The sequence below is a fragment of the Rosa chinensis genome, chromosome 2, assembly GCF_002994745.2.
Source record: "Rosa chinensis cultivar Old Blush chromosome 2, RchiOBHm-V2, whole genome shotgun sequence".
NCBI lineage: Eukaryota > Viridiplantae > Streptophyta > Magnoliopsida > Rosales > Rosaceae > Rosa > Rosa chinensis.
In genome coordinates, this window is record NC_037089.1 from 66307724 (window position 1) to 66429619 (window position 121896).

General features: G+C 37.7%; 6 protein-coding genes, 4 long non-coding RNA genes and 1 pseudogene across 22 annotated transcripts in view; 9 read left to right on the plus strand and 2 right to left on the minus strand.

Annotated features, from left to right (window-relative positions):
- Nucleotides 1–545, plus strand: part of LOC112190012 — a 1864-nt gene extending 1319 nt beyond the window's left edge. Inside the window, exon 3 of the long non-coding RNA XR_005805454.1 lies at nucleotides 112–545. This is a non-coding gene — a long non-coding RNA (uncharacterized LOC112190012). The remainder of the gene's footprint in view (nucleotides 1–111) is intronic.
- A 16217-nt stretch (nucleotides 546–16762) lies between these two features.
- LOC112184795 (ubiquitin-60S ribosomal protein L40) lies at nucleotides 16763–22243 on the plus strand. Its single transcript, XM_024323035.2, has 3 exons — nucleotides 16763–16813; nucleotides 16928–16993; nucleotides 21706–22243. Exons 1-3 carry the CDS (start codon nucleotides 16763–16765, stop codon nucleotides 22216–22218), a joined length of 630 nt encoding a protein of 209 aa, XP_024178803.1. The 3' UTR covers nucleotides 22219–22243.
- A 31228-nt stretch (nucleotides 22244–53471) lies between these two features.
- LOC112187512 (organic cation/carnitine transporter 7) lies at nucleotides 53472–57841 on the plus strand. 4 transcript variants are annotated; one of them, XM_024326348.2, is made up of 7 exons: nucleotides 53472–53630; nucleotides 53786–53815; nucleotides 54426–54720; nucleotides 55360–55597; nucleotides 56215–56740; nucleotides 56853–57055; nucleotides 57314–57841. In XM_024326348.2, the coding sequence occupies exons 3-7, from the start codon at nucleotides 54452–54454 to the stop codon at nucleotides 57563–57565; spliced, it is 1488 nt and encodes a 495-aa protein (XP_024182116.1). In that variant the 5' UTR covers nucleotides 53472–53630; nucleotides 53786–53815; nucleotides 54426–54451; the 3' UTR covers nucleotides 57566–57841. The 4 variants fall into 4 exon arrangements, with proteins under 4 accessions (XP_024182116.1, XP_024182117.1, XP_024182115.1 ...); XM_024326349.2 differs by having other exon boundaries at nucleotides 54429–54720; XM_024326347.2 differs by lacking the exon at nucleotides 53472–53630 and having other exon boundaries at nucleotides 53640–53815.
- A 1025-nt stretch (nucleotides 57842–58866) lies between these two features.
- LOC112187511 (YTH domain-containing protein ECT4) lies at nucleotides 58867–64673 on the plus strand. Of its 7 annotated transcripts, XM_024326341.2 has the most exons (9): nucleotides 58871–59017; nucleotides 60092–60168; nucleotides 60279–60456; nucleotides 60826–60902; nucleotides 61000–61518; nucleotides 62412–62945; nucleotides 63084–63296; nucleotides 63898–64272; nucleotides 64353–64673. In XM_024326341.2, exons 1-8 carry the CDS (start codon nucleotides 58978–58980, stop codon nucleotides 64249–64251), a joined length of 1992 nt encoding a protein of 663 aa, XP_024182109.1. In that variant the 5' UTR covers nucleotides 58871–58977; the 3' UTR covers nucleotides 64252–64272; nucleotides 64353–64673. The 7 variants fall into 7 exon arrangements, with proteins under 7 accessions (XP_024182110.1, XP_024182112.1, XP_024182109.1 ...); XM_024326342.2 differs by having other exon boundaries at nucleotides 58867–59017; nucleotides 60131–60168; nucleotides 63898–64673; XM_024326344.2 differs by having other exon boundaries at nucleotides 58867–59017; nucleotides 60131–60168; nucleotides 60327–60456; nucleotides 63898–64673.
- A 915-nt stretch (nucleotides 64674–65588) lies between these two features.
- Nucleotides 65589–69137, plus strand: LOC112187513 (phosphatidylcholine transfer protein). 2 transcript variants are annotated; one of them, XM_040515113.1, is made up of 6 exons: nucleotides 65589–66089; nucleotides 66465–66609; nucleotides 66912–67172; nucleotides 67381–67432; nucleotides 67693–67891; nucleotides 68408–69137. In XM_040515113.1, exons 2-6 carry the CDS (start codon nucleotides 66475–66477, stop codon nucleotides 68673–68675), a joined length of 915 nt encoding a protein of 304 aa, XP_040371047.1. In that variant the 5' UTR covers nucleotides 65589–66089; nucleotides 66465–66474; the 3' UTR covers nucleotides 68676–69137. The 2 variants fall into 2 exon arrangements, with proteins under 2 accessions (XP_040371047.1, XP_040371046.1); XM_040515112.1 differs by having other exon boundaries at nucleotides 65592–66089; nucleotides 67351–67432.
- A 10342-nt stretch (nucleotides 69138–79479) lies between these two features.
- LOC121051176 lies at nucleotides 79480–81041 on the minus strand. Its single transcript, XR_005805324.1, has 4 exons — nucleotides 80815–81041; nucleotides 80352–80419; nucleotides 79770–79835; nucleotides 79480–79588 (listed from the first exon to the last, which is right to left on the minus strand). It is a non-coding gene; the product is annotated as an uncharacterized LOC121051176 (long non-coding RNA).
- A 1421-nt stretch (nucleotides 81042–82462) lies between these two features.
- On the plus strand, nucleotides 82463–87339 carry LOC112190318 (protein STRUBBELIG-RECEPTOR FAMILY 5). The gene is made up of 16 exons (XM_024329750.2): nucleotides 82463–82777; nucleotides 83210–83342; nucleotides 83436–83507; nucleotides 83608–83673; nucleotides 83781–83852; nucleotides 83933–84004; nucleotides 84119–84190; nucleotides 84274–84339; nucleotides 84578–84640; nucleotides 84721–85025; nucleotides 85241–85482; nucleotides 85732–86003; nucleotides 86097–86217; nucleotides 86318–86454; nucleotides 86539–86695; nucleotides 86965–87339. The coding sequence occupies exons 1-16, from the start codon at nucleotides 82693–82695 to the stop codon at nucleotides 87127–87129; spliced, it is 2100 nt and encodes a 699-aa protein (XP_024185518.2). The 5' UTR covers nucleotides 82463–82692; the 3' UTR covers nucleotides 87130–87339.
- An 8456-nt stretch (nucleotides 87340–95795) lies between these two features.
- On the minus strand, nucleotides 95796–97606 carry LOC112188249. 3 transcript variants are annotated; one of them, XR_005806909.1, is made up of 4 exons: nucleotides 97057–97604; nucleotides 96808–96982; nucleotides 96573–96682; nucleotides 95796–96042 (listed from the first exon to the last, which is right to left on the minus strand). It is a non-coding gene; the product is annotated as an uncharacterized LOC112188249 (long non-coding RNA). The 3 variants fall into 3 exon arrangements; XR_002931375.2 differs by having other exon boundaries at nucleotides 96808–96948; nucleotides 97057–97603; XR_005806908.1 differs by having other exon boundaries at nucleotides 96808–97606.
- Nucleotides 97607–100503: 2897 nt separating this feature from the next.
- On the plus strand, nucleotides 100504–101051 carry LOC112184796. Its single transcript, XM_024323036.2, has 2 exons — nucleotides 100504–100773; nucleotides 100948–101051. Exons 1-2 carry the CDS (start codon nucleotides 100504–100506, stop codon nucleotides 101014–101016), a joined length of 339 nt encoding a protein of 112 aa, XP_024178804.1. The 3' UTR covers nucleotides 101017–101051.
- A 540-nt stretch (nucleotides 101052–101591) lies between these two features.
- Nucleotides 101592–103687, plus strand: LOC112188246. The gene is made up of 4 exons (XR_002931370.1): nucleotides 101592–101676; nucleotides 101911–102084; nucleotides 102812–102976; nucleotides 103366–103687. It is a non-coding gene; the product is annotated as an uncharacterized LOC112188246 (long non-coding RNA).
- Nucleotides 103688–112721: 9034 nt separating this feature from the next.
- LOC112184797 lies at nucleotides 112722–118778 on the plus strand (annotated as a pseudogene).
- Nucleotides 118779–121896: the final 3118 nt, after the last annotated feature.

Here is a 121896-nt window from a genome sequence, read left to right on the forward strand (position 1 = left end):
GTAAGTGATCAAATTCAAAAGATTGTACACCTTGCAACTAAAAGCTTCAGTTCATTTATATGTGATTTGAGTGGTGATTAAAGTATGTTGATAAAAACTGCTTGCTTCTAGTTGACAGGTTAGATGAAAGCTCAATGCTAGCTATCAGTTGAGTGACGATCCCAGATTTCTCTGTTGTAGTTAGGTGGGATCTGATATCATCACTTGTGCTCATGTAATATTTTGTTTATATTGTTCTTACAGAACTATAAATGCTTCCATAATGCCTTTTAGTTGTGTATAATAAGCTATTATGTTTGGTATGCAGGGAGGAGCTCATATTGAGTGCGGTTCTAAGTGTATGAAGGAAGTTGGTGGAATCAACACTTGTTAATATATTTGTACTCTATAGTTAGTGATATAGGAAAACAATTTCAGTAGCTTTCAAGATATTATGCTGATTACAACAATGGCTGTACTTGAAATTAGCTAATGTAAAAGCTAGTTGCTAGCTAGTTTAGTATCTTGAAACTGATGGGATTGTAGTTTGGTGGGTTACTTGATGCAATGGGAAATTTGCTAATTTTAGGTCCTATAATATGCTTTTGATGTCTGTTCTTACAAATTCAACACATACAGGTTTATGATATGTTGTACCACAAATATAGTAACAAAAAAAAGAACAATTGTAAGTCGTTCCTACATACTTGTAACAACATAAAAGTGAAGTTCAATTCATTATCAAACAATAGAAGTTCTTCTAACAGATAACACAAAAGCGAAGATCATTTAACTATCACACAACAGAATTCGATTTCGTAATAACGTTGTTCTCAGCTTATATCAACAATTAAATGTCTTTGAAAATGCATTCAGACAACAAATTGTTAAACAAGCCTTTATTTTGGTAACTTCAGACAACATATAAATGTGTCCTTATTACATGTCAGACAACAGCAGTTTTATTAAAACTGTAGTTTGTAGTTCATTTGAACAACATTAATTTGTCGTTGTATGTGATTATTAACGACAGAAAGTCCCAAATCCTTCAGTGTTGGGTTGTTCAGACGACAGAGCCTTATGAAACTTCTATTATCTGAGTGAGAAGAGACGACGGAGGATATCTGTCATCTGATGCAGTAAGAGACGGCAACTGGATAGACAACATATAATTTACATATCAGACGACAGATGAGATCTGTCGTCTGAAGGCTTTATTGGCACAGTGTTTTTGGTTCTGTGGGTGGCCAGTGGTTCGTGGCATCGTTGTTGACTTGGGGAGAGACGAGGTTAAAAACAATGTTGTTTCTAAAAAATAATGAGAGCAGAAGGTGACAACTCACCATCAATTTCCAATTCTAAAGCAGCCCAAGCCCTTAAAAATTAGGATCCAGCCCAAAGACCAAAAGCAGGCCCAGCTGGCCCAACTGATAGAATTTGCTATGGACACCCCACAACCTTCTCAGTAGAGTTCCAGGCTACCACCACATATATCCCACGCTGCCGCCAATAAGCCTTGGCATCTCAACCCTTCAGACTTCACCTCCCATGATGGATCTGAATTCAGGTTACCAAATTTTTCATCCTCACAGCTGCCGACAACACTCTCAAACACAAACTACCACAAGTCACCTCGACCACCAATGGTAGAAGGAAGCATGAACCCACTGTCCTTGTTCGCCGATCTACAAAAGCCAACAAATGCCTTTAGAGAAAGCCTAGCGACCCGATTCACCAGAACACCATCATCAACACCCAGATCACAGAGCCCCTCGATCCCGCAATCCGGAAGGATCAGGGCCATCAGCAGCCCACCAGTATTGGCCCACTCAGCAGCACCAACTTCGATGCTCGAAGGAGAATCCCTGTCTGACACCATTAAAAATATTAGAACAAAAATTCAAACATTGTTGCTCCAATTGTATCTATATAGTAGGTATTTAAAGTTGTATAGTAGAAATTACATACAAAACAAGGAAAAAAAACATTATATATATTACCAATCTAATCAAAATGTACAAATACGTACATATAGAACCTATATCTAATTAAAAGATAAAAAGATACAAAGTATGAAAGAGAAAGTGGGAGATAATGAGAAAACCTTGAATATAGGGCTAGTGTAGCTGCCCTCAAGCCTTGATTAATGAAACTGCTGAATACAAAGGGGGGACATTTAGCCTAAACCCCTGTTACAATAAGCAACTCAAGTATGTCCCTAGCAACTACCAAGCACCAACTACCAAAGAGCGCTCTACTGGCTACTCTATTTGCTTTAACATAGCAGTGACATAACGGAAAGATAACTCGATATGTAACTCGATTACAACGTAGCATAATTACCAATTGCACAACTTTCCTAGTATGTTGCTGCTGGAGGATAAATCCGATGACACTTAGCTTCACCCTGCCACTAGGAGGTAGCAACCATTTGACAAAGCAAGGAACTAGCTCGCTGCCTACCTAGAGCAGACAAGGCACTTTGGGTGCACACACAGGCAAACAGCCCGACTAGCCCTATGCAACACAGATCGGGACTTATTGCTCGCAAAAGCCGCAAAACAACTAAAAAAATACAATAGTAAAAAACAATATAAGAAAAAAACAACCTGGGGAGAGACCAATAAGTGAGCCCAAACACAATCTACTGCCCAGATGTGGCCCACTGGTAGCTCCCAAGCCCAATTGAGCAAATCCAAAAAGCATACAATCCTCCCGCCCCAAATTAGCAGCTGCTTCGCCCCCTTACCAAAACCACCTCCCCAACACCGGCGTCGGGCCACCAACACTCCTCGGTCGCTATCCGACCATCGGAAGGCTACATCAAGCATCTCAGTCCACCTAACACCAACCATGACATTGAAATCCTGCAATAGGATTTGGCTCAAACGTCCGAGCACCACCAGCCAGCCCAACAAGCCATCGATCCTAACAGTCATTCGCTCTAATCCAACCGGTCATCAGATCTGGCCCGCCAATAGCCATTTTCCACCTGACGCTGCTCCGACCCTAAAAAATCCCATTCCCTCTCGGATCCCAACCGACATCCCCGAGTCAGCCACACCCTTCTACCGAGATAGATGAATCAGATTACCTTTCGATCCAATCTTCCAAGCCTGGGGCACCTCTCTAACACACTCCACTCGTCCGGCCACCTCCACCATGCGTTGGTTAGGCCAGAGGCCATTGCCAGTGCTGAGGCGCAGTCGGACAGGAAATCACACAGCAAGCGGCGTCCTCTAGGGTTTTTTCTAAAGAGAGAGAGAGAGAGAGAAAGTTTTTTCCAAAGGATTTCACTGAACTTGATAATGAGAAAATCTTATATATATAGATATAGAGAAAGTTGAAATTTTTTAAACTTGTGAACTTTTACCTATAAATAAGACATGTAAATTTGAAATAAAAATGTCTAATCAAATTCTAGGACAAATCTTACCTATAACACCATGATCGATTCTATATCAAATGTAAGCAAAAACTTTTTACCAAGTCTATTATAAAGGTAGCTGCGAATTGAAGAAGTCACATTAGTAAGACCTAAAATCAAACTAATTAAGAAGAGAGAAGCCACATAAAAAAATGCAGCTATGAGAGACAAAGAAATGAGAAACATGTGTTGGAAAGAAGATATGCATGGAAGCAGGAGAGGAAAAAAGAGATGATTCGGTAGAAAAAGAAGAAGAATGAGGAGGAGGAGGAGGCAATACGTAATATGCAAGATCAAGGAAAAATAATGTCTTAATATATATATATATAGATTCCACTTTTGAATTCAATCAAGAAATATAAATTAAAGTCAACATATTAAATTTGCTAATTTTACATTAACAAGATTGCAATAATTTAGGATTACAATTAATATATTAATTTTTACTGTTTATTGTGCAAAATATATTAAAAAATTGTGTGTTAGGAATGAAAAATTTAGGTGTTGAGTAAGCAAGATATAAAAGGAAATAAATCTAATGTGGCAGCTGAATCATAGGATCGTGATTAACAAAAAAATTTATCCGAACTATATCCAATACAGGGTGTGAGTTTTGGACTTAAATCATGGACTTTCATTACATTTTAAAATAAGCATGCATGGACTTTCTCTGAGACCATGGATGGCAAGTTTTTGACTGTACTGCTGAGGGTTTGAAGATGATGAGGATAGATCCCTAGCTAGTATAACTAGATATATGAACTTATTATCTTACTTCTCTCAACTCCTCGAAACTACCTAAACTCTCTCTAGAAAACTCCCAAACACATTTCCTTCTCTCCTCCCTCTTCTGCCAGATCATAATCAAATTTAATTGGTATCCTCGACTTAAGATTTGGGAGAGTCATCGATCTATCCTTTTCCTTTTGGTTATGTTTGCTCTGTCTCTTTTCCAGTTTTTCCTTGCTTCTGTTTTCTCCAAGCTCGCCTTCTTTGGCCGTTTTGCTCGGAGTTCGACTCCGGTCCGACCTTGCTTGATTCTGTTTTTCCTCTTTTCAGATCCATCGGTTATCATCCTCTACACCTTCTTTATTCTGCCATGGTGTCTTGGCTCTTCGGAGCTTTTCACAAAGTGGATTTTACCCACTACTGCAATTGGTGATGCATCAAGGGATTTTGTACCTTCGGGTGTCTGTCTCATTCCTTTCACCTTCATTTGATTCATCTGAACTCCTTTCATCCAGTTTATCCAGTTGTTATGGCATAATATGTTCTTGTTGCAGGTGCTAGCTATGATGATTTCTAGAAATTTGGAGGATTAGTTCTTTGAAATCGGTTTAGGTCTTGCTCGATCCATCGATCTGGAAGTATCTTGTCGCTATCTGCTTTGCAGTGGAGTGGTGGCTAGTTTCTTCTCGTTGGTGTGTTTGTTGGTGGTGGTGTGGTGGCTCAATTTTGGGCCGACCTATGTTATTGTTTTTTCTTTGTTTGGGCCTTCGGGCCTATGTTGTTTGTCACTTTGTTGTTGTGTTGGTTTTTATGGGGACTACTTTTGGGCCTCTCTATACTAGCCTTTTATTAAAGAAAATTCTTATTTGACCAAAAAAAAAAAAAATCTTGTTTACTAAGTTTACACGGCTATTATAGGGAAATTCGTCCAAACAGTGTCTGAACTTTTCCAGACTATTAATTTTCATACCTATACTTTGAAAAATATCATACTAGTACCTGAAGTTTTGGCCCCGACCCAATTTCCATACCTGGCAACAGTAAAAACGTTAACTCTGTTAACTTTTAAAGGATTTTTTCATCATTTTACTATTCATCCTCCTATCTTATCTGAAACCATCCTCATCTCCATCCTCTTCTTCTCCTCCACCGAAACCGTCTCCATCTTCTTCTTTCTTTTCTCCCTTATCCTTCCTTCTGGTCTGCAGCGATGGATGGTTTGCAGGGAGGCAAGGTCGGGTGAGCGTGGATGCTGTCAGGCGGGGAGGCGTACGCGGGGCTGCGGAGGCCTGGGGTGCAGCGCTGGACAAGGCTAAGGCCTGTGTGGGCTGGCGGGGATTGGGGATGAGTGGGCTGCTACGTCGTCGCCGATCTGGGTGCTGCGACGGTGGAGAGCGCCGGCGAGCAATGGCCTTCTCGGGTCGTACTAGGCTAGGCGAGGTGGGCAGCCGGCCTTGCGCGGCTAGGCGAGAGTTGGGCCATGCGTACAGTTGCAGCAGCGCCGTTGCAGGTGAGGAGGCGGGGTGTGCAAGGCGCGGGCTGCCGGACGCGAGTCTACTGCAGGCAGGGAGGGTGGCAGGCCAGTCTGGGGAAGCCGAGGTGAGGGCAAGCTACCTTGACTTGTGTAGTTGCTCAATTTTGCATTTGTTTGGTAGAAATTGCAGAATTTATGGTGTTTTAGGTGGATTTGGCTTGGTGGGTGTGTTAGGATAGCTGAAAGTTGTTTGATTTTGTGTAATTTTGCAAAAAATTTGAAGCTTTGTGATGCATAATGTATGTTTGGGAGGAATGTATATGAATGAGCTAATCGGTCTGAGTTGAAAGGAAGAGAAATTGGCTTTAGTGCATTGTTAATTTGTTATGGTGAGCTAATCAGTATATGGGAAATGGAAGGGAATGCTGAAAACGTTTTTGGATTTTGTGTGCAAAGACTGAAGCTTTGAGATGCTTTCGGTGGAGGAGAAGAAGAGGATGGTTTCAGATAAGATAGAAGGATGAATAGTAAAATGACGAAAAAACCCTTTAAAAGTTAACAGAGTTAACGTTTTTACTGTTGCCAGGTATGGAAATTGGGTCGGGGCTAAAACTTAGGTACCAGTATGATATTTTTCAAAGTATAGGTATGAAAATTAATAGTCTGGAAAAATTCAGACACTGTTTGGACGAATTTCCCGCTATTATATTGCATAGTGTTGCCTTTTTTCTTTTTTTTTGAATCAAGGAACATATATTGATAGGAGGGAGATTATCCCATATTCTTACAATTAAACTTAATCAGGTCCAAAACTAAGTTTGGAGGGTGATTAAGCCAAGTGGAGCTAGTGCTAGCCTCATAGGCAAAATTAGCTAAACAATGTGCTACTCTATTACAACATCTAGGTGTGTGCTGCAATGAAACATTAGGCAAATAAAGCAACTTAGTTCGAATGTTGTCGATAAGTCCTTCAGTAGCAATATGAGTGAAGCTCGTTTCTGCTATTTCTTGAATAGCTTCTAAGTAGTCTGTCTTAATGACAACATTACAACTGTTTCAGATGGTGTAGCCCTGCAGCAATAGCACATAATTCTACCTGTTTGGCCGAGGAAAGTAAGTGTACAAGGACTGGAAATGCAGCTCGAAAGTTTCCTACATCATCTCTAAATATTTCCTCAGTTCAACCATGAGTTATCTGAGGCAAAAAAACTACCATCCACATTTAATTTCCAACGCCCTGGAGTTACTGGTTTCCTATATTGCTTCTGTTTCGGTACAGACAGTTTCTCAGTCTTAGTAGCTCGACCAAATTCTTCTAGCCATGCCAATGAAGCTAGGGACAAGTCTTTTGTAGATTGACATTTGCCTTCCCAAAGCATCTTATTTCTGTTTTGCCATAATGCCCACAGTACCATCAGAAGCTTATCAAACAAATCTTGCTTTAGCTGCAAAGCATGATCCAGCAGCCACTCTTTAAGGTCAATGTTAGGGAGCAGAGTACTCTTTAAGCCAAAAGGTGTCGCAGTTTGTGTCTCTACGGCAGTCGAGCATTTGCATAGAACATGAGCAATATCTTCAAAAGGATGAGGGCATAGGAGGCAATGCAGATCACCCTCATAACTTTTTGTGGACAGCTTAGTTCTTGTAGGTAGTAAGTCCGAGCAAGCTCTCCAAATGTGTATTCGAACCTTTCCTGGGACTTTAGCTTTCCAAATGTGTTGTGTTTCCACAAAGCTTGATATGTGTTGCCATGGGACGTGAAAGCAAGACTGTTTGTCAACACTTTTGTTCTGGCAATCCAATTGGTTGTCTTGATTGAGAAAAAGCCTTTTTTTTTTTTTTTTTCAGGACTCCAACAGAGTTTGTCAACCAGAGTTCGGTGACTCAGGGGAATGCATAGTATTATTTTAGCAATGTTAGGTGGAAAAATAGTACAGATTGCAGCCGGTAGCCACTGCCTTGTACTATGATCAATGAGGTTAGAAACCTATTCAAAAACACAGTCAGGTGGCTTATGAAGTAAATATTGTTGGCAGCTCGGAATCCACCTATCATTCCAACTGTTAACTTGTGTCCCATCACCAATGCACCATTTAACACCCGCTTTTAGTACTGGCCTTCCTTGAAGAATGCTCTTCCAAGAAAAGGATGGTGAATCGCCTAACTCTGCATCCCAAAATGAATTATTAGGATAGTACCTGGCTTTGTAAAGTCTTGCAATCAGAGAGTTTGGAGTAGAAATCAGCCGCCACCCTTGTTTGACTAGCATGGCAAGGTTGTAGGCATACACATTTTTAAAACCGATTCCACCTTCATCTTTCGTCAGGCATAACTTCTCCCAACTGCACCAATGAATTTTCATTTTGTCATCAGTGTCTCCCCAGAAGAATGAAGCACATAATTGGTGAATGTCATCACAGAGGCTTTTTGGTAGCAGGTAGCAGTTTATGGCATACAGTGACATGGTTTGGGCCACTACTTTGATGAGAATCTCCTTCCCTGCTGCACTTAGGATTTTCGCTTTCCAATTCACTAGTTTCTTTGTGAGCTTCTCTTTTATGTAGGCAAAAATAGCAGACTTGGATCTTCCTACTTTCATAGGTAATCCCAAATACTTATCATGCTCCTTAACACATTGAACATTCAGAATAGCTGCCAATTCTTGTTGTTTACCTTCATTAACATTATTGCTGAAAACCACACTATTTTTCTGAAAATTCACCTTCTGTCCTGAGGCTCTTTCATAAATGTCAAGGATTCTCTTGTAATACACACATTCCTCATTGGTGGCTGAGCTAAAGAGTATACTTTCATCTGCAAAGAAAAGATGGTGTAGGATAGGGGCTTGAGGGAACATTTTAAACCCTTGAATGAGTTGGTTCTGTACTGCTTGTGAGATGAGTGCTGATAAACCTTCACTGCACAAAATAAACAGATAAGGTGATAGTGGATCACCCTGTCTGATGCCTCTAGTAGCTGTAATATGTGGAGATGGCTCACCATACAGAAGGATCGATAGAATAAGCAACAGATATTACACACTTCATAATGATTTGAATCCAACTAGGATCAAAACCTAGCTTTGTTAAGATAGCTGAAATAAAAGACCAATAAAGTTTGTCATAATAAGCTTTGCTGATATCAAGTTTTAAAGAGAAGAAGCCTGCTTCCTGATGTCTTAACTGGTGCATGAAGTGTGCTGCCTCATTTGCCACTAGAGTGTTATCAGAAATAAGTCTACCCAGGACATATGCACTTTGTAAAGAAGAGACAATTTCAGGAAGCTAAATCTTGAGTTTGTTTAGTACTACAACCTTGGAACTAATCCTGCAGATGACATTGTATAAGGCTATAGGTCTAAAGTCCATTGCCTCTTTGGGGTCTTGAATTTTAGGGATCAAGCAAAGATAGGTATAATTGGAATCAGGCCACATATCACCCTGTTCAAGTAGGTTCCTGACTGCCAAGCAAACATCTTCACACACAACATTCCAATATTTTTGGTAAAAAAATGGAAAGATACCATCAAGTCCAGGGCTTTTCGATGGATGCATTTGGAAAAGGGCCTTCTTTATTTCCTTATTAGTGTATGGAGCTAGCAGTGCTTCATTCATTTATGGTGTTTCTCGGGATGGGGTTGCAGCAACAACAAAGTCAATTGCCTCCTCATCAACTTATTCCACTGAGAAGATGTCACTCCCCTGATTTTTCACACAAATAAAAATCGATATATAATCCCATAATTATACATGCGTGATCGTTTAGCCATCAATACAAAATACCTGGAAACTTTTTCCTTTTAACCCGAGTACACACTGATGCCCTAAACCCTCAAACTCAATATACACTCGCTCCACAGAGTTATATCTTACACAAACTTACGAATTAAATTGTCAACAATAAAATAAAATGTAAATGCTCTTCAGAGCTCACTAAAACAGAAGTCTTTATAACGGTAAAGTCACCAAATTGACTTCCTACGGTAATGCTACCAGCACGCCACCTCAGGTTTAGCCACGATTATCCTGACCTGCAGAAATAAATCCTACACCGTTTGAATGGTGTACCGGGTTGCCACACAACAAACCCGGTAAGTTTTTGCAAGCCCGTATGAGTAACTCAAAACCACACATGCACAACTCGCCCAATGAGGAAGCCCATCAACTCGTAAAAGGGAACACACACCCTATTTTCCCAAACAACACATTCTTTTCCCAAAAGAAAACAACTCAAAACACCCCGTTACGGAATCATATTAATTGAAACTCTGACAATTAGATATGATACAGAAGGCCTCCCCGGACATTTAAAAGAAAGCATCCCCGAAAACTCCCTTTTAAAAACACGTACTCATGAGCATCAGATAGCTCCCCGCTACCCCCCATGATGTACCAACAACAAATCAGTCCAACCTGGACAAAACAACATATCAGTCCAACCTGGACAAACAACACATCAGTCCAACTTGGACACACAACACATAAGTCCAACCTAGACACATAACACATCAACATACATATTAATCATATCGATCGTTAACCTAACAAATAGAATATGATTCACAAGTCCTCCTAGGACATTTAAAATAAAGAATCCCCAAAACTCTGTTTTAAAAACACGTACTCATGAGCATCAGATAGCTCCCCGCTACCTCCCATAATGTACCAACAACAAATCAGTCCAACCTGGACAAAACAACATATCAGTCCAACTTGGACAAACAACACATCAGTCCAACCTAGACACACAACACATCTCAATCATATCTATCGCTAACCTAACAAATAGAATATGATTCACAAGTCCTCCCAGGACATTTAAAAGAAAGAATCCCCAAAACTCTTTTTTAAAAACACGTACTCATGAGCATCAGATAGCTCTCCGCTACCCCTCATGATGTACCAACAACGGACTAGAGCTCTAACTGATCGTATCCACTCACCCGGCCAAAGGTGTGAAGTCCCAATCGTCAGACCGATCACCACACAGGTCACCACAGATCACTACACATATCATCACACAGATCACCACACGGATCACTTCCAGCAACCCCAAATCCTCAGACTGCCCCAGGTCGTCAAATCAAAACATTAAACAATCCATACAAATCTTGACACTTCCCAAACAATAGGAATTCCCAATTCCTAACAAATTTTCTCCCGAAAGTCAAGCCTCAAGGAATAGAATGAAACCCATCAATCCATATTGCATAAATCACCCATCAACCCATAAGAATATACATATTTCACATAAATATATATATACACGCGTGGTCATTCACTCAGGAGTGCCACTAATACCAACAATAGTTTGCAGTTAACTAAATAACTCTCAAAACAATGTGGTAAACCAGTTCGTGAATGAACATCGTGAGATTATTCAGCTCGAAACTCCCGCTGCATCTTCAATACAGAACAAGGCAACCACACCACAAAAAAACCGTCCAAGGATACCTCGTCAACTACCTAATCACATACGGTTTTCAACTTAGCAACAATCCACAAACGATTTAAGTCTGAAACCCCTGTTTTGAACTAAATTCCCCAAAGTGACGCCAATCGAGGCGAAACCGCATCCGAGACTACCCCATGTCTCCGGAATACTTCTACCATCGATATGCCAAAACCACAAGTAAATCGGAAGCTCAAATCCTCACGGATCGAATAAATCGACTGGTATGAAACCGTAAAAATCATAACAAATCCATACGAACTTCAAAATTTGCATATTATATATTGACACGCTCGTATCAACGAGTAGAACATATATAATGCCAAAACCAATTCCCTAAATGGCTGAAAAGACACCAGAACGCCGCCACAGGCGGTGTCGCACCGCAGCCGGCCAAAGCTCAATATTTCACAAAACTCCCAACATCAAAGTTGATCATCTAAGCATGCTTGTGAATTTTCATAACTAGCTCAAAGTCATAAAACAAGCATAAAGGGTCGAAAACTACCTCACAAGCTTTGGATTATTACTCAATCTGAGTTGAACCGATTTCCACGTAAATCGATCCAAAAAAACACCACAGATCAATCAGGGAGCCTTCTCTGAACTCAACCAAGGAAGCATGAAGCCACGAAGTCGCCGGAGCTGCATTTTCCGGTCCGGTCCGAATACGTCAAAGTTCGCCGCCTTCAAACGCCGCCGTGGGTGAGAATCGCTGCTAGAGGATGGCAGAGGGACGACCAGAACAAGGAGGCGATCGGATCTGGAGCGTTTCACCGCCGGAGACCGCAGGAGTTCGTCGGAAAAGTCGGGTCGGGTCGTCCGGGTTCGGGTCGGGTCAGGCGGAAAACTCAGATAGTGAAGGTATCGACCGAGAGAGAAAAGGGAGAGAAAAGAGTTTCCGGAAAAGGAAACCAAATGAAAATAGTAAGTTTCCCACTCGGGAAACTTCTATTTATACAAAAATGGAAACTTCTATTTATACCAAAATAGAAACTTCTTCCAATGGCTATAACTTTCTCATAAAAACTCCGATTTCTGCGTTCCATATATCCACGAACTCGTGTCGACGCGTTCTACAACTTTCGTGAAGGAAGTTTCCGGAGAATCCTAACGAATAAAAAGTCAACCCTTACGCCCCCCTCCCAAAACGACCCTTCCTGAATAATTATTCGCCCGAAACACTTCCACTCCATCCACGAGCCACGAAACCGTCCGATACCCACAATTTAAATTCCGGAAAATCCTAGGAAAATAAATACGAATTTCCTGGGCATCACAGAAGATGTGTTGACAATAGTTCAAAAGAATCCTTTGTATTTCTTTTGGTTCATTCTGCCACACACCATGCTCATTCAGAAGTCCCTTTATTAAATTTCGACTTCTTCTATTACTCCCTTTCCTGTGGAAAAAGGCAGTGTTCCTATCACATGCCATCTTTCAACCACAAGGCTCGGGATCTTTGTCTCCAATATTTCTCTTACCATGACAGCAGTTGGCTATACCAAACATGGAGCTTCCTTTGCTCCTCATAAAGTTCTCCGGAGTGAGGTTGTCTCATTAGGTCATTGAGCTTTTCCTAGATTACCCGCATTTCAGTTTGCTGCTGGTTGAAAACTGCTTGATGCCATAGACTTAACTTGTCTCCCGTTTTGGCCTCTATTTGTTGTAATGCATTACCAGTAGTCGGCCGAGACATTGTTGCTGGATAATATTCGTACATTCATCTCTTCCAAACCAACACTCCTCAAAATGGCCGGTTGATTTTCCATCGCACTTGCCTTTCACTATAGGCTTCAATGAGTAAAGGGCAGTGATCGGACTCTAATGGACTGAGAGTTAGGACACGGCTATACGGGAATCTGTTGCGCCATTGCACATTCTGAAAACCCCTATCCAATCTTTCCATAGTGTTGCCTATTGTTATCAACGATGCCACCACAAGTCGTCGGTGAACCAATTGAACCTGAACGCTTTTATGATGTTGTCAATAAGGATGTGTTTGCATTGTATATTATGCCCAACTGAAGAAAAATCGCCTCATTAGTATGCCCTCTTTACTGGTTCATTCACTATCCAAAAAAAAAAAAATTCTGTAGTTCCTCACTGATCAACCAACATTATCACACTGTTCGTGAAAATTTTACTCAGAGCGTTCAATTATTGCATTAAGTACATCAACGTACAAATTTATTAATAAAATCCTCTACTCTGTATGGTTTGAATCAGAGTCGAAATGGTGGTGTATCAGCTTGGAAGCCAACAGGTCAGGTATGGAAATATGGAAAATCTTATATTTGTAGAGAATATATAACTATGAATTATATAGGAGAATTCTTGGGTACCTTGGTGTTTGCCATACCCTCATTTTGTTAAATATTTTGGACCATTGGATTAGTAATATATCTAATGGTTCAAAATATTTAACAAATTGGTAACTTGTTTAGCCCTTAACCTTTCTAATTATGCTACTCATTTCCAATAAGCTAAAATGTTAACACAAACTACTAATTGAATTGAAAACAATAAAGCCAATTAATGTTTGATTATCAATTGACAATTGACAATTATGATTTTTCCTTTTTCAAAAAAAATTAAAAGAACCTTCTATCCTAAGTTCACCGAATTACTATTAGTTAAATAGTCTATATTACTAATTAATTTTATTATTAGTGAATTAATGTTTGATTAATGCTTGTTATTAATGGATAATTACACAATTGAAAATTATGTTTTTTCCCTATTAAAAACAAAACCTTCTAACCTAAGTTCGCAAAATTAGTATTAGTTAAGTAGTCTTTATTACCAATTAATTATATCATTAGTAGTTTCCTTAACCAAATATAATTCTTTTTACATGCATTTCATGACAACCACAACAATTAGTGTAAAAAGAAATAATATTTGTTTAAATGTAGTCAAATGAGATCCTACTTTAGGACTTATTTACTCAAATGAGAATATACTTTACTCTAATGGGAACCTATATACAATTACCACTTTTAGGACTTAATTGCTCAAATGAGAACCAACTTTACTCTAACGAAGACCTTATTTACTTTAATGAGGATTTTTTTTCTAATTACCACATGTGTCCTCAAAGTGATTACATGAGTTCTCAGAGTGGTAAATATTATATAAAATAAAACATGTATGAGAAATGTTAATGTCCATAGTTTTACCCGTCCTCATTTGTGTAATAAAGTTCTCCCTTGCGTAATGAAAGTAATATATTGTGTAATGTCCATCGTTGAATTAGTAATTACTTTTAATCGACGTAATTTACCACAAATTCCAACAATTGATGAAAAAAAGAAAATTTTTGTTCTAATTATAGTAATTACTCCACCTAAACTAATGTACTAATTTATGGACAATTTAACAAGTATGACAACAAATTTGTTGTCAGAGTGGTAAATCTTTATGTTTTTATCATTAATGAAATGATTACTACAATGACTACACATTTTACCACAATCACAACAATTGATGTAAAAGCGGTAACTTTTGTCCTATTTATAGTAATTACTCAACCTAAACTAATGTACTAATTTATGAACTATTTAACAAGTGCAACAACAAATTTGTTGTCAAAGTGGTAAATCATTATATTTTTATCATTAATGGAATAATTACTCAATGACTACATATTTTACCATAACTCGAAACTATTGGTGTAAAAGTGGTAACTTTTGTTCTGATTGTAGTAATTACTTCAAAAACTATACCATTTACAAGATTACCAACCATTTTACAATTCCGACAACATTTGTGTTGTGAACATGATAAAATTAAAATTAGACCAAAAGATATGTAACAACTCAGTATTGTAAGGAGCTTATTCACTTGATAATCAAGGTTCTAAATTTGATAAAAGTTGTCCAAATATGATATTTACATCTTTGACCACTCAATTACAATAACCACAACAATTGTTGTTATAAGTCGTAATTGTAGTTCAACTATGTGTAATTTATTATTTTGACAATACTTGTTACATGATTTTTAACAAGGGAAAATGATCATTTACCCGATTTTAGGCTAAAAATTGCTCACTTGCTCCACCAACTGTTTTTTAACCCCATTTACCCAAAACACTCTAAGGGATTATTTCCCCTTTACCCAATTAATTCTTTTTTCTTTTTTTTTGAGACTTTTTTGCCCTCTCCTTCTTTCTCACTTAGAGAGAGAAGTCACCTTCCACCTTGCTGTGCTCCGGTGACCAGTGGCTGGCGCGGTCTCCGGCGACAGGTGACCGAACTCCGGCGAACGGTAACCGGATTCCGGCGACCGATGACCGGATTCCGGAAACCGGTAACCGAAATCCGGCGACCGATGACCGGAATCCGACTATTATTGGCCCCCAGTAATCATATTACTGCCCCCCAGTAATCATATTATTGCCTTCCAAAAATCATATTATTGCCGTCCAGTGAATTGTATGAACTCCCAAAACCAAAATGAATACACTACAGGCACAATTGATCAATTTATAATCATATTACTGCCCCCCAGTAATCATATTATTGCTCCCCAATACAAAGTCCAATGTCTCTACTGCCTCCCAATAGACCAACAAAAATGCACCATTTTGTAGGATTCACAGATAATTTGACTTTAATACACATAAAATAACAGGTAACTTATCAAAACACCACACTATAGTGATCCCTGTCCATCGTATCAAAGTCTACTGGGGGCCAATAATGTGTCTACTGCCGAAAAAAATTAAAAAAAAAAAAAAAACTCAGGATGCCGGAAAAAAAAAAAGTCCGGGCACCCAGGAAATGCTCTGGGCACCCACTTCTTCTTCTCCTCCCATCATTGACTTCGACGGTTGCGGATCTCCCTTCTCCGACTTCAATGGGTGAGGCCCGAGACCCATTGCAGACTCGTCGTGGATCCCCCGGAGCCGCTTCACCGATAGCTCCTCGAGCGCCTTGCAGTACTCAAGCACGGCGTTCATGGCCTTGGCGCCGAACAAGCACGACCCGACGGAGAGCTTCTTCAATCCAGTAGAATTCTGAGCGAACGCCGCCATTCCGAGGTCCGTGATTTCCCGGCAGCCGCGGAGCTTGAGGCGGTGAGACCCATTGCAGCGAACGGAGATCAAGACCAGAGCGTCGTCGTCTATGCTAATCGATTTCCGGTCAGATCGAAGCGCGAGCTTCGTGACGGAATCGAATCGAGTAAATATACAAGGAATCGAGTAAATGCCCTCTCCCTCGATTCCGGCAAACCAAACCCATTTTCAAACCCGAACCCGGCGTCAGATTTGCAGACATGGAGAGAGAGAGAGAGTCTGGGAGGAGAGAGAGAGAGAGTCTGAGAGTTAATTAATAGGGGCAAAACTGTCAGTAGATTTTAAATTGGGTAAATGGGGTTTAAAAACTCTTAGTGGAGCAAGTGGGCAATTTTTAGCCTAAAATCGGGTAAGTGGTCACGGCCCCTTTTAACAATGTTACATATCAAGAAAGAGTGTGTTGTTAATATGGTAAATTTAATTTTTAAAAATAACACTTGTCAATATTTAATTAGGTAACATGTTGACCAGTTCAGTAGGTTTCCACTATATTAATTTACTAAAAGTAAAAAAAATAAGGGTATGCAATACATCAAGGTACCCAAGACGACCCCGAATTATATATATGTGTAAAGTTTTATCATATTCAAAACATTCAGTTAATTGTTTTCAATGATTCATGGCATTGACATATGTTCGGTATCCCGGCCTGTTTGAGTGGCTTAATCCGGTAGAATTTCTTGAGGGCATTGACGCATTGTCATTGAATATATACGAGTAATAATTAAAGTTCTCAATTCCAATTAAGCAGTTATTTTATTCATTGTAGTTTTTTATGCTGTAGATTTGCTACATTCGATTCCTAGCCGCCATAAGGACTAAAGTACGAGTCATGCATGCAGTGGTGCAGGTACATCGAGATCACGTCCTCCTCAATCCAGGCATGCGCATTGGCTTTGTTTACAAAGTTACACCCTGGCTATAGAAAGGAACAGTACATATAGATAATTTCATCACAATTGCTGCAGATCGATTACCTTGAACATACCTAGAGGCCTGATGGCTCGTGGTTTGTCCATGCATATATGTATATATATTTGGCTTGGCAACTAAACAAGCATTTTCACAGGTATGCATACTGGGGATTCTGCTTCATCTATGGAATATGGTCTGCAATTGAAGGGTTAGATGCTGGTGGCAAGACTTACTACAATTCCGAGGAGACTCCAACCGGACAAGCCACAGCGACAAACTTTTTTTTTTCTCCAAACCTAGGTTTTCCTCTGAGATTGTATATTTTCTTCATTTCAGCAGTTCTATGACTTCTATCTTTAATTTTGAAAATGACAATAGACATCTTTGTTAGAGGTCCTTGACCAATTGCTCAACACAAACACAAAATATTTTAATACAAATCTACATTCTCAAGACAATTACCAGTCTTAATCAACCTTATTTAATCGCTTTCAGTACGTACCGGTATATATTCATCTATTTTTACTTGCTATTTACGTTCTCTATTTTTATTTTCTTGCAATTTATAACGGTATTTTTTACATTCCTCACTTTATTTGTTGCGCGCTCTTTATTTTCCCTGCACTTTACTTTATACTTTTATAGTCCTTCACATATCTGCACTTTCTTTATTTGCATCTTTTTTTTTTCCTTAATTGGAGCTGAGGTATCAAGCCATATCGGTTACGTTAGCGAGTTAGTGATGTTAGCATTGAAGCCACCCTTACTCTACAAGGGTATCCCATGCATTAAAGCTAGACTATTTCCTGCCACCTCAATTACATTAGCGAGTTAGTGATGTTAGCATTAAAGCCACCCTCAAGTATAAAGGCCAAGTTATAGTGTAGTCGAGGTTCAGAGTAAGGGATATCATACCCAATGGATTGGTAAATATCACTCTAGATAGGGAAGATCTAGAGGAAAACTAGAAAAAAAAATATGCAAATGTACAATCAGAAACAAAGGCTCACAAGTGAACCAAAGTTCATGGTGAGTATATGCAAGATGGTATGTAAAGATTCGATTTTGATTTTAAAAATGGTTTCGAATATTCAAATTGAAACAACGAAAGCAAGTAGTGTAAACTAAGCTAAGCTAAACAACTTGTTATCAAATGGATGAGAGTTAGGGCATCGGGTTTCACCTTTTGCCTCCCTTGCAAGCATTAAAGCAATTGAATATGAATTGCAAAGCTAATTGTCCAACTACCATCTTAGCATCTAGATAGGAATATTAAGGCTTAAACTCCTTTCATTTTTTTAACTCTAACCGAATAAGTCTAGAGCTAACTACCTAGAGACAAATGATAAGATGAAGACATTACCAGAAGAAAAGCACAAGACTACAAGGCTGCACAAGAAAACAAAACACTCTTGCACAAGACAATTGGAAGACAACTCGTGCTCTCTCACCCAAGTACAAGAGACAAAGCTTGTTGCTACATTACAGACCAAGAAGACTAAGCACAACCACATATTGAACTGCCATCTGCCATCTCTGTTAACTTTCACATGTGATCTTATTGTATGATAGCAGCTAGGCTTGTTCACAATTGTAGTATTTATATGTGCTCTCTTCTGTATACATTCATCCACTTCAATCAAGCAAATTCCATTTCTCTTTAACAAATTCAGTTATCGAATAGGTCTTAATCCTTTTCCCCTAAATTAATGCAAAAAGCTTAGAGTTTAGGTAACCAAGTAAGCAAACCAATCCTATCTCTAGGTGATTTTAGCTTACTACTCTCACATGCACACATAGTACGCTTTCATGCTCCTTTTTGCCTACAGGTTTTTATTTTATTTTTTGATTTGTCAATCACACGGTGTCCTTAATTAAAAGCTTCCTAAGCCCAAAGACGAATCCGTGCTTGGGGGATCTTGTCAGAACGCTTCCTCCCCCTGGCCACTAAGAATATATTGGGATTTAACTCCAATAAGCATCGGCGGGATTCGAACCCGGGTGTGGGGGTTCCACACCTGGAGCCTCTTACCAACTCGACCACCTGTGGTGGTTTTTGCCTAGAGGTAATCAATCTCTAAGCAAAACTTCATGTCATGGCAAGCCTTATAACTCAAATTGATTAGGTCTAATTAATGCATTGATCAACTATTGAATTAGCATGTGAGAATGACAACATGAATTTGCATCAATTTATAAACAAAAGCATCAATACAAGCAAGTTTGGCTAGGGCTTTCAACCCTAGCCCCAACTAGTTCACTGCTCACACATAGCTAGATACACAAGGTTCAACATTCTATTAAACATCAAAAACATAAAGAGATAGGGAGTAAAGGGTGACTATTGATGATGCCGGAAGAGGTGGTGGAGATAGGTCTCCAAGAATATGATGTGGTGGTAGTCACCTCCTTCTCTTTGCTCCAAGCTCTTGATATTGGTGAGAATTGTGAAATTTGGAATTTCTAAGGTAAGTTGTGGTGTTGATCTAGTGGTGGAAATGGGGGTTGTAGTGGTGGAAATGGTGGTGTGTTCTCTAGAGAGAAAAGTGGGTCTTGACTAGGATAAAGATGATGGAATGGAGTCAAGAATGATGCAGATTAGGTCTTTGGCATCTTTTGATCAGCTATGTCCCTTTGGTCCCAATATGTGTAAAAGATGCTCTTACACTATTGTCCCCCAAATGGTCCCAAATTTGCAAGGTGACAAAATGACAAGGTGTGGGAGATGTTTAAATTTCAAATGGTAGAAGATTCTCACAACCATGGTCCTCCTTTGCCAGAGAAAGGATCCTCCATAAGTGGTGGCTCGTCGGAAAAGTCGATTTGTAATTTTCTTCCAATCTCCATGTCTTCTTTTGCTATCTTCAAATCTCCGCATTTCAAGCCTCAAATGGTCATTTTATTCTGAATGCATAGTTTCCTACAAATAAAAGGAAATGGATTAAAAAGGGTAAAATAGCATGGAAGAAAAATCAATTTTCATAGTTATTAAACACAATTGCATGAGTAATTTGTGACTCAACAAGTGACACTCCCACCAAGTCAGTATTTGGATTGAGGTCTACAAGGATATTCCATTAAAACTAGACTAATTTCTCACCATAGGTGCACGAGCCCGAAGACTCTAAAATCTATTGGTCACGATCAAACTCGTGAGAGTTGGGACTCGAAAGATAGACTTGGAGGTTCCATGTTAGGGAGTTCGACCAACCTGCATCAAATTTTCTGTTATTTATTTTATGTCATTTACTTTCTACAATATAAGAAAATCATAAAAAGTAATTGTCATCACCTCCACTTTCACATTCACTCATCGAATTACACAACACGAAGTATGGCCAACTATAGTAAAATCCTTGCATCCAAGGCTAAGATATCGCAACGTCCGAGATCGATCATTTCTCGGCCTACAGTCAGGTTATGACAATAAATACGGTGTTTCTGGCCCCTGGCAAGAAGATATTTATCGAAGTTGGGGACCTAAGACAACGAAAAAGAGTAACCGACGGGAGCTCAATTAGAAGATGTTTATAGAAGTTGAGGAGCTGGTAGGGAGCGCCTAGAGCCCAGAGGAGCAAAACTCTTTTTCCTTTCAGGGTAAAGCGGCGCATAAAAAAGGGCTAGCCCGTCAAAATATTCTGATAAAAACGTTCCTCAGTAATATCATCATGACTCTCGAAGTCATGTAAGGTAGCAATACCAAATCAAATACGACGAGTAGTAGGGTCAACTGAACTTACTTTATGGCCTTGCTGCTGCAGAAGCTAAGCGCTTGAAAGCGCGCTAAGAAACATTGCTTTTGTCGGCCTTTCTGTGCAATAGTCCAGTAGTAGCGGAAGAGAGGGTCCTCCTTGACAAATAATTGAAGGTAATCCGCCTTAACTTTAGGCTGATATCTTCCAGATAGTGATGGTAGAGAATGAGCTTTTGATCTTTTAATTTAAAGTCATATTAGATCAAAGCTAAATCAACAACTCATAATGAAACCTCGCTTAGTGTCTCGACTACTAGTTGCCACACTAGGGCGCACATCCCGAAGTCAGAAAGAAGCTTTTAGTTAAATGACATGTAGCAAGATGATTTTTGAGCAAACAATATGTCACGCTATATCATATAGAACCCTCTTGAAACTTTTACACCTGATTATGTTAGAAAGAAAAAAAAATTATTGACTTTGCTTTGCTTAACTACGAAACTACACCCTCTATTATTATTATAATTTTTTATTTTTTGTAGCTAATTTTCTCATTGATAAAATGAACCATTCATTCCCTTAAACAAAAATGAATAATTTATTCCATCTTTCTCATTAAAATGAGTTAATTATGCAAAGCCCAAAAAAAAGTCCTCATGGACTCTTTTTTAAAAGAGAAATTTTGATAAATGACCAATTTTCAGCCTTGAAAATGACTTTTAACCCACATTTAAGAAATAGTTGAAAACTAACCTTTTGGTAAGGTAAAATGACTTAAATACTCTCATGTTGATTGAAACACTTTTTTTTTTTTGAAACACTTAGGAGCTCTGAAATTATGGTATTCTCAATTTCTTAAAGGCTGATTTTGCATTGAAAACGTCAAGGATAAGTCGACGAATGTTTTTATATGCTGTTTTACATAGGATGAATACTGTTTGCATCCCTTTTAGCCGTACACGGAGACAGAGAGCAAGAGAGAGACAGAGATTGAGAAGATTCAGATCTTTGTGAAAACGGTAACCGGGAAGACCATCACCCTTGAGGTTGAATCTAGCGACACTATCGACAACGCGCGTCAAGGCCAAGATCCAGGAGAAAGAAAGTATCCCCCGGACCAGCAGATGCTCATTTTCATCAAAAAGCAGCTTAAGGATGGTCGTACTCCTGCTAATTACAACATTCAGAAAGAATCAACCCTGCATTTGGTTCTGAGGCTTCGTGATGGTATTATCGAGCCTTCTCTCATGGCATTGACTAGAAAGTATAACCAAGAGAAGATGATCTACCGCAAGTGTTATGCACTCCTTCATTGCGGTGTTGTCAACTGTAGGAAGAAGTGTGGACACAACAACCAGCTAGTTGAGGCGAAAGCAGAAGATCAAGTAGACATTGATTGCGTTGGGGGAATGCCATGTCTTTTTACATCATTGGCTTCTGCATTTGATCCCGTTCAATTAAACTAATCATTCTTTTCTGAATGAGATTTTGTTGAAGATTGTTAGTTTTCATTTTGTGAAGAGAATATTTGGTTTGTGACTTGTGAGAATAAATGCAGTAACCCGGCCACTTGTATTATTGTTTAGTCGCTATGCACTGAAAAAGTGAGAATTATGCTTAATTTCCTTGTGCATTATGATCGGCTCCCCTCGCTTTGTATATCGACTCGAGCACCTGCCAACAAACTTATTCATGTTTTTGTATCTGAAAGTTTTCATTTGAAGAAAGTTGGCATTAATCATTGAAAGTTTAAAATTGGGTGGAGATCTTGGTGGTTGTGTGTCAGTGTGTGCTATCAATTGGAGAAAGAAAAATAAATAAAAAACGTACAAATTGAAGGGAAGAAGTCAGAAAGCAAGGTTTATATGGGCTTTTAGATATTTTTATTATTTTGAAGGATATTATAGTCTTTTGTATTCTCATTTGGGTTAGATTTCAATGAATATACAAAACAAGGTTAAAACTCAATTCAAGTCCCTAAATTAGGTTACTTTTCAAAATTTCTCGTTTTTAAAATGATGAGTGATTTCAAATCAGCGGTTGGATAAGTATCTTCAACCTACAAATTATCTAACAAGTGATTTAAAATGACGAGAAACTGAAATTCTTAGGTAGGGCAGGCGTGCCATGTGTCTGATACGCCCAACCAACTATGTTTCTCAGTCTTTTAATTATATTTCAAAACTATTCATGTTTTATAAAAAGAAAATACTCAAAACACCCCCGCTACTCCCATGCATGAACACTGATTGGCTGAGCCTACTGATCACGTGACATGCCTACCCTACCTAAGACTTTCTCTGAAATGATTCCTAACTAAAAAGGTTAGTGACACCGTGCTATTTCCAACTTTCACTTTTTTTGGGAGAAGTTTCTAACTTTTACCTTAAAATACAATAAAGGGAGAATATCACAAATTGTCACTTAACTTTTACATATTCGACACTCTGGTCACTCACCTTTTAAATATATCACTCTGGTCACTCAACTTTAATTTTGTTATTCACTTTAGTCACTTCCTTAATTTTTTTCATTAAAAAAAATTTATTTGCCACAATATTAATGATATTTTCGTCCAATTAATTGTGAAAAATTGAGAAATCTGTATTAGAATAATTGAGAGAAGTGATTAAAGTAAGATAAAATGCCCCTTGAGTGACTAAAGTGATTGAATAATAGTTAAGTGACTAAAGTGATGTATTTAAAAACTGAGTGACCAAAGTGTTGAATGAGTTATAGTTGAGTGACCATTTGTGAAATTCTCTCTAAAATAAAATAGGAATATAGAAGGGGTCTTTCCTGTATACCCAGAAAACTCTTGTATTGTGCCCACTAGCACCAACAATTCTGTATTATACTATTCTCTTGAGAAAAGACTAAAAAGGGTAGTCCTTTTAGAGTAATGCATATTGTATCCTATATTGACCTTTAGGTTTTGGACCTAACCATCTACCTTAGGAACTTTGTTTCAAACTTTTGAAGAAAAACAAAACTAGCCTTCAACATGCCCAAGTTTTTCACTAATAGCTCCCTGCCTAGCGGTTACTTTAATAGGCGGAATCATTACTGCTTATCTTAATCCTAAGTCGAAACTAGTTTTTCTGGTGAACAGTAAATCTAAAACTTCGGATTTCTACAGGGTGCATGCAAAGAACAGATAAACATTTATATAAACATACTATAATATCTAAATTTGATAACTTTGATGAAGTGAGTGAGCAATCTAAAGTTATTTATTCAAATATAAATACATGCTAGAAATTCAGAGCCTCATTCTCAGGTAAACAGCAAAAGGCTATTTAGCTATCCATAAGAATGATTACAGATACTTACTTTGAAGGAAAGCACACTAGACAGGAAGAGAAGAGCACACTGCTACTATGACTTTCTTACTTCTTGAGAGAAGACTCTTCTACTCAATTTTCTGATCTAGAACTAATATGAAAATTTTCTGATGCCTTACAAATGAAACTAAAGCTCCTTATATAAGGAGCGGACTCCAAATTGGAATTCAAAACATCAAAATGTACAGAATAACTCCGTGATTTTTCTGCTTTTGTGAGTGCTCCTGGTGATGGAGGTCGGATGGCAAAAGCAGATTCCCCTTAGGTGAAATGTTTTTCACCTTGTTCTTTTTTGAAAAGAAAAAGTAGCTTTTGATAAAGTCTACAGTTGCCTTTTGGTGTCTTTCTACACCTTTTGTTTTACATATTCTCGTCAGTTTCTGAATTGTGGCCAAGGATGAAGGAGTCGCTATCCATCCCAGCCATTCTGGCAGTGGTTGCATTATCCTCTACATCTGTATCTACATACATCTTGTAGTGGTTGTCCTTTTCCAGCTTTTCCACCCAGCGTAAACATGCTAAGGTACAGTCGATTTCTCTTTTTGAGAGAGACAGGAAAAGGTCACTGCTGATTACCTCAGGATGGTCATAGGCAGTGATTATTATCTTTTCTCCTACTGCCAGGAAAGTATTTCTGGTATCTTCTTCAATGATCTTTTTGATATATTCGAGGGACATGGCTTTCATCCATGGAATGCTTGAATTTGGCTAAGCATTGTAGCCAACACGTACAGGCGGGCTGAAGATATTTCCTCTAAATGATCCGGACGTAATGATATGGAGAGATATATTCTATTTCTCCATTTTCTTTTTGAATCCATTCTGGAGGAGTGGATCTGAACTTCAGTCTAAGAGTACAATCATTTTTTCTGACATTTTTGACTGTGTTGGCGATGATGGGAGGAAGGCCTTTTAGATCATCATTTGTTTTGGTCCATAGATTATGGACAAAACCATTTTCAACAAGCCAAAGCTTGTGTTCTTGAGGATGTTCACTCTGAATATTAACTCCATATCTTCCAACATAGGGTCCTGCCACAATAAAGAGGGTTGGAGGGATACAGACTTCAGCATTGTGGCTGCCAATCAAATTGTGAAACTCAAACTAATCTGATTCTTTTAGTGCAATGATAGGAACTTTTGCACTTTCTGGATCTTCAAGATAATGAATTTTTTCTCTCTGGACAGCACTTTGCTATGTATTTTTATGAACTTCTTCAAACTGTGGTCTAGCATTTTCATAGAGTTCTTCAGCTAGTGCAAACATAGTTGGGAACATGATGCCACTGTTTCTTTCTTGAAAAGCAAATAAGAGGTTGTCTAGTATTGCTTTCTGATGGTATGCTAGCCTCCTGCCAGTTCTGAACACAAGATCAGCGAAGGTTTTTAGTTCATAATTAAAAATATTTATAACTCTAGTTGGAGTTGATTTGTTTTTTGGCAAAGCAACAGCCTTCAACGGTCTTGATGAGCCTTTACCGTCTGCCTTTTGGGACGGGCTAGCCAATCCTTTACCTTGGGATTGATCAGTTGTGGCTAGTCCTTTTGGACCTAGCAAAAACCTTTCGAGGATTTTTTCTTTAGTTTCTTTGGGATCCTCTGCAGGTTCATGTTCTTTCCCAGTTCTTCTGTTTCTGGGATTGCGACCTTCGTCGTCATCTCTTTGGCTGAACATCGCCATTTCCCTGGTGAGGGCGTCTGGAAGATAGTTCTTGTTTCCTGCAATTAATTCAACAGTATAATCATATTGGTTAAGAAATAATTTCCAGTTTGCTAGTCTTCCTCTATTAGAAGCTTTATCAAGTTTAAAATTTTTGAAATTCTTTACTCTAGCACAATCAGTGCGAACAGTAAAGAGTTTTCCAAGAAAAGCTGAAGAATTTAAAATTGTTTTCTTGACAGCCAAAATTTATTTTTCCCCTGTGGGATAATTTTGTTCTGCAGGGCTGAACTTGCCACTACAAAATTTACATATATTTTCAATGTTAGTTCCAGGCGTTTTTACCAGAACCACACCAGACCAATAATTATCACTCGCATCTGTTTGGAGGATAATTTCATCATTTTCCTCTGGTTGTTGTAGAGGAGGGAGATTTTTGCAGAGATTTTTTATCTGCTTCACAATTTTCTCATCATCATCTGTGAAGTTCCATTTCCTTTTGTAACTTGTTTTGGGAGATAATATTGTTGTTAATCCTGAGATTTTGGGAATGAAATCTCTCCCATAATTAATGACTCCTAAGAACCTTTCTAGACTCTTAGCATCAGGAATTTTGTCTGGAAATTTCCAGATCTTCTCAAGGATGTGGGATTGGAGTTTTATTACTCCTTTCTTGATGTTTATTCCTAGGAAATCAACTTCATCGAGGATAAAGAAGATTTTCTTTTCTCCTAGGATGATGCCATGTTGAACTATCAGCTTTACTACCTCATAGAGGTGTTTCATGTGTTCTTCTCTGTTTTTGGAGAAGACGAGAATGTCATCAATGTGGACGACACAGAATTCTGCCACATGCCTGAAGATGTTGTCCATCTTTTTTTGGAAGATTGAGGGGGCTTGCTTTAGACCAAAAGACATTACTAACCATTCATAATGGCCTTGTGGCGTTCCGAATGCAGTGAGAGAAACACTCTCAGGATGCATCTTGACTTGCCAAAAACCCGACTTTGCGTCGAATTTTGAAAAGACTTTAGCTCCTCTGAGCTGGTTGATTAGTACTCTTACTTGAGCAATTTGATAACCGTCTTTGACAGTCTTCTTATTGACATCTCTGTAGTCAATCACCATTCTAGCTTTTCCTCTGAGGTTTTCTGCATGATTTCTCACGTAGAATGCTGGAGCATGATGAGGGCTAGTGGATGGTTGATTTAATCTCTTGTTCAGGAGATCTTCAACATCTTTTCTGAATTCTTTTTTATCTTCCTCTTTGTATTGAGGAATGGTTTTGACATGACAGATGGTATTCATTTCATGTAATCTCAATTCACAGACCACTGAATCTTTTTCCCAAACTTCTGAGGGTCTACATCGATATTCTGCTCGAGTAGTTTCTTGATTTTATCAAGAGTGGGAATTTTCTGAGACTCAAGCTTATTCTGAAAGTGCTTGAGGTTATGCTCATGGATGAAACTAGCTTCTTCATCTGCGCTAGTTGTTTTTTCTTCTTCTTCTTCTTCTTCAGAAGATGATTCAACAAGTAGTTATTCTTGTTATTTAATTTGGAGGATGGTTTCAAATTTGGGTTTGTAGAGGGTAAGATCACCACTATTCTGTTGCGATCTCTAATATTGTGTAGTAAAGTTTGGACCTACTACACTTTTGGCTTCAGTAAGCCTGTCCGCTCAGAACACCCGTTCTCCTTTTCTGAAGCCTATAGCTTCTTCATCCTGGATGAATCTTTGTTGGAGAATAAAATCATTTTCCAACAAAAAATCTGATCCTTGGCCTTCAAATTGCCAAACATTGTGGATGATAAATGTTCCTCCACCAATGGTGATGTGAACATTTTTTGCTACTTTATTCATTGTAAGATGGCTTCCATCAAATATAACACCAGTAGCTGTTCTTTTCTTATCTTCTTTCCAGAGTTCTTCTGGAATTGCAAATCTCTTTGCAACTATAAATCCTGATCCATTGTCTACAAATGCATGTAGATGATATTTTTTATGATCAGGGAATTTGAGTCCAATCTCTATGTAGTTGCTGTATCTACGAGTAGAGACGACTTTCGATTGTTGAAGCTCGTTTTCTTGAGCTTGTTCTTTGGCTATGAATGGTTTACATTCTTCTGGAATATTTTCTGGTATTTCAACCAGTACTATAGTTGTACCGAATTTTTCTTCCTCGATTTTTTCTATATCGAGTTTTTCTTCCTTTATTTTTTAGGAAGATGATTTCATAGCTTCTTGGAACATTGTTAGCATTGAAGCCACCCTCAAGTGCAAAAGGTACAAGTTATAGAATAGGGAATTAAGTAAGGATGTCGAACCCACGAGGATTGGTAAATCATTTCCTAGCTAGGGAAAACCTAAGGAAAAACTAGAAGAATATGCAAATATACAATCACAAACAAAGGCTCACAAGTGAACCAAAGTTCATGGCGAGTATGTGCAAGATGGTGTGTAGAGATTTGATTTTGATTTTGAGATTGGTTTCTATTCAAATTGAAACAATGAAAGCAAGTAATATAACTAAGCTAAACAAAACAAGTTGTAATCAAATGGATGGGAGTTAGGGCATCGGGTTTCACCTTTTGCCTCCCTTTCAAGCATTAAAGCAATTGAATATGAATGATGCAAAGCAAATTATCCAACTACCCTCTTAGCATCCGGATAGGACTACTAAGGCTTAAACCCCTTTCATTTTATTAACTCTAACCGGATAAGTCTAGAGCTAACTACCTAGAGACAAATTCAATTACCGGATTGGTCTCAATCATTTGCCCCTAAATGCATAAAGCTTAGATTTTAGGTAACCAAGCAAGCAAACAAATCCTATCTCTAGGTGATTTTAGCTCACTACCCTCACATGCACACATGGTGTGATTTCATGCTCCCATTTTGCCTAAAGGTAATCAATCTCTAGGAAAAACTTCATGTCATGGCAAACACATAACTCAAATTGATTAGGTCTAAGTAATGCATTTCAACTATTGACTTAGCATGTGAGAATGACAACATGAATTTGCATCAATTTATAAACAAAAGCATCAATACAAGCAAGTTTGGCTAGGGCTTTCAACCCTAGCCCCAACTAGTTCACTGCTCACACATAGCTAGATACACAAGGTTCAACATTCTATTAAACATCAAAAACATAAAGAGATAGGGAGTAAAGGGTGACTATTGATGATGCCGGAAGAGGTGGTGGAGATGGGTCTCCAAGAACATGATGTGCTGGTAGTCACCTCATTCTCCTTGCTCCAAGCTCTTGATATTGATAAGAATGATGAAATTTGGAATCTCTAAGGTGAGTTATGGTGTTGAATGGTGGAGAAAATGGAGGTTGTAGTGGTGGAAATGGAGGTTTTAGAGGTGGAGATGGTGGTTTTAGTGGTGGAAATGGTAGTGTTTTCTCTAGAGAGAAAATGGCTCTTGGATAGGATGAAGATGATTGAATGGAGTCAAGAATTCTGAATAATTCATCTTTGGCCTCTCTTTGATCAGCTATGTGTGTTCTCTTTGGTCCCAAAGTGTGCAAGAGATGCTCTTACACCATTGTCCCCCAAATGGTCCCAAATTGGCAAGGTGACAAAAGGACAAGATGTAGGAAGATATTTGAATTTCAAGTGATGGGATATTCTAACAACCATGGTCCTCGTTTGCTGGAGAAAAGGCCCTCCATGAGTGGAGGCTCGCCGGAAAAGTTTGCCGGAAAAATTGCCGTAAAAGTCGATTTGTAATTTTCTTCCAATCTCCGTATCTTCTTCCCCTAGCTTCGAATCTCCACATTTCAAGCCTCAAATATTCATTTTATTCTCAATGCAAGGTTTCCTACAAATAAAAGGGAATGGATTAAAAAGGGTAAATTTGCATGGAAGATGGGGCACAATTGCATAAGCAAGGTTCAAAATCTCTGCGATATCTCCGATATATCCCCCGATATCTCCTTTTTTCGACGGACCGATATATTTATAGGGGTAAATATCTTATCTGTCACCGTTTCTGCGAAATTTCTCCGACATCTTCAAATATCCCCGATATATTAGATATTTGCGATATATCCCGATAAAGTGAAGAAATATCTGTAAAATTTGAGGTAAAAAAAAAAAAAACTCAGTAATTCTCTACGTTATAAAAATAAAAATAATGATTATATATATAGACTACGTTATAGTACTTCTAAAAAAAAATCAAACATATATAATATATATAAGTATAATATATACAAGTTGATCGATCAAAAACCTATCGGTACTCATTTCCTGAGCCTCCAGTAGCAATGCCATCAAAAGATAGTCAATCAAAACGAGGCACAATTAAATCATTACTAAAAGGTGGTAGAGAACTATTGGCAACAATGGTATCCAAATACCACATATATGATGATGTCCCTTTTAACAAAGCTGATTCTCCACATTTCCAAAACATGTTGACTTTAGCTGGAAATCTAGGTAAATTATATTGTATTTACATATTTCTTCATGGACAATTATGTTAAGTAGAATTTATATAATGAACATTCCTATAAAATAAATCGTTTTCTTGTTTAGGTCCTGGTGTAAAGCTTCCTACCTCCTATGAAATTCAGACTCGTTACTTAGAGAATGATTACACAGAAATGAAAAGGTATGTGGATACTCACAGAGAAACCTGGAAAATATATGGATGCACTATCCTGTGTGATGGATGGACTGGCCCAACCAAAATGTCTATTCTAAATTTCATGGTGTATTCAAAAGGTTCAACTGTGTTTTTGAAGTCTATAGATGCTTCACATATGAATAAAAATGCTCAGTACATAGAACTATTGTTAGATGAGATTATCCAAGATGTTGGACCAGAAAATGTTGTCCAGATTGTCACTGACAATGCATCAGCATTTAAAAAGGCCGGAAGGGAACTACAGAAAAAATATCCGCTGTTCTGGATCCCGTGTGCTGCCCCGATTTGATATTTGAAGATATCGGGAAGCAAGAGACTGTTTCCACTGTCGTCAAATGGGCTCAAAGTGTAACTAACTACATCTACAATCATGGTTAGGTACTGGCTGAAATGAGGAGCATCACGAAGGGAGATTTGATTCGACTAGGTAAAACTCGATTTGCGACAAATCACATTGCCATCGACAGCATTTTGAAGAAGAAATCTGATTTGAGAAAATTGTTTACAAGTAGCGCATGGAATGAAAATGCAGCGAGCAGGACCAGAGATGGCAAAAGGATAGAAAAAAGAGTCCTCGATGGGACATTTTGGGATGGCATGGAAGCAGTCCATAAAATTTATAAGCCATTGGATGAGATTCTTCGAATTGTTGACACAGAAATTCAGCCAACCATGCCCATATTATATGATATGTTTGAAAGAGTGAAACAACAAATATCACAGATGAGAGGAAAGAAATGGGTGCTTAAAATCATCAATGATCGATGGGATAACACATTAAGTCAACCATTGCATGTAGCAGGTATTATTTCTCTATCTCGAAATACGGTTGTATCTTGATAATTACTTAGTTAGATCTATATTATATAACTTTTTGGTTTCTTGTTTGTAGCACATTTCTTAAACCCAAATTTTCATTATCGACATGATGTTGGTTATAGCTCACGTTTCACAAACTCTCTGGCAACAGTTGTCGAACAATTTAACATAAATGGAGAAATTGCAGATACATTTGTGGATGAGGTAACTTCTTATTGATGACAACCTTAAAAATATTTGGGATTAGAAATGACTGTCTTTCAAATGGTTAATGCAGATTGTATGCTTTAGAGATGCAAAGGAATCATTTGGGTCAACCATAGCAAGAAAAATAAGAGAAACCAGAAATACAGGTTTGTGGTATATCCGTATATGTATACATTAAAACACACACATACACACACATATAATTTCTTTAATAGAAAATGTTGATCTATTATAGTAGTAACTCATTGTAGTAGCTTTACAGCTGATTGGTGGACACAATTTGGGTATTCTGCACCAAACATGCAAAAAATTGCAATGCGTATTTTGGCACAAACGACTTCTTCTTCTACGTGTGAGAGAAATTGGAGTACATTTGCTATTATTCATACCAAGCAAAGGAACCGTTTGGCATATCAGAAGTTGGAAAAGCTTGTATACTGCTACTACAACATGAAGCTGCGGCTGCGAGATAAACAGGCAAAGAATAATGTGGTCAATGAAAACAACTATATAGATCTACTTCATGTTGCAAGCGAGCCGCTTGATAATGGCATTGATCCACTTCATGATTGGATTATGCCTGCACACCTCGATGATGAAACTGGAAGACCTCTTCCACAAGTTGTAGAAACTACAACTAATGCTGGAATCAACGCAGAGAGAGTCTTATCTGAAGAAGTTGTTAAAAACACAGAAGATAATTCAGATAGTGATGATGCGTGGGGTGGTACAGCAACTCTAGATAGTTCTGATGATGGTGGGGAGAGTGGAAGCTGAACAGGTGGTGGAGGTGAAAGATATGAATATGGACAATCTTCTGTGGATGGAGGATTCCAATTTACCTGTGAAGGTAATTTTGATCATGCCACCCAAGATGAAGACCACGGAGTGAGAATAGTTGGTCGTGGTGCTCAAGAGAAGACCCGATATGGGAGGAGGACTAGAGGTGCAACTGATGATCAAAGTACCCCATCTGATGTTTCTTCAATTGCCTTAAGTTTTGACTCTATCAGTTTAGGCACAGAGCGCAGTGGGATCTCAAATGAATCTCATGAAGGCAACAATCAATTTGGTTATGATGCTTATGGATATAATCAATATGGAGAAGTATATGATCAGTCATCTAGTTGAGTTCATCCTTATTATCCCCTTATAGGGGAAACAGTCAGCAGCTCTAAAGAGATCTATAACCATCATGTTCAACACTACATTTCGCACTATATGGGTCATATGTCTTGATCTGATTATTGCATTTTTGTAGACCAGAGAGCGGCTTTTCAACCTCCTAGAGTCTCTTTTTGGATGTAGATAAAGTTTACATTCATATGTATTTATATGTAGTTCTAAATTTCTAATAAATTGACTTTTTTCAAAAACGATATTTTCGTACACTGTATCCCCGATATATCCGATATCTCCCTTTTTCAAAGTACCGATAGATATGAAAATACCGATATTTAAAACCTTGTGCATAAGTAATTTGTGACTCAACAAATAGCCCCAAACTTGAATATTGTTTGTCCTCAAGCAAAAGCATTAACCCAAATCTGAAACATAAAAAAACTAACACAACCCAATCCTTCCAACATTATCCTCAAAGAACACAATTTGCTCTAGGCAAGAAAATCAAGTCATGTCTCAAACGTTTATGAAGTTATGGCACAAATGCTAGAGTAAAATATATGTCATGCCATGATTGTCACTTTGATGTACCAAAACCAAGCTTGCACAACAAAACCATGCTAACCATAAACTCACTTGATTTTCACTCTAATTTTCACACAAGTGTTTAAAGATTAGCAATACTATCACTCAAACAATCTCATGCAAATGCCGCCATATGCTTTCTTTTCAATCTCATCTCCACAGGTCATGCACAAACCATCTTGGATAAAAAAGGACTTTTATTAGGTTGTAATGAGGCTTAGGGCGAGGCGTTAAAGAAATGAAGTGGATAGGAAATCACAAATTCCAAGCAACTTAGCAAGCAACTCCCTTATTGAGATTTTACGAACTTAAGACCTTAACTTAAGATGCTTCATATGATTCACTCTCTTAACCATTCCCCTAAACTTTAGACTAAAAACTATTTATTGAACTAGAGAAAATTTCTTTTTGGATTTTTTTTTTTTTTTTTTTTTTTTACTTTCCTGAAATGTAAAGACAAATTACAACTGCACAACAAACATAATACTCCCCCACACTTATTTCTTTTCAAGTACCCCCAAACTTTGTTTCTTGAAGCATCTTGACATATACAATCTCACATTGCTCACTAAGAAAACTTCGAAAGGGTAAGGCTAGTGTTTAAGCTAGAAGGTAAGACATTTGTGGTGCAAAGAAATGAAAGGCTAACAAAAGACACAAATTGGCAATCTAAGGATAATCATCTTTTTAGGACAAGAGCTTATTTGGCCATGGTGGAATTCCTAATGCCTCAATCATTTCCGTGATGTATCCATGCTTGACAAAAGTTTTGAGAGATATAAAGCAAGTTCTAGAGATACAGTTCACAAAAGATTGATCACACATGAAGAATACAGTGGTAAGAGCTATTGGATGCACTTTCATTAGGCTTAAAACTCACATTTGTGGTGCATATAGTTCTCACAAATCTCATCATGCCAACCGTATCTCAATGCATCAACTTGACAATCACATGTAACAATGAAGTTAAACATAGGTCCCATAACCTTTATTTGAAAAATTGAGTTCACAAGACATAGACATGCTTTCTAACCCTTTACAAATCAAGTTCAAATTTCATCATAGGAGTTAGAAGGAACTAAATACAAACAAAACACACAAAAACTAGAAACAACTAAAAGCTAAAAACAATTTTTTTGTTTTTTTTGTTTTTTTAACAATTTGAATTTATTAAATTTAAACTAAGCATTCCCCCCACACTTGAACTTAACATTGTCCTCAATGTTAAAAAGTATTTTCTTGAATGCTTTGCAATGAAAGAGTCAAGTATGGTAAGAAAGCGCATGCAAACTATCACAAAAACAAAGAAGTGACTGGAATTTAAACACAATGAAGTACATAAAGCAAGAGAAATGTTTAGGAATGCTCCCCCTTGTAGACCATGAAGTTCGTTCAATTCACCAATAATCACCAACATGCAAGGCTTTAAGCCCTTACCTTCCAAGCTAAACTTTAATGGTGTCATTTCTTCAAGAATGGTTCCAAGGGTTTTCCTCCTCCTTCACTTGCATTATGAGCTTAGCTACCTCCACGTAGGGCTTTGTTTAAGGACTTCTTGCCTGTCCATTGATTCTTCATTCACTCAAGGGGGCTTCTTGAGACAACCATCTCCCTTGTTTACCTTCTTTGAACTTCCAAGGCAAGCTCCCATGTCAACAAGTGCTTCCTTGAGCAATCCTCCAATTTGTTTCTTCTCCTTGATGGGGGTGAGGAGTGACTCAAAGCCTTGTGAACATGGTAAGACCGGAAGAGGTGCCCAAATTTCTTTCTTATTTTTCTCATCTCCTCTTACTCTTGCTTCTCCATAGTAACCCAAAAAGTAGCATTCATTCATGTCATCCAGAATTTGAAGGGGAGGAAAGATTTGGAACTTGATTTTGTCTCCAAGTACCTTCATGCTCATGGTGCATTTCTTCACATTAATCTTGACACCGGCAGTGGCCATGAAAGCTCTTCCAAAAATGATAGAAAGCTCATTGTCAACCATGGGGGCTTCCCCCATGTCTAGGACTATAAAATCCATCGATATCACAAACCTTGCAACATTGACAAGCACATTCTCCAAGATTCCTCTAGGATACCTCACCATTCTATCCTCCAATTGGAGAGTGATTGAAGTTGGTTTCAAACCTCCTTCAAGACCAAGCTTCTTTAAAGCCGAACAGGGCATTAAATTGATACTTGCCACAAGATCCATCAAGTAATTGTCAAAAGTAGTTTCTCCAATCTTGCTTGGAATAGTGAAGCTTCCCGGATCTTTGAGCTTTGGTGGAAGCTTTCTTTGAATGATAGTACTCACTTCTTGTTCTTTGAACTTTTTCTCCTTCATGCACATATCCTTCAAGAACTTAGCATAAGATGGAATTGTCTTCACGGCTTCAAGGAGTGGAATGTTTATATGAACTTTCTTGAATAAATCAATCATCTCCCTCAATTGGCTCTCTTTCTTGAGTTTTTCTCTTGTTGCCATATAGCTTGAGGGTAAGGGAGAGACACTTCTTCTTCTTGCACAATCTTCAAAGGAGGATTAAAAGTGATACCTCTTTGGAATGGTCTTTCATTTAGAGTAAAAGGAGAGGCTTCATTATCATGAGTTCCGACCTTGGCATTAAAATTGTCCTTGAAGGCTTCTTCTTACTTCTCATTGGCATAAGCAATCATCTTATAATTCAAAGCTTCTTCTTCACCATCATTGAAGCCTAAGATGACTTCTCCATGTGACAACTCTCTTGCTTTTCCCTTTGATCTTCTTTCAAAACCGGGTGGCTCCCTTGGAGTTACATCTTCCTCATTGGTAGGCATGTACACATTGTTCTCCACTTGCCTTCCACTTCTTAAAGTGGTAATAGCTTTGGCTTTATGCCTTGGGTTATTCTCCACTTGGCTTGGGAACACACCTTACTTCCTTTGACTCAACTCATTAGCTAATTGCCCCATTTGTACCTCAAGCTTGCTCACACTTTGTTGAATGACATTGATCTTCTCATCTTGCTTTGCTTGATTATTCACAAAGGCAGTCATCATTTCTTCAAGGGTAGGTGTCTTTCTTGCTTCTTGAATTGGCACTTGGGGTTGTTGTAGAGGTAGAGGTTGTTGAAGTGGTGCTTGATAAGGTGGTCTAGGAGCATGATAACCATTGTTTGCTCCTTGATTGTTGAAGTGTGAGCTACTTGCACCTTGATATCCACCTCCTTGCCTTTGGTAACCTTGACCTTGTTCACAGTTTTGATTCCCACCCCAACTAAAATTAGGGTGGTTCCTCCATCCGGGATTATATGTGTTGCTATAATGGTCATTCTTTGGCTTTGTTTGGTAGCTGAGAAGATTGCATTGTTCTATCAATTCTGGAACATGTCACTTTGTGAACACTCCGTTGTGCTATGATACACACTTTGGCAAATCAAGCAAGCTTGTTCCATGACTTTGACTCCCAAACTAGGCTCCCGAATTTGGCTTGGTGATGCCATTTGATTGAGGGTCTTCCTTGTTCTTATAGAATCATGTCAAGCTTCTTTTGCATATCTCCTTCTATCCGCTTCAACTCTTGTTGCATTTGAACACTTGGAATGTTAACATTACATGCCTCTCCTTTGCTCTTGCTCCCTCATAGGTACTTGTGCACTCTTCATCATCATTGGCTTTCTATCTGAGGCACTATCATAGAGTTGAGAAGATTCAGTCATTTCATCTAGGATCTTCATCGCTTCATCTTCGGTCTTGTTCATGAAACATCCCCCACAAGCATTGTCAACTCTTCTCCTTGTGTCTTGTGAAAGTCCGGTGTAGAAGACACTTTAAACCGCTACCTTAGAGATGCCATGATTGGGAACACCACCTTCTATATCCTTAAATCTCTCCCATGTCTCATAGAATGACTCATTTGGTAGCTCTCGGAAGTTCATCAACTCATTCCTCAATGAATTGGACTTGTGAGGAGGAAATAGAACTTGAGGAATACCCTTTGCATCTCTCCCCAAGTGTGGATACTACTTGGGGGAAGCTTATACAACCATTTCTTGGCTTTGTCCTCCAATGAAAAGGGGAAGAGAAGAAGACGCAAGTTGCCTTCATCAATACCCAAAAGTTGAACGGTCGAACATGCTTCATTGAACTCTTGAAGGTGCAAGTATGGCTCATTACTTGGCAAGCCAAAGAAGAGGGGTAAGTTTGCAATAGTCCCCGACTTTATGTCAAAAGCAATGGCACATGGTGAAAGCACGATACAACTTGGATGATTGGAGATTGTTGGCAAAGTGTACTCCTTCATGGGGTGTGGTTCAACCATTGTGGGTATCCGGGCTATTTTAGCTTGCAACTCTTCTGCCAATTTCTTTATGAGATCAAGAGTTTCTTGCGATATCCGAGTTTCTTCACCACTATCTTTAAGAACTTGATCAATAGATATGTTGTCTCCACTCGGTGTGCTTGAAGATGATGGAGTAGAATATGTTGAATTGATCCTTAGACTACTTATAGGTGATTCGTGAGACATAAACACCTATAAATTTTCAAAACAAAGGTAAGAAAATAAGTCAAGATACAAAAAGAAACCAAAAATGAGAAATTGAAAAATTGCTGAAAACAGGGGAAACGACCGGTTTGCGACACTTGCCAACTGGTCGGTGTGCTTCTGACCCCTAAAAGGACACTTGCCGACTGGTTGAAAATTTCTGACGACTGATCGGCGAAACAAAAATCACACGAAATGAACACAAACGACTGGTCGGCAAACAGAGATAAAATAAAAACAAAGAAAATTTATAGCTAACCCCTAAGGCTACCCAAGCTAGGGATTGACTTTCACACCAATCCCCGGCAACGGCGCCAAAAACTTGTTAGCATTGAAGCCACCCTCAAGTGCAAGAGGTACAAGTTATAGAATAGGGGATTAAGTAAGGATGTCGAACCCACGAGGATTGGTAAATCCTTTCCTAGTTAGGGAAAACCTAAGGAAAAACTAGAAGAATATGCAAATATACAATCACAAACAAAGACTCACAAGTGAACTAAAGTTCATGGTGAGTATGTGCAAGATGGTGTGTAGAGATTTGATTTTGATTTTGAGATTGGTTTCTATTCAAATTGAAACAATGAAAGCAAGTAATATAAACTAACCTAAACAAAACAAGTTGTTATCAAATGGATGGGAGTTAGAGCATCGGGTTTCACCTTTTGCCTCCCTTGCAAGCATTAAAAAGCAATTGAATATGAATGATGCAAAGAAAATTGTCCAACTACCCTCTTAGCATCCGAATAGGACTACTAAGGCTTAAACCCCTTTCATTTTATTAACTCTAACCGGATAAGTCTAGAGCTAACTACCTAGAGACAAATTCAATTACCTGATAGGTCTAAATCATTTGCCCCTAAATGCATAAAGCTTAGAGTTTAGGTAACCAAGCAAGCAAACAAATCCTATCTCTAGGTGATTTTAGCTCACTACCCTCACATGCACACATGGTGTGCTTTCATGCTCCCTTTTTGCCTAAAGGTAATCAATCTCTAGGAAAAACTTCATGTCATGGCAAACACATAACTCAAATTGATTAGGTCTAAGTAATGCATTCAACTATTGACTTAGCATGTGGGAATGACAACATGAATTTGCATCAATTTATAAACAAAAGCATCAATACAAGCAAGTTTGGCTAGGGCTTTCAACCCTAGCCCCAACTAGTTCACTGCTCACACATAGCTAGATACACAAGCTTCAACATTCTATTAAACATCAAATACATAAAGAGATAGGGAGTAAAGGGTGACTATTGATGATGCCGGAAGAGGTGGTGGAGATGGGTCTCCAAGAACATGATGTGGTGGTAGTCACCTCATTCTCCTTGCTCCAAGCTCTTGATATTGGTAAGAATGATGAAATTTGGAATCTCTAAGGTGAGTTATGGTGTTGAATGGTGGAGGAAATGGAGGTTGTAGTGGTGGAAATAGAGATTTTAGAGGTAGAGATGGTGGTTTTAGTGGTGGAAATTGCGGTGTCTTCTCTAGAGAGAAAACAGATATTGGATAGGATGAAGATGATTGAATGGAGTCAAGGATTCTGAATAATTCATCTTTGGCCTCTCTTTGATCAGCTATGTGTGTTCTCTTTGATTCCGAAGATGCTCATGCGGCTCGCCGGAAAAGTCGCCGGAAAAGTTTGCCTGAAAAATCGCCGTAAAAGTCGATTTGCAATTTTCTTCCAATCTTCGTGTCTTCTTCCCCTAGCTTCAAATCTCCACATTTCAAGCCTCAAATATTCATTTTATTCTCAATGCAAGGTTTCCTACAAATAAAAGGGAATGGATTAAAAATGGTAAAATAGCATGGAAGACAAATCAATTTTCATAATTATATGGCACAATTGCATAAGTAATTTGTGACTCAACAAACATCTTTTCTATTTCTTTATCCTTTTGTTCAAAGAAATATTCTGCATATTCTTGTTTTACCAATTGGCTGACAAGGCCATTTTTGGTCTTTCTTCTTGCTTCAACTATGAAGCATTCTTTGTGAGAAGTCTTTTTTTACTTTTCACAGAACATAGGAAGTCCATTCTTTTCGTGACATAAGTAGTAGTCACAAACGAATGTACCAGAGTTCACCTGATAAGAAAGACGTTATTGTTTCTCCCTTACTTTCTTCCTATATTTTGACAGGTAGAACATTCATCTATCTAGATTCCAAGTACTCTACTTTAGAATCTGTTTCAGAATCAGATGATTATTCTTCTTCGGACCAGGTAGAGTAACTGACTGATAGGAGCATTTTAATGCGGTATTTTAATAGTTAATTCCTCACATTTTGCTTAGTTAATTCCTTAACGAATCGATTTTTTAACTCAATTTCTATTTTCTTAGGTACATTGGAGTAAATGATGGTGAAATGAGCATTACGTCCACACTTACCTACAAATGGTGGAGATAAAATTGAAGTAAATGAGTAGGAAATCCATCATCATCATCACCCAAAAATATTCCATGTTTTAGGGTGTAATCATCATGTTTTCTCCATCATTTCTCACACTAATCCACCATCATCATCACCAAAAAACATTCCATGTTTTAGGGTGTAATCATCATGTTTTCTCCATCATTTCTCACACTAATCCACCATCATCATCACCCAAAAACATTCCATGTTTTAGGGTGTAATCATCATTTCTCTTTCTTTTCCATATTCTACAAATCACTTTCATACTCCACTTTCATTATTTTTCTTCCACTCATCATTTCACTCTTCTTTTTCTTCCCTATATAAACACCAATTTCTGAATCCATAACTAATTCCTTCATCCATTCCATCTTCTTTGTCTCTCCATTTCCTCTCCATTTTCCTTAGTCACCATTTCCCACCAATTCCTTCATCCATCTCATCTTCTTTGTCTCTCCATTTCCTTTCCATTTTCCCACACATTCTCTAGTTGCAAAGTTCTGCGTTTTCAAGCAAGGAGAGGAAGAAGAAGAAGGAGCCGTGAAGATCATATCCTCCATCATCCACCTTGAAGGCTTGCTTCCAAGATTCAAGATCCAACCATCTAGCTCTCCATCTCCATCTCCACTCACGGTGTAATTCGTTCCTTTTCCTTGTAACCTTTTTGGTTTCCTTGTTTGATTTCGTATGAACTTGTTTCTTGTTAACCTAACGTTTAGGGCAAAGTTTAAGCCCAATTTCTATGTTTAAATAAAGTTTTCGAATTCTATAATTGTGATTCTAAGTTGCTTATGTGAGTTTGTTCGATTAAATTTGCATGATAGAAAACTTTTGTATTTTAATCTTATGTGGTTGCAAACACTTAGGGTTTTGATATAATTGGTGCTAGGTTTAAGAACATGAAATCGACTTTTCGTTTTGTGTAAACTTGAATCAAAGTAGTAAAGGTTTTGTGCAAAGACCGAATTTAATTAAAGAGGATTACAATTAGGTGGACTTTTCCATACTAAGTTGTACACTTGAGTTGATAGCCTTTCTCTATGTCTAATGCGTTGAACATGTCATGATTGACTAGCTTTCTAGGGCTTGATTGCATGTTTGATAGGATTAATCTAGGTGCTTTCGCTTAGGTTAATTAGCATTGAAAAGTAAAATATGGGAAATCATTTGCTTTCGAATGTTTCACATGATCAACTCCTCTCTCATGACATTTAAAATCAACTATATGAATTGTAATTGAATTTCTTGCATATGGATGTGGTTTTGATCCACCCTTGTATATATGTTTTTACATTTTCTTTATTTTATTTATCTTAATTTTCAATTCTATAATTCTTAAAACCCTCCCCCCTTATTTTTGTTCACTTGTATATATTTCTATTCTTTATTTTATTTTTGTAAATAATACTTTATTATTTTAATTCTTTATTTGTTTATACAATTGTATATATTTATATTCTTTATTTTATTTTTGTAAATAATACTTTTCTTTATTTGTTTCACAATTACAAGTGTACCCTCAATCCCCGGATAGAACGATCCCTACTTACTTATATTACTAACTACATTTCAGGGTTAAATTGCGCGCTTCCCAAAAGCGACATCAATTTTTGGCGCCGTTGCCGGGGATTGAAAAATCACTTGCTAAATTGTATCATTTATTGTATATATTTGTTGTATATAAATTGTTTGAAACTTAGTTTAAATTAACTAGGATGTTATTTATATTATTGAACATGAATTTTAATTGTAGGTTGTAAATTGAGAGGAATAGGTGAAGTCTCTTTTGTTAATATTGGCCTAAACCCCTTATTGGTACCTAGCTCAGGTCCCTTAAGGTTGAGGGCGGCCTTTATTAACACTTGTTGAACTGTCTTCACACTTATGAACTTTTTCATCTTAGTAAGTATAGCCTATGTGAAATGGTGTCTAGGAAGGGGACAACGTTCATGACGGGTTTTTGAATCCAGAAGTGCTTGCAAATGGGCCTAAACCACTATGTGGGAGTAGCTCATGCCAAAATGGATTTTTCCTCTCGTGTTCGTCCTCCCCCACCTGGCCATTTCAGTAAGGTTGCCCAAACGATTTGAAAGGGAGTTTGTGTCTAGGCGACTATACTTGGGCCGCACGTCCACTTGATTTACCGCTTGGAATTTGATTCGATATCAATAATGTTTATAACAAAAGAAATACTTGTGAATACTCTATACATGTAAATTATTTTGTTCCACACATTATACTTGTAAAAATACTTTTCACGTTTTATACTCACTTGTACTTAACTTGTGTCTTTTGTACAATATACTTGTTAATTATACTTGTAGTTTGTAATTAATAGTTATACTTGTTTTTATTTTGTATTTCTTTGTTAATTATAGTTACTAACTTTATTTAATGTAGGTACTGTCTGGCTGCAAGACGTAAAATACAAGCGCTACTTGGGAGGCAACCCAATTCAGAATATAATCAGATTTGCTTTCTCTTTCCCTATTTCTTTTTATTTTTCATTTTTTTTCTCTATTGTTTTTATTTTAGGATTTGTTTTCGTAAATGTCTTCTATCTATGCTTACTTATTTCATTGCATGCTTTTAATTGATTACATTGAAGATAATGCAATATTTAAGTGTGGGGGAAGAGATTTATATTTTTATCTTTCATTTTGAGTCCTATATATATATATTTGTCTTTTATTTTTGAGTCCTTTATATATAAAATATATATATATATATATATATATATATATAAATTTGCATTCATTCAGTCTTATTAAATTCAGCTATTTACAAAAAAAAAATTAAAAAAAAAATATATATATATATATAATAATAATAATAATAATAATACTAAGCCATGTCTGCATCTCTGTAGGAGTTGAGACTGAGCTCAAGGGAAATGTGAGAGCCACCGCCATAACCGCCACCTCCCTCGGAAGTAGTCTTCATGTTGCCCAAGATGTCCTCACCATGCATGGGGAATAGTGGAAGGGTTTCAATCTCCTGGTGATATTCTCCTCGTTGTTCCATGATCGATCCATCAGCACCATAGCCGACACGTGACCCAAAGTTTAGATCAATGGATCTGTCAGTGGATCTGTCATTACTAGTAGAACCAGTGGAACCAAAATTGAGATCGAGAGATCCACCAACCGGAACGTTCCGAAATTCCTTCAACTTCTGCCTCTCACGAGCCTTGAGGTTCTGGAACCAAAAGAAGACGTTTTTGTCCTCGATCTGCCCATACTGTTTCAGATGAAGGCAGATCTCTTGAATCTGCTCTGGAGTTGGGTACTTAAAACCCTTATCATAGTAAAGGCCCTTGAGGATTCTTAGTTGAGGCGGTGTGGGAGCCCACCGGTTACTACTCCCGGCTGCTTGGATGCTTCCTCCCTCCTCGGTTGGTTGCTGGGCTTGTAATTCCATTTGTTGCTGGGTTTGTAACTCCATTAGTTGCAGAGTTCGTGGTTCCATGTTGATGAAGAAAGGATTGGAGTTTCGAAAGAAAGGCTGAAGGGTTGAGAGAGAAAGGATGGAACTCGGAAGAATTTTCTTTTGGAGTGAATAGTCGCTCCCTCAGAATGCACCTAATTATAGAATGAGTGAGCAGATCTCCACCGTTGGATGGACGACCTCTGAGATTAAATCTACGCGTTGGATTAAAGTCACCCGCAAACACGGAAAAGCTGTTGCCGCGTGGAAGACACGTGGGGGAACCAAACGAATCTCGAGGAGCTGTGACAGACAAGCTACAGCCAAAAGCAGGTTTAATTGCCGTGAATCAAGGAAAAGAAAGGACGCGTGGGGGAATTAAACGAATCTCGAGGATCCGTGACAGACAAGCTATAGCCGAAAGCATGCCATAAATCCAGGAAAAGAAAGGAATATTTACACGTGGGGAAGTTTCTTGGGCCGTGAACTATCAAAACTCTTCTCCTTCCCGGAGAAGCTTTGTTAAAACCGTGTGCCTGTTGAGATTTCTACCCTATTTTGTGCTTTACATATACATCCTTTTTTGTCTCCTCCAGATTTTACTAAGGTTTGTCTAAGCGTGCAGTTTCAAATTCCTTCTACTTCCTCATGGCTCGAACCAAGGTTACCCCTCGCAGGGGCGTCAATCAACGCCGTGTTCTCTCTTTGGAGGAAGAAGGTCGTCAAGCGGCCACTAGAGCTGGGCTTACTCGTCCATGGGACCATCGTCCTATCCGTGAGCGTACCCGCAGTCCCCCTCCTCTGCCTCGTCGCTCTCCCAGACTGCATCCCGGAGAGTCTTCTTCCTCACCAGCTGCTCGTGCTCCTCGGCCTATGGCCACCCTGGAAAGCTTGTCGGATTCGATTGATGATTTGCGTTCCTCTCTCCGCGATGGTATTATGGTGACAGATTGGAGAGTCAATTGCATGATCGATTACATCTCTGAGATGAACTGCTCTTTGATCCGCTGTCACACTGCAATAAACAAGCTTGCTCAGGAAGTCAATAACTTGCAGAATTATCCTCCTGGGTTTCCCCGCAAGGACGCTACTGCATCACACCATGAGGACCCGCCTCCGAAGGATGAAACCAGCAAGAGGGCTGCCACTCGCCCGCATACCGCTCCTCCAAAGGAGTAAATGGAGGTACAAGTCTAGGCTGAAAGACTTTAAACATTAAGCGCTGCATGGGAGGCAACTCATTTCAACCGTATCTGTGGAGGAGACATCAAACGCAGATTTGCTTTCTTGAACTCTTCCTTCTATTTTATTTTCATGAATTTTAAGTTGTTTTAAGTTTCGTTGTGTTAACTTTCTCTTCTATGCTTGATTTATGCTTTGCATGATTTATATTTGTTTATACATTGAGGACAATGCATGAATTAAGTATGGGGGAATGATTATTGCTTTATTGTGTTTTTAGTAGTTAGTATAAAAAAAAAAAAAAAAAAAAATAGTTGTTGTTGGATTGTGTTTTTATTGTGTTTTTAATTGATGTTGTGATACACTAAGGTATATTGGATTAAACATAGTCTTGAAAAAGGGTAGCTGTTTCAGTCCCATTGCACATCGAGACTCCCTGTTCCAGTACCTAAGTGTTGAAATTAAATTGTAAAAAAAAAAAAAAAAAAAAAAAAAATTTGGTTACTTTTGTTTTTGTGTGTTTGAGTCTTAGGATGCTCCTAACGTCTAGGATGGACATGTCTCCGAATTCATGGCTGAAGGTTTTCACAATCAAAATAGGACTTAATTGAATTCTGTGGTTAATCGACATTGTGATGCTTGTATGAAGATTTGAGATAGGATTGTAACTTGGTTCATTAAGCATGCTAGGATTAAGTCTGATTCATTTGACCCAAGTGAGCTGTTGAGCTAAAATACTTTCTTTTCGAGTGCTTATTGATAATTCTAGAATTTCGTGGCTGTATTTGCAAAACCTCATCATTCTTTGAAAATCCAATGATCATGTGCCATAGATTTTAATGGACTAGAGAATACTAGAACTCGACTGTTGTGACTGTCAAAACTTGTATGCCATAATATGCACTGATCCTGGATAGGATAGAAGGCATTAGGGTAACCACCATAGCCAAACAAGCATGTGTCCCCAATTGTGCCCGTCGTGGGACTCCTTAGAATGAACCCCTTTGAGCCTACGTTGAAAACCTTTGTTTCATCACCCTCACTACCCTACCATGAGCTTAGTACAGGATATCTCTACCCTTGTCTTAAGGACTTAGTAGAGCATGACATAGTATGTAGGGGTGACGATGAAAGACAAGTGTGGGGTGGGGAAAATCCAAGAAAAAAAAAAGAAGAAAAAAAAATTTTTGCCTTGAAAAGAAAAAAGCGGCAAAAGAAAAGAAAAATTGAAATGAAAACTCTTGGGAAATTGTTGAAGTGTGGTTTTGGACTTTCAAATTTGTAGAAGGCTCAAAGTTGAAAAATTAAGCCTTTGTCCATTCCCATGTTTGTTAGAGTGAAACTGGGCCCAAAACAATGATAATTGGCCCATAAAAATGGTGACATAAGGTGGTCCATATATGCTCTGCTAGGTCCTTAGGATTTTTGTATCCTTAATCTTCATTTCGAAAACCCTAGCTTAGCCCCATTACAACCTGTTTTAAGTGCTGACTTGATCCTTGAGATGGGCAGTCTTTGGTTAGTGGAGTCAGTTACGCAGTCGAGCTTATGGTTTAGATCCATTTGTGCACTTAGTCATTTCATGAGGTCTTTAAAAATTCTTCACAAAATGTGTTTATTGATGAAATATGCAAGCTGTTTGTTGCCTTACAATTTGTTCTCTTGCATATACTTGAGTGTGAAGCTTTTAAGCATAGCCATTTCTGAGAGAAAAATCGAGAGTATGCCCTGTGAGTTTGGATTGGACTTGTTCGAAACATGCTATCATTCACTGTATAACTTAAGTTTCCATATCTTGCTTAGTCATATGAATGTCACAGGTTTATTAACCATGGAATTATCTTTGTGATTTTGATTAAGTGTTTAACGTGAAAGCCATGAGTTTGGAGTCTCTGAGACAACAGTTAGGAGCAATAGAGTCATTTACTTGCTTTTTGTCAAGTCTTTGTTTTGTTTTGGATTTTTTTTTGTTTTGTTTTGCTAAGGGACTAGCAAAAGCTAAGTGTGGGGGAATTTGATAGGAGCATTTTAATGCGGTATTTTAATAGTTAATTCCTCACATTTTGCTTAGTTAATTCCTTAACGAATCGATTTTTTAACTCAATTTCTATTTTCTTAGGTACATTGGAGTAAATGATGGTGAAATGAGCATTACGTCCACACTTACCTACAAATGGTGGAGATAAAATTGAAGTAAATGAGTAGGAAATCCATCATCATCATCACCCAAAAATATTCCATGTTTTAGGGTGTAATCATCATGTTTTCTCCATCATTTCTCACACTAATCCACCATCATCATCACCCAAAAACATTCCATGTTTTAGGGTGTAATCATCATGTTTTCTCCATCATTTCTCACACTAATCCACCATCATCATCACCCAAAAACATTCCATGTTTTAGGGTGTAATCATCATTTCTCTTTCTTTTCCATATTCTACAAATCACTTTCATACTCCACTTTCATTATTTTTCTTCCACTCATCATTTCACTCTTCTTTTTCTTCCCTATATAAACACCAATTTCTGAATCCATAACTAATTCCTTCATCCATTCCATCTTCTTTGTCTCTCCATTTCCTCTCCATTTTCCTTAGTCACCATTTCCCACCAATTCCTTCATCCATCTCATCTTCTTTGTCTCTCCATTTCCTTTCCATTTTCCCACACATTCTCTAGTTGCAAAGTTCTGCGTTTTCAAGCAAGGAGAGGAAGAAGAAGAAGGAGCCGTGAAGATCATATCCTCCATCATCCACCTTGAAGGCTTGCTTCCAAGATTCAAGATCCAACCATCTAGCTCTCCATCTCCATCTCCACTCACGGTGTAATTCGTTCCTTTTCCTTGTAACCTTTTTGGTTTCCTTGTTTGATTTCGTATGAACTTGTTTCTTGTTAACCTAACGTTTAGGGCAAAGTTTAAGCCCAATTTCTATGTTTAAATAAAGTTTTCGAATTCTATAATTGTGATTCTAAGTTGCTTATGTGAGTTTGTTCGATTAAATTTGCATGATAGAAAACTTTTGTATTTTAATCTTATGTGGTTGCAAACACTTAGGGTTTTGATATAATTGGTGCTAGGTTTAAGAACATGAAATCGACTTTTCGTTTTGTGTAAACTTGAATCAAAGTAGTAAAGGTTTTGTGCAAAGACCGAATTTAATTAAAGAGGATTACAATTAGGTGGACTTTTCCATACTAAGTTGTACACTTGAGTTGATAGCCTTTCTCTATGTCTAATGCGTTGAACATGTCATGATTGACTAGCTTTCTAGGGCTTGATTGCATGTTTGATAGGATTAATCTAGGTGCTTTCGCTTAGGTTAATTAGCATTGAAAAGTAAAATATGGGAAATCATTTGCTTTCGAATGTTTCACATGATCAACTCCTCTCTCATGACATTTAAAATCAACTATATGAATTGTAATTGAATTTCTTGCATATGGATGTGGTTTTGATCCACCCTTGAATATATGTTTTTACATTTTCTTTATTTTATTTATCTTAATTTTCAATTCTATAATTCTTAAAACCCTCCCCCCTTATTTTTGTTCACTTGTATATATTTCTATTCTTTATTTTATTTTTGTAAATAATACTTTATTATTTTAATTCTTTATTTGTTTATACAATTGTATATATTTATATTCTTTATTTTATTTTTGTAAATAATACTTTTCTTTATTTGTTTCACAATTACAAGTGTACCCTCAATCCCCGGATAGAACGATCCCTACTTACTTATATTACTAACTACATTTCAGGGTTAAATTGCGCGCCAAAAATTGATGTCGCTTTTGGCAAGCGCACAATTTAACCCTGAAATGTCGTTAGTAGTATAAGTAAGTAGGGATCGTTCTATCCGGGGATTGAGGGTACACTTGTAATTGTGAAACAAATAAAGAAAAGTATTATTTACAAAAATAAAATAAAGAATAGAAATATATACAAGTAACAAAATAAAAAGGGGGGGGGGTTTAAGAATTATAGAATTGAAAATTAAGATAAATAAAATAAAGAAAATGTAAAAACATATATACAAGGGTGGATCGCAAGGAACAAAGATCAAAACCACATCCATATGCAAGAAATCCAATTACAATTCCTATAGTTGATTTTAAATGTCATGAGAGAGGAGTTGATCATGTGAAACATTCGAAAGCAAATGATTTCCCATATTTTACTTTTCAATGCTAATTAACCTAAGCGAAAGCACCTAGATTAATCCTATCAAACATGCAATCAAGCCCTAGAAAGCTAGTCAATCATGACATGTTCAACGCATTAGACATAGAGAAAGGCTATCAACTCAAGTGTACAACTTAGTATGGAAAAGTCCACCTAATTGCAATCCTCTTTAATTAAATTCGGTCTTTGCACAAAACCTTTACTACTTTGATTCAAGTTTACACAAAACGAAAAGTCGATTTCATGTTCTTAAACCTAGCACCAATTATATCAAAACCCTAAGTGTTTGCAACCACATAAGATTAAAATACAAAAGTTTTCTATCATGCAAATTTAATTAAACAAACCCACATAAGCAACATAAAAATCAACATATAGAAATCACAACTTTATCTCAAAACATATAAACGGGCTTTAAACTTTGCCCTTAACATTATTTGTTAACTAGAATTCATAGTCTTACAAAATCAAACAAAGAAAACAAGAGAAAGGATATAATACACCTTGGAAGATGAATGATAAAGCCTTGAGACGAAGAACTTGAAGATCCTTGAAAGCAAGCAATCTTCTAGGGACGACACAAGGGTGGATGGCGGTTAGGAAATTGATGTATTGCATGGCTTCTCTTTCTCTTGGCTTGAAAATGAAGAACAAGAAAACTAGAGAATGAAAAAGGAAAATGGAGAGGAAATGGAGAGACAAAGAAGATGGAATGGATGAAGGAATTAGTTATGGATTCAGAAATTGGTGTTTATATAGGGAAGAAAAAGAAGAGTGAAATGATGAGTGGAAGAAAAATAATGAAAGTGGAGCATGAAAGTGATTTGTAGAATATGGAAAAGAAAGAGAAATGATGATTACACCCTAAAACATGGAATGTTTTTGGGTGATGATGATGGTGGATTAGTGTGAGAAATGATGGAGAAAACATGATGATTACACCCTAAAACATGGAATGTTTTTGGGTGATGATGATGGTGGATTAGTGTGATAAATGATGGAGAAAACATGATGATTACACCCTAAAACATGGAATATTTTTGGGTGATGATGATGATGGATTTCCTACTCATTTACTTCAATTTTATCTCCACCATTTGTAGGTAAGTGTGGACGTAATGCTCATTTCACCATCATTTACTCCAATGTACCTAAGAAAATAGAAATTGAGTTAAAAAATCGATTCGTTAAGGAATTAACTAAGCAAAATGTGAGGAATTAACTATTAAAATACCGCATTAAAATGCTCCTATCACTGACCTGTCGTCATCTTCTTCATCAGAATAGGCTATTTCGTAGCCCTTTATATTTGTTGTTTCTACTATAGGCTCATATTCTTCAAATAGAGCTTTTGTAGATCTTTTACCCTTTTCTGGGCATTCATTGGCATAGTGCCTTTCAGCTTTACATAACCAGCATCTGCAAGCTTTCTTGCCTAGTTGAGTATTCTGATGGTTGACTATATTATTCTTCTTTTTCTTGAAGAATTTTTGTTTAGGATTTTCATCATGTTGTTTCTTGTAATTGGAACTTTTCTTGAATTTCCAATCTTTTTTCTTATTACTCCCTTTGAATTTTTTCTAGTAATATTTTTCTTTTCTTTTCTTATGGAACTTGGATTCATGACATCCCCAGTTGGTTGGCATATCCAGTATTCAGTAACAGAAATTTTCAACTCATTTGAGTTGTTTCTTGGCCATCGTAGCACTAAGATTGGCTTTGCATTGTTCTTTTAATAATTACCTAATTCTGTCGGCAATTCCTCCAACTGAAAGTCTTTCAATTGGTTTTTCAGCTATGCTTTCTCTCACAGCTGTTCTCCATGGTTCAGGGAGTTTCCTGTGCAACAGGTTAACTAGATCAGTATTTTCTAGTTCACCAATCGTACAGTAATATTCTTGAAAGTCATTCAAGTATTCTTCAAATTATCTCATGTCACAAATTTTGAGAGCATAGATATTTGATTTGGCCGTTTCTTTAGCTTTCTCACTCAAATTTGAGAGGTCTCCACAGAACTGATCATACATGGGTACTGCAAAATCATACGGAGATTTTGAATTTTTGATTTCTTCAAGCCAGTCTTTCCCTCTGGCAGTCTCTTTAAAAGAGAAATAATATTTTTTTGCTACTCCAGTGAGAGTAGTTTCATAGTACACCTGAAGATCTGGTGCTTCAAATTTTCCAAGGGTTAGAGCAGAAGCCATCATCAGGCTATCAACCCATTGGTCAAGAGTTTTTCTCTTGTCTAGAGCTTTGTCTAGATTTAGCCAGATACCATGAGTGGAAATTGGTATTTTGGGTATATTGTCTTATGGGACAAATCTTTGAGAATTTATTTCTCCATTTTTGCCCATAGGGGCTTTCTGTAAAGGGAGTTTTATTTTTCCCTTTTCTCTTATGATGATTGTTTTGGAGTTTTCTCCTTCTTCCATTTCGATATCCTGATAGGGAAGGAGTTTTCTTTCCTTTCCAGGTTTGAAAATTTTCATTTATTTGATTAGTTTTTCTAATCGTTCAGGATTTTCGCAGGACTCTGCTTCATCATAAAGATCATAGAGCTTTTGTGCTCTAAGCATATTAGCTGGTATGTTCAGATCAGCTTCTAATTCTTCTTCTGTGATAGTTTCTGTTGGTTCTTCAACAGAGAATTTGGTACCACTAACACTAGCTGCTCTAGTGCTGTAGATTCTTCTAAGAAGATTTTTGTTTATCCTGACATTTTCAGGGCAGACGTCACTTTTTCTGTGATCGTTGAATTTGAGACTGATATCTCCAGTCTTTCTGCTTTCATAAATTGCAGCTTTGGCATTTTCTGCTGGTTTTTTCGAACCAGATAATTTCCATTCAATAGGAAAAGTTACTTCATTCCAAGTAACCTTGTGAATCTGTTGTGAATGATTTTTCTGATTGGTGAGAAATCCAGTAGTAAGACCTGGGATGTTTGATATCCTTGTCTTTGGTTCTACTGTGGTACTCATCAGTTTATAGTATATTCTGTATACTATAGCCAATTCTTGCATATCCTTTTTTATTGATATGCCATCTGTCTTGACTCTCAGTCTGAGACAGTGAGCTACATCTTTCAAGCTAGTTGAGAAATTTGGGAAGCAGTTGAAATAAGCCACTTGATTACATAGAGATGCTTAAGGGTTCCCAACAAACTCTCTTGAAAATCCGTTAGTCTATTGTCTTGTAGGACACATAGAACTGAACAGTTTATGCCTTCTTGGGCAAGAAGTTTTATGCCAACTTGGACTGCTACAATATGCATAAATTGATAATTTTTTGTTCTTGCTCTGGCAACTTCTGCAGGAGTGATCATCATTAGATCTGTTTCTCCTGTTGTAGAGGGGGTTGTAAATTCCAATAATTTGAAATGATGACTATCCATCAGATCAAACGTTCCCCTTTTATAGATTTGTTTAAAATCTAACTTTGGAATTAAGGAGTTTTTTACCTCATGTTCGATTTCATTGTATTCGAACTCTTCAGCATTTAGGAGTTGTACTACTTTCTTTTTCCCAAAGATGCTCATCATTTTAACATCTCGTGTATCTTTCAGATTTTCGTACCGAATACTAGTTTGACTAGTAGATGGTCCAAGAAAAATCATGTTTGGAACATGATTTTTCTCAGATTTTTCTAATGGTTTAAATCCATTAGTTTTCTTTGGTTTTACTGTAGGCAATTTCTTGTCCTTCAGTATACTTTTCATAGAATCCTACGTTTTTTGTTGTTAATTGATTTTACTACTAACACTTGTTAGTTTTTCTTCTTCCGTTTTTTGAAGTTCCTTGATATAATCTATTTTGTTTTCCAATTTTTCTAAAAAGATTATAGCAAGTAGTTTTTCTAGATGATCTTGACATTTAGATAATTCTTTCAGCAAGATCTGATGTTTCTCATCAGAGGATTTCAGTAGAGAATTCAATTTCTCTAATATTAAATCAGACATTGTCCCCATTGGGGATTCCCCTTTTGAGCTATTTTACAAGCTCTAATACCAGTGATTTGCGGATCTAACCAATGCTCAAATAATTAAGAGGTTTTTGTTCCTCTTTAAGAGTATATAAGATATCTTCAATATCTTGTTCAACTTTATAGATTCTTGTTTGAAGTCTATAGATGATATCCCAGTAATCGGGAGTTTCTCTGTTAAGATTATCTCTAAAGTTTTTCAATTTTCTCAATTTCTCTTTTTCTTTTTCCAATTCTTTGCTAGTACTATTACAGATAGCAACTAACTCAAGTCTGTCAACAATCGGTGTTATGAATAATAAAACATACTGTTTTCCTTTGAAATAGAGGATGAACTTTAGCAAATGTAAATATATTTAAACAAATAAATTCAAGATGGATCCACCACGTTTCATCAAAAGTAAATGATAATATGCCAACGTTGAACATATACAGTATATGAAGGGTACTGATGATATGAGCGTTGAAAGGATGGGTAGGTAGGAGGAAAAGTTTGTGTAAAGAGGAATAAAAATAAGTTGTTGGGTTGTATGAGAAGTATTTTGACAGATTCGGGCGTATCAGCATCAACCCCTTTATAATGAAAGGCTCAACCTACGATGGTAAAAAACACCGAGTGTAGTAAAGAAAAGTCAAAAGACCGATCAAGAGAGAGTTGGGTTAACAAGGAAGCGGGAAGCCGAAGAAGCCGTCAAACCCCACAACAGAAGACAATTCATCACCTAACATGCTTCAGTCTTTGATCGATTGATTAAAAGATTCAATCTCTTTTGATTTTGTAAGCCAACCTGCCTAATTCTTTGATCAATTGATCAAAAGATTCAACTTTTTTTATATCTTCAATTATTTAGCTCATTCAGAACAGGAGCCGCCCCCCTCAAGATTTTGACTTTCATTACTTTCTCATTTCCAAATCTTCTTCCCAACAACAAGGAGAGGAAGATCTTTCCTTCTGAACTGCAGGTTAGTTTTTCATTTCAATGGCGATTTGTCCATCTGGTTTTGTTCAATGTTTGTTCCAGCAATTTGGGATTGATTGGTTCTGTTTATATAATCATTATTAGGATTTCATTTATTGTCTTTTGGATTTACTTGTTAATACCCACATTGCAAATAATCATTCTTTTTCAAATTTTTTCATATGAAGGAAATATAAACTATCAACTGTGGGAAGCTGCAATTGAAATTCAGAAACCTGTTTAGGAAAAAATCAGAGTGATTGCCTTATATTTCGATTCACAAACTTTGATATTGAGGAATGAATAGGGTGTCTTTTTCCAAAGTAATGGCAATTTGATCAAATAAGTAACCTTGTTATTGATGTCAGAAATACTAATTCTCAGTATCTAGTTAGTAGGTAGTTATGTTTTTTTAGTTGTTTTGTCCTTGCTGATACTATCTACAATATCTCACTACTATCAGGGTTTGGATGTTAGTAGTGGCTACAAGCCTACAAGTTCATATGGCCCTTGAATAAGTGACTAAGAAGATGTAATGTGAATTTTTTGTTAGTGTTTAGTGAGAAAATATCATTTATGATATATGGCACTAAGAATTTTCTATGTGATTCTAGTAGGTGAAATAGTCTTGTTGTCGTAGATGGGTGATGGAACCCTGGAATACACTGTTGATGATGCTCTTGTCTCCATGGGGTTTGGAAAGTTCCAACTTCTTGTGCTTGCTTATGCTGGCATGGGTTGGATCTCAGAAGCAATGGAGATGATGCTACTCTCGTTTGTAGGACCAGCAGTTCAGTCTGCTTGGGGTCTTTCTTCTAAACAAGAAAGTTTCATAACCAGTGTGGTGTTTACTGGAATGCTGGTTGGAGCATACTCATGGGGCATCGTCTCAGATAACTACGGACGCAGGTGGGCACTTTTCTTTTTTCATACATGTTTTCTGTTTTGTTTACTCAAACAGTGTTGAATAATTTTTGGATCTCTTTGTGATATGTCGCGGGGGGAAGAGTTGCCTTTACAATATCTAATATGATTCTATAAACAAGTTTCAATTGACTATATGTCCTTCTGCAACATGGTTCCAACTATAGTTTGAATGCCTTGCATGTTTCTCTTTACCACCAAGTTTTGATTACATAAAAGTACAAATCTAGATTAATCATGAATAATGATAAAAGGGCTTTCTTTGGAGGTTGGTGGGTGTGGTATATTCTTTTGTTAGGGTTCTTCACTTAAAGTTGTAGAATTTTTTTGAAAAATCTAAAATAAAATTTTGTAAAATTTAAAGTTTGATGCTTAATTACATGCTGAGATCTTCAGTAATACAACTATATATCTCTTAAAAATTTCTCAGAACTGTTGATATTTTGCAAGTACCGATCAATTCTCCTTGCCTTGGATATATGTAATGTCTCCGTGGCACTTCTGCTTTTCCAGTGTTGCTGTCCTGCATCTGAACTCTTTCCGTTTTATATAGTTTACTGTGATTTTGAATGCACCGAGTTTTCTACTTAACAAATCCTCTGGTTCTTTTGTCTGTTCCTTCAGGAAAGGATTCCTTATTACAGCCATGATTACTTCTGGTGCTGGTTTTCTGAGTGCTTTTTCCCCTAATTATACATCCTTGCTTATTTTCCGTTGTTTGGTCGGTGTTGGCTTGGGAGGTGGTCCGGTACTGTCATCCTGGTTTCTGGAGTTCATTCCTGCTCCTAGCAGAGGCACCTGGATGGTTATCTTTTCAGCTTTTTGGACTGTTGGAACAATTCTTGAGGCTTCACTTGCATGGGTATGCTTTTGACTATGTTATTTGATAGTTGATTGCATTTACACCAATTCTACTACATTCTGTTCTAAAGTCTTATTAATTTAGAATCTGATAATTTCTTGCACATGGGATCCAATCATAAAAACTTTTGGAATCTGTCTCTCTTAGGACAATATTTTTCTCTTAGGACAATATTTTGCTTTTCCTAATTAATCATTATATAGCCAGCAGAAAGTTGTTACTCTATATGAATATTTTGGCATGAAAAAGAAAATTTCATTTGAATGTGTCAAAATCTTGACCGCAAGCAAAGGAATGATGAGAAAAAACATTGGAAGAAGTTATAATATAAATGTAAGTAGTTGTGCGTTCTGTGGTCATTCCACAAACTTTGGATAACTTTCATCGGGTAGTATGTTCCTTTTTCTTTTTGGTGAATAGCTTTTTGAGTAAAAAGTTGTTTAGTAGATCCTTTCCTTAGATTCAGATAAATAGTTAGAATGCAGATAATTCTAGTGTTCTTTTGAGGTTGTAATGCTGGCATGTGTGACAAGAATATAACATTGATTTTCTTCTCATAGAAAAGAAAAAGAATAATATAACATTGGTTTCTTCACATCTTGTTCTGTTCTTTGCAGTTTGTCATGCCAACACTGGGTTGGAGGTGGCTACTTGCACTCTCTGCACTCCCTTCTTCACTTCTTCTTATATTCTATTGGGTAGCACCTGAATCACCAAGGTATTTATGCTTAAAAGGTAGAACAGCTGAGGCAATCACTATTTTGGAGAAAGTAGCAAGACTGAATGGAACAAAACTCCCTTCTGGAATTCTTGTTTCAGATTTAACAGTAGAGTTATCTGAAAAGAGTACTCCTTCGGAAGATACAAGTTTGATCTCACCAAAGACAGATGAAGATGTGACTCCCAAGGAGATGGATTCTAATATGGGGGGTATCTCTTTACTGTTAACGCTCCTCTCCCCAAATTTAATCAGGTCTACCTTGCTTTTATGGGTAGTATTCTTTGGGAATGCCTTTTCATATTATGGCCTGGTGCTCCTGACGTCTGAGTTGAACGGACATAGCCAATGTGGGCCAACTAAAGTACAGTCAGTCGCGTCTCAGGATATCAACTACAAAAATATTTTCATCGCTAGTTTTGCAGGTAAATCTATCTATTAATTTTAGTATTGAAAATTATTTGATTATGCAAAGAGAAATGGTTTCTCACTGCTAAAAGATGGTTGAGTGACATTTAAATATGGGTTGGAATGAAGAGTTACCTGGGCTCATCATATCTGCTGCCACGGTGGATAGACTGGGTCGTAAGCTTTCGATGTCAGGGATGTTCTTCCTGTGCTGCATTTTTCTGCTACCATTGGTAGTCCATCAGCCTGAGGGCTTGACCACTGCCCTTCTGTTTGGAGCTCGTATATGCATCACGGCAACCTTCACCATAGTCTATATATATGCTCCCGAGGTAAATTGTGAATGCATTTATCATCTTTTTATTTATTTATTTTTTTTAAATTTTTTTTTATGAGGTAATGAACACACAAATGATAAATAGCATCTGAAAAAAACCCTGCATCCAAGAAAATGGGTTTGTGAAGAACCTTGTTTGAAGCATGGAGTTCTGTGCTTATCCATGAAAATGGTTTAGCATTGCTACCAACTACCAAGTATTTGCTACCAACTACCAAGTATTTAATCACCATATCTTTTGTTTGAACTGTAGATATACCCAACGTCAGTACGAACAACTGGTGTTGGAGTTGCAAGCGCAATGGGAAGAATCGGTGGAATGGTATGTCCTCTTGTGGCTGTAGCTTTGGTACATGGGTGTCATCAAACAGCATCCATTCTGCTGTTTGAGGCTGTAATATTTCTTTCAGGAATATGTGTAATCCTTTTCCCATTTGAAACCAAGGGACGAGAATTGAGCGATAGTGTATCATCTAGCTCAAAGCCGATAGATGCTTTTGTATGATACACATAATACAGGATACTATTCATTTGCTAAACTTGAAAGGCAGAAACAATTAGGCAGGGAGTCTTTTTTCCATTGTAAAAAGCATAGCACGGTACAGATTTCCCTGACATACAATGGAACATTGAACATATCTGTTCAGAACTGTTACTGTATCCACTGGACTGCAGAAAAGCTCTTTCAGATTTTCTATAAACCTTCCCTATTAGCGCATGTGTATGGTAGAAGTAGTTTTGCTTAATGATGATTTTGATAGAAGCGGTTTTGTGTGAAGTACATAGAAATTTACATTATAAAAGCTTGGGAGAGTTGTCTAAGGCCAATTTGTCAAGAAACTGTGAAGCGCAGACCTATGGGGCATTGGCTCAAACCTAGTACTGGGTCTTGGCAATTATGTGCCTGGTACTAAAACAGTGCCAAGAAGAAAGGTTTTGGTCCCCCCTCAAGGAAGTGAATTGTGCTATTTCGAAATCTCCGGCAATTTTGGTGCTTAATGTTAAACAGTTGGAATTGGTTTCTGGCTTATTAAGGTTAGGAGAGGTTGTTAATGGGTTGCTGACTCGGGTGCCATGGTTTTTAATGTAGATCAATGCCTGCTTTTTGGGCTCCTTTGGTTTCACTCATTGAGGCGAACCATGATGTTAATGTTCGAAACAATTGTGACATTTCCTGCACTATAAGTTAAACGATAAAGCTCTATGATGTGCTAATGCATCGGTACATATATTAGTTCTCCTTAGTTCTATGTGAATTTAGTGATACACCAAAGTTTCATTTTTTTTTTCTTTCTCTCTCCTGAGTTGACCAGTTTGATCTGTGGATCTTGATCTGAAAAACTGAACTCTGAAGTCTGAACCAAAAAAAAACAGCCCTTGACCCACACGTGCACACTGCAGCAGCAGGTACTGAAAGAAGTGTTGCAGACCCAAAAAGTAACCCAGAAGACCCAAAACAAAGTTACTATCGTCAATTTGTTACGACCAAACCACCCCCAAAGAGGGTAGATGTCACTCTCAGTAGTAAAGTAACATGTGCATATTTCTCTTTCTGGGTACCTCCTGCTCTCTTGGCGTTCACTGCAATTTTTACCATTTTAGTGGCTCCCCTGCCCAATCTTCGGAAAATCAAGTACCAAATAGAAAACGAAAATGTAATAAAATAAAAAATACAAAACCAAAATTTGCTTTTATCATTGTTTTATAGGTTACAAAAAGGCAGAGCAAACAAATTAAGAAACTTCTGGTATTATTTATAATAAATATTGTCATAAAAGAGTGAGATATATATATATATATATATATATATATAAGCTTAGGCAAAAATACATATATAGGTAGATACTGTGTGTGTGTGCTTGCTTAGATTCTTGTGTGGGTGCCTCTTTGAAAATTGAAGATCTTTACTTCAGATTCATGGCGGCAAACCAACCGCAGGGTCCAGATCGTACATCTGGTACGTCCATACCCACAAACCCCGCATATCATACATCATCACCTTGTTTATTTTTTTCTCATTCTGTCTTTGCTTTTTTTGGGTGCCTTGAATTTTTACCCAGAAGGGTTTTGTTTTTGTTCTGATGTGATTTGTTGGTCAAGTCGGTGAATTGGATTCGATAAAGTTTTGGGTTTTGTTGTGTGATGAGAATAGATGACCAAGTTTGTATCTTTATTGGAGAATTGGGCTTTGTGACTTTATCTTGATCTGGGTTGCTGGTGGAGTGAGGTGACTGTAATATATTGGAGATCTAGAATCTGGGTATTGTTGCAAGCTTAGATTTTTTTCATGTTTTCTATGTATGTGTTTATGATGAAGACTTAAGTTTTGATGGTTATGTGTGTCAATAGTTTCGATGGTTATGTGTGATTGTAGGAATCATTTCAGTAGTCTAGACTAGACTGATAGATTCTAGAGTATGGAATTGTTGGAAATGCCGTGTCTGCGTTACTTGCGGATTCTGGTTGTGCATTTTAAGTTGCCCTTATTAGATATTGCACCCACTAAGTGTCAAATTTTGTGAATGCAAATTATAGGGTGATAGAGCATAAGGCTTTTGCTAAGCATATTGCATCCTTCGATTTCTCATTGTTGCGAACTTTGCAATTAAGGGTTATAGCTAGAAGCTTTCTACCTGATTCTTAGAAATGGACAGCATAGTCCATTGTATATCCATGAATTATTCTCGTTCTGATGGCTGTCATTGTTCATAGTTTGAGAGGTCAACATCATATCAGTGGCAGGTTTGCCAAGTTGAGATCTTTATGTCTATCAGGCCCTTTTGGTAACAAATCTTATTGCTAATTAGTAGCTAGCTAACAGTTTCTGTGTGCCTTCAAAAGTGTTTTTTTAAATCTGTTGAGTAACCAATTGTTGTAGACATGAGTATAAATATATTCATGTTCTTCTATTTATCATGGGTGCATAGGTGTGCACGCGTGGATGTGTGCGCACATATTCATAGCTTCAAGTTTTCCTATCCCCGAATTTTCCTTTGGTTGGTCAATAATTTGTACTCCCTGTGTTTCTAAGACTCTTCTAAGTCACTGAGTGTACTGATCATGGATGCAGAAGAGAAACCTGCTGAACCTGATAGCATGAAGGAGCAGGTAGTTCTGACGCCACTAAATGCTCTTCTGATCCATTGCAGTAAATTTTAAAGTCTTGTTTCTTTTCTCCTCTTTTGCATGACAACTTTTCTCAATTTATATGTTATCAGACTCTTGTAGCAAAAAATGAGAGGTCAATTTCTCCTAATCCTTCTCAGGATGGTGGCTCAATAGGTCATCCAAGGGAAGCAGCAGCTCAACCGGGTTCTTTTGGCGTAGGTGGAGATCACACCGTTTTCCCTCCTAATGTGTATTCCCCTCAGGCGCAGCAGACCTTCTACTATAGAGGTCAGTCTTATATCTCTCTGGGTCCTACTGAAGTCATTAAAGTAAACCATTCACAGCTGGATCAATTCTAAATTTGTAGGTCTTAACATACAGTGACTCAGCTCCGTCAGGGAGGATCTATTTTCCTTTATGTTTAATGTAGTCCAATCAGAATCTGATTTGTATTTCATTTGGGAGGTTGGAATATAAATTTCAGATTTGAAAATTTGTACCAAACCTGGTATTGTTTAGTGGCTATGTTAACGAAAGTTGTTGAAAGAAGCAGTGATAATTTATGACATGGATCCTTATTGCAGTCCTTTTTAGTTGTCGTTATTGTCACTTATAGAAAGTGACTATACATACCTTGTTCTCTCATCTGTGATATAGGTTATGAAAATGGAACTGGTGAGTGGGACGAGTATCCTCCATACCTGAATTCTGAAGGATTGGAGATTACGTCTCCTGTGAGTGCATTTACATTCTGGATTCCTGTTCACATTTTAAATGTTTTGATTTCTTTGGTTTGCTTAGTAATGTTCTTCAATACTTGATCTGGATTAGGGTGTCTACAATGAGAATCATCCATCTCTTGTCTATCATTCTGGTTATAGCTACAATCCGCAAATGCCATATGGGCCCTACTCTCCGGTCACAACACCTATGCCTTCTGGAGGGGGAGATGGACAGTTATATTCCCCCCAGCAATTTCCATTTTCAGGGCCACCTTATTATCAGCAGCTAGGACCTCCTAGCATGCCATACATTACTTCACCGACTCCAGTTTCACAGCCAGACCTCACCACCCTAGTTAGTATTGATCAACAAGGTGACAGCATGCTTTTTGGGCCAAGGCCTGGTTATTCTCCTGTGGGATCTTATGGTAGGGGCAGTTTTCCTGGAAATCCAGGTAGTTTTGGTTATCATGATATGCAGCAAGGATTTGATGGGTTGAGATCTGGAGGACTCTGGTCAGACTGGTCAAAACCCTCGGACAGGCAGAGGTCTTATACTCCCTTGTCGCCAGCAGTATCTCCACAGCCAATTGGCCCACTTGGCTCATTTGGGCAGAATGTTGGAATGGTTTGTTCTCATACTTGTGCATATCATCTAATGACGTAGTTTAAAATCTCATTGGTCTGTTCTTGTTTGCTAAAGTACTCTTGGAATGTAGAACATGTATAGCACAAATTGATACCATAGGTACTTTTATAAAAAAAACTTACATGGATTTTAACATTTACATAACTTTTGGGGTTTCATATGAGATTATGGAAGTTGAATGTATCCTTATACTTAATCACCAAAAGCAAACCGGCATGTTGGATAAAGTGTGTATAGAATCAGGAAACTCTGGTAACATAAATTAACTTATGGTGCCATTATTTTTAACGTATCATAACTAGAATCTTCCATTTTTGGGTAGTTCTATTTTGTTTGCGTAGTCTGGTTTCTGTTTTCTTATTGATGTGCCCAGATTTTAGATATGCATCTACTCATTGTGATATTATTCTGAAGGCACCATAATCTGAGACGTTGATTTGTGGTGTTTCTATCTTAAGGGAACTTTTTACAATAGCAGTATTACACTATTTACTAGTAAAATATCATAAGCCATGACTTAAAAGCCAGTTATGGGAGAAATTTTTTCTTCTTCCTTTCTTGGTCCTAATGACATCCTAATCAGGACCTGAAATATGTATAATTTGTATTGAAGACCTTTGTATAACTATTGATCGAGCCAAAACTCAGTAGCAAGTGAATTGCTGGAGTAGAATAACTATGGGTATTACCAATGTTAGAGGTCAGGTGTATGGTTCCTTTAGGTCACTGTCATCTTCCATGCAAGTATTCAACTTTGGCTTATCTTTTATTATTGCACTACCCAACGATTGTAATTGAAGTCATATCTGAAACTTGCTGAAATTAATTACTCATGGACTTTAGTATTAATGCTGATCATTTAATCATCTCAGGGTTCTCAACACCAAAGGTCTTTGTATGGATATGGATCTGGTTCAAACTCTTATAACAGAGGCTACATTCCCAGTGGTTTTAATCAGGGCTCCAGCCTTGGAAGTGCATCCTTTTCCAGTTTTGGAGCTAACAACAGAGGCTTTCTATCATTAGAAAATAGCAAGAGGCATGTGAGAGGCACCGGTCCAATATGCAGTTGCAATGCTCCCCTTGATATTCTTTGTGAGCAGAACCGAGGACCAAGGGCGTCAAAGCCAAAGGCACAACTCATTGCTGATAGCGCTGTGGAGAACACTAAACTTAATACACCTACAACCAAGGTTCATGACGAAACATACAACCGGCCAGATTTTGTGACAGAGTACAAAGATGCTAAGTTCTTTATCATCAAATCTTACAGTGAAGATAATGTTCACAAGAGTATCAAATACGGTGTCTGGGCAAGCACACCAAATGGCAACAGAAAGTTAGATGCTGCATATCATGAAGCTACGGAGAAGCATGATAGCTGCCCAATTTTTCTCTTGTTTTCGGTAAATATATGATCTTTTCAAGAATATATGTTCACAAGATAATTTATCCTATATTATTTCTTATTTTCCTCATTTCTTTTTCCTCTTAATTTTTTACCTTCATTCCCCACTTTGGCCTTATATGATTATAATTCTCAGGTGAATGCTAGTGCTCAGTTCTGTGGGGTGGCTGAAATGGTTGGACCTGTTGATTTTGACAAGAGTGTGGATTACTGGCAGCAAGACAAATGGAGCGGGCAGTTCCCTGTCAAGTGGCATGTTATTAAGGATGTCCCAAATAGTCAGTTTCGTCATATTGTTCTTGAAAATAATGATAACAAGCCAGTAACAAACAGTCGAGATACTCAAGAGGTGACAATTTGTGAAAAACCCCGTTTTTATGAATTGAATTGGTATCTTAATTATTTTGCTTGTAGTTTTATTTTTCAACAATAGCCATAACCCAGTTAAAATTTAGATACATTGTTTGTTTACTGAACACTTGGAGTGCTCACTGAGCTGCCTATTGAACCAATTGAAAAGTTGCTAAATTGCGAATCTTTGTGTCGTTGGTCATTTATGGCTACTAAGTTTAGTCAATTCGGTAGATGTCTGTACACGTCTATCAAAAGGCAAATCACCCTGAAATTCTTACTTAGATGTATTGGAGATGCTTTTCATTAAGTGTCTAAGGTTCTGGAAGCTGAATTTTCATTTTGTTTGTTACATTTCTTTATTCTTATAGAATCTCCAGTTTTCTAAACCCTAATTAGCCTTTGTCCTTTCCCCCCCCCCCCCCCCCCCCCCCTGGTTCTCCTCTGCCCAAGGAGGTATATTACCATGTGATCCATTTTAATCATTATGAATTTGATGAAAAGTTGCTTAAAGTTCTATATTAGAAATCTTTAAGCAGAGTATTTTTTTGGCATGTGAAGCTTTGCTTACAACCCTGATTTTGCTCCTATATGTGCAGGTAAAACTAGAGCAGGGAATTGAGATGTTAATTATTTTCAAGAATTATGAAACGGATATGTCGATTCTAGATGATTTTGATTTTTATGAAGATCGTCAGAAGGCAATGCAAGAGCGGAAGGCCAGACAGCAAGCCAGTCTGATTGCTGTAGGTGTAGTCGGAGAAAATGAGCACAGAAGTCCTGTTCAAATTCCCACTGATTTCATCAAGCACATGTCGAAGAGTTTTGCTCAAGTGGTCCGCTTGGATGAGGGTACTAAAGAAGCTACTGCTGCTTCTGATGGCCCCATTGGCACTAGGGTGAAACTTGAAGATGCAATTCCGGTGTCCGTCTCTTCTGCTCAGATCAGTTAGGAAGATGAGAATGCTCGGAATGTTTGTGACACAAACTTCAATACTATCAGTTTTTGATTAACTTATTATTAGGTTGCTGATGTCTCTGTATTCATAAAAAGTGCATCAGTGTCTGAAAGAAGGGCTTTTACCAGTTTCACGAAGCTGATGATGGGCTTCATGTATCATATGCGTCCTGGGTGCTTTCGCTTTCAACTGTAGTCAGTAGCTTCATAAGATTTGCATTTTGAGTGGAAGTAGTTTTCTTGGAAGATATTGGCTCATGTTTTGGCTATGTAAAGCTTTACCATCTTTGCAGGCAGTTTAATAATATGCAGCAAAAAGACCTTATAAAGGAAAAAAAGACCTCCAATGTTATGGTTTGTTCTTGATGCTTAATCAATTCTATGCTGACTACTCATTGGGAGAACAGTTCTCCCCTATATTATTGCACTTGTGTATTAGACTATTAGTAGAGAAGGGACGATGTTTTTCTTTCATAACTGAAGGTACATTTCTCCGACCTATTTTTGGGTTATTTAGTGAACCTATCAGCTTATTCTCTTCTCTTAAGGTACATTGCATAATACATGTGGTTGGAAGTGGAGTTTATACAACTAGGCGTGTGGTTTAATGTGGCATTGACTCGGTCTGTGCTGTTGGGTCCATAAGAAATTTGTTCATGCATATCTTCCTATCTTATCCATCCATGACGGTGATAGCAAGCCAAATCCCATTTCGTGGTTTCTCTAGAGAGCTGACAATTTGGGTTGTCACATCACGGCTTGAGGTCTTTCTGTGCACAGGGATTGATCTTGAGAACTAGTCAGCTTCATGTATAGAGACATGTATGTAAGCCAAAGGGCTATGCTGTTGGTATCATCGTAAACCTTGAATTTGGAGTCTCCGTTTCTTCAAGGGGGACATCAAGATCGGCGTGACCCCGAAATTAATCTTGAGCAATACAATTCATCATGAACCAAATAGACCGTTCCGTTCTTCGGAACACTCTAGCTAGTTATTTGATGAGCTGCTTTATTACAAAGTCGACTTAAGAGGCGTTAATATATACATGATTTGACCATAAACAGAGCTGTGAACTCTAAATGACATTTAGATGGAGCAAGTAAGAAGGGTGGATTACCTTTCTGACTTTCAGCTCATCACTTGCAGTATACCCCAATTGAACGACCCCACGTATCAGACCAGATTGGGAACTGGGTCTCCCCACAAAAATTCAAATTATATTGTTCGCCGACTCAATCATTATTGGATGTAAATTTAACGGTGGGAAACAAAACCGCTTAATTTAAAAATAATTATTTACATCATTAAATTTATTTCCGACGTTGAGCGTAATTTTCTTGGTCGATTGCGAACTATCACTAAAGATTCAAAAGACCATATTATCTCAAAAACGATGGGCAATCCTCTTGCTTCCCCACAGTAACAGAAACGTATGGCCGATCGCAGAGGATGTTTCCTCCCGGCGCATCGGTGACTTTCGATACCTTGAGCTGTTCGCAAAGCACAAACCAAAGCAGCCTCGGAGCTTCCTATGAGGGCTTGTGAATAACAGAGAATCAGGGTCGACTACTTCAGAAAACCAAAGACAGAGATGGTGAACATGGTGGACTTGGGCCGATTCCACGCCCTGTTTCAAGGCTCGTCGGAGGAGTTTTGGCGGGAAAACGTTTATGGGGGATGGGCTACTCTTGTGGCTGTGCTTATTATCTTGGCTTGGCACTGTTTCAAGGGTTTTTTGTATAAGAAAACGTCTTCTTCCTCTGCTTCTTCATCTACAGTTGGTGTCTCTGATTCAAATCCCAGTGCTTCTGGCTCTGGGGTTCACAGACTAGGTAAAGTTTTGATTTTTTTTTTTTTGTCTCCTGGGTTTGGTTCGTTTTCAATTGGGTTTGTTTTGTTCTTGTCAAGTTTCGTGCTTTATGGGTTTGAATCTGGGATTGAAATTGGGTTTCCATTGTTTTTCCCAAAACATGGTATCTGGGTTCAATGAAGTTTTGGATATTTGATAATTGAGAGTTGGTTAGATTCATGAACTTTAATCTAAAAACCAATTGGGGTTTCGTGTTCTTGTTGATTTCTGCAAAAAGTTGGGATTTTGGGCTTGATTGGTAATTGGGTATTTGGAACTAAGTTTTGTTGAAGTTGAATATGGAGGGATTAACTGTGATCTTGTATTGATTGAGTGATGGCTGTTTCTGCTTCTGCAGAGTCTCGGAAATGGTAACAGATGCAGATTTGAAGTTTCTGATTGAAAAATTGGACGAGAAGATCGGTCAGAATAAGAAATGGGACAATGTCATAGAGAAAGGAAATGATCTTCTATACTACAGTGCTAAGTGCTGCAAGCCTAAGGTCATTCATCCTGTGCTTAATTTATTTGTGTTTTAGATTCTTTGAATTCATTATGGAAATTCTCTGCTTTGCTTTTAAATTATAAGCAATTTGAATTTGTTAGATGCTTGTCATAGCCCTGCAAACTTAAATCTGATTCTTTTGTATTGTTGTTGCCTTAGTTCATTATCCCAAATTTGCCCCAAGGCATCTAATCTTGGTCAGACAAATGACTAGTTTCGCTAATTTACTCCATTGGCTTTAGACTATTAGCAAATGAAGGTTATCAAACTGACTTAATGCATCTTTGTCCTTGCTTTCAGGTTGGTCCTGTGAAATACTTGAGTGTGACAATATTTGAGGACTGCTCTCCTGAGATGCTGAGAGACTTCTACATGGATAATGATTACAGGAAGCAATGGGATAAAATGCTGATTGAGCATGAACAGTTACATGTGGACAAAAACAATGGGGTTGAAGTTGGCCGGACAATAAAGAAGTTTCCACTGTTGACACCTAGAGAATATGTATTAGCTTGGAGATTGTGGGAAGGAAAAGATAAAACATTCTACTGTTTTGTCAAGGTAATTGATGTTAAAATATTCTTTCTTTTAGATTTCTATGAAAACAGTCCTGGGCAGATTTTATTTTGCATGTGGTGGTACTCCATGCTTGGCTTTTGATTCTCTTGATCATATTAGGACTTGCCTACCTCTGAAACCAATTACCTCATATTTTCTTTTTCACTCTTTGTGATGACAGGAATGTGAACATTCTTTGGCACCGCGGCAGAAGAAGTATGTGCGTGTTGGTACTTTCAGATCTGGTTGGCGAATCAGAAAAGGTAAGTTCCTGACATGCATCTTCATCATTTTTCTTTGTCTTTACTAATACTTGCAGTTTGTCGATATGAGACTGTAACCAAGGCACTATAGTTGTGCTTCATGTACTGGTGGTGGATATAGGAATGATTTCCTTCACACACTTAAAGGCTTGTTTGGTTGACATGTTGGCAGTCTGCATTACACTTTGATACATGGGTTTTTATGTCTAAGTTTAAAGCAAAATGTGTTTATAGTTTTGTGATTTAATTATCTTCCACAGTGCCTGGTAGAAATGCCTGCGAGATCAAAATGTATCACCAAGAAGATGCTGGTTTGAACGTGGAGATGGCAAAACTGGCCTTCGCAAAGGGCATATGGAGTTACGTATGTAAGATGGATAGTGCACTACGCAAATATTCTACAATCAGCAATGATCAATCAAGTTCTGCTGCCACTGCAGTCACTTTGATAAAAAAGGTCAGGACCCTCATGTACATATTATTATTGTTTAAATACTTGTATACCTTGGTATCATCTGAAGCACTTCCTGGTAGAGCTTGATCCAACTTACTACGGTACTTGGCTATGTATATAACCATGCATTAACTTTACCAGAGAGATCGTTGTGGTATTGGATTATTTTATAATTATTATTCTTTTGGGTAGTGAACATGTTCCATGTCATTTTTAGTTGTCTTGGCAAATCTCAGTGAGCAGCATGGCTCCTAAATCTTGCCAATATTGTCCTATTGTAAGGATGTCATATTTTTAGACATAATGGACCTAATTGATTTTTTGAGTGCTGACCAAACATGGATTTTTCTTGAATCATTAGATACTTTAGAGGAAACATCTGAATTGTATCTATAGTTAAGTACTATTCATGGGTGGTTTCCTCTACTTCATATAACAACAAATGCAATCTTATACAAATTTCACATCACAATGTTATTAAGCCTATTTGTGTCATTGATTGGTTTTCTTCTCCACATAGGCCCCCCTGGATTAGAGGCCACGGATAACAATGGAGCAACCTCTGCAGAACCTATTATTCACAGACCAATTACTGGTGGGGAGAGGAAATTGTCAAGAAGACCATCAAAGAAATTGCTAGCCAATGGCTTGCTGCTTGTCGGTGGTCTGGTCTGCCTATCTCGTGGTCGCTCTAGCCTGGGTGCAAAGGTTGCCATGGCATATATCTTGACCAAACTGAACAAGCGTGGTGCTTCATCAAGTCAAAATGGGGATATTGCAGGCATATGACGTTGGCATCACAACTAATTTTGGGGAGCCGAGTAAAGGTTGGTTGTATAAATTATCGACAGGGTCATCAACTACTCGGAAAGTAAACCCCAGGACCTCACAACGCAATCGGCTCAAAGTGTGTTGGACCTCAGAAGTTTTGTTCTTACCTCACCAATCCTTAATAAGTTGAATAATACTTGCACCCTGTTCAACTGTGCCTGTTTGCTGGCAGCACGTTTGGTGTCCTACCATGAGAATGATCCAGCAGCCTGAATGTGAACAAAGCAACATATGTCTCTTCTGGTTAACTTTCTTGTTCCTGTTAAAAGCTCTCATGGCATTGAAAAAGAGAGAATGTGAATAGTATATATTTATTTTTATTTGGAGAGTATTAGAAAATATTTTCTCTAACTTTTGTAAAATTTCACATTCTGTAGTTACGCTGGAAAATTAATGATGAAAGTATATTTCCTTGTCATACAACGAACGCTACATAATGTACTGTCCTCAAGCTTATCGCGAGTGAAGTAGAGAACTAATTGCAATTCGAGCTAGAAGTCTGCACCTCAAACATGCTCTTTCAAACACAAATGGTAGGTGCAACTTTGCTTTTATCAAAAACTGAGAAACAGTCATGATATGCATGTGTGCTCTGTGATAGCAGTTTCTGCATATGGATGTGGGTGAGAAAGTAATATTAACTAGCCTTTATTTTAAAACCTAGTATTGGAATTATCCACGTGTGATTAAATTATTTTATATGTAATATAAAAAATAACTGTTATTTTTTATGTTTTACTGTGGTTGTTGGAGAATTATATGCAAGACAAACAACAGGACTGTGGGAGCTTATGTTCTAGATAGAGCATGAATTCGTTTACGATATATTAATGTATGTTGTAGGAGAATAGAATTGTGTTTATTATTGATAATAGGAGCCCTTTATATAGGGAGTTTACAGAGTACACAAAAGGTAACAGAATCGGAATACAATTAGTATACCTAGGGTACTTTCCTATTACAACTCTAAACCCTAGTTTGTAGAGGCACATATTATGTCGATATCCTTCAACACTCCCCCTTGTGCCGCTCAAACTTGGTGATGACGCTTTGATTGTTGCCTCGTTAAAAACCTTGCCAGGTAACAAAAACTCTGGGGGACAAAAATAACTCTGGTCGAAGGACAAAAAGAGCACAACACGTCCTTCACTCTTCCAGATCGAACATGTAGACATCATGCCTCCCCCTGATGTCAATATCTCCCCCCTGATTGCTACAATCATGGGAGTTCGGATAACTTTCTCAGTCCGATGCTCTTCACATGTTTCTCGAAAGTGGATTTTGGTAACGATTTAGTAAATAAGTCCGCTACATTATCCTCTTATAGGATTTGGCTCACTTCAGTATTTAGAAGTGCTTGTTGTCATTTTGATGGAGGGGAGGAGGAGCACGGAAGGTGGCATTTTGCCTTATGGGGTCCGATCCCACACTTCCGTCGTCCCTTGTTCTGTAGGGATAGAACAAGCCCATATCAATCATACCTCTCAAATATCGAAAGATTGTCTTTATACCATTCTAATGGAGTTGCGTTGGCGCGGGGCTATATCTAGCCAACAAGTTCATAATAATTGAGGTGTTCGGTCTTGTATTGTGCTAAGTACAATAATGCGCCTATGTACATAAGTAAGCACTTCTGCTATTAACACGTCTTCGTCATCATCCCTGGGACGAAACGGATCCCTTTTAGGGTCAAGACTACAGACGACCATGGTGCATCTATGACTTTATCAAAAATGTCTCTTGACACGGTATACAAGTTCTGAATTTAGACAAAACCGTATTCTCCCAAGGTCATTCCTCTCAAACTCGGATTTCAGGTGTTCAGCGGTTTCCCTTAACTCTCAAGGGTTCCAATTATAAACCGTGACAATTGCAAATCCGAAACTTGTCGTGGAAACGCGTGGGCATAGTTCATCATATTCCTTCCCAATCAAGTAGTCATTTTAGTGAGCATTTCAACCTCGTTGCAAATGCGCTCCGTGGTCTAGAGCCACTTGAGTTGGGTAAATAAAGTCCACAAGAACCTTAATTATATTCCGTATCTAGATCCCCATAGAGATACGTAGTGACCACATTCGTAAGCTGCATGTTCAGTTATTTGGAAACTACCAAACTGATAAGGTAGTGGAGTGCAATGACATCCATTACGAGAGAATATGTCTTCTCGTAGTCGATTCCAGGGCGTTGTGAGAAACTTTGCGCCATAAGGCGAGATTGCCATTTCTTTTTCTCATCACGCTATCTAACGAAGACCTATTAATGTCAATAGGTATTATGTTAGGAGGTGTTGGCATCTCAGGCACGAAATCCTTCCTCTTCGTTAGTGAATCCAATTCAACCTGGATCGCATCTTTCCATTTAGGCCGATTTTCTCTACGTTGGCATTTTTCAACGGAGTAAGGTTCGATGTCATTGGTCTCAATAATTCCACGTCCTCATGTACACTAGTGTAGTTCGTAGAGATCTCTATATTCTCTGGAATTGGTTCTAACATTGAGGCGTCCCCCAACGATGTCTCTTGGACATAACCACAATCCAAAATATTCTCATGAGACGGATTATGAGTATCAATGATCAATGGATCAAGTTGTGCCAAACTCGCTCTCTTCTTAGGGCGAGAATCCATCGAACCTATGGGTCCCCTACTCTCTCTAGCGGAACCCATGGCCTATGATGCCATTATGCCACCTTTGTGGCGTCACCATACTACCATCCATGGTAGTGGTGCAGCACCCATCTTCTCTGGGTGGCACCATGTCCTCTTGTGGGGACATCAATCCTTGCAGGCATGTTTGCAACAGGTATATGTGATCTCGTCACTTTTAGGGGATCAAGATGGGATATAGTGGGGACAGACCACGACAATTCCTGTCGTTCCTGTTGAACATTGACGTTCTAATCTCCCCCTAACGACGGGAAGACTGTCTCATCAAAGTGACAATTCGCAAATCTAGCGAAATAGAGATCGCCTGGCAAGGGTTCTACATAGTGGACTTATAGTTGGAGACGCATGTCCAACAAACAAATATATATACTTTCGTTGCAATGACTCATGTTGATGCGCTGTGGCGGCGCAATTGGCACATGAACCGCACACTCAAATATGCATAAATACGAGATATTAAACTCGAACCCAGTCACTAGCTGTAACGCAAATAAAAGTTGAGTGGCTGCTATGAGTCGTAGACGAATTAGCATAGCTGCATGCGTTATTGCATAACCCAAGCGGAAATATTGGTGCGCATTCCCAATGTCCGGGCTACCATTGTAGTCGTTTAATGGTGGCTTTTCCGCGAGACCAATTGGGTGTGTACATGGGAATATGATACTTGATATCAATACCCAATGATATGCAATAGTCATCGAAAACTGTCGATGTAAACTCTCTAGCATTATCAAGTCAAATTGACTGAATGGGATGATCTGGGTAGTGAGCCCGTAGCCATATGTTATGTGCTAGGAGTGTAGTATAAGCAGCATTACGAGTGGATAATGGCACAACACGTGACCAGCGTGTTTGCGTATCAACCAACACCATAAAACATCTATATGGTCCGCAAGTTGGTTGATCAAATCCATAGAATTCCCTTAGATTCTTTATAAGAATGGAATTATTTCCTCAATATCCTTTGCATAGGATGGTCTCAATCCTAAATAACAGGCTTTACAGAACGAAACATGGGCTTTATAATCAACCAATGAAGGTTTTGGTTAAGCCACAATGTCACAATAGACTTGAGAAGTAGAGAGAGGAGTTTATGGCGTCAATGCCATGTATTGGCCGCAGGGGCTAGGCGGCGCTGGCCATGTGTGGCCTGTCTTTGCACAATCATGGCGCCATGAGGAGCATGTGCAGCTCCTCGAACCAATTCTTGGTTCTTACTTTTCTTCGTTCTGAACATAGATGTCCGTGTAAAGTCTTTTAATACACGGATCATCATGTCAAAGCCTATATGTGCCAACATCCCATAAGTCGTCTCTCATGACATAGTTGGATTCAATAAATCAAATAGTGGTTGCATACAACCCACTAGAGTGACACATAAGTTTCTCTAATACTCGTTTATGTCCGTAGTCATTAGAGGTGATGCAAAGGAACTCTGTCCATTCTCATAATGTGTTTCCACATAAAAACCATTGGCTCTATAAAGTTCGAATTAAGGTATGTCCAAGACATTAAGTAAAAGAATTGACACTTTATTAATAGCCAATGATTACATCAAAGTTCCCAAAGTCTAATCCAAAATAAAATCAAAATAAGACACATTGTAGTCACTCTATCCGTTTGGTAACTCCAATCAAATATGACCAGGAAAGTAGAGAGAGATGTTGGTGGAGCGAGGCTCTCTTAAGTACCAAGAATCTCAATGACTTTCCTAAACATCACATTTTATTGGGTCTGCCACATAAGAAAGAGTTAATACAATTGTCATTTATTGACCAAGGCAAATTGCCATTACAAAAGTTCTTGGAAAAATAAAAAGGACTAATCTAATCAAAGTCTGTTGCATCCATGTGCACTTCATCTTCAGCTTTGAAGTCCTCTATGGTGAGATTGACATCTCCACCATCTTCTTCTTCTTCTGCAAGGTACACTTCTTGCTCTCTCAGGTCCCTATATGCCCTGTAGCTTGCAGCTAGTTCCTCACTTGCCTTGCATTGCTTGAACCAATGCTCAATTGATCCACATTGATGACACTCATCATTGCGGTTGCCTCCCTTTAATTAAGGTGCACGTTGTGCACGTTGCGGGCGTTCCCTAGGAGGGTTGGTGCCACCACCACGACCTATTGAGCCACCATTACGGCTAGGGATACCACGACCCCCTCTCCCACGTGTGGCATTACCACCACGTGTATCCACACCAAACTTGAGTTTCCTTCCTGGTTAGGGTGGTTATATGGGCCCATACGTCCCTCTTGTCCCCCATTCTTAGGGTACCGCTCCTTGCGCCCTCCTTTGGGTGCATTATAATTCGCCTCATGAACGCTCTTAGTTCCAATGGGCCTTGAATTATAATTCCTCACGAGTATGTTATCATGTTTCTCAGCTACAGATGTAATATTAATAAGCTGATGGAACCTCGTGATCCGTCCAGCATTGACTTCAGTACGGTATTGCTTTGATACCACAATGGCTGAAACGGGGAAGGTGGAGAGAGTTTTCTCAATTAACTCTTGCTCTGTGACAGGTTGCCCACAGAATCTCAACATGGATTGTAAGCGAGGAGCCTCTGAATTATATTCAGTAACAGACTTGAAGTCAGCAAAGCGCAGATTGTTCCATTGAACCTTCAAGTCAGGGAGAAGGGAATCTTGGACATTGCCAAAGCGCTCTTCTAGCGCTACCCATAGCTCTCTTGCATCCTTGATCGACATATACTCCAATCTGAGTGCCTTGTCCATATGGCGTCGCATCAAGATAACTGCTTGAGCATGCTTTGTAGATGTTCGGTTGAACATAAGATCCGGGTTAGGTGCCTGGATTATGGGTAATATTCCCTTTGAAGTGAGATGGTTCTCAACATCGGTTACCCAACTGTGGTAGTCCGAGCCTGTTGAGTCAAGCATGGGAAAGTCGAGTCTAGGTTCATTCGACATCCTGAAAATAAGAAGAGAAGATAAATTAGTTTCGGAGATAAACTTCCACGAAAACTAAAATAATAAGATTTCCGAGCTATGCTACCAAGAAATCAATTTCCAAGAATCTCTTTTGGATTAGACCAACAATGATGTTTTAATATGGTCATAGTTTGATGCTTACGGACGCTCTTAGTCCAAGCATTGTGAACGCTCTTAGTTCACACGAACACTCTTAGTTCGTTTAATTATGAACACTCTTAGTTCGTTAAGAGTGAATCCCCACAATTCCGCTTTGTTAAATACTCAAAATCATTTGGCAATATATATCCCAATATTATGCAGAAAATAAAAGGAATTTAATTACAAGAAAGCAGCAACCTTAATTATAAAAACTTACGTGATTGTTCTTAGCTTAAAGACACGCGCGTGTTGATGTAGGCGTGTAGTTAGAATTTGGTCGGAAATTGGCAGTTGGTGGCTGCCCTTCTCCCTTCCCCTTTTTTTTCCTTTTTTCTTTTTCTTCCTTCCTTTTTTTTCTTCCTTCTTTTTTTTTTTCTTTTTTTTTCTTTTTTTTCTTTTTTTTTCTTTCCGGGCCCAAGACCGTCCTCCCCCTTTCCTTTTTTTTTTTTTTTTTTGGCCGCGTCTTCCCTCTTCTTTTTTCGGTTTCTTCTTCTCTTTTCTTCGTTCGCTGACTTCGCTCTTTCTGTTTTCTGGGCTGCGGGGGCTTCGGGCTGCAGATGGGTGTGCATGGCCTCAGGCAGCAGCAGTGCAGGAAGGCAGGCTGCGGAGGCTTCGGCGCTGGTCGGGAGTAGTTGATAGGAGCATTTTAATGTGATATTTTAATAGTTAATTCCTCACATTTTGCTTAGTTAATTCCTTAACTGAATCGATTTTTAATTCAATTTCTATTTTTAGGTACATTGGAGTAAATGAAGATGAAATGAGTGTTAGGTCCATAATTACCTGGAAATGATGGAGAAAAATGGAAATGTACTAAAAGATCAATTTTACACATATTCCTACTCCGGCTAGGAGAAACCAAGCCAAGCAAGGAAGAAGGAGCGGCTTCCTGACCAAATGAACTTCAAATGAGCTGAAACCTTCCAGATCCATTCTAGACACCCAAAGGATCATTTCTTATGAAGAGTGCCAGAGAAAAATATGAGTGGAAGGCCTTCAAACAATCAGCCCAATTTTCTACAGAAGCAAAACTGGAAAACTGGACCTGTAAGAGGTCCAGCAGCATTTCCGGCCCAACCACATGGATTGAAGCTCTGAAAATTTGTCAGGATGATCTACACTCATAGTGGAACATTTCATATGAAGAAGTCGAAGGCATATAATGAAGTCTTGTTGGAGAAATAATTGAAGGAATAAAGAGGAAGAAACTGACCTGAAAACAGCTCAACACCACATATTCATGCTTCCCACCCACATGAAGAAAGCTAGATGCTTTTCTCTTTTTCCTTGGATATATTTTTCTACAATCTCTTTAATAGATCATCATCACTTCCATGTTGCTGCACCTTCATGCTTTGCTTTCATTTCATCATTTCTCTTTCTTTTCCATATTCTACAAATCACTTTCATACTCCACTTTCATTATTTTTCTTCCACTCATCATTTCACTCTTCTTTTTCTTCCCTATATAAACACCTTCTCCTCTCATTCTAAAACCAATTTCTTCATCCATTTCATCTCCTTGTCTCACCATTTCCTCTCCATTTTCCTTAGTCACCAATTCCTTCATCCATCTCTTCTTCTTTATCTCACCATTTCCTTTCCATTTTCCTTAGTCACCATTACCAATTCCTTCATCCATTCCATCTTCTTTGTCTCTCCATTTCCTTTCCATTTTCTCTCTAAATTCCTTCATCCATCTCATCTTCTTTGTCTCTCCATTTCCTCTCCATATTTCTTTTCCATTCTCTAGTTTTCTTGTTCTTCATTTTCAAGCCAAGAGAAAGAGAAGCCATGCAATACATCAATTTCCCAACCGCCATCCACCCTTGTGTCGTCCCTAGAAGATTGATTGCTTTCAAGGATCTTCAAGTTCTTCGTCTCAAGGCTTTATCATTCATCTTTCAAGGTGTATTATATCCTTTCTCTTGTTTTCTTTGTTTGATTTTGTAAAACTATGAATTCTAGTTAACAAATAATGTTAAGGGCAAAGTTTAAAGCCCGTTTATATGTTTTGAGATAAAGTTGTGATTTCTATATGTTGATTTTTATGTTGCTTATGTGGGTTTGTTTAATTAAATTTGCATGATAGAAAACTTTTGTATTTTAATCTTATGTGGTTGCAAACACTTAGGGTTTTGATATAATTGGTGCTAGGTTTAAGAACATGAAATCGACTTTTCGTTTTGTGTAAACTTGAATCAAAGTAGTAAAGGTTTTGTGCAAAGACCGAATTTAATTAAAGAGGATTGCAATTAGGTGGACTTTTCCATACTAAGTTGTACACTTGAGTTGATAGCCTTTCTCTATGTCTAATGCATTGAACATGTCATGATTGACTAGCTTTCTAGGGCTTGATTGCATGTTTGATAGGATTAATCTAGGTGCTTTCGCTTAGGTTAATTAGCATTGAAAAGTAAAATATGGGAAATCATTTGCTTTCGAATGTTTCACATGATCAACTCCTCTCTCATGACATTTAAAATCAACTATAGGAATTGTAATTGGATTTCTTGCATATGGATGTGGTTTTGATCTTTGTTCCTTGCGTTCCACCCTTGTATATATGTTTTTACGTTTTCTTTATTTTATTTATTTTAATTTTAATTTTAAGAATCCTAATCCCCCTTATTTGTGTTTACTTGTATATATTTATTCTTTATTTTATTTTTGTAAATAATACTTTATTATTTTAATTCTTTATTTGTTTATACAATTGTATATATTTATATTCTTTATTTTATTTTTGTAAATAATACTTTTCTTTATTTGTTTCACAATTACAAGTGTACCCTCAATCCCCGGAATAGAACGATCCCTACTTGCTTATATTACTAACGACATTTTCAGGGTTAAATTGTGCGCTCCCCAAAGGCGCATCAGTAGTGCAGCAGTCGGCACTACTACAAATTTCCCCAAAGCACACTGATTTGAATTAGTCCCTATTGGGACAAAGCACACTGATAATAGTGGCTAATGTCATTAGCCACTATGCAGCCACTAATGAGATATCAGTCCCCTCTATTGCAGGTGCTATTGAGACAATCCACACTGTTAAAACAACAGTGGCATACCAAAACCCAATGCAGCATTTAACCTTTTTCTCTCCCACTATTGTTGTATCAGTGTGTGTGTTCTCAATGCCACCAACATCAGTGGCAAAACATGGGGATATATTAAAAAAAAAAAACAATTTGACCCAGCTATATTTCTAAAATGTCCTGTACAATTCAAATACAATTTCAAATAAAATACAACATAAAAAAAAAACATAAATCTATAAATCTCTTCATGTTCCTCTCCGTGGTTGCATCTGCTGCCTCCAATATTGAAACAGTAATGTAGATAAAGAAGAAAAACTCTACTAACAGTCCTTTATGATCTTCCTTAACCAATTCCCAACTCTAATATAATCTGATTCTGCTGCATCCCTTAAAGCTGCAAGTCCTTCATTGTGTAAAGTTCTCAAGAGCTCTATGGTGTGTCGTCCAATCCTCAAGACGCTATTGTTTGAATGAGGTCCTATATAAAACCATACACAAAAATAAACTGAGATATAAAGCATCCAAAATAGCAAATTTATTCAATTTAATCAGTATCCAAAATTTAACATCTTTACAACAAAAAATTGTCCTCAAAGAAAAATAATGCGTCTTGTACACTAAGATAATAAAACACCACGCTGATAGCAAAACAAGATACTCAGAATGATATATCATCCCTAAACCAAACAATCGACAACTGTATTAGCCACTTTTAAGCAACAGTCAAAATCACTATCCCAACACATTTATATGTTGAAGTTAGTACCTTAAAGAAAACAAAGATGGATGTATTATTTTCTGCAATCATACCATATCTGCCAATGAATCTGCCAGTGATGTTCTGCATGCATAAAAACAACGAGGAATTACTTTTAAGTGGTGGTGTTCAATTGCTTGCCTAAAAATAAGCTTCATATTAACCATGTCAGACACATTTTAAGCACATATACAACAGCAAATGCATTGCGCATGTTTGTAAATATTAACAACAGTCAATAAGAAATTAAACAATTGGCACCTGAGTTATATCAGATACTAGATGTCATCAAATCATGTTTACCAAAAAGCAGTTGCATTGTACATGAATATCAAGTGCTTAGTTCAATAAGATTAATCTCAGACTATAAAGAGAACCCAAGCCCTGCAAGTACCTTATTCAACTGCATAAAAGAAAGTGTCTAGTCCCTCGAATGAGATACAAAGGCAGAGTAGCAGACCTACAAAGTATAGACAAGAAACATCAACAAGAGAGGCAACATCACTTAAAAGAATACAGACAGAGCAAGAGAGACTACCTTAGTGGCATTGATTTAAACTCTGTAGCTACCTAATAAAGGAACTTTCTAGTTTACTTGGATTTAGTTAGCTAGCACTACATAAGTTTCCTTGAAATTATCTAGAATGAACAAAACCTGAGGCTTTCCAAGTGCATAATGTACATTATGAAATAACAAGCATAAATAGTCAATTCACCAAACCCACAAAAAGCTCACCTCATTTGTCTATCTGTCCAAATAGTGTTTCCTGATCTCCAGCAAGTCATACCGCACATAGGAAGTTTAAGTAGCCTACAAGCAAATGCTAACTATTGAAGAATTAACATCAAATATATACTGCAAGCAACTAAAATATGCAGTTCGCCTAAAGAAACTCAAAAATTAGACTCTGTTGTTCAAGTACCTCACCAAGAAGGATCACCCATATAATGTTTTTAATATATAGATGCTAAGACATGATAACTAATGACCAAAATTGACCAAAAAAAAATTGAAAAATCAATAGGTAGGTATTTTCATATTTCTCCACTCATGAACATTCAGAGTTTATATCCAAACAGCTGGTTATCACAGATATTTCATACAACAAACAAGTAAGAGCTCTATATTCCATAGGTATCAGTAAGATGTTAGAAAGCTTGATATAATTAATAATATTGAATAGTTTCATCTCATACCTTGCCAATCTCTTTGATTAATCTTCTCAAAAATGTGGACATAAATCACGTAACCAAAGTGGTGAACTAGTGATAAATTTTCTTTAATTAGAAGTCAAAAGTATTATTAACCTGCACAAAAGAAAAAAGTAAACTTAACAATAGCAAACAGCATGTGGGGAAAAAGAAACAAAAAGAAAAAAAGAGTGAAGTATATAAAGAAGAGACATATCTTTTTGCCATATCATCTACTTCATCCTTAAATAAAGAGCATTGATATGTTTATTTCATGCAGATAACCAAATTAGTGTACCTCTCTCTCAATGCACTGATTTGTTGTTTTCATCAGTAAAGGCAGAGTTTGCCACCCGCTATATCCCTACATGCAAAAACCCAGTATGGCATTAGACACACTGACAATTGTTATTTTAGAAAACAAAATCAATTATCAGATGCCGAGAGTGAGACTGACTATAAAAATGGGAAACATAAAGACAACATGTGGAAGCAAACACCTTATCGAAACAATTATAAATTTATATGCTTCTTGATCAGTAATAAGTTGACATTAGAGATGAAAAAGGGAGCATCGGGCAAGGATGAACTAAATTGAAAATATTACAGATGAATATAAGGATTTCCACTCAATTTATAGAAAGTCATCCCTTTCCAAGCAATCCAGCTAAATCCAAAAGCTTACCCACACATAGTTAATCCCTAAAATCAAATTGAAATTGACGGCATGCAGACAAAAAGAAAAATCAAAAGCTAGTAGATGGAATATTTTACCATGCCGGGCCTAATTGCATTAGAAAGCAGGACCTGGCAGGACCTTAATCTAATTATTTAAATGATTTCCAGTGAAGGAAAAGAATAATATAGTAGGTTGCTATACCATGTTGTTGGGCGATCACCCCACTACCTGAGTCATGAAAATTCTTCACTGCAACTTTGGGTTGTTAACTGTGATAGGAAAAAATATTTGAACTTTGTATTAGAGAAGGAAAAGAACAGAAGAAAGGGGAAAATAAACAAGATAGATCGGCAGAGAATCGCTTCACACTTAAAACAAACCTGAACTAAGTCAAATAATTCTATCACCCTCCAGAAAGCCATTGCTTATTCCATACTATAAAGCTAAACATGCTTGGATATTGGCATATTGCAAACCTAAATCCCCAGACCACGGAATAACTCTCCTAATCTGAAGCTTAACCTAAAAGTTCCTGCCCCAGAAATTTCAATCAAACTGAGGCAAATCAATGTCATCAGAGTCAACCAAATTCAATGAATAGACATACAAAACACAAAACAACATAGTATCATCCTCGATAAAGTTTTGAAATTGAGATTGTCACCTGGGTTGTGAGAAGATAGTCCGAACCCATTCGCGTGTCTCGCCGACTTCAGACACGCCAGTTACCCAGAAGAGAAAATACTAGAGAGGAGACAGATCAGGAACCGAACTAAAATGAGGGAAGAAAAAACTAGTTCTTGTTCAGGTTTGAACTCTGAAGGGGAGAAAGAGAGAGACAGAAGGGGAGAAAAAACTAGATCTAGTTTTAGGTATGAACTCAGTCTCGATAGAGATCAGAAGAAAAAGAGATCTTATGTCAAATGAGCGTTCGATAAGCTTTTCATTGATCTGATGGCTAGAATTGATCACCATATCTGATAAAAAAAGATTAAAAACATGCGTGTCAGCTCCTCTATCTACTTATTTTACAGTTTTGACCCCATGAACAGTATCATACGGATTAAACAACTAATACTTTGCATCTATAGTATACTATACACACTGATGATCAGTGAGACGGAAAAAAAACCCACTAATCTTTTATATCAGTGTAATACTATTCAATTTGGGACTGATGACTTTTTAGTGGCTAAAAAAAGGGTGCTAATGGGGAAATTTGTAGTAGTGCGGCAGCAGCAGCAGGGTCTTGCGTGCAGGCGGGCTGCAGGGCGGACTGCAGGGAGGCCAGTTGAAGGCTGGGCTGCAGGAGGCTGCAGGTTGCAGGTTGCAGCGGGCTGGTGAGGAGGCTGGGCCGGTGTGCAGGCAGCAGCACGGGCTGCGTAGGCGTGCAGGGCGAGCTGCGGGGGGCTGAGGCAGCAGGGGCTGCAGGTGGTGTGCGGCAGGAGGCTGTAGGTTGCAGGTTACGGACTTGCTGCAGGGGGAAGTAGGGACTGCAGTGGGCTGCTGGCCGATCTAGGGTTTTGTGGGCAAGGAGAGTTTGCGGCAGATTTTTGGGAGAGAGAGTTTTTAGGGTTTTTTTTTTCTTTTGGGCTACGGTTAGAACTCGTGCTGATAACGTGTTGTAGGAGAATAGAATTGTGTTTATTATTGATAATAGGAGCCCTTTATATAGGGAGTTTACAGAGTACACAAAAGGTAACAGAATCGGAATACAATTAGTATACCTAGGATACTTTCCTATTACAACTCTAAACCCTAGTTTGTAGAGGCACATATTATGTCGATATCCTTCAACAATGTATTAATACATCAAGACATCAAGTAGACCAATTTTCTATAGATATTTAGAAGAGACTAGTTCCATGCACTGGTAAATTAGCTTAGCCTGATTGGTCTACGACTATATGGAGTTAGTCTATTGCATGCTCCAAGGAGCTGGTATTCATTTGATGTACGTAAATGATTATTCAAACGCTCATGAGTGAATAGCCTATTACAAGTTTACAACACGTATACCTAAAAACGGTTGATCATGGGCTCCCATTTTTCTTCATTTTGCCAAATCCTAGGTGGCTATATTATTGTAATTACTGTCAAGTTTTAACAAAAAGAGATATAATGGAATTCCAAAGGGAAGTCCTGCGCGGCCTCGTTTGAAAAACAGTTGAAAGAGGCGGGTAATCTAAGCTGCTAAAAGGTTGGGGGTTTGGGAGGCTCTCATTTTGTCCTAACCTTTCGGCCTCAGACTGTTAAAATTGCTGTTTTTTATCTCTACAAAAATGTAGAATGCTTAGCTCTTCTTTCTTGCATCTAATTTTAACCAACTCAAATTTTCTGTCACAAACCAACGCAAGAAGCCCCCACTAACAACAACATTTCTCCAAAAAAGAATTCAATGAAACAAAACATAAAGTGTGCGATTCTTCTTCTGTTTCGTGGCTTAATAACGATTTCTTCATCACCAATCAAAACCCCATCTTAATTTCTTCTTCTTCTCACTTTCTGGGTTTTGCTGATCTCTTTATTTTATGCCAGAAGGATGTTCCACAACCTTCTTGTGTTGTGGGGTGTTCTGTTTGGATTCTTCACCGTCTGCGTTTATTCGAACACCAATTCCCAAGATGGTATGTTTGCATGTTATAGCATTTCTAGTTTCTTGCATTTTTGAATGCAGGTTCCATTTTCTCCTGTACAATTAGTTGATCGTCTCTTTTAAAAGTATATGTAATTTTGTCTATGAGTATATATATAAGATTACCAATATTCCATGCAATGAGAATTTCCTTTTCAAATTAAAACCATTAAAATCTGTTGAAGCCACAAGGTAACTCTGCTTTCATAGTAGACGATTGCAATTACAATGTTATGGGCAACAAGAGGCTTGAATTGAAATGGTTTGAACCATTTTCATTGCAGAATGTTCACTTGAATGCTTGTTATTTGTCTCTATTACTGTGTCATCTATATCATTGGTTTTTTTACTTCCCTCCATGAAATAATTCAGGTAGGTATATATACTACATAATGATATGCTAATGTTTTTCTCTATCATGCAGTTACTGCCCTTAATGTGATGTATAACAGCTTAACCTCTAAGTCAAAACTAAGTGGTTGGAAATCAAGTGGCGGTGACCCTTGTGGTGATTCTTGGAAAGGGATCAAATGCTCAGGCTCATCTGTAACTGAAATGTATTTCTCATTTCTTACATTCTTCTATTTAATACTAGAGTTATCCAAATCTCTGATGAAATTTACAAGTTTCGCTTATTTAAACTTTTGCAGAAAGTTGTCTGACCTTGATCTCAGTGGATCAATGGGGTACCAGCTTGCAAGCTTAACATCCGTCACCTCCTTGTAAGGCCCAGTTCATTAGAGTAGGTATTTTTATTGTTCATTTTATTTTCTTCTCAAAGAACATAACCTGAATGCTGTGCATTTGTTCGTCATAGTACAGTGACGTAAGCAACAACAAATTCAGTGGTGATATACCATATCAACTGCCTCCTAACGCAAAGCAAATGTAAGATTTTGTGCAAACATTTTGTAGAATATAACATATATGCTATCATCGGAGTTTCAATTAATTCATGTCATTGTCAATACTAATTTCATGACCTGGATGTGCAGAGATCTTTCCAACAATGGCTTCACAAATACCGTACCCTATTCAGTATCTCAGATGTCCAACCTTGAAACTCTGTAAGTAGAACCTGTTTCTGTGAAACCATAATCCTTTAAGAAGTCACTCCAATGTCTAATTTTATTTTTTCGGCATGCAGAAATCTTGGTCATAACAAGCTCAGTGGACAGTTGACTGATATGTTTAATAAACTTACTAAACTTAAAAAGCTGTAAGTTCTGCATGCTGACTTAGTTTTGAGTTTATTAAAAAAATGTACATTTCCTTTTAAACTAGCTTATGTCTATTGACTAAAGCATGATATATATCATGGAATGATGTATAGGGATCTATCTCACAACTCACTGACTGGCAACTTGCCTCAGAGTTTTGCAAAGCTCTCAAGCCTCAGGACATTGTAAGAAGCATGCAATTGGATATTTAAATCTAAATCTATATATTCAAGGTGCCTGTTGCTAAGTCCTCTGTGTCTCCATGCAGGTATCTGCAGAACAATCAATTTACTGGGACGATAAATGTCCTACTGTACACTCCCGTTGATGATTTGTAAGTATATTTGGTGATAAGGCATTTGATGGTTCATATCTATGTTTTTTTTTTTTTTGTTAGACCAGTTTTCATGAACTTAAGTTTGTCAAGTTCTACAAGTTCCTGCTAGAGTCGAGTTGGTAATGTTTTCACACAATGTATACGTACAGGTTCTTGCTGGATTCTAATAATATAGGCCTATCAGTCTTTTTTTTCTGTCATTAAGGTGGAGAACTGAACATTACTATGCTTGCAGGAATGTTGAAAACAACCACTTTACTGGCTGGATCCCTAATGATTTGAAGAGCATAAACATAAAGTGAGTATCCTTTTCAAAATTCAATCTGAGAATGCAGTGGTTACAATTTACTCCTGACTTGTTTGATCATGCATGTGAAGGTCTGGAGGAAACAATTGGTCATCTGGGCCATCTCCACCTTCTCCTCCTGGTGTATACCGTAATAGGGGGTCAGGCAGCAGTAGCAGTGGTGGTGGGGAGAAGTCTTCAGTAGCCAAAGGATTGACAATAGCTGGGATAGCTTTCGCCGTGTTGTTTCTGCTTGGAATTCTAATTTTCTGCTGTTCAAGAAAGAAACGTTCTAAAAATTCCCATCTCCTTGAGGATGATAGGTTTGACAAGCGGAAATCCTTCTCTATGTTTTCATCTAGGGACTTGACTAAAGACATGCATTCTGACTATGATGGTAATTTAATTTTTGCTTGTTTTTGGTCAAAAATTTTATTCCGAATGTCTGTCTGTAATTTTCTGATTGACTTTGCTATGTTCTTATTTTGGTTTTTCTTTGCTAATTTATTTTTATTTGAAATAGTTCTAGTTGTCTAATTGCAATTCCTTTCCTAGTCTTATATACGAAATTTGCGACTGCTCTCGAGTAACTAGATGATATCCTTGTAACAGGCTTGAAGTCTACGGATTCTCCAGCCATTATTGACATAAAGCCTGTTCAAAAATCTCCATCAACTGGTTTTAAGTCCCTTTCTGGCCGGTTGCAATCCTTTGCCAGAAGAAGCACCTCTGTGAAAGCTGTATCTTACGCTTTAGCAGACTTGCAGGTTGCGACAGGTAATTTTGCACCAGCTCGCCTTCTTGGGCAGGGCTCCATTGGACGTGTTTATAAGGCCAAATTTGAAAGTGGGAAGGTATACATCTTTTCTTAACTACCTGGATAATTGCTAGCTACTTTCCTGTTGCCACTTAAATCTTGTATATTGGTTCATGTTAAGTGAACTTTTAATGTGCTTTTCACTCTTGTGATTGGTTATCAGTAATTACTGATATTAGGATCTGTGCGTACTCCATTCTGATTAACCGGTGCTAATTAAAGACAGTACAATCTTGTTAAAGGTGTCTGAAACTTTACTGATAATTCAATGTAATATGCATGTCAGATTTTGGCTGTGAAAAAAATTGACTCCTCACTGTTCCAAGGAGCACCACCACAAGAATTTTCTGACATCGTTGTGAGCATCTCCAAGATTCGTCATGCCAACGTTGCCGAACTTGTTGGTTATTGTGCAGAACTAGGGCACCACATGTTAATTTACGAGTATTTCAGGAATGGCTCACTTAATGAGTTCTTACACATGTCAGATGACTACAGCAATCCTCTAACTTGGAACACAAGAGTCAAGATTGCTTTGGGCACTGCGCGTGCTATTGAGTAAGTGATCTATATATCCTGCTCTTGAAATTGCTGATACATTATGACGGGCCAATAATTGTAAAAATAAATAAATTCATGAACTGTTTTCAGGTACCTCCATGAGGTTTGCTCTCCATCCGTAATTCACAAGAACATCAAATCATCTAATATTTTTCTTGACCTTGAACTCAATCCTCGTCTCTCTGATTATGGCTTGGCAACCTTTCATCAGGTAAAGTACTGCCGCTTTGCATCAATGTGCTTGAGGATTGCTTGTTTACTCTTTTGCTTTAGAAGAAAAGGAAATTAGATGTTTTTGTTCTATTTTTCAGCGCACTAGCCAAAACCTAGGGACGGGATACAATGCACCAGAATGCACGAAGCCATCAGCTTATACATTGAAGAGTGATGTTTACAGCTTTGGGGTAGTCATGTTGGAATTATTGACAGGTCGTAAGCCAGTTGACAGGTATCTCACTCTCTCTTTTCTTCACTATTTAAGCTTGTCAATGTCTAGCAATTCTTAGCTAGTTTTCTTCCTTTCTTTCTTTAGTTCAAAACCACGGTCGGAGGAGTGCCTTGTCCGATGGGCAACCCCACAGCTCCATGATCTCGACGCATTGTCAAAAATAGTCGACCCTGCCCTGCGAGGACTCTACGATCCCAAGTCAGTCTCCCGTTTTGCTGATATCATTGCCCTATGCGTTCAGGTGAGCAACTTTCCAATCTTAGACAATTATGATACCAAAAGCTAAGGCAGTTACGACCTCAATACCTCCTTTGCTAAGGGACACTAGCTACCCCAAACACACGCGATATATCATGAACATAGGGACTTAACATGCTCTTTCAGAGCTTCCATATAGTAAATTTCTTATGTTTCTGTTAGGGCATTTATATTATAACCTGGAGTCCCTGGTTTAGGCTTGACTTGATTAAGGTTCTAATGTTACTAACGTATATCCTTTGTATCTATTAGCGAGAGTCCGAATTTCGGCCACCTATCTCAGAAGTTGTTCAGCAGTTGGTGCGGCTAGTTCAGCGCTCGACCGTGAACATGGATCTTGGTCTTTCTCGTCACTCTAGTAACTCGAGCAGCTATAGAGAAGATCTCCAATCTTCTCGTCGGCTGACTGACTTTTGAAGATGACTAATTTTCATTTTGAATAATATGTAAAGTAATTAGCATGAAAGACAGATTGAGTAGTCATTTCCTTCATGTACCTTCCTTCCGATAAAATAGACTTCCTTATGTAGTCTTGTTCATTATACATAGGTCAAGCAGATTTGGGTGACAATGTTATTGAAAATCTCACAGTTTCAGGACTGTCAATCTTCATATTACTTCCGAGTATTAGTAGTCGTATTCTCTCTTTTTTCTTGCTCTTATAGACCTACCCAGAAGCCCTGGCCAATGCTTGCTTGATTCTTCTGTAATCCCAGAATAACAATATATGATGCCTGAGATATATAATCCGTAACCGTTAGACAATTTTGCATTGGTAGTACTTTAGTCATCGTCTCGTCACCGCCACCGTTTTCTTTCTTACTTTGCACAGTCGATCACATGGTCAAGGTGCCTTTGTGTTGTTTTTGTGAAGCCAATTAACTTTCCTCTCGTGTTAATTTCAGGGAGTGGGCCTAGTTAGTAGGCTTTGGTTTTTATTCTGGCTATCACCCTGGTGGGGTGGGGGGGGGGGGGGGGGGTTACATAACTAATTTACTTTGTACTCTTATCATTCTCATGAATATGATCAACACATTTCACTCGAATAATATGTATATATACGGAGCCGTTCAGAAGCAGACATCAGCAAAACAGAAAAGGTGCAGACGTCCATCCTCATAGCTGCATCAAGCGCCGACAGCAGCGCTGCTCTTGCCAGACGGAGACCCTAGGCATCTCGGACGGCGTCACCATGAAGATGAAGGCAAAGGCGATCGATGTCGAAGGTCTGGGCGGCTAGCCCTCACACACCATCAAGGTCGACTGTGAACTCATAGCATAAGAGTCCATCGACGTCAAGAAGAAGTTGAAGATCGAAGCTTGGTCTCCGTCCTGCAAGAGCATCGCCACTGTCGACACCTCATCGAGGCGAGAGGATGGACGACAGATGGATGCCCGCACTAAAAGATGCCCGCTTCTGATCGAGTATGTATGTATGTATGTATGTATGTATGTATATATATATATATATATTGTCCTTCTCAGGTAAGGATATCATTACCTTAGTTAAGGAACGGATTTCCATATTTTGGCCACTTTTCAATCACATATTCACATCTTAATCGTTCAGTTTTTAGGTCATAATATATAGATCACTTCTGCAAATTTTCAGCTAAATTGATGATCGTTACGGTATCGAACTCGATTAAATCAATGAATGAACCGAATTTGTCTAACCGGAGCCGTTCGTGTTCCTATCTTAAATGGAGATAATTGATCTCTTTGTAACAGGTTTCACTGGAATGCTTCATTCCTGGTGGAACAAGCACCTCACTAATGACTAATCAGCGATCAAACATGCAGTCAAACATGGTGAAGAAGGTTGTTCAGATAAGTCATCTATATTCCATTCATAAAGTTTATCCAAGGAGAGAGAGAGAATAGCTAGGTGTGTGTGTGTGTGTGTGTGGATATACTGATAGCGTGAGCCGTATATCAAGCTCACGACCAATTAGTTGGTCTCCAATTGCAACCTTCACTTTGTTTCCCACGTTCCTTAATTACTGCAATTAAGACAGAGCTATCGTAATACTACTACAAAAATTGAATCAGACGACGCCTCTCACAAGACGCATAATAATTTTTCGTCGTTTGATTAATTTTTTTTTTGGGACATCGTTTTTACAAAATCTGTCGTCTGGTATAGACTTATGAATTAGTTCAAAATGCGTTTACGGACAAAACCGTTGTGTAACGCTTAAAAAATTGAGCGGCAAGTTTCTCACCATGTAAGTGGTGCCAAACCCCAAATTCTCTCTCTCTCTCTCTCCTCCCCCCCCCCCCCCCCAACATGTATTAATCATACGACGAAAAATAATAAAATTGTGGTCTTATCAATATGTTTGGCTGAAGGAGGGAGATTTCCTACCACATTTTTTCTCTAACTCCCCAGAGAGGGAAGTCAAATTGATAGGAGACAAATCTCAAATTTAAAATAGCTACATTCAGACCACATTTTTATAAAATTCTGTTGTGTGAGTCCCTGTCGAAATTGATAGAACTTGTCCAAATCGATATTGGTCGGGCTTAACAAAAACGAAAATTATTCTACGCACCGTCGGTGCAAGTGACCCAACAGCATAATTAACACATGTTGCAATCTGAGTCATTCATTTGATCCAGCCCTTACTTGAGTATTACTTCTGTTTGACAGTCAACGTCCATAACTCGAGGGATTGAAAGCAATCAGTCAATGAGGTAAAAACTGAGTATGATGGGTAAATTTCATTAAACCAGATAATTTATAGAAGTAGGCAAAATCGAATTGGATCTTCTTCTTCTTCGCAGATCGACGATCCGGTCAGTGGCCTTCGATTTTGACTAGTTCACTCTTTTAGTTCCGTCTGTCTCGCTTTTCCGGCGACGTCTCCTCGACGACGGTGGCTTCTCTTCTCGTCGGCGTTTGAATGGCGAGGCCGGACGGGCCATGGTGATCGTGATGCACCGACTGGTTTTCTTTTCTTCTCAGGTAGGGGACTAGTGGTGAAGACTGCTGCGCAGCTGCGGGATTTATCTTTTGCAGGTCGGAGGTTGCAGATGAGGATGATAATTAATCGAATTGGCTTGGTAGGGGATTTTAATTGCTGGAATCTGGGCTACCGATGGGTCGGCATGGTGGTTTGTAATTGGCTTTGGAGTTTTCTTGCTTTGATGATTGGTCCGCTGATGAACATGAACCCGTAGGCAATAGACTATATTTATATGAATATGAATAAAGTCTATGACATTGAATATGAATAAAGTCTATAAGTCATATGGTTGTAATGGTTTCGAGCCACATGGTTGCCGTTTTTTTTTTTTTTTTTTAATGAAAGTTTTGGTTGGCTAATAGCCTAAGACACAAGGTAATTACCAAGGGAGTATAGGTTCGAGTCACTTGTTTTTATTTATTTTTTTGGTCTAATTTATAATAAGCTGCATAAGACAAAAGTATAATGCAAGTTAAAAAAAAAGACAAAAAAATTATTTTACAAATAAAATTTTAAATTAAATCTTTTAGTTGACATTGACTTGGTAAATGTTTTAATTTAATATTATGGTTTTTAGAATAACTATCTCTAAAAAAAGTGTTTTATTTGATAAAAAAAAAAAGGTTTTGAATAATTAATTAACCTCGAAGATCAAGTCCTTCAAGTTTTTGTGCATGGATAACTGAGGTAGACCATACCAGAAATGGTATAAAAAAAAAGTACCATAATATTAGTTACGGATTACAAATTGTGTTTTAGTGTTATAATAATAAATACTGTTTGGACCAAAAATGAACATTTTGGCCTGACAAGGCACGTCTTGGAGAAATTGAGCCAATGTCAGTGGCTCAAGCTATATATTGTCGACAAGCTCGAAATATATATTTAGAGGCTAAATAAAGTCTACTATGGAAGCATGGAAGCATGGAAGTATGGAAGCATGAAAAGTCAACTTTAGCACATTTTCCTACTTCGGCTAGGATAAACCGAGCTAAATAAGGAAGGAGGGGCGGCAGACTAACCAAATGAAATAGAAATGAGCTGAAACTTTCCAGATTAATACTAGACATCCCAAGGATCATTTTTTATGAAGAGTGTCAGAGCTAGTTTTAAGTGGAAAACCTTCAAACAATCAGCCCAATTTTCTACAAAAGCAAAACTGGAAAATTGGACCTGTAAGAGGTCCAGCAGCATTTCCGGCCCAACCACAAGGAAATAAATTCTGAAAGTTTACCACATTAATCTACACTCATGGTGGATAATTTCATATGAAGAAGTCGAAGGCTCATTATGAAGTCTTGTTAGAGAAATAATTGAAGGAATAAAAGGACAGAAACTGACCTAAAACCAGCTCAATATTCACATGTTCATGTTTCCTACCCACATGAAGAAAGCTAGATGCTTTTCTCTTTTTCCTTGGATATATTTTTCTTCTACAATCTCTTTAATAGATCATCATCACTTCCATGTTTCTGCACATTCATGCTTTGCTTTCATTTCATCATTTCTCTATCTTTTCCATATTTTACAAATCACTTTCATACTCCACTTTCATTATTTTTCTTCCACTCATCATTTCACTCTTCTTTTTCTTCCCTATATAAACACCTTCTCCTCTCATTCTAAAACACACATTCACAACATCAAAACATCTCTAAGATGATCTAAGTTCTCTCTAGAGCAACCTCTCTAAGAGTAACTCCTCTCCTTCTCTTTCTCTTAGCGGTGATCACACTCCTAGTCCTAGTCTTCTCAGAAGCCGACTTTCAGTGCCACCAAACCCTCTGTCAACGTACTTCGGTCCTAGTCTCCTCGGGAGCCGACGGTAGTGCAGCGACCACAACGGTTACAGAACCAGCCAAGCAAGGGTAACGCCCTAGCAACCCAGCCAAGCTAAAGTCACGCTTTAGCAAGTTCTCTCTACTTCCCGGTGGTTCTCACTCTGCTCGATCTACAACATCGAGTATCGATTTGGTGACGCAAGAAGATTAGCAAAAGTCCTCACCACGAGGCACAAAGAATCCCACGACGAGGTTGGGGTGCTCTCCTCGTCCACAATTGCTTGAAAGAAGTCAGGTTAAGGGACACCCTCGACGACCGCACCTGAATGGTGCTGGCACGCCCGCGCAGAAAAGAGACTGTTAACCAGCTGCAACAATTCTGGAGCCAAACAAATACATTGTTGTTGACCGAGTGGATCGTTGTTGAAACAAAGTAAAAAGTAAATGATATTTTGACCAATGGTTATAAATGTAACTTCAGTTGACCAAGTGGATTGAAGTTGAAACGAAGATGAAATTAGTTGTATTTTTTTATGACAGGCATAAGATATTTGAATGGGTGGTTTCAGTTGGACATCCAAATTTGATATTTGGACCTCCAACTTTTTTCAATTATTAATAGACTTTGTCAAGTTATATGAAAAGACAAATAAGGACGAAGTGAGAAAAATGAAAAAAAAATTACTCTTCTTACCTTCCCAAATATAACATTCAATTAAATTATTTTTTTCTTTTTCCTGAATTTCCTTATATTGCCATATAGTTTTATAATTTACCTAAAATATTTAATTAAGTAAAATTAATAATTTCTGCCCAGTACCATTTGGTTTAGTGGCATAGTCTCTCTTTTGAAAGTGGGAGGTTGTGAGTTCGATTCACGAAAAACTAGTTGTAGCATTGGAGTTATTTATCTGATAAAAAAAAATTCTATATATGACCCATCATTTAATACAAAAATAAATTCAAAACAATATGATTTGAAATTTTCCTTAAACTAAATTAATTGAATATTATCACTCAATCTTCCAACCCAAAACCTTTGAAATCCTTCTTTTAGCAAATTCAAAAGGATTCTAGCAACATATCAAGCTCATGAACCAACCCTCTAATTAATTTTGGTGGAGGAGAGACATACTCATAAAAGAGCAATTTCATGTGATTTTGATTCATTCTTCTTCTCGTGATTGAAGATAGAGATAAAAAGTAGAGTATTGATTATTGTATCTCATGTTCAAGGGTGCTTTGATAAAAATAAGGAGGTCTACTTAACTTTTCAAATATTCTAAAAAGTAAATTAGAGGTGTATTAAGTATAGGAAGTCCAAATAGCAAATTTGGAGGTCCAACTAGAACCTCCCTATTTGAATTGTCCCATCTCCCAATTTCATTTATTTCGATGGGGTTGCCCTTAATGGAATTTAGTATATAAACAGTGTTATAAAGTCAATCATAGTTGACCAAGAGGATTGAAGTCAAAACGAAGACAAAATTGACTAAATTTTTTACAACAACCATAAAACATTATAATATTCTCATCTAACGGTTGGTTTCGCCAAATTCATCTTTCACCGCGTTGTCACTTTTGAAAGGAATAGGGACATCGGTATTTATTGTGATCTACGAACTCGGAATTGAATATTTTTTTTTCAACCCTTAACAGGTATCCACCATGTAGTTATATACACAAGATGAAAAAATTGACGTGGTTCGTGATTGATATGACATCGGTCATGTTGATATTGAAAAATGATATACATCGGACGAATATGGCTAAACATATGCATATAATATCCCAATCATGACATCTAACTGTCAGTTTGACCAATTCTTTTTTTTCGATCATGTTGATATTGAAAAATGATATACATTTTTATATAACCAATGAAGAAGGAAGATAATCCTAGTAAGCATATCAAAATTTATTTCGATCCGAGAAATAAAAATGAAAAATAGTTGATTTGATCTTGTCTATGTACTTACCCAGTAGTAATATGCTTAGTGTGAAACAATTGGCCTTGTAGGTCATCATTTTAGCCTTGATTAAGTCGTTAAACCCTTTTAGTCAGTAACAAATATATGTTTTTTGTTCTTCCCTAAAATGCTGATAATGGCTAGGCCACGACTCTAGTTTTATAGAGTTTCATGACTACGCTCTTCTGCCAATCTCCATCTACCCGCGTAAATTTTTTTAATCCAGCATCGCTCTCAATTAAAATTTTCTTCTAAAATTGTGATGAATAAATATAGGGATATATATGTATATTCAGTTGACCACATGGATCAAGATCGAAATGATAATGACAATGGCTAAGAATATTAAAAAAATATCAGCCTGGATCAAGGCGGTCAACCCTCATTTAAGCTAATTACAAAAATATCATTTTTCTCGAAACATTGATAGTGTGATCTGTCACTAGTCTGGTTTTCAAGAGGTTCGCGTCCACACTCTCACATGGCCAAGCTCCATCTACTGATTCTACTCGCATAAAAATTTTTAGCCCGACATTCGCTTTCAATTAAATTGTTTTTCGAAAATTGTAATGAATAAATATAAGGTATAAATATATATTCGGTTGACCACGTGGATCAAGTGCGAAAAGATGACGATAATGGCTAAGAATTTTAGCATGTGCTTGTAATATTTCAATAATCACATCCAACGGTTGGTTTGACGAATTTTCTTTTTGTCAATCATTTTGATTTTGAAATGTATACATTAATTTCTTAGCGTAAGGCTCGGTTCTCAAGGTCGGCGAGGAGAAGGAGATCGGAAAGCAAGGCTTGAAGAAGCAACTTCTCAAGGAAGGTGAAAGCTGGGATATACATATACCCCCAAGTGCGGTGATGAGCTTTATTATATTCACACTTTTGGATTGGGATCGATTGCGATTATGTTTGAATTCAGTCCATTACACCGGGATTTTGCTTGAGTTCGATTGGAGCGGCGATAGGGGAGGACATCGATCAGTTCACTGGGACAAGGTGAGGGAATTTTTGGCCTTTCACTTGTATTAATGACTTGATTAAGTTGTGAGCTGATTCAGAAGAACGGAAAGAGATGAAGAAGAAAGCTCTGGAATTAATGGAACCAGGTGCTTCTTTCTCCCAGAAAATAACTAGGAATTTGAAAGAACAACATTGTTTGTTTTCTTAATTGCTTTAGTTGCATTTGGACTGTGGCAGCTAGTTCCTTCTTTATAATAATTTATTAATTTCAATGTATTATTTGAATTGAGATATGACTTGGTGAGAATTTTTGTTCTTTACTAGCTTATGCTCTGACTTGTTTGCCATCCACATTTCAACTTGTCGTGTTAATTTTGAGTACAAAATTGGAATAGACAAATACTGGGTCATATTGTTAAACTAGAGTTTTGGTTTGGGTACGTACTCACGATTTCTCCTTGGTTTCTCAACAGGTTTTGAAGGTTAATTTACTTTCACTTCAATTTCTTTTGGCTTTTAAAAGGAGAACTGAAACTTTGTTATCCCTAGTTTGAACTTGTTGATTTAGTTATATTATTCAGTATCAAATTGTTATGCACCCAAGGTGTTTGACAAATTAAAATGATTCTAAATTGCTTTCTTTTGAGCTCAAGACTTTGGGTTTAACCTACAGCAGGTTTTGGTCTTCTTTTCTTATGCTACTAGTGATTGATCTTAATTACCAGTTACTAAAGTATTTGGGTAACAAGGCATCACGGGAATGAGTGAGACTGGAGTGTTCAGGTGGTGACTTCCACCAAGGTGGTGCATATTGCGTGTAAAGAACTAAAGATGCAGTTGAAATGAGATTGTTTCTGGTTATCAGATGGAGACCAAAGAGGCTATTTTCGGTTACCAGATGGAGTATGAAAGGTACTGACTTGTGAGAATAGTCTAGACTGTGAAGTAGAGTCTTAAGTATTTAGATCCGGTTGTTTGTATCGTGAACGTTTCTGTAATATCTTCTCATCCCAAGGGATAAGTGCAAATACCGTAGGCATTCAATAGTTTTTTGTTTGTTTGTCTAATTACCATATGACTTCAAGTTGAGCACAGAGCACATTTTTTGGTTTCTTTACCCAAAGCACATTTCTTTCATGCTCTACTCTCCATCTCAAAGGAAAATTACCATACTATAATGCATGACATACTTTTTTTCACATTAGATTACGTTGATTGCTAAATGAACAACGAACAAAATAAGTGGTTCACAAGAGCTCTATCAATGGCGAGAACTTCAATTTCACACATAATACAACATCAGAATCCCGTTTTCTGCAACTCTCCTTAAAAGACAACATACTGAGCATTTTGAATTGCAATTTCTACACTAAAAACACAGTGGAATCTTCTTGTCTGCTTAAATATTTTAAACCCTTAACATGAGCTTACTTTATTATATTATACAATGACATTGCATATATTTTTGAAAGGAATAAAATTGTTTTAACAAATAGTGATTGAACTAAGACTCTTCTGCAAAAACGAATTCAGCAGGGAGTGGGATCTTCCAGCAATCAAGTTACATATGCAAACTACCACCTTTAAACCTCCAGCAGTCTCTTTGCCTGCATAAATCCTCTGCTTTTTATCAACCTGGAATATGTAACCATTTGAAAAACCAATGAGCAATGAAATGCTTGCATTATATTACTTGAAGAACAGTTAACTTGTAATTTGTTCTCAGGTAGCATGAATACAAATTTTACACTTTATCCATTGCCCGTAAAAGAAACTAAGAATCTATTCAAACGAAGATTAGAACATAACAATGGTACTAACATATCGGGAAAAACGTTTATTAAAATCTCAATACCAGACGAGTAAAGTTACATTTCTTCATCAGATTGCCAAAAATAGAGACCAAGAAACTGGAGATTTAACATAATTTCTAATATTACTAGATATTGGGACATAAATATGCATTGCAATTACGAAATATTAGGACATAAATGTGCATAAGAATATGATTGATGCATGTTCATATATAAAGAAACAATTAAGTACATAAAAAACAAAGTCTGACAAAAGATTTATCAATCTCCGAATCATAACTTAAAATAAGATCACATGCTGATGGAGCAGAAAACAAAAACCAGCAAAAGAATTGAGCACAGTTACATTACATTTGGATCAAACGGATTAGTTGGTAAGGTGAATCCATGACTGAAACAGCCGCTATCTGCTTCAAGGGTAGCTTCAAACACTTGTTTCACAATAATGTGGTCCAGCATTCCTGCATAGACATATTTCGAAAAATATAGAGAAGCAGGCAAGCAAATTAGTACATCAATGAAAATTCTGCAACTTGGGAAGAAAAAAAAGAAAGAGAATTACGCAAATGAGAAATTGACAATCCACCTGAAGATGCCCTTTAGGTGCAGTTTGCTTAACCCCTTGATAATGCTGAAATTGCAGCCTCTATATATAAGGTTGTATTTGCCTTAATGGTTGGTCGGCATATCAGCAAAACCTCCATTGTACTTCCAGCAGATTAATCTCCTCCAATTGTTATATGTGAAGCAAGCAAAATGAACTAAATCCTCAAAATGAAACATGCTCATATACATGCATCCAATCAAACCAAGTCAGTAAGTTGTTAACACATACCAGATTATCTGGCAACAACCTTCTACGTTTACATTTCCTCAGTATATAGTAACCATTTTCTTGATCGAGTTGAAGTTAGGATATACTTTTAGCCAGAAATTAAAGACTGAAAGATCTACAAGGAAATTCAAGACTATAGGTACAAGGTCTGTAATACTTATCCGCAGTCGGCATAGCCCCTATCCCTTGCTCTTGTCGGGAGGTGGAGATCCGATCGGGCAAGGTGAGGCGCAGCTGACGGCAGCACTTTGCGGCATGAAGATGACCCAGCTCTCTGCTCTCGCAATGAAGATGATCGGCTTACTGGACTTAATCCGATCAGACTTGGTTCGTTTGTCGCACGCCGTGCCCAATTTAGTTTTCCCCGTCCGCCATCGGAATCTTCCTCCCCGTCACACCTCCAATCTTCTGTCTAAACTCTAATACTCACTACGAAACCAGATTGCCGGAATTCGATTACCACGACCGATGCTCTATCGCGACCTCGACGATTCCACTCCAAGGATGGGTTGAAGGCTCGGATTTGTCAATTAGGTTTTAGGGGGCCTCGGCTATCAGGTTGTGGCAAATTTTAGGGGAAATGATCATTTACCTAATTTTAGGCACTAAATTGCCCACTTGATCTACTAACAGTTTTTTAACCTCATTTACCCAAAACACTCTAAGGGATTATTTCTCTAATACCAAATTAATTCTTTTTTATTTTATTGGGACTTTTTTGCTCTCTCCTTCTTTCTCACTTAGAGAGAGAAGTCTCTTTTCTCTCCAGACGACGTCGGATCTCTCTCTCCCTCCCTCCATCCCTCCAGCAGGTCGCCCACGACGCCGGCTCCCGCCATTGCAGCGCCAAAACTTGTCGTCGTGCTCTCCGCTGCCAGGCTTGACGCCAAGCCGACGGTCCTAGTTGCTGAGAAGCTCGGCGAGGCTGGGTTGGACCTTCTGAAGGAATCGATGACCGCCAGTAGAATCGGGTACGTCTTCGATTTTCTTCTGTCTCTCTCGCCGGCGACTGATCATCACGGAAATCGCAACTTGATTGTATCTCCGGTCCCGGGCTGCAATCGGAGTCAAATCAGTGTGAAGGCAAACGGTTAACCGGAATTGTAGGCAAAATCGTCAACCGGAGTCAAGATTATTGGGGGGCAATAATCTTCCTATTGGGGGGCAATAATGTGTCTTAATTGTTATAAAGTCTATATAATTGTGTTCAGCGATATTTTCCTTTGTATTAAAGACTGCTTCTAATGTGTTTTGGTATTTCTGATATATTATTGGGCTGCAATAATCTGTTTATTGCGGGACAATAATATATTTGTTTTGTTATTTTTTGCATGAATATGGGTGATCCTTTTGTTGTTAGGTGCATTTATTCTTGTTAAGAGGCCTCCCGGGAGGCCTAGGGTGAAGCGGTTCAAGTGAAGTGGAGAGTGTGAAAAAAAGCCAATTCGTTGTGGACTTAAATTCACCAAGTATTGAATTTGAATACATGTACTTTTGTAAACTAATTCAAAACCAAACTGAGTTACTTCTGACCATCTATAAAAAAAATTATTTTGGGGGAGGGGGGGGGGCAATAAACTTTTTATGACCCCCCCCCCAATAAACCTAATTATGTTGGTTAATGAATCTAGCAGCATTTTGTTGAAATGACCTGTAATAAATGAACCACAGTTAAGACATTATTGTGGGGCAATAATCTGTCTATTGCCTCCCAATAAACCACCCCAAAAATCACCAGTTTCTATCACTGACAGATTATTATACTTTAATAAACTCAAAACAACATAAGACTTATCAAAACTCTAATTTCAGTGATTAATTAACCACAGTTAAGAAATTATTGGGGGGCAATAATCTGTCTATTGCCCCTCAATAGACCACAGTTTTGACGTCGTCCGAGACCTGAAAGCTAAGCCCAAACTCGATTCCGGCTTGGAGCTTCCCGGACATCTGACAAACAAAACTGGCGAAGCTCAGACCCGATTCTGGCGTGGAGAGTTTCTCGAACATCTGACGAACAAAACCGGTGAAGCCCAGAGGTGTTGGGATCGTGGAGTTGGATGGCGTCATCCTCTGGTGGTTCGACGGTGGGACAGAGCGGCGGCGGTGGAGGCCGACATCGACGGTGGAGTGGTGGGCGTGGTGGCTTAGAGAGAGAGAAAGAGAGAAAGAGAGCCTGAGACGAGGTTAGAGAAAGAGAGAGAGAGAGAGAGAGAGAGAGAAATCGATGAGGGGGAGGAGAGAGAAATATGAGTGTAATTTATTAATTAAAATGAGAGCAATACGGTCAAACACTGTTAGATTGGGTAAATGGGGTTAAAAAACTCTTGGTGGAGTAAGTGAGCAATTTTTGGGCTAAAATTAGGTAAGTGGTCACGACCCCTAAATTTTATTTCTACTGCACCTCACTTTCTTTGGTCTTCGTTTGACTTTTCTTCACCGACGAACGACCAACTAATGGAGCCTACGAACTAACAGCGCACGTGACTTGCACATTGCTGGTGCAAGTGACCCGATGGTGCACGGAATCCTCTCCGACAGTCTCCGTAACAAAAAACCGAAAGCTGCTCACACAACCAAAACCCAAAGCTCCTCCCTATCTCTCGACAGCGTCTCCCCAAAACCAAAACCTACGGCCAAATCCTCGCTCTCCCAAAACCAAAACCTAAAGCTCCTCCCTCTCTCTTGACAGCATCTCCCCAAAACCAAAACCTACGGCTAAACCCTCGCTCTCCCAAAACCAAAACTCCTCCCTCTCTCGACAGCGTCTCCCCAAAACCTAAACCTACGGCCAAACCCTCACTTTCCCTCAGCTTGCTAGGGTTTCCATTTTCAAATCCCCACCATCCTCCTTCTGGATCCCCAAATTTCAGATCCTCAATTTTCAATTTTCAATTTTCAAATCCCAAGATCTCGCTGACGGTTTGGGCTCATCCTCTGCTCTACATTATACACCCTCTTTTGTTTCGTGGCTCCCAATTTCAATAAGCAACTAATCAAAGAGCGTTTTGGTAAGTAAATAATCAGAGAAGGTTTCACAGAAGAGAGAGACACAATGACGACTCGAATAGCTCTGGGAGTCGGAGCCAACTTGCTCGGTCAACACTCCGCGAGAGAAACCAGGACGCCACTGCTGACGTCGGCAATCTCGACCCTCAGGTTCTCTTTCTCTTTCTATTTCTTGATTTGCTTGACAGTTAGAATTTTGAGCAGCTAGGGTTTTGGCATTTGAGTTCGTTCTACTTGGTTTTGTATACTGGTTGTTGATTTTCTTGTTTGGTTGGTTTTCAGGTTAGTGAAGAATTGTTGTGGGAGCAATTTGTTTGAGCCGGTCCTATTGGTATGTATCTGATTATAAAGCTTGCTTTGTGTATTTAGTTGCTCTATATCTCGTCTATTAATGAAAATAAATTAAATTGAAATGATTAAGATATGTTAAAACTATTAATGGAACTCTATGCTTATTTTCGTGCAGTTAATGTGTATGTTCCTAAAGATAGAGTTATGAACCTCCATCAAGGATACAGATTCGTGGAGTTCCGAAGTGAACAAGATGCTGATTACATAAGTTTTCCTATTCTCAAGTTATTATATAGCTCCCCGATTCCTGTTAAAGATGTTGTTTCTGACTATAAATTTGTTGTTTTGACTGCCATGCCTGCAATCAAGGTGCTTAATATGATCAAGCTTTATGGAAAGGCAATTCGTGTAAATAAGGTATGTAATTATGTTTTCCCTAGCTTTCATTCTCTTTGTGTTCTGTGCCACATAGGGTGGTAGAAATTATAATTTAATAGGGCTTCAGGGAAAGCATTATGTTTCATCTCTGTATGCCACATATCCTTGGATGTAATGATATTCTGATTGATTGTGTGAATTCTTTGATTTCAGCTTCCCAAGATAAAAAGGGTGTGGATGAGAAACTTCTCTACGATATTTTCAGTGCATTTGGAGTCATAGTTACAAACCCAAAAAAAAAGGGTGTGGATTAGAAACTTCTCTACAATGATTTCAGCTTCCCAAGATAAAAAGGGTGTGGATTAGAAACTTCTCTACGATATTTTCAGTGCATTTGGAGTCATAGTTACAAACCCAAAGGTACTGCCTCAGCCGTATCTTTCACTTGCATAACATTAAATATTAAAATGTTCGTATCTCGAACTTCCTGCAAAATATTATGCTTTTAGGGATGATGTTTTCTTCATTCTTGCTTTCCAAAAAAAAAAAAAAAAATTGAGTTTCAGAATCTTGTAGTTGTCTAGATCACACGTTCAGATTTTGATGGTTATGAAATTCTTTACAAGCATAAGTACAATTTTTTTGGTTTATGAAATTCTCTGCTATTTCTTCACCAAGGTGTATTTGTTATATAAGAAGATGCTCCCTTAGTTCTGATTTTATTTGGACGGGGAAATCATGCAGGATGGGTCTTGTTGCCAGTTACATTTGTTTTCTGTTCTTCTTAATGGTGGTACTCATATGGAAATTGTATTGAATATGTTATATAATTAACATATGGTTTGACTGAAACTAGAAATGAGAGAACCTGAAACTAGAAACTCCCGTGGATTTGGTTTCATTAGCTATGATTCCTTTGAGGCATCTGATGCAGCTATTGAGGTATGTCCTTCACTGTCCTTTATTATACTTTCTATATGGTTATTTAGCTGAAAAAGTGCAATTATATGGATGAATTAAGTGCATCTTAGTAATCGATTTCAATCAGACCTATGATAATTGCTATACCATGGAGTAGTGGTTATCATTGAATTATTAGTGACCAAAGTTGAATATCTAAGTACATATTTATTCATGTACAGGAATTTAAGAAGGCTATTAAAATACTTATGGCAGGTGAATCTTGTTGAGTGGCTAAAAATAATGGTAGGTGCAAGAAGTATGGAGTATGATGAATGGGCCAATCACAGGTAGGCGTGGAAATTGGAATCTGCTGCCATTATAGAGCCTTCAATAAATGGTGCAATGTTTTCATTGAGACATATCGTGTCTATTTCTAAATTAAATTAGGTAAAGTAAAACTCTATATGATATTCTTGGTCCTTAATTGCTTGATGGGATTACCTTCTTTTTGCTGCAAGTTCATATTTCTCGAATTATACATGTTGATGCTTTAATGGATCTTGAAGATATTGTATTCTTTTGATTGCTTGATGGGATTTAGGATTGCCATAGTGAGTACGTGAACGAATCTCTTTCTGGGTACTTCAAATATGTTCTTTCTTTCTGAAATTTATGTTTTGAAGCTTTAATGGAATTTGGAGATATTCTAGTCCCCTGATTGCTTGATAGGGGTTAGGATTGCTGATATAGTATGTACTCATATCCTCTTTGTGGGTACTTAAAGTTATAGCCTTTATGAAATAGCCTTGGGTTTGTCGCTGGGTTTCTGTTTAACTTTAATTTTATGGGATTTGGAAATATTCTGTAGCTGTAATACCCTTTAATTTTAGGGATGTATAGCACTCTTAAAGAGTTAAAGGAGTGATCTGTATTGTGATTTGCGAGTGAAGGTTTAAGTTATTTGGTTGTGGAATTGAACACATATGATGGGACCACAGTACATATGGCTTCTAGTGGAATTTGGAGGTCTTATTATTTTGGCTGGAGTAGTTGAACTATAGCTCACTAGATTAGCCAGGAAGGAACATGAAAATTGAAATTATAGAGCTGGTAGTAGTTATATTTATCTATTTATGTTTTGCTTTGATGATATTTTTATGCTTGGTATATGTAGGAACTAATCAAAGGAAGATTCATATTTCACATTCTAGGTCGATACCTACATTAAAAGTGGTATAGTTATTGGGCTGGGGTTTGGTATAGCTTCTTGATTGGCCATGCAGTATATAGGTCTGCAACTTGGAGTAGGTGCTTTAAAGGATATAGTGGGGATACCGACGTAAGTATGCATTCTTTCATCTCATCTGATCCTACATTTTTTTTCCTTTTTTGTTATGCCTATAATTCTTGGGCTCCTTCCGAAGTTTATTAAAATCCCTCGAGTGACTATGCAAGCCAGTGATTTCCTGGATTCATAATTTATATTGAACTTGGTATTTCTGATCTGAAAGTGCAAATATATCATCTACATTATATTTTGATGACAAATAACTTGTTTGATGCTGAGGCACTTTGGTCACCATGACAACAAAACATGTGATGCTAAAAGAATACATGATAACTGTTTGATTGACCACATATATGAATAAGTCTGTTGTTTCCTTTTTTATAATCTCAGGTACATGATCCTAGCATTGACTGGTGATAAATGGTAGAATTGAATTGCAGATGTAACTAGTGTTCTGCCCATATTGGTCCAATTTCTGTTCTGGCATGGGTACCCCTCAGTGAACTATTGATCCATATGTAGCTGGAACTACAGAAAGAGAGCAAAAAGCTCCTACAGAAGCTTCCAAAGCTAGACTCCAATGAGGCTATGAGAGCAGCAAAGCTAGACTCCTTAAGTAAATTTCTGGATGTATATAGGAGAGTAGTATTAGATGTACTCCTTTTGTGGATGAAAGATTACCTTTACACAATCTATTTTGGTGCATGATGTGGATTATAACAATTTCTTCTATATATTGATCAACTACTATTAATTTGATTATTTTTTATTTCAGTTCCAGCAAATACAATACATTGAATCATTCTATTACGACAACAATAACCACAAAAAAACTGTCGTATGTGCACAAAGATCACAATGACCCCAAAATAAAACTGTTGTATGAATTTATAACAAATAACAGATATTTTGAAAAACTGTCGTTTGAATAAAAGTCACACAACAGCTATAAAATAAAGCGACCTCTTAATCGCAATCACACAACGGTTTCTAAAGTTGCCCGTTGGCTGAATAATAGTCGCACAACAACTAATGTTGTCGACAGGCTGCCAGCATGCTGTCGATAGGCTGCCAACATGCTGTCGACATGCTACCTAGCCGTTCACACGACGGTTCCCTACAATCAACCTTCATCAGACGGCGCCTCGATATATGACGGTTTAGCTCTATATCAGATAATGGTTTTTAGCCGTCGTCTGATTGAATTTTTGTAGTAGTATATCTATCCTTATGTACTCGTGGTTGCTGGAAGATCAAGTAGGGTAGCTAGTTATTACAAAACATTAAACGTGCATGCTTTTCACTGTCAAGGCACTCTTCTATAAACCAAAGCAAAGCCCATAGAGTTTAACGGCGGCTGGCCTTTTTTTCGAGCACCAATCCTGGTGGTCAAGTGGCAGACTGGTGTATTCTTTCCAGTGCCTTAAGCCACAAAAAAAAATATTGCCACTAAATTTAAAATGTTTCTTGGCGACTTTTCGGATATTGAATCCAGCGACTCTTATTAAATGTATCTCCACTATTATAAAAGGGATTGAGGCCTGAAGTTTGTGTCAAAAATTTCACCAAATTATGATATGCTTAAATTAACATTAAATAAATGAGAACTCATAATAAAAGCATCTAAAAATGCTATTATGGTTGAAAGAAAACGTAAATATGAAAAAATTGAAGAAGTGAGCGCGGTAGAAGGAAACTTCCACATTTGTTCCTCCTTTCAACAATAACACATTCATTGCATTAATATGAGGCTAGTGTTATGAATAGTGTTGAAAGAATACAAGGCAAATTAATACACGTATGAGTAGTTTTTTTTTAATCTATTTTAGCAGTTGCTCCAAACTCTGAAGTGACTCTCCTTTATAATTTTAAGGATTAAATTATGTTTAGTCCCTGTACTATGACCATTTTTTCGTTTTAGTCCCTGACATTTTCAATTAATCTGAAAAGTCCCTAACGTCAAAATTTCCGTCTGATTGGTCATTCCCACGTCAAATTAGGAGTTGGCCTTAGGTGAAATGTCTAATATACCCCTCAGTTATTTCTTTTTCATTTTTAATTTCTTTTTTTTTCTTTTTAATTTCTTTTTTGCTTTTTCTTCTTTTTTTCTTGTTCCTTTTTATTTTTTTTTCCTTTTTAATTTCTTTTTTGCTTTTTCTTCTTTTTTTTCTTGTTCCTTTTTAATTTCTTTTTTTCCTTTTTTTTTCTCTTCGTTTTGCCTATTTTCTCCTTCCTCAACCCACCAATCCCATTCCGATCAAACTCCACAACCCATCTGTTTCTCTCCCCAAATTGAAACCAAACCCACAAAGACCTAGCTTGGCGGTGCAGAGATGGACATCAAGCAAAAGCAAGAGGCTAGGCTAGGAGCTGATCGATCAATTCTTCACCTTCTCTGAAGCCACCTCCCAATGTTGGGATCCCCCCTCGCCTCCATCGTCGCCGACGCCATCTCCCAAACACAAGCAGATCCCAATCAGCTCGAAAATTGGTAGCTAAACCACTCCCCTCTTGTTTTCACCGCATACTTCTCTCTCCCACTCAAATCTCACTTTCTCTCTCCACATTGATAGGAGCATTTTAATGCGACGTTTTAATTGTAATTTCCTCATATTTACTTAGTTATTTCCTTAAATAAATCCTTCTTGTTTAGGAACGTTTCCATCTTTAGAAAGTTTCTATTTTTAGTAATTTTAATAAAAGTTTATATTTTCTAGGTACCTTGGAATAAATGGAGCTGAAATGAGCTGAAATGAAGAAATTGAGTTTTCCTGGTCCGACTAGGAATCTCAGTCAACGCAGGAATCCTGATGAGGCTAGGAAACCTGAAGGCATTAGGAGACCACATGATGACATGGGAGATATTTTGGGAGATTAAATCTGATTTTTGCATGGAAAATCAAGGAGATTACGTGGAGAATATCAATGGAGAATTTTAAGGAAGAAAAGATTCAAAACAAGTCCCGATTCGTTCCTCAATTCCCTCAAGATATGTTGGCTGAAATTAGAGAATAAAATCTGCAATTTTAATGTGAAAATCAAGAGAAAATCAAGGGGAGGACATTAAGGGTAAAGCCATGGAGAGATTTAAAGGAGAAAATGTCCAAAATGAGTCCGGATACATTGTCTAGGTTCATGCCTAGATATTTGGCCTAAAATGGTGAATAAAATCATATTAAATCTTGGGAAAATCAGCAATAATATATTTGGAAAGATTATGGATTTGTTTTGGAGCTTTTTGATTGGTTGAGTGACATGGCAGAGCTGACGTGGCATTAATTCATTGGTTGGAGCTGTGTGGTGCAACCAGAAAATTCCTTAGAGATTAAATTCATGAAGCCTTGCCTTCCCCTATATAAACCCCCCTATGCTACACCACAAGACACCTCTCCCCCTCAAAAAATAAACATTAGAAAAATTCTCTTCATTCTCTAATCTTCAGAAGCTCTGCGTCTCAACCAAGGAGGAGAAGAAGTCATGCAATACATCAAGATCTTATCTACCATCCACCCTTGTGTCGTCCCTAGAAGATTGCTTGCTTTCAAGGATCTTCGAGTTCTTCGTTTCAAGGCCATGTCATCCATCTTTCATGGTGTATTTCAAACTTTCTTTTCTTTTCCTTATTTGTTTGATTCGTAGAGTTATGAATTCTAGTTAACATGACATTAAGGGCAAAGTTTAAAGCCCATTTATATGTTTTGAAATAAAATTGTGATTTTCATATGTTGATTGATATGTTGCTTATGTGAGATTGCTTGATTGATTTTGGATTATAGAAAACTTTTATATGTATGTGTTCTTTGGTGGCCAACTTAGGATATATGCATGTAATTGGAGCTAGATTTAAGTAGTAAAGACTTTGGACAAAAGTCGAAATCAATTAAGGAGGATTGCAAATAGGTGAACTTATTCATAACTAGGTTGTGCACTTTGGTTGACATCCTTTCTTTGTTCTTAATGTGTTGAATGTGTTCTTGATTAGCTAGCTTTCTAGACTATGATTGCATGTTCAATAGGATTGATTTAGGTGCTTTCACTTAGATTAATTATTCAAGGAAAGTAAAAAATGGGAAATCGTTTGCTTTCTAACGTTTCACATTGTCAACTTCTTTCTCATGACATAGAAGATTAACTATAGGAATTGTGATTGGATTTCATTCATATGATTGTGGATTTGATCTTTGTTCCTTGCGTTCCACCGTTGTATATTTGTTTTTATATTTTCTTTCTTTTATTTATTTTAATTTTCAAAACTCTAATTCTTAAATCCCCCTTTTATTTAGTTATTTGTATATATTTTGTAAATATTATACTTTGTATTTATTTTAATTCTTTAGTTGTTTTTACAATGATAGGTGTACCCTCAATCCCCGGAATAGAACGATCCCTACTTGCTTATACTACTAATGATATTTATAGGGTTAAATTATACGCTTACTTTAAGCTGTATCACACATCAAGTCTCAATTTGGAAACTTTTCACTGAAAACTACCATTTTTTCAGACCCTGAGGTTTTTGGGTCTTGCTCAAAATGGTGATTTGGATTTTGGGTCTAGTTGAAATGATGGTTTTTGATGGCTAAGTTGACCAAAACCAGAAGTGAAGAAGAAGAATAGTGATGGAAAAAAAAAATGGCCATCGACGTGGAGAACAATAATTGGGGTTTCAGGTCGATCTGGATTGGTTCGCCGACGTGGCGCTACCGATGCAGCAGGATACGATGGTCATTAAAAAGGAAAAATAAAAAAGAAAAAAGAAAAGAAAAAGGAAAAAAGAAATTAAAAAGTAAAAAAGAAAAATAAAAAAAGGAAAAGGAAAAAAAGAAATTAAAAAGGAAAAAGAAAAAAAAAGGGCCGCCGGCGTGGAGAACAAGAATTGGGGTTTCGGGTCGATCTGGATTGGTTTGCCGACGTGGCGCTACCGATGCAGCAGGATACGATGGTCATTAAAAAGGAAAAGAAAAAAGAAAAAAGAAAAAAGAAAAAAGAAAAAAGAAAAAAGAAAAAAGAAAAAAGAAATTAAAAAGGAAAAAAGAAAAAGAAATAGAAAAGGGGTATATTGGACATTTCACCTAAGGCTAACTCTTAATTTAACACAGGAGGGACCTATTGGGGGGAAATTGTAAGGTCAGAGAGTTTTTAGATTAAATTAGAATGTGAGGGACTGAAACGATGAGAAAGACAAAGTACATGGACTAAACATAATTTAATCTTAATTTTTAATTAACTATCTCGCTCCCAAATATAGAGAGAGCATGATGAGGCTCTTTATAATTTAAAAAATTTATTTTGACTAATTTTATGTAATTTATAAATATATTTAAACTATTTATTCTTCATTCAAAAAATAATATAAATTCATAATTAGGTAAAATAAAGAGAACGATGCAGACGTATTTTAGAAGTGGCTAACCAAAATAACTTTTTAACTAGTTTGGCTAAAATTTAACTAAAAATGGCTAGCATTGCTAAAGATGCTCTAACCAATAATGTCATACGACATACGTATAAGGGTGGAAGTGTGGAACTACAAATTGAAAATAGTGATTAAATATTAATGCCCTTTTTTGTTTACAAATTTTTGCTTTCAAGGCTTTTAAAAGGGAAGACTTTTTATTTCTTCTCTGATCGTCTTGTTTGATTGATTTGGAGCAAGATATTCACAATCATTTATGATGTTAATGGGTAAACAAATAAATTCTTTTTCTGGGCGAGAGTTCTCCTCTTTTAACTCTCCAGCCCTAGCGTCGCAAGAGAGAAAAAGCCAAAAGCACCAAAAAAATTTCTGTCTAGCGATGGCCAGGGATGGTGTCAGCATCTCCGCGTTGTCACTGTGCTCACTGCCGGACGGGCACTTCAATGCCCTGGGCTAAGGTTATGAGAGAAGATGTTTGGTTGGAGGTTTTGATGTCGGGTTGGGGCGGCTTTTCTGGGCGTCTTGTGGTGGTCCTTGTGCAGGGATGGGGCGTTCCAGATCTAGTGGTGAAGTGGATCTTGGAGCGTCTAGGCGACGGTGCGGCTCATGGGGAGTGGGGAGTGGAGCTGAGGGCAGGCAGTGTTGGCGTGTTGGAGCTCGACAGCGCAGCTCTTGGCAGAACTCTTGGGCAGCGTGGCTCATGCTGAGACTCTGTGGCGGAGCAGCTCGTGGGCGGCGTGGCTTGTGGAAGGACTTATGGGCCACACTGCATAGGCGGCTGTAAGCATGGTGGAAGGGTGGTCTAGACATGGGTCAACCCTGGCTTGCTGGGCCTTGAGTTAGGCCTCTTCTCTTGGGACTGCCCTCTAGAGCATAATTTGGGCGGGGGTTTTTACCCTAGGCCCATACCTAAGTTTTTAGTTTTGTCTAATTACAATAAATTCCTTGTATTTAGGAAGCTAAACACCGTTGTGCACTCTATGTATCTATAGCGTCTCTGGAGCAGTACCAAATGAGGGTATTCGCTATCTCTACGTATTTGAATATATAATGAGTAGGACTATATGTACGTACCACATGTGAATACTGCCACTAACTTCTTGTCTATCTATGACCTTAAATTACAGCGGAAGGGTATGGAACGGCCTATTCTGGCTTGTGATGAATATACTATTTCTTTAACTTAGAAAAAAAAATATATATATATATATATATATAAATTCTTTTTCTCCTTTTTGTTCTTGTTTTAGTTTTTTTAGTTTGGTTTCTTTTGCTTTTTTATTTGAATTTGAATAATTTTATTTGGGCTTTGAGATGTAATATGAGGGATTCTTGGATCCTTCTAGCTTGATGGAAAGACGTCGTCCATTTGTAATGGAACCTGATTTCATTCCCCTCCAAAAAAAATAAAAATTAAATCATAAGTATCACTACTAGAGAAAAGCCATTCAGAGACAAAATCAATTTGTCTCCAAAAGCTGAGAATTCGTCCCCCGAAAAATTAGAGACAGAACCGTTGTGTAGCTAAAGTCGTCTCCTAATGGTCGTCCCTAATTATTAAAGGCAAAGGCTTATAATTCCATCTCCTAAGGCATTTGGAGAAGAAATTAATATTGTCCCTTATTCAATGAAATTTCATCCCTAATTTTCTGAGATTGGCAGAAAATTTAACTATACATAGCGCTAATGAGAGGAATAGGGGACAAAACTCAATCCGTATCTTTTTAATTTTATATTTTAAATGTGATCAAATTTAATTTTAATTTTCAATAAATTTTTTTTTATCCAAATAGGTAAGCTATTTCATTAAGTTCAGCAAGCAGTACAAAAACGAAACACCCCTATGGGGTCGACAGAAAGCAATCGTTCCTTAGAACCTTTGAAATCCCTATTCTAGAAGAACAAGAACCCAACAAGCTAGTCCTGAGTACACCCACCTTTTAGAAAATCTACACGCCTTTATTCTAACTAAAACCAAGAAACCTCAAAGCAGACATAAAATGGAACCAACTAAAGCTATGGTTTTTGCGACCCAAACAAGAATTAAATTAAACTATCAGTAGAAGATGACAGAACACCTTCCACTTTACTCTCGGCGGTAGCAGACTCCACCCTCTGCACAGCCTCGCCCTCCACCATGAAAAGAGAAATCATGACCAACAATAAAATGAACAAAATGCCACTTTGCTGATGGGCCGAGAACCACCGAGCCCACCAACACAAACCAAAACAGCCCACAAGGAACCCTAGCCCAAAGAAGCAAGCCCACTTGGAGGCCCCAGTCACCAACCAATACCAGCCTCCGTCCAGTCGCCAGAGAAGAGGTTACCGCTGTCAACAACGCAAACCGCTCCACCAACATCCGGGATCCAGAGCGCCTCGATCTTGGACGGCACCGCCATTAAAGTATCAATTACTTGCCCTTCAACCGCGTCTACTTCCCAAGGAGGAGCTCCGTCGCAAGCAATGAAGAAATTAGTCCCTAGCTAGTTCGGGATGAACCCGATCAGAGACGCACAACACAACCTGAAAAACCACCAAGTTTAGATCGGACCCCCGATCTCTACCATCGCCTTCCCCGACACAGATTGTCGGATAGAGAGCTAGCAGATCCATCATCATTGCCAATTGGAATTCCTCCATGCCAAATTCGATCAACCAGAACCCCATCCCCACCAATATCAGCAATTATGCCTCCTCCACCCAAAGAGAGAGACAGACCAATGATTTTATCGCCGCCGCAATATGAAAAAAGAAGCAGACAAGAAGTTTTGTCGCCATTGCTCGCCGTAGAGAGGAACTGACTATAGTCCTCTCAAGAGAGAGTCAGAGACATAGTTTTTTTTTTCCAGTAAATTCTTTGATTCATCTTAATTTTCAATAAATTATTGAATGATAATAGGCAACAAATCTAATTTGTCGCCTATTAAATAGAACTTTTATTTTTTGACGAAATTAAATAGAACTTTTTTTAACAAAAAAAAAATCAATTATTATAGATAATCTAGTGATAAACAAAGGCGTAATATCAATTCTTTTTTCCACTACACCAACTAACATAACAAACTAAATACTTTCATTAATATGCAAGAACATATATGTTCAAATGTTTGCTGCTATATATCAGCTAATAACTAATATTTATACATGCTAAATCCTCTCCTTGTAAACAACTGATCACATAAAAACTCCCACTTTGCCATTTGTCTTTTACCCCACAGTGCATCGTCGTGTCAGAATGCGTGGCTGAGAGTCTGATTATGGCCGACTTGCCATTGATAACTTCTTCTTCCTGATAACATCCTACCATCCAACAATAAAAAACAAAAAATTAATGCACTAAGTATTAATAAGTGTCATAATATTAATATAAACAAGAATATGCACAGTAGACATCAAGAATGAATATCAATACAAAAAATTGAGTAATGTACTATATCTATCTTCTTTTTTTACAACTTAGGATGCTCATAATTAAAAGGACCAACATATTTGCCATAAAACGTATTAAAAAGACCAATTATGCCATAAAAAAAGTAAAACCTATAAATGAGAACTCTACCTTTCCATTGTGCAATTGATGTGTTAGTTGGACTGAAAGCAACACTAATTTGCTACCTGCAATGAAACAACCCATAAAAAAATAGATATTTATTTTATGATTATGCTAGGTTTTAGAAGACAAATAGTTTCCGTAATTCTGAAGAATAAAATAAATAGAGAAGAAGGAAGAAAAAAGTAAGTAGGAGATGCTCATTATATAACTACTAGGAAGTGGTGTTAGCTCAGTGGTTAAAGCATCCACTATCTAAGATCCAGGTCATGGGTTCAAGTCACCATGGAGATATGAGTGAAATCCTTTGATCCTCTTTAAAAAATAAGGAAAAAAAAACTACTAGGAAACATGCATTATATTCACCTAAAGCATTCTTACCCACGTTATGTCCAAGGTGTCTACAATCACTGCCAAGAAATAGGAGATACTCTGGGATACCAGATACTATAACCTACAAATACAGAAGGGCCACAAATAGGAAGCTAAGTTATTAAGGTTTTTCTCATGTCAAATGGCCATTAAAGAAAACAAATATTATAAGCAAATTCATTTTGAAATCTAAATGACACAGCAAAAATAACCTGTATAGTACCAAACTGTAGTGTAAGATTTTCAAACCAGTATATTTAATTTGTACAAAAAAAGTAATAAGCCAAGCACTATTAGTATTAGCCTCGTGAACAGAACAATGTATATATCTTGGATGCCTAGTTATAGCCCAAATATTAAACTTCTTATTCAACAACAATATAAGGAAGGCCATTAAGCTAGCTATAGGTACGCCATTGAAATTATTGCTATAATTTATAGCATCATTCCATACAATGTGGAAGCTTAAGGTTGCAGAAGGTGGGGAAGATTCCTCGGCTTACATTTACAGCACAAACAACTTCGTGGGAAGGCAGACATGGGAGTTTGATCCCGAAGCAGGAACTGCTGAAGAGAGAGCTGAGGTTGAAGCGGCTTGTCTTCATTTCTACAACAACCGCTATCAGGTTAAGCCCAGTGGCGACCTTCTTTGGCGGATGCATGTACTTGATACAATGTGATGACCTTTCAACTACATGTCTTCTCCATGAAGAATCATTGGGTATTGGTTACTGAATTATTTACTAAAAGAACATTTTACGAACTGAGAACTAAATTTTCTTACTATATATTATTGATTATGTTCATTGTTGGAAACTGCAGTTCCTAAGAGAGAAAAAGTTCATTCAGACAATTCCTCCGGTAAAAGTTGAAGATGGTGAGGTTATAACCTATGAAAAAACCATAGATGCACTGAGAAGGTCTGTCCACTTCTTCTCAGCATTGCAGGCAAGCGATGGCCATTGGCCTGCTGAAAATGCTGGCCCTTTGTTTTTCCTTCCTCCTTTGGTAAGTTCTTTGATTCTCTGTATCTATAAACTATAGTCATCAATACTATCGGTACTTTACATTAAGCTTAGTCTCTGTAACTAAGCTTAATGTAAAGTACAATTTCATTTCAATTTTTTATTTTCTTTATTTTTAATACAATATTATAAGTTTATGACTGCTACCTGAAGTTTAGTGGTGTTAATTTTAATTTAGTACTCGCAAGTGAACTAATCAATTGTAGAATAGAGGTGCAAGCACGAGGTCATTCCCTCAAGGACTGATTGAGACAATTTTGTTGTGACAAATGTGCTATACTTAAGTGAGGCTAACTGATTTTTACGATGTTGTTGAGTTTTAAACAGTAAATTAAAGAAAGAAAAACTAAAATTAAAGACAAGAATGAGCAATGAGATTTCTTTAAGTTTAAGTACAGATTATGAAGATGCTAAAGCATTGAATCCACCACCTAATACTTCTATATTCTCTAGTTGATAACTATTGAACACCTAGATTACATGCTAACAATTTCCGTACATAAGCTTTGTTGATCCCAGACATATGCCAAAGTTCTTCTAACCTATGAATTCCAACTTATTGATCATGTATAGGACTCAAGTAGCCAAACTATGATTTACTCCACTTAATGATCAGGTTCAAGCAAACATGTTCAACTCCATTAAGCACAAAAGAACTAGAAAATCATGCAAACAAGAATATCGACTATGATCAAGCACTTGAATTCTTAATTCACAACTCTTTAATCCCAAGATTGAATTATCTTTTGGCACCCTAGAAAACATCTACTCATTGATCAAGCATCATGTTCTCCAACCAAATAACTCATAAACAAAACCTAGGTCTTATTGATCCCGAGCGAAGATTTTGAATAAAAGTTTTATTGAAACGGTGATTAAGAGTTTAACATAGAAATCCAGAAATTCAATAGCAAACCAACTAAACAACTAGAATAGTCATACTAGGGCCTTCATCTCAGCCCTAGCTTAGAAGTTTAGCAATCCATAACTATGAAAAGCATGATTAGAATCAAAGAAATCATGAAACAGACAATGGAAGAATTAAGGAACTCAGAACCAGTGATGGTGAGAGCTTTTTCTTCTCCTTGTTCTCTGCAGAATATGTTGTGTCTTTCGTCTCCATGCGTGCTAGGTTTTCTGCCCTATATCTCTCTTTTCAAATCCTACTTGACTTTGGGCTTCTTAGGTCTTCTAGTCCTACTTGGAATAGATTCCTTCTCTCCAAAGAAAACGCAAGGCTACTACGCAAGGAATTACTCCAAACATGTTAGACACAAGCCCGTCAAAGTGCTAAGAGCAATGGACTTGGGCTTCACAAATCAGATTCCGAAAAGATATGCAAGATCCGTTAGAATCTGCCTTCCCGAACTAGGTTCGCTTAAATCATTATAACTTCCTCCAGAAGGATGCGAATCCACTTCTGTAAAATTCCTCAGAAAGCTAATATCCGTATCTTTCTAGTGGTATAAGACTCGCCTGATAGTTCCTTGTGAGAAGGTACAATTTAATACTTGAATTTGACGCAAAATAGAGACAATTCTGAAAAATCAGGATGGCCAGCATCCTTTCAATCCTACGTGACTCTAAGCTCCAAATCTTTCCTTTCTCCAATTTAACCTACAAAACACAAACACAAAGTAAAAGACTCAAAAATGACAAGAACTAAGCCTAGAATCCAAAATTTAAGGGTATAAAAATGTATGAAATTATGAGTTATCATTTAGTTTCTATTCTAAACATTCAGGTCATATGTATGTATATTATGGGACATCTTAATAGTGTATTCCCCGAAGAGCATCGGAAAGAAATTCTGCGTTACCTGTACTATCATCTGGTGCATATAGTTTTTAACATTTATTAGCACAATTATGACCAAAATCTTTCTATTTCGATAAGCAACTGTATAAAGATTAAAGAATCTAATCTTTAGTGTATATTTCGGGTACTTCAGAATGACGATGGTGGCTGGGGACTACACATCAAAGGTCATAACACCATGTTCAGCACAGCTCTCAGCTATATTTGTATGCGTATTCTCGGAGAAGGACCTGATGATGGTGATAGGAGCATAATTATGCTATGATAATGTTGTTAATTCCCATATTTACTTTGTTAGTTTATCTTATTTTCTGGTTAATTTAGTTGTTTTTATGTTTATTAGGTTTTCCAACGCAAGGAAACAAATAAGAGCAAAAGGAAGGAGATATGTGCAAATAATGGAGAATTGTGGACTCTTGATGAATCAAGGAAGCTTAAGGCAACATGAAGAAAAAGATATTCAGCAATTAATTCTCTTGGCTGCTCCGATTGGATAGAATGATGTCAATGAATCTTAAATCAATCAGAACATTAATCAAGGAGCTTACCGTTGAAGCCAAGGAGTTAGAGTCCCAAAAGGAAAGAAGAAAAGGGTTACAAACTGAATAAAATCTCTCCTTGGACGTGGAAGAAACCTACCATCTCACATACGAAGAAGCATAGATGCACAAGAGCTGGAAAAGAAGAAGAACTACAACCTTGCCAAAAACGGTCGATCGCTGCACACCAGAGATCAATCGCCGATCCGTATTTTCCAATTTTCTGATTTTTGTTGTCTTCTTTCTCCATGAACTCCTTTGTGTTTTTGATTCCCATTATGTGTAACTAAATTTCCAATAGTTAGGGGGCAGTTGAAGCCCCTAGACATGATCCATATCATGCTTTGATATTCAATTTGTTTTCCAATTAATAAAGTTGAGGTTTTGTTTACCGATTTCTCATTGATGAATTCTATGTTTGTGTGCTTTGGAGGCCTACTTAGTATGCATGCTAGGGTTCTGATACTTTGATTGTTTGATGCCTGGATCAATAGTTGGATTCCTCAAATTATCTAGAGAAGTAATTGGTAGTTTTAACTAGCTAGCAAGTAAACAAAACCCTAGGTTTAGCAAGGCTCTAAGTTATTTGCGATGCCTAGTGATTGCTCAAACTCTTTTCAAACTTAATGATATCTGCATGTTTAATCTAATAAACATACCTTTAGGTTGCATTGCTTGGGAATAGTCTAGGTGTAGAGCGCTTCCTGCCTAGCGTACAAAGTAAGAAAGAGTAATAGGTTGTGCTCAAGCGTACCGAGCCAATCTGAGTGTCTTCAACTAAGTTAATTGGTAGTAAATTGGACAAAGTGTGTTGTGTGTGATTGTTGGGGGTGGATACTTCCTTCCTAACTAGTTTCATTATCTTGATCTCAACCATTCTCAAATAAGCTTTTCTTTATTTTATGTTCTGTTCTCTGTTTTACCATATTTATTTAATATAGAAATTCAACTCCAAAATTCACCAAATTTTGTGGCTCGACGCCTTGTGTGTCTAGTACTTCTCTGTAAATTTTCGTATTTTTCTGGGTTGTTTTGGTTAGATTATTAGTTTGTTTTTCAACTGCTGTTCAGTAGGAACTGCAGTCACGTTTTGTGACTTTTGTTGAAGCTTTTAGTTTAACTTAATCCTCTGCGGGAGACCCTTATTTCCCTATATTACAATCGACATATTTGCAGGAGAATAACGAAAATCAATAGCTTTAAATTTAGCTATCAGATGGGGGCCAAGACAATGCTTGTCCAAGAGCTAGAAAGTGGATTCTTGATCATGATGGTGTCACACACATGCCCTCTTGGGGAAAGACTTGGCTTTCGGTAAGGATACCAGTAAAGCCAGGGCACCCAAATCTTTAAATGTGTTCACCAAATGACGTTGATTAGTACCTTATTTCAAATAAATTATGCTAATTTAGACAAAATTGGACTATTTGGTGACTGCCAGTATTCATTACACATGTAAGTTATATTTTTGTCCCGAGGAGGAGACTAGTTGCAATATGCTTAAAGCCTCAAATGCTGTGCTTATAATTATACGAAAATAATTTCTTGTAGATACTTGGTTTGTTTGATTGGTCTGGAAGCAACCCTATTCCCCCAGAGTTTTGGATTCTTCCTTAATTTCTTCCTATGCATCCAGGTAATTAATTAGCACACTTGCCTTCTCTCCTTTAAGTCATTTCTGCACTCATTTATATGTATTAGTATTTTTAATTCTATACTTTGATTTTAATCACCTCATCATACAAATGCAGCAAAAATGTGGTGCTATTGTAGGATGGTTTACATGCCTATGTCATACTTATATGGAATAAGGTTTGTTGGCCCAATTACACCTCTCGTTCTTCAATTGAGGGAAGAACTTTTTATTCAACCTTACAATGAAATCAATTGGAAGAAAGTACGCCATCTATGTGCCAAAGTGAGTTGTTCAACTTGATTTACTTCAAATTTCAAGCCACAAATTAGTTTATAAATATTTGCAGGACCTGATTACAGTTATTGTAATTGCAGGAGGATATCTACTACCCTCATCCTTTGATACAGGATCTCCTTTGGGATAGCCTCTACATCTCCACAGAGCCTCTTCTTACTCGATGGCCCTTTAACAAGTTGATCAGAGAAAAGGCTCTTCAAGTGACGATGAAGCATATTCATTACGAAGATGAGAACAGCCGATACATTACCATAGGATGTGTGGAAAAGGTAATGTGTATGGTGAACTTCTTTTCCTTGTTATATTGGATATCATGATTCAACCTAGTCCTAACTCATTTCCCATTCTACTGGTATTCGAACAACTCGATAAATAGGTTTTAGGTATGCTTGCTTGTTGGGCTGAAGATCCAAATGAGGACTATTTCAAGAAGCATCTTGCAAGGATCCCGGATTATTTATGGGTTGCTGAAGATAGGATGAAGATGCAAGTTAGTACACAACGAGATACAATATATATGATTTTTTTATTCATCTTTTTCGGTTTTGAGTATTTACTACATATTGCGGTACGTGCAGAGTTTTGGCAGTCAGCAGTGGGACACTGGTTTTGCCATTCAAGCTTTGCTTGCTAGTAATCTCACAGATGAAATTGGGCCAACACTCGCTAGAAGACATGACTTCGATCATAAAAAAATCTCAGGTTTATTTAGAGCTCCAATCAAGTCACTGTCATGTCTTTTGTTCGTCCAACTAATTGCTCAGACTAGCTAATGATCGACTTTGCACCAAATTTTGAATTAAGGTCAAGGACATCTGGTGACTTCAAAAGCATGCACCGCCACATTTCTAAAGGATCATGGACTTTCTCTGATCAAGATCATGGATGGCAAGTTTCTGATTGCAGGTATCTATCTATCTTTACATAACAAAACTTGCATCCATGTAGTGAGGAAGATATGTGCAAATAGTATATTATCCTATGTTTTATGTTTTATGTAGTACTCTGCAGGCTGTGTTTTCTAATTAACCATTATACACTGAATTAATATGGCAGGAAATCACTGGAGTCTTCATGAAGAACTGCATGCTTCATTATGCAGCTTATAGAAATATATACCCACTCTGGGCTCTTGCAGAATACCGCAAGCGTGTTCCATTGCCTTCCCAGGCCAGAATTGTTCACCCTATTATGTAGCTTGTTCAAAATAAAGGATCAAGCATGAAACCTCAGTAGATGCAATATATTAGTCTGGGCATATATAGATGAAAAATGTCAATTTCTTTATCTAGTAAAGATAGGGTTGTACTTTTTTTATTCTTGTTTTGGAACTTTATTGCTCTTTCACTTTTTTATATCCGTTTTGTTTCTTTTTTACTTGGAAAGTTTTGGTTTAAAACCTCTGTTCTTCTATTTTAAACGTGTACTTCAATTTCAATTTTATCTGTTTTATTTATTTATTAGAAATTGAACTTTATTAAACTCAACCAATTCATCATTCTGGGCAAAATCCCAAACAAGATTAATCTCCCACATCAATAATTTGTTCAGTTAACATACAATACATTTATTTTTTAATAGAGAGGCGATATTATAGATTCTTGATCTGTAATAGCTAATTTGAGGCATTATGCCCACCACCAAATCCGAAGGAAAGAGGACCGCTACAACTGAAAATCCACCACCAGTTATTTTATTAACGTACATACTTTCATTTAGCGTTGTTCTTTTCATTTGTACATCAATCACCTTTATGTTCTCTAAACGTACTGTCAAAGCTGATTCAAAATAGACTGAGGGATGGCCTTAGCTAGAATTGGGTCTCTTTTCATTTAGGCCACGTTTGGTTTGCGGAATGAAAAAGTTGGGAAATGAAAGTTGATCCTTTCATTTGTTTGGCACAAGTTGATCCTTTCATGTGTTTGGCACACCCAAGGAAATAAACAACCTTCCTGCATGCATGAAGGGAAAATAGGGGTCACACCTCATGGAATTCATTTTCCCTCATACTTTCCTTGCATTAATTGCACATTATTACCTACTCTAAAGATTATTTTAATGGTTGTTATTACAAATTTATCCATGAAACTTTTTGTAATACCCCGAAAAAAAAATCTAAATTATTTTCCGAGGATATTTTAGAATGATTACGTGGTCATGGGTGAATGTACAAAGCTTTGAGGAGTTATGAATTTAGCTCAAACTTTTTTATTTCGAAAACGTACGTTATTTAGGGGCACGCGAAAATCGACTTTTTATACGTACGGAATTTGGGAAAGCTTCCTTCATGAAAGTTGTAGAGCTCGTCGATACGATCGCGTGCATATGCGGAACCCAAAAATCGGAGTTCGTATGCGAAAGTTATAAGCGAAATAAGAAAGTTACTATTTGTGGTAGATTTGTATAAATTTGAAAAGTTACTGTGACCGGGTAACTTTTCTTTGTTTTCTCTCTCCTTCCCCCGTGCTCTCTCAGTCTCTCTTCTGCAACTCTTCTGCAACTCTCTCTTTCTCTCTTCTGCAACCTCCTCTTTCACCACCTCTAGACCACCAAAAAGCGTCAAATCGGTGGCTACGGACTCGTCTTGACCTCCTCTTGGCCCCTACGGTGGTTGCTCACTGCGGCTTGGCCGGAAAACGACGTATCGGGTCCTTGAAGTTTACTGTAGCAGGTGACCGTTGACCCGAATTCCGGCCACCTCCGGCGACAAAGCCAGGCTTTTTAGAAGCGTCTTGAGGCGTACTTAAAGCTCCCCAAATATCTTGAAACGATTTGCAGCGTGGAGGAAGAAAGCATAATTAGAAAATTTTACTGTACTTCGGTGTGCTTAATTGTTCGGCCACTTCAAGGTATTTTCTGACTTTGTCACAGTTGAGAAAGTTATTGGAAATGTTGAGATGATGTTGTGGATGAAATTTGGTGGCCGGAGGAGGAGTTGGCCGCTGCATGAACAGTGTTGCAGCATGAACAGTGCGATGGTGAATAGTGCGGGTGATTGACGGTCTTCCTTGGTGGGCGGTTTGGTGTGTATTGTGAAATTGAAGACGCAGCGGGATTAGAGGTGAGTAAACCTCACGTGATTCATATTTCGAACCGAGTACTTTTAATTAATTTATTTTGTTGTCATTGTGTGAAAATATTTATGGAATAAATATTTGTTTTAAAGCATATGGATTTGATCAACTACGGTCCATAGGTAAGTAAAATGATTTAATTATACAAAATGAATTTCTCGATTTTCTTGTGTGAACTATAGTTAGTATTAGTGGTCACTCCTGAGTGGGTGATTCGTATATATATATATATTTACGTGATTATATACGAATTGGTGTGACATTGAAGAATGTGAAATTGTGATGACTTATTTACTTTGGATTGAGATGTGACGTACCATATTTATGTTTGATGAACATGATTGATGAGTTCTTGTTAATTTTCATGATTTATATTGGAGGAAGTGTAAAGTGGAGAATGTAGGGTTCTGAGGAGAGGGGTGTCCGAAGAGCGACGGTTTATTATTAACCGAAGTATTATGTTCTGAGGACATGGGTGTCCGAAGAGCGACGGTTTAGTATTAACCGAAGTATTTTGTTCTGAGGACAGGGGCGTCCGAAGAGCGACGGTTTATTATTAACCGAAGTATGGACCCAAGTGGTGTTAAGTGGGTTGGGTGTCTGTAGGACCAGTGTGGTATTTTTGTGATTTGAGGATTGTGGAAATGTATTCCTTGTGGTTTTCCATGAGTGGTTTGATGTCTCTTTGCAGACATATTACTGTTGAATTTTACTTGATTTGTAAGAATCATAATTTAATAAATCAACAGTTCCTTCTTGTTTACTCATACGGGCTGTCATGGCTTACCGGGTTTGGTGTTGTTGCAATCCCGGTACACTATTCAAATTGTGTAGCGGGTAGTCCTGCAGGTCAGGAGGATCATGGTGGAGATCGTGCGGATTAGAGTATTTGTTTTAGTTTGACAGCTTTGTAATAGTGAGGTGAGTTACGCTCATTTGAGCCTTACAATTTGATCTGGTGAGAGTGTGCTGTATTAAATAACTTGAGGATTTGGTTTATTGTTTTAGTGAGAGGTGTGAAGTGTGGTTGTTTGTGAAAAAAAAATTCAGGACTTTTATTTGTAATTGTTATTATTCACGTTTCGGATTTGAATTGTTTATTCAAAATTCGGGGCGTGACAGTTTGGTATCAGAGCGTAAGGTACATATTTGGTGATGTGTCAATACCTTCCGAGTGATGGCCCGTCTGCAGCGGATCCCCATCGTGTGCTCTTCGGTATTGGCTAAGTCATTGGGTATGT

Bases quoted from the DNA above. Each gene is read 5' to 3' on its own strand.
- LOC112184795 (XM_024323035.2), top strand. From the start codon at position 16,763: ATGGCATTGACATATGTTCGGTATCCCGGCCTGTTTGAGTGGCTTAAT. The intron at 16,814-16,927 runs GTAGAATTTCTT...TTTATGCTGTAG, and splicing joins TGTTTGAGTGGCTTAATCCG to ATTTGCTACATTCGATTCCT. The intron at 16,994-21,705 runs GTACATCGAGAT...CATCCCTTTTAG, and splicing joins TCATGCATGCAGTGGTGCAG to CCGTACACGGAGACAGAGAG.
- LOC112187512 (XM_024326348.2), top strand. From the start codon at position 54,452: ATGGGTGATGGAACCCTGGAATACACTGTTGATGATGCTCTTGTCTCC. The intron at 56,741-56,852 runs GTAAATCTATCT...GTTGGAATGAAG, and splicing joins TTTCATCGCTAGTTTTGCAG to AGTTACCTGGGCTCATCATA. The intron at 57,056-57,313 runs GTAAATTGTGAA...TTTGAACTGTAG, and splicing joins TCTATATATATGCTCCCGAG to ATATACCCAACGTCAGTACG.
- LOC112187511 (XM_040513346.1), top strand. From the start codon at position 58,978: ATGGCGGCAAACCAACCGCAGGGTCCAGATCGTACATCTG. The intron at 59,018-60,091 runs GTACGTCCATAC...TGTGTTTCTAAG, and splicing joins GGGTCCAGATCGTACATCTG to ACTCTTCTAAGTCACTGAGT. The intron at 63,297-63,897 runs GTGACAATTTGT...CTATATGTGCAG, and splicing joins ACAGTCGAGATACTCAAGAG to GTAAAACTAGAGCAGGGAAT.
- LOC112187513 (XM_040515112.1), top strand. From the start codon at position 66,475: ATGGTAACAGATGCAGATTTGAAGTTTCTGATTGAAAAATTGGACGAG. The intron at 67,433-67,692 runs GTAAGTTCCTGA...TATCTTCCACAG, and splicing joins TGGTTGGCGAATCAGAAAAG to TGCCTGGTAGAAATGCCTGC. The intron at 67,892-68,407 runs CAGGACCCTCAT...TCTCCACATAGG, and splicing joins GTCACTTTGATAAAAAAGGT to CCCCCCTGGATTAGAGGCCA.
- LOC112190318 (XM_024329750.2), top strand. From the start codon at position 82,693: ATGTTCCACAACCTTCTTGTGTTGTGGGGTGTTCTGTTTGGATTCTTC. The intron at 83,674-83,780 runs GTAAGATTTTGT...CTGGATGTGCAG, and splicing joins CCTCCTAACGCAAAGCAAAT to AGATCTTTCCAACAATGGCT. The intron at 86,218-86,317 runs GTAAAGTACTGC...TCTATTTTTCAG, and splicing joins GCTTGGCAACCTTTCATCAG to CGCACTAGCCAAAACCTAGG.
- LOC112184796 (XM_024323036.2), top strand. From the start codon at position 100,504: ATGGAACTCTATGCTTATTTTCGTGCAGTTAATGTGTATGTTCCTAAA. The intron at 100,774-100,947 runs GTATGTAATTAT...CTTTGATTTCAG, and splicing joins AGGCAATTCGTGTAAATAAG to CTTCCCAAGATAAAAAGGGT.